The sequence below is a fragment of the Pinus tabuliformis genome, chromosome 9 (assembly GCF_031772625.1).
Source record: "Pinus tabuliformis cultivar Carrire ecotype Pingquan chromosome 9, CPIR1, whole genome shotgun sequence".
Taxonomy (NCBI): domain Eukaryota; kingdom Viridiplantae; phylum Streptophyta; class Pinopsida; order Pinales; family Pinaceae; genus Pinus; species Pinus tabuliformis.
The window spans coordinates 695156468-695300646 of NC_142307.1; positions in this window are offsets into that span (position 1 = coordinate 695156468).

Genomic DNA, 144179 nt, shown 5'->3' on the forward strand with positions numbered 1-144179 from the left:
CTTAAATATGATCAAATGTCCCATGTTGGGAGGCTGAGGCATAAACTTAATGATGATAAGATGAGAAACTTAAATCTAAAATAGATGCCTAAGAATCAATAACATGGGTTGAACTTAGATTAAGTTTCAACATGTTATGAGAATCCACTTATTGCATTAGAATACTTTTAGACCAGGGTAGCAAGGAAAACCTTATTTATGTCATCGATTGTCCTAGATAAATGGATAGATATCCATTCCTTCCCATTGATATAATATCTTAATTTTTTTTCCATATAATATCTTAATTCTTAATTTGTTTTTGGAAACAGCATTAGATCAAACATAAATGGAAAATTAAATATAAATGAATTTTGAAAAAGCATTTTATATTCCTATGTCAATGTCTTTGTCTTAATAGAGATTGTGGAAATTTAAATTATTTGTATATATTTTTGTAATGAAAACTTCGAGGATTATTAATGGTCATATTAGGATTAGGATTATTTAACTCGTGTTTGGTTTTTGAACTAAATTCAATATATTGAAAATGTACTTAAATTTGAAGTTACGATCAAACATAAATGGATCATTAAATATACATGAATGTTGAAAAAGCATTTTATATTCCTACGTCAATGTCTTTGTCTTTGTATTTTGTTTTAATAGAGATTGTGGCAATCTAAATGTATATATTATTTGTATAAGTTTTCGTAATGAAAACTTCGAGGATTATTAATGGTCATATTAGGATTAGATTATTTAGCTCGTGTTTGGTTTTGAACTAAATTCAATATATTGAAAATGTACTTAAATTTGAAGTTATTGGTTAATGTTAAAGGTTTTCTTTTTAGGTTCTAATAATTTTATTTATTGTTGTAATGAGATTTAATTATACTATATGTTTCGGAGTTGGAATTAATAAAAAAAAAAATTAGCCATGATAAGATGATATTTAATATAAGGAGTAATATTTTTATAGTATAATTGTTTGAAAATTTGTATAACATATAGAATGATAAATAATCTTGTATTTAACCTTCATATTAATGAGTCCCTTTATGTCCCTAGATAATGTAACATCAATGTGGATATTGTATTGTAGATCTATTACTCTAGATCCATCTTCATCTTCAACTTGAATACTCCCCCTTGTACTAAAATTATTCTCAAGGGTATCCCAAGCCTCCTTCGTTGTCATTGCATCTGTAATGAGGGGAAGAATGGTATTATCTATAAATTTTTATACATTTTAATTCAAATGAGCTATCCTCCCTTTTAGCTTCCAAGCCTTTCAAATAGATCTCAAACATCTCTTGTTGTTGCTTTGACCTTCTTAGCCTCTTAGATTTTCCCATTTGTTGAGCGATGGTTGATTGCAACTTAACAGGCAAATTGACTTGTAGGCTTAGTAGTTTCTGGTTGTTTCATCTTTGGGGTGGCTTCTAAGTTGCTCAACTTCTACAAAACAGGTGGGTCTACAGTTCTCTACAACACCCCTTTGTTTTTTAATAGACCCTCTTTAAAAAAAATGAATTTTTTTAAGAATAACATACCAATTCTTAGGATTTGAATTCTCATACTAATCGTTGAAAATAGCGTTGTAGTGGCCCCATGCTTCCAAATTTTGTGGCTCCCGATTTGAATTTACAACTATAACACACTTTTCATTACTATGTGGAAGTGTTTCTCCAAGAACAATATAAGTGAGGATAGGTAACGAGATTTGTTGAGGCATTGTGGTGCATTAGTAATGTAGCTCGATAAAATTATGGAGTTTGTTGTTGTGAACCTCCTCACAAATTTAGAGAAAAAATATTTTCTAAGCTCAACGCCCTTGCTTTGACAAATGAATTTTGTCTTATAAACTTCTTTGATTTTCCTTCTTCACAGCAACAACTTCTTCACATAGTAAAGGCTTTTCATAGTTTCCTGATGTTCGCTCACGTTCTTCGTTTCTCTCTCAAGGAGTCTTATGCAGGTTCACACTCTTCTCTCTACTACTCTCAAGGATTCTTACACAAACTATGCTCTGATACCATGGTAAAGATTGAAAAATGTGGAGCAAAGTGCCCTTCTCAATATCATCAATAGCTAAATGGATTACATAGAAGAAAAATAATTAATGACTGGAGTGAGACTCAATTCGAACTCAACCAACTGGACTGAACTCAAACTAATTATGACACCCGGATTGACTATTATGAAAGCTAGAAGGTGGTTGGAATTAGTTTATCCAACATTACTAAGAGATGCCAACTTCACCTCTGTAGGTATTGGCATTTTGAACAATATGGGAGTCCAATTTATAAGTATGTCCATTCTATCTGCTTAACATTGTATAATTATTTTAGATTCATAGGAAAAGGCTATATTCTAAGTAGAGTTTTGTAACACCCTCCTCCCACATCTACCCAAGTAATTGGTCAACTGGGGTAAACATGTGATGAGAGGCCACTATGGTATGATTTGACCTCCTAAGTTACGTTAAGTAAGTGAAACTGATGGAAACACACCATACAAACCTTCAACATCAACATTCTGTTGGGAAGCGGATCCCCCCCACAACATGTTTTGGGGCTTCAAGCCCGCGTTTTGGTCAATGTAATGAAAAGACTCCGCGAAGCACAGGCGTGGAGCGCAAAAGTCTAGGATGAGTCATAGGGTTGTCCTCCCTAAGAATTGTAAAGTAATGTAAAGTTGTGTCGGACTACTCATAGTCCACAAACCATGGGATTGTATAAATAGAGTGAGGCTCTAAGTTTAAAGATAGTTTTTGGTAAGAAAATAATAGATAGATGCGAAGGCATGGTTAGAGGATAGAAGTGGATCTGAAGTATATTGGGTCGTAGTAGTAGGAGGAGGCTCTACAACAGAGTGTGTAGAGGCCTAGAAGAGTCCGCAACTGAGTGCGCGGACCCCTACAGTTGTGTGTGCAGGGCAAAGTCGGGTCTATAATTGAACTGAACTTGAAAAGGATTATTAATAAAGATAAGTTTGATTCAGAATATTGTGCATCTATGGTTTTGTTTATCTTTATGCATTTATATTGTTTTTTATTACGCGCACTTACTTGAAAGTTGAATAAGTAATAAGAACATTGGGCCCGCACCAATTAAGTCAAAGAATTAATATAATAGCACAGTAAGGATCAAGATCAGGATAGTACTATATTCACGCCCCTTACAGAGGTACGCACAGGCTACTGCGTGGAGCAGTGCAAGCGTGCAGGTTCAGACCGCGAACCTCCAGAACCTTCATTAAGACATCCCTAGGGTGCGAAAACCTGGTTCTAGCACCCTCCGATACTACTTCAGGTGAGACCTCAGTCCACATTCCGCGGACTGTTGCCGAAAGGGCCAGTAGTACCGCGCTTTTCTTGGTTAAATCACTTCTGAACCTGGGTTAGGCCCCACGTAGCCAACAAATGGTTCCATTGCCAGGACCGGGATCTACCTAAGGGATGTCTGATGTCATGCCACTAGAACCCAACAAAGAAGGAAATTGAAGAGTTTTTGAACAAGAATATTCACGAGTTCGCGACATAGGAAAATCTGCAAGTATCTGAGAAAAAGTGGCTAGATCGCTACGTGTATACGGAAATCCACGAGATTTTCTTTGCATCCTTTCCTTCTAAACTGTGTGGGTGGATCAGGAGGCTAACCGACAGTTAGGGAAGGTGTAGGCTTGACAAACCAATAGTGTGGACTCCGGAATTAGTAAACGAACTAGAGGCATTAGAAGATAATATTGTGCGAGTTGTGGACCATTGGCTTGACTAGATAATAGGGGGATTTATCACTGAGTTTGCAGTAGACATGACCGTGAGCTACAGTGAAGCAGAACGACGCTTTCTCAAAGGACCGCGAGGTAAGTATATTAAGTATTTAAATACTTGGATTAAGATGATATTATGTGAAAGGAGGGTCATGCGAATACATTAATTTTTGGGACAACGCGGAGCAGAAAGATCTATAAAAGCAGCGAAGAATTAGAAAATAGTCCCTTAATTTCACCTTCGTGAGAGAGCAAGGAAGAGCTCGCTAAGGTCTCTTCGAGAAGCGCAATCAGTTTGATAAGGCGACACATTCCGTAGTTACCACCTCCACCCATGCCACCACCCACTTCACCTCCCTCACCTCCATCTCCACCCACTCGACATCCACCACCCCCACAGTTCAACATGGCGAGTGCGATCAAACTACCCATATTCAGAGGAGTAGGGAGTGAAGATCCAAACCAATTCTGGTTCATAGTAAGAGCAGTATGGGAAGTGCAAGGTGTCACAGGCAACAATATTAAGAAGGCTACATTGGTGAGCGCGCTGCAGGATCACGCATTGACATGGTATATGAAGCACTCTAACAACCACCCAAACACAGGGAGAGCAAAGATCCAACATGCATTGAACAGAGAATTTAGCCAGACGAAATCGGAGACACAGTCAATCATCGGGTTTAAATAGATCGTGATGCTTCTAGATGAGACTCCCTGGGATCTGGATCAGTAGCTGAAGAATATGATCCGCGAAGCCAATATGACGCTGATGGACGGATAGTATCACGCATGGTTTGTGGCATCTCTGACACCACACTTAAGGACGGCACTGTCACAACAGAAACTTTCCACCCAGGCCGAAGCACTGGAAATGGCGATGAGGTTGCATGAGACCCCGATACAAGACCCTGGGTTGGGAGTTAAACAAATCCATGCGCAACTATATAATCTATGCCTAGAAATGCAAAGTTTGAAGCAGGATAAGGCACCGCGACCAAAGGCGCACGAGGAAGTATGGTGCATAAAATGCAAAGGCCGGGGCCATGACAAGGATCACTATCCAGTGTTTGTGAACTACTTGGCAGGAGGGGGGCCAATGCCATTGAGAGTAGAGGCACAGGCAGGGTTGAGTGCGACACCCATGTTATGGTGCATGATCTATCAGATAGGAGGAAAACACACGACAGATAATTGTCATTTATTGTAGAAGTATACGCCGACACCCCAACAACTATTTTGTAATTTCTGCAGGTTGGTAGGCCACGATGAGCGCACTTGTCGCAGCTACAAGTTAATGATTGATCGGACCCCAGCCTATATGATGCAAACAGAAACGCGAGCCATCAACCTAGCTGCGAGGATGGTGCATGCTAGATTTCAGGTGCAAGGTCGAGGATGAGAAGGAATGGGACCAGGAAGGGGCCGCGGATAGTTAATTTGTTACAATTGTGGAGGACCAGGGCACTATGCCCGTGATTGTACCAACCCGACAAGGATATCATGTTCATACTGTGCTCAGTTTGACCATGAAACAATAGATTGTCGTACGTTTATCACACAGATGCACGAAAAGGGGTATTCGAGCCTCCTCCGACTCAAAATATACAAATGATGAGGTTTGAACCAAGAAAAGAAGACTCGAATGTGAACATGATGCTCAGAGGCGATGCGACCACGAGGGAGGATAAGGGGAAGTAGCCCAAGGAAGATACATGGGTTCGCAAGGCTCCTGCAAAGGAACCTAAGTTTGACTTAGAACGCGTAAAGGAGATGTTCATGGAAGCTAGAAAGAGCTTCACAGAGGACTCCACTTCAGGTAGTAAGGATCAACCAGAGCCAGGAATGGATCCTTCAATGCTTAATAACTTTCTAGAGACATGCATGAAACTGATGTGCAACAACAAGGAAGTTAAGGGGCTACATGAGCTGATCACCAAGTGCACAGGGTCAGGAGAACTGCGCGTAGTCCAGAAATTGGGAAAGCATGCATTGCACACCGGGAGGGAAATGAGATTGACTGTGCAGATTGGTGAGTATGAAATGGATCAGGTAATCCTAGATCTGGGTTCGAACGCGAATATGTTATTGAAGAAAACATGGGAATGCATGGGCAGGCCTGCATTACAGTCATCCCCTATTCAATTACGAATGGTGAACCAACAGAAGATTTTTCCCATGGGGAGGTTGCAAGGGGTAACAATTGATATTGAAGGTGCGAGCACACAGATGGATTTTGAAGTAATAGATATTATTGATGATAGCAATCCCTATCTCGTTCTATTAGGAATCAAATGGGCCACTGATATGAATGGAGTCATCAATCTGAAGAAGCGGAAAATGATCTTTGAGAAAAATTTGCTACGTGTAGTAATCCCACTAGACCCAGCCGAAGGAGTGCACTACACTAAACCAGTGCGCGGTGATGAAAGCGATGATGAGATGGATTGCATTTACAAGATAACTGTGCGAGACCAGGATTGGGTGAATCTGACTGTAGATGGGAGAATCTCGTGGGAGTGTGAAAGCTCCTACACTTCGAATTCAGAGGAAGAAGTAGAACGATGGTAGAATTGGTTGCACGAAGTAACAACATTGAACTGCAACATGATGGTTAGATCACTGCGTTGCATGACAATAGAGGAAAGAGAGCTATCGAAATATGATGGATTGACAGTTGTGGATGAATTCTTTAGCAATTTTGAAAGCGTAGTACTGGAACAACAATGGTTCGATGTGTTGAAGTGGGCACTGCGTGCAACATCTGCGCGTTGGTGGGGAAAAAATTAAGGAAATTTTGAGGACTGGCACGGATGTAGAAGGATGATGCACCTACGATTTGGGAAATTGCAGCTACGGTTAGAAGACAAATACAATGGAAGATATGACCCATGCATGCACCTCGTGAAATGGACCAAGGCCTATGGGGAAGAACCATAGCCTGAATGGGTACATTTATTCTACCATAACTTGGATGTCATACCCATGAACTGGTATACTGAGACGGAACTTCGACATGGTACAGACGAATGGGATGTCTTGTACAAGGGATTTTTGTTAACATTCACATTTGAAGACCGATGGTCGGATACTGTTGATGAAGCGCCACAAGCAGTGAAAGCTGCCATCTTCAAAATACCACAGAAGCCACTGGAAATGCTTCAACCAGCATGGGCGACCTAGTTAAGCAGCACCCTAGAATGTTATAACATGCAGGTAGAGGAGGATGATGATGACCCCTGAAATATTAATATTCCAGAAACCCAAGGCTATCACGAGGTTTGAGGACCATCAACTGAGGATCCCGACATCACCGCGCTGCTAAAAACAAAGCAACTAAACATTGGCATAGAAGTAGATTCGAAGTACGCGACACTCAGGGACTATTGGGACGATGCTACAATAGATAAGGTCGCTGATTTACTCTGCAAATATCAAGACTTGGTCCCGACCAAAATCACAGACTTAAAGGGGATCATTGGCGACTTATGGATGATGAAGATCAATCTAAAACTGGACGTGAAGCCAATTAAGCAACGACCTTACTGCTTGAATGCAAAGTATAAAGAAAAGTTCTGCAACGAATTAGACAAAATGCTCGCAGCCGAAATTATTGAACCAGTGGAAGAATCTGACTGGGTGAGTCCTATGGTAGTACAAGAGAAAAACAGAAGGGTGAAATAAGAATATGTGTAGACCTCAGGAAGCTTAATGATGCCTGTGTTCACGATCCATTCCCGACACCATTCATAGACGAAGTATTGGAGAATGTGGGTGGTAAGGAAGCTTACTCATTCACGGATGGATTCTCAGGGTACCATCATATCAATATCACATCGGAAGATAGGAGAAGACAACCTTTGCAACATAATGGGGCTGCTTTCAATACACTGTGATGCCCTATGGACTGAAGAATGCGCCAGCGATATTTTCGCGCATAATAGTGGCCGTGTTCAAGGAATACATCCACAAGTTCTTAGAGGTGTGTTTGGATGATTAGACTGTTTTTGGGTTAGTTAAACACCATGTAGCAAGCTTACGTTGATGTTGGATACTTACTGTCGACACCAGATTGCGCTGAACCTTAGAAAGTGCACCTTCCTCGTTTCCTTTGGAAACCTGTTAGGCCATGTGGTCTGCAAACAGTTATTCTAAATCTAGAAAGATTGTTGTTATTCTAAATATGGAAATTTCGCGAAGTGTTAAACAATTATGCAGTACTTTGGGGCACACTGGTTACTATAGAAAGTTTATCAAGTGCTATGCCCAAATAACAGCACCAATGGAAAAACTATTGAAAAAGGATGCTACATATTGTTGGAATGATGATTGTATGAAAATTTTGGATGTTCTCTAGGATAAACTGGCATCCGCTCCCATCCTGGTCTTCCCAAAATGGGACATGGAATTTCATGTACACGTTGATGTGTCGTGTATTATGCTGGGAGCTGTACTGACGCAGGAAGGCGTGGATCACCGGATAATGTTTGCAAGTCGATGGTTGTCCAAAGCTGAAAAGAAATACTCTACTACTAAGTGTGAAGGATTGGTAATGGTGTACGCGCTCCAAAAATACCGACACTATTTACTTGGCAAGTACTTCAGGATGTATATCAATCATTCTACGTTGAAATACCTGGTGAACAAGCCTGTGTTGGCGGGGCTGTTAAAATTGGCAACCAGGAAAAACTTCATGTGGGTCATCTTATTCATGGGTGATAATATTTTTATTAGATTCCTCTCGTCGAGAGGTGTAGGATTGATATAAAGATCATCCGATTCTGATAAGTATTCATGGAGATATGAATTTATTTTGATTATGGAATTATTATCAAGCCGACCTACAACTCATGTAGGCTCAGAAGCCCAACAGACGCATCTATTCACCCACCAACGTTGTGTATAAATATAAGAGGACTTTTCCTCATTTGGACTCACTCATCTCATCACATCTCTCTCTCTCTCTACTACGCAGAAATGAGTCTCTTCTCTACTGCGCTAAAATGGGTCTCTCTCTCACACATGTGAAGCCGGAAGCTGTTGAATTTGAAGCTACAATTGCAGAAGTAAAGATTGACTTGCGTGGCCTAGAAGATCTCCTCTTTGGAACAGTGTTGTAGGTTCATCTGAACCTCCTCTGAAAGCCACAACTTTTGGTGGTGGAATGAAGTCAATTCGATGAACGGTTTGCAAGATATTGACTGCCCTAGTTTGAAGCCGAAAACTACTGAAACTGAAGCTGCAACTGCAGAAGTAAAGATTGACCTACGTGGCCTATAATATCTCCTCATCTGAACTACGTTGTAGGTTCATCTGAACCTCCTCTGGAAGCTGAAACTTTTGGTGGTGGAATGAAGTCAATCCGACGGTCCGTTTGTGAGATATCGTCTGCCCTAGTTTGATAATGAAGTCGATAATGCTGATGCTGCTGATCTAGGGTTTACTACTGCTGATATGAATAAGATTTATTGTACTATTTCTCTCTGCTGAATTATTGAAGATAAAAGAAGATTTGATCAAAGGGTTTCCCCACACATTGTGGGGTTGTCCCTGGCTAGCCGCCACATCTTGTGTCTCTTGTCTTGGCTTGTTTTCTGTCGATCGTTTAATGTTCTATCTGCACTTTACTTTATGTAAGTGTGATTTCTAATCTTTGGAATATAATAAGGAAAAGAAGTAAACTGTTATAAGCATAGAACATACCATAACTTAACATGGTATCAGAGCTGAGGTGAAGACAAATCCCGAGCAAGAGCAAGAGCAATCATCAAAGAGAATATTGGCAAGGCTATCCTAAAAGAACTATGGGGTCCTCAACACTCTTTCCTGCTGAAGACAAGCTCCGTGAGAAAGCTGACTATCACGGATGGAAGATGTCTATCGATCTAACCCTTGAGAATCAAGGAGTGTTGGATCATGTGAGAGGCAATATTGTTGAGCCTCCATCAAATGCATCCGCTGCTGCCTGGAACAAATGAAAAAATGGAGAAGTCAAAACAATAGAAGATCATCCAGGACTCTATCGACAAGCACTTGGTGGCCTACATCTCTGAACTGGACACCTCCAAGGAAATCTACGATAGACTGGACTACTCTTTTGAACTATAATGTAATTCTTGGTTTCGAGGAATTAATGGCTAGATGCATTCAAGAAGAAACAAGGGAAGAAGTGCAAGAAATTCCCATGCCTAAAGGTCCTCCTGCTGCCTTTTCTTCTCATGCAAAGAAAAGAAATAATTCCGGGACTAAATCAAAAGGAAAGGCTGGACCTAAGGCTAGAAGAAAATGACAATGTTACATTTGCGATAAAGCAAGTCACTATGTATGAGATCATGAGCATCATGATGAATGAGATCATGGACATAAAGGGAAACATGAGATCATGGACATATATGATAGCATGATGATGATGCACACTAGTTTGAGCAGCATTATGATGGATAAAATCATGGACATGGGCAGCATGATGATAATCATGATTAGATAAGCATGGTACAGTATGCAGTGGTGAAACTCGAAATCCCTCTGATGGCAATCAAAGGAATGAAAAATTCAACAACAAAGGTAAGAGGAGAGATGGGAATCAAGGAAGAGGACAAGCATTCAAGAAGGCTAGAAATTCTAGGATGTATTAAATGCACCTGTCCTCAAAAGGAACCTAGTGTCCATCTTGGCAATGGAAGACATAGGCTACAAGGTAACCTTCAACAATGGCAAGGTACGTATATGGAAAAATAATGTTAAAGATGCTTTACTCTTGGGCTTAGTGTTGATTCATTATATCAGGTCAATGGAAATCCTCTAGGTGTCATGTCTTGTGACACAACTCTTCAGTGCGAACTTTGGCATCGAAGGTTTATCCACCTTCATTACAAAGCTCTACCCGATGTAAGACAGATGGTAACAAGGATGCCCGAATTCCATGTAGAGAAAGAAGGTGTATATCCGGGATGTGTCGAAGAAAAGCTCAAAAGGGGACCATTTCCCTCAAGCCAAAGCAAGACCTCCGATATATTACAGTTGGTTCACTCAGGCATATCTGAGGCTGGCATTAAGAGGGAGACTACTACACCACATACTCCTGAGTAGAATGGTGTGGCAGGAAGGAAGAACCGCACGATGATGGAAGTTATCCGGGCCATGCTACATGATCAAAGACTTCCAAAGTTTCTATGGGCTGAAACTACAATCACCGCCGTATATGTAGAAAATCGATGCCCTCATCAAGCACTGGGTTCCTAAACTCCTGAAGAAATTTTCACCACAGGTCAAAGGGAAGTCGCGATTAGTCATGATGTCACCTTTGACAAAGATATGGCTCTCAACAAGGTGGACAATCTGCTGACTTTGAGTAGCTCTCAAGAAGTCGACACTAGGGAACCGAAAGAAAAGGATGATGAATCAATGCCTGATGTAGAAGAACCCATGGACCCGATTGATCCTCATCCACATGAGCCTTCTTCTTCTAGGAAGAGGCCTACATGGCTTAGGGGGATACTTGATGATGTTGAAGGACATGCTACACCCCGAGGAACCTTCCATCAAAGTAAGAAACTTAACAGGTATCAAGGATACCTGACCATCATGAGCACGATCATACAAAATGAACCTTCATCATTCTCAGATGTCATCAAGAATTAACTATGGAAGGATGCTATGACCATAGAATATGAGTCTATTATGGAGAATGATGTCTGGGAAGTAGTTCCCAGACCCTGGGCAAGACAATTGTTACTTCAAAATGGCTTTACATGATAAAGCATGCATCAAATGGAAGTATGGAAAAGTATAAGGTTCATTTTGTTGCTCGTGGTTTATCCTAGAAGGGAGGTATAGACTATGATATTTGCACCTGTTGCCAGATATACGACCATCCACTTGATCATAGCCCTTGAGGCTTCACAAGGATGGAACCTACATCAGATGGATGTTAAGACCGCGTTCTTGCATGGTTCTATCAAAGAAGAGGTCTATGTGGAGCAACCTGAAGGGTTTGAGATTTATGATTGAAAATCTCATGTATGCAGGTTGAAGAAGGCTCTCTATGGGCTGAAGCAAGCACCCCGAGCATGGTATGAGAGGATCGATAGCTACTTGATGAAGCTGGGATTCACTAGGAGTGAAGCTGATCCTAACCTTTACTTTAAGGTTGAAGATGACAAGCCTCTCATACTGGTGTTGTATGTGGATGACCTCTTTCTAACGGGTGAAAACCCTCTCATTCACAAATGTAAGAGGGAGATGGCTTCTAAATTTGAAATGAAGGACCAGTGGTATATACTCTGAGACTGACTTCGTGTCAGTGCAGTACTGGTCTGGGACCAGTCAGAGTGGTACATACTATGACGCTGACTTCGGGTCGATTGAGACTGGTCTAGGACCAATGGTACACTCTCTAAGACTGCAATACTGGTCTGGGACCAGTGGTAGGAGTTGTACCATACTATGACGCTGACTTCGGGTCGGTTGAGACTGGTTTGGGACTAGTGGTACATACTCCGAGACTGACTTCGTGTCAGTGCAGTACTGGTCTGGGATCAGTGAGAGTGGTACATACTATGACGCTGACTTCGGGTCGGTTGAGACTGGTCTGGGACCAGTGGTACACTCTCTGAGGCTGTGATACTGGTCTGGGACCAGTGGTAGGAGTGGTACTTACTATGAAGCTGACTTCGGGTTAGCTGAGACTGGTCTGGGACCAGTGGTACGCACTCTGAGACTGACTTTGAGTCAGTGGAGGATGACACTGGTCTAGGACCAGTGGAGTTGTACTCACTATGACGCTGACTTCGGGTTGGTTGAGACTGGTCTGGGACCAGTGGTACATACTCTGAGACTGACTTTGAGTCAGTATGATACATCCTTGATCATTTCTTCTTCTTCATAATTTGGACAAAAGCAGAGCAGAACAGAACAATGCAAGAGCAGAGCAAAACATAGAAAAACAGTATAGATCAGTGCAGGGCAGAACAAGACAAAGAAGAACAGGCAGAATAGAGCAGAGCAGGGCAAGGGTCAGGCTGTATAGGGCAGTGCATTTGATGGATGAATAGTAGCGACCGATAGACAGATTGCAGATGAAGTTCTCCATGGTTGAGAGGGAGTGTTAAAATTGGGAACCAGGGAAAAACTTCATGTGGGTCATCTTATTCATGGGTGATAATATTTTTATTAGATTCCTCTCATCGAGAGGTGTAGGAATGATATAAAGATCATCCGATTACGATAAGTATTCATGGAGATATGAATTTATTTTGAGTATGGAATTATTATCAAGCTGACCTACAGCTCATGTAGGCTCAGAAGCCCAACAGACGCATCTATTCACCCACCAACGTTTTGTATAAATATAAGAGGACTTTTCCTCATTTGGACTCACTCATCTCATCACATCTCTCTCTCTCTACTACGCAGAAATGAGTCTCTTCTCTACTGCGTTGAAATGGGTCTCTCTCTCACACATGTGAAGCCGGAAGCTGTTGAATTTGAAGCTGCAACTGCAGAAGTGAATATTGACTTGCGTGGCCTAGAAGATCTCCTCTTTGGAACTGCATTGTAGGTTCATCTGAACCTCCTCTGAAAGCCACAACGTTTGGTGGTGGAATGAAGTCAATCCGATGAACGGTTTTCAAGATATCGACTGCCCTAGTTTGAAGCTGGAAACTGTTGAAACTAAAGCTGCAACTGCAGAAGTAAAGATTGACTTGCGTGGCCTAGAAGATCTCCTCTTTGGAACTGTGTTGTAGGTTCATATGAACCTCCTCTGAAAGCCGCAACTTTTGGTGGTGGAATGAAGTCAATCCGATGAACGGTTTGCAAGATATCGACTGCCATATTTTGAAGCCGGAAACTGTTGAAACTGAAGCTGCAACTCCAGAAGTAAAGATTGACCCACGTGGCCTAGAATATCTCCTCATCCAAACTGCGCTGTAGGTTCATCTGAACCTCCTCTGGAATTTGAAACTTTTGGTGGTGGAATGAAGTCAATCCGACCGTCGGTTTGTGAGATATCATCTGCCCTAATTTGATAATGAAGTCGCTAATGTTGATGCTGCTGATCTAGGGTTTTCTACTGCTGATATGAATCAGATTTATTGTACTATTTCTCTTTGCTGAATTATTGAAGATAAAAGAAGATTTGATGAAAGGGTTTCCCCACACATTGTGGGGTTTGTCCTTGGCTAGCCGCCACATCTTGTGTCTCTTGTCTTGGCTTGTTTTTTGTCGATCGTTTAATGTTCTATCTGCACTTTACTTTATGTACGTGTGATTGCTAATCTTTGGAATATAATAAGGAAAAGAAGTAAACTGCTATAAGCATAGAACATACCATAACTTAACAGGGGCGCATATGCAGATGGCTTCTGCTGTTTCAAAAATATGACTTTGAGGTCATCTTCAAGCTGGGATGCAAGGAGCCAACAAATTTGGAGGAGGGTCTACCTGATGCATAGCTCTTTGCAGTGCACGTCGCAAACGGCCATTTCGAAGATATAATTCATTTTTTAAATACAGGGACTATGCTGAAGGAATACTCAGTCTAGCAGAAGAGGGAATTGCCAGTGCGCGACAGACTTTTCTGTCATCACAGGGCACCTCTACAAAATGGGAAACGATGAGATATTGTGAAGCTATGTACTTGAATTTGAACAAGGACAGATCCTCACAGAAGCACATGGGGGTGTTGTAAGAGGACACTATGCAAGACGCGTGACTGCATAGAAGATTCTTCACGTTTGGTTATGGTGGCCACCCTGCACCGAGATTTGAAAGCACATTGTCAGGCCTGCGACATATGTCAAAGAAATGGAAAATGATCACAAAGGGACGAGATGCCACTTAGTCCACAAACGACACTGTAGCCATTCGAAAAATGGGTGATCGACTTTGTGGGGCCGATCAAACCTCAGGGAAAGACGAGTGCACCCTACATCATCACCATGATGGAGTACCTAACTCGATGGGCAGAAGCACAACCGATTAAGGACTACATGACCACTACAGCTGCAAAGTTCTTATTCGACAATGTGTTGACACGATTTGGTTTCCCGAAAATCTTAATGAGTGACCATAGAATGCACTTTCTGAATGAAACCATCATTGCGCTTACCGAGGAATTCCAAGTGTATCATCAGCAAAGTGCACTGTACCACCCACAAGCTAATGGGACAATAGAAGCATTCAAGAAAATATTGGAGACTACACTGAACAAGTATGTAACGCACAACGAAACGACTGGGACCTGCGAATACCTACCGTCTTATGGGCATACAGAACCACGTGCAAAAAATTGTCGGGTCAGACCCCTTTCAGGTTAGTCTATGGCATGGAAATTGTCATGATGATGGAATACATCGTATCTAGTTTGTGAATAGCAGCACTTACAGGCATGTCGGATCGGAAAGCCTTGGAAGAGAGGCTCGCGTAATTAGAAGAACTTGAGGAAGAATTATTTCTGACGGGATTCCATCAACAGGTACAAAAACAACTTGAGAAAGCCTGGCATGACCGCCATATCAAGTTGCAGACCTTCAAGATAAATGATTTAGTGCTACTGTATGACAGCAAGTTCAAAAAATTTCCCAGAAAATTCAGAATGCACTGGTTGGGACCATATGTGGTAAAAGAGGTCACAGACGGAGGCATGTTCTATCTAGTAAAATTTAATGGAGAACCTTTCCTAGGAAATGTAAATGGAAGTCGCCTGAAGCCCTACACAGGTGGGTTGACTGTCTGACTAACTGACCAAAGCACAGTCTTTGTGACCCGAGAAGCCGAACAGGGGTAAGGGACTCTAAACAAAAGTAATAGAAGCCGGCACCAAAGAAGAGAATCAAGTTAGACACATATGATTCAGAAGCAAAAATGGATCAGATCCAGCAAATGGCAGAGCGGTGCGATGCAGACCTTCACGCAGCATAGGCACAGTTGGATGGACTTAGCTCAAAGATCTTTGCACCAACAGAGTGACTCAGGGTGAGTCACGATGATTGTGTTGGGGACCTGTTGGGCAACGGATCACCCCCACAACATGTTTTGGGGCTTAAAGCCTGAGTTTTGGTCAATGTAATGAAAAGACTTCACGAAGTACTGGCGCGAAGCGCGAAAGTCTAGGATGAGTCATAGGGTTGTCCGCCCTAAGAGTTGTAAAATAATGTAAATTTGTGTTGGCATACCCATGGTCTACGGATCATGGGATTGTATAAATAAAGTGAGGCTCTAAGTGTAAAGATAGTTTCTGGTAAGAAAATAATAGATAGATGCGAAGGCATGGTTAGAGGATAGAAGTGGATCTGAAGTGTATTGGGTCATAGTAGTAGGAAAAGGCTTTGCAGATGAGTGCGATGAGCCTAGTAGAGTCCATAGCTGAGTGCACGGACCCCTGCAGCTGAGTGCGTAGGGAAGAGTCAGGTTTGTAATTGAACTGAACTTGAAAAGGATTATTAATAAAGATAAGTTTGATTCGAAATATTGTGCATCTATGGTTATGTTTATCTTTATGCATTTATATTGTTTTTTATTATGCGCACTTACTTGAAAGTTGAATAAGTAATAAGAACATTGGGCCTACACCAATTAATTCAAAGAACTAATCTAATAGCGCATTAAGGATCAATATCAGGATAGTACTATATTCGCGCCCCTTACAAAGGTACGCACAGGCTGCTACGTGGAGCAGCATAAGTGCGTAGGTTCAGATTGCAAACCACTAGAACCTTCATCAAGACATCCCTAGGGTGTGGAAACCTGGTTCCAACACCCTCCCATACTACTTCAGGTGAAACCTCAATCTGCGCTCCGCGGACTGTTGTCGAAATGGCTAGTAGTACCAGGATTTCCTTGGCTAAATCACTTATGAACCTGGGTCAGGCCCCACGTAGCTAACACATTTTGACCCTCAGGAACCATCTCGACCTTTCTCCCAACTAGGCCCTAGGTCCCACTAATATTTTGGACAACTTGATCCTCAGGTCCCCGGGATTTGAGCCACTTTTTCAAGCCCATAGCCTAGGTCATTTCCCAAAATTGGATGACAACTTCATAATAGTAAGATAACAGGGAAATGATAGTACAAATACAATTACTTGAACAAGACTTTGACTAGACCCCTACTATCCATGACAAGCATTTCGTCAAACATATCACGAATATGTAATCTATAGGAGTAAATGACAGATCCAAGCATAGGGGTCTCATACTTAGCTAAGAATCACTAAGAAGCATTGACGCCTCAACACATTAACTGTGATTTCATCCATTAGGTCATAGATACATTTTTCATTTATTTACAAGTAAAAATATGATGAGAGATATACATAGTTATTGTCATAAAACATATACATAACCAGCATGATAGCAAAAGAAATACCAAGGAAATCGCAACCATATAATCACACAACTAGTATAATACTCATATAAATAAAAGGAGAAATAACTTTATATTGATGATGAAAAATCCAAACTCAGGATGTGACTTCCACACTCCACCCAACCATAGAATGGTTGGCCCAAATTCTATCTTCAGTCATTCACCCCCCATGCCATATTCCAAGCATGAATGTGGGATCTCATAAAACACATCAATCAAACCATCTAGAGCTTCCAAAGGCCAAACCACCTCAACCCATCAAACAGTGATTCTGCCTCATGATCGGACATCACAAATCCATCACCAGATTGGTCTCTACCCAAGCCTTTTAGGGATCTAGAGAATTTGTTCCAACCAAGGCTTCCAGGAATAGTAACTCAAACCATGCCTCCTACTAGGCTCCAGAGCGTTTGTCCAACCAAGGCTCTAGGACTAGTAAATCAACCCATAGCTTTTCTGGGCTCCTAGAGCATTTGTGCAACTACAGATTCCAAGACTAGTAACTCAACCCACTAAGGGTTTCTAGAGAATTTGTCCAACCAAGGGTTCCAAGACTAGTAACTCAACCCAAGTTGATACATGGCTTCTAGAGCGTTTGTCCAACCAAGGATTTTAGGGCTAGTAACTCAACCCAAGTCATTATAGGGCTTTCAGATCATTTGTCCAACCAAGGCTCCCAAGACTAGTAACTCAACCCAAGCTAAAGGAAATATGAGAACCAACCAAAACAAAATAGGGAAATAAATCCACAATCACCATGGCTATCCTGGAAATGGAAAGGATATGAAAATTCACTATCAATCCAAGTCATCCTCCATGCCAGTGACATATCATGACCAAGAAACCACATGCATGTTCCATGCATGCTAAAACTAGTGAGGAAAACATACATCCAAATCGGTACCTACAAAAAAGTGTGTTGTAGCTGTTAATCCCGATGTCCTCTTGCACTTTCCCGCTCTTCCTTTCCCTTATTGCTCCAAAAATCCAAGTATGCCACACTCTCCAAGAGTGCTCCAAGAAAACTCTAAGTGTCCAAGAGTATGAGAGAGAGAGAATACAATGAGAGCTCCACCAAAACTGAATTGACCAAGCTTACACTAATCAAGTCTGCCCACTAATCATCAAAAGCCATTTTATTAATGGGGCCTCCATTTTCTTCATTTTTCATTATTTTCCTTCAATTTTATCCTCACATGCAACTTGTGACCTTTCACCTTCCTTTTCTCCTAATTTCCTCTATTTTCATAAATAAATGCCAACAAATGCCTCATGCCTTTCCAAATCCCTTGTCATTTCCTTTGCCAATTTCCTTAGCCATAATAAACTAAAGTGACACCCCACTAGGATGTCTTTTCCCACCATTAATGTTGGAATAGAAGTCCCATGATCGTGGTCTTATATATTTTTACACTGATTTCTAATCATGGATGTTACAGAACCCTCCCCCTTGGGGAAACACCATCCTCGGTGTTCAATGACACCTATAACCAACAATACTAATAAAAACAAAAAATTTCCCATGGAGCATTATAACATGGCTCGTTGCAGTATTTACAATGATAATCTACTAAAACATGACAAACATATCATTTAATTGAGCTTTATAACACAACTCATTACAATATTTACAATAGAAACAACATATACTCATGCACATTTTCTTCACCCACTAAATAATCATACTACCTATGGAGCTTTATAAATCCAGCTCGATACCAAGGAAAATTTTAAGGATGGAAGTTTATCTTAAATTTTAGCAACCCTTTACTAGTCCCTAATATTCAAATTTTAAAATGTCTGAAGATAATTTTCTAAAAATTTTTAGATTTTTAATCTTTTTATATTAGACAATATATAATATTGGAAATTTTTAAGGTAAAATCATTTTATACTATAAAATTTTGGTGAATTCATTTTTAGAAAAATAAAAATTAGCGAATAGTTTTTTGGAAAAAGCATGAATATTAGCCCACTTGCGAATATTAGCCCCTAAATGTTTCCCTGCTCAATACAATATTTACAATAATACACACATATACAAAATTGCACATTTTCTCAACCAAAAAAAAAGGATATGGTGCTTTCATCCGCAACAAGGGAATCCATAGGGTCACACCTCCACCCTAAAAGTAATACCAGGATTCCCCTCCTTCCCAGGAAGTTAAGAATCTGCTGCAAAGTCGAATTTGCATCCAATGCTTAGCACTATAATCCTCTGCCACTTGTCCTCTCAACGAACAATTATTAGCTCATTGTTCTAGCATGCATTCCCAATGTGCATCTGATTCCATTTGGCAATGCTAATGACCTAAAAAAATATATCCCTGGCCTTCCCTTCTCCGCTACATAGTCACTCAGGCTATCCGGTCACCCCCTTCCGTGCAGTCACACACCTTCCAAGTTCTGTTGGCACCCCCATCCTGGGTAGTCCATCCATCAGCAAGGTTTCCTCGCATTGGAAGGTACAAAAACAAAGGCATATCCCTGCCTTAAAACCACCATATTGGTCATAGCATGCTCATGGAAATCAATGGAAACTATTATGTACCAGTATCCCACAATGGCCCTGCTCCTAAATGGTTTACCAATGTATTGTTGAATGTTCCAATTTCTTTCACTGTTATTGCTAACTCTTGTAGTCAGTTTTAACCACACAACTGGGCATTTCATGCTTTCCTATACTGAACATAATTTCCATTAGATTCAAAATAAATCAAAATAACTTCAAATTATAACTCATTGGATGTCCATCAATAAGGTATACTTGCAATTATGTTCACTTCTTGTAACAACAAATCAAACTAGCATCTTTTACAAAATCATCATGTATAAATATATCACATTAGGTTAGCTCAAAACACAACCATCATAGATCAAAATCATAAATCACATGTAACCATCATAAACCATAATCATAGATCACATGCATAATAAAATTGAAATAAGATAGTGATACTTATCCTTTAATCAATCCTTAGCTTCTACTTTTGTCCTTATTTCGCATGCACACAGGATCGGTTGCCAGACCTGACAAGTAGCCAATGCCTTCTCCTCGACCATGTGCACATACACATAGTGTGCATCACACACATAAAACCACACATGGCATACAACACCATGCCCTTATGCCTCACATGCCATATATACACCTACACCCAGTGCAAAACACAACATAATACATACGCCTACATCCGATGTATACCACCACACAAAACATAAGCTTACACCTTATGTACAACACAATACATTTACATACACAGTGTACAACACAATGAATACACATCTCATGATTACACAACTACACAATTCACATACGTGTTACCACATGTACACAACACAACATGTACGATATGCACATAATACCACATGTATAACATTTACACAGTACCACCTAAACATAGCACCACTTGCACAACATGTACACAACATCACATGTACACGACACCACCTGTACAACATGTACACAATGCCACATGTACATCGTACCACTTTTACAATGTGTAGACAAATCCAGATGTACGTAGCACCACATGCACAACATGTACACGACACCACATGTAGACAATGCCATATGCACGAAATGTACACATCACCACTTTCACACAGTGCCACATGTACACAACACCACATGCTCACAACACCACTTGTACAATCATGAACACAACACCATATGCACACAGCACCAAATGTACAACATGCATACAACACCATATGTACATATCATTGCATATACAACATGTACATAGCACCCTATGCACACATCACTGCATATCCAATATGCAAACAACACCATATGCACACAATATGGCATATCCATCATGCGCATAGTATAATATGTACACAACACTGCATATATGACATGTAAATAGCACCATCTATTCCCATCACTTCATATTCAATATTCACACCACACTATTTAATGTACCACCCTATACATAGCATTGAATAAACAACATGTACACACAGTATATATACACCACACCGCATGTGCACAGCATCACAAATGCAACATATACAACATATGCACAATAGTAATACCACACATCCAAAACCACACTATCTCTACCAAGCAACCTTTCTTGCAATGTCTTACCCATGCTTGTCCCCGCATGTCGCAGACCACACTACTTTCATTTCACTGATGTATCCCTTGGTATAGCCTGTCCATAACATAGAAATAATATAATCACATAATATCAACTCATAACCTCATGGTACTAACCTCATAGATTTGTCATGACCACTCTTCCACTCGATTCCTCATGAACCAGGAACCTCTTCATATCATTCACCTATGTAAGCAATCGTTCCTCCACAAGATTAATTCCTAGTGACCCTGCCATACAACAACATACATACATACATATATACACATATAAATATTAGCATTAATGATCATGATCCATGATGACCTTGTCAGACATGGTATACATAAACACATATACATACATATAAATATTAGAATTAATAATCATGATCCTTGATGACCATGTCAGAGAGGACATACATACATACATGTATACAAATATATACATCAACATAACCATGATCACAACATAATTACTAGATATCATAAGGTCAAGGTTAATAGAATTCCCTTTATGTGTGCAACACATGTGTAACATTGAGAACAATAGTTCCCAACATAACCAAGGCATATAACACCTCAAATCCATTCACCTTACCTTTCTTAATTACTTCTTTCATGATTTTGCTGCCATTGTCCATTTACACCAATGGACCCAAGCAATCCAACCAACTGTCATACACGTGCCTTCAACTACCCTTACACATGCACCGAGCTTCATCTTGGTCTTACCTTACCTCTTAGGTACCACACATCTCTCCCCGAGCTCCATTAACATTCTTCTTTCCCAACCAATTCCCAAGATTCAAAACATAAAAGGCAAGACAAGAAACAAACAAGAAGAAAACCATGATCATAAATAACAATATGACACCGCAACGAAAGTGGAATAGCTATGCACCAAACATAAACAAGTCGCAATCAAACACAAAAAATCACCAAAATACAAAAAACACAAGACTGAAAATAGATGCCATGACTCAATCCCCATGGTTCCCAGTGCTTCGAAAGGAAATCTCAACCTAAGCCTTCTTCAGAATTTCATGGCAATCTCTTGCCATGCAATCCCCTACATCATACTTCCATAAACACATAACTTTCAATGCTTAAATAAACATAACAATACACCAGTTATCTTATATTGTTGTGCCAAGCATACCACCTTGCAACTGAACACATCCACGCCATCTCTCAAGGGACTCCAATTCCCTTTACAAATCCACCTGTAACTAGAGACTAGCTAATATACCTGTCAAATACATGTTCATGAATATAGCATATACCCACATAATGTCAGACAAGATCAAGGTTAAGAAGACTTCCTGTATGCAAAGCACTCGTTCGTTTGGAATTAGGGTTTCCAAAAATAGCTAAAGGAATTTTACCCAATTCCTTTATTTTAACTTTTTACCTTGTTGCAATCGAGTCTTACAATGTATTGTCAATGTTAGCGCCTAGATTTACCTCAGGCTGAAAAGGCAGGATCCAGGACCAACATCAAACCATGCTCAGCCTCGTAGCTAGCCCTATGAGGATAGGAGAGGGCTCTCTTTGGGTCAATCTCAGCAAATTATGATCTATGGGGCTTGAGATGACTGAAATAAAAACTGATTTTAGGCTAGTTATGAAGTACAAGGATTTGATGTGATTTTTTTGGGGGTTTAGTTGGAATCAAGGGAAAGGAAGATTTTGGGGTGTGGGGATTGAGGTTCAGTTCTATAGAGATCTCGATGGGGCAAGGTAGGCAATCATTTTGGCACTTAAATTTTAGTGAGATGGAGGGAAAAGACAGGTGAGGTGTTGAAGAGGGCAAGGGCAATCAAGAATCCTTCCCAAATAGCTGAAAACATCGAACAACTAAAGCAAAATTCAAGTAGAGTTTGCACTTTCAATGAATTCTACTTACACTCTTGTTTATTTAGTTCAAAAGAAATAAGATAGATGATGGCATACATAAAAGAAATTCACAATTACAAAGAGAAGCACTGTGCCAATACAAACTGCCACATGAATCCCAAAGAGTGCTGTAAATCCTGGTCTCAATTCCTTAGCCAAAATACTGAAAATGAATGTACAATGAAGCTCAAAGCTTTCTCAAGAGTCCAACCATGCTAATGACTGAAAAACAACATAATATAGACAAACATAGCTCATCCTTGCCTCTAGGGGTTGAGCTCACATGTTTAGGAGCTGATCCAACTGATTCTAAACTAAGAACTAGAAACTAGGCAACATAACAGCATGCCTCTAGAAATAAGGAAACTGATTCATTCATATTCAAACAACCTTTAAACTAATGAATCTACCTCCACAAGTGAAAATCTAACATATTTACATCATGATCCATCAATATTCATCAAATTACATCATAAATTTGCCATTTGGAAAGTGAAAAAGTCAAACTAGGAATCTAACATATTTACATCATGATCCATCAATATTCATTAAATTACATCATAAATTTTCCATTTGGAAAGTGAAAAAGTCAAACTAGGCAAAATTGGGCGAAAAATAGAGCAAAACTTGGTCAAACTGGCAATTTTTCCTCTATGCGCCGCGCCTGATTCTCTATGCATCGCGCCTGTTTAGACCCACTTTTTGAGGCCTTCCTGGTGTCCAAATGAGCTCTAGGTGTGCTTTATGGAAAGGTACGCCTGTCTAATTTCTAACCCAGGTAGAAGTTTTCAATTTGGCCTCCATTTTCCCATCCAAAAGTCAATTCTCCCAACACTGCTTCTTGTGTGTCAAAATAGGGGCAGTGAAGTCATTTTTTGAGTGTTTTTTTACCTTTTTGAGGGCTCAAAACCTGCCCAAATTTCTTGGCCATAGGTAGGAAAGAAACATTTTCCATGAAAAATTCAAAAATGCTGATTTTTTGTGATTTGGAAACCCCTAGCAAAAGCGAGCATCACGTGGCGTGGCGCATAGGGCAGAAAAGCCTGTGTTAAAACTTTCTATCCATAGTGCCTTTTTGCATACCAGATTTAAGAGCCTTTCCGGTGTCCAAATTGGGTGCACAATAGCTAGTTGGAAATATTATTGAGTCTACTTTCCAACCCAACTTTAATTTTTCAATTTGGAGTTCATTTTCCCTGTCAAAAGTCAAATCTCCCAAGACTAGTCAAAATGTGCAAAATGAGGTTGCCTAGAGGCAGAGTGTTGTTGCAATCAACTTTTGAAGGTCTTCCTCAACCCAAAATTGAACTCATCATAGCTCATTGGAAATATATTTGTGTCTAATTATCATTTTACTCATCAAAAAATTCATTTTGCCAACCAAGCTAGGATATATCGCGATTTTCCCAAAGTCACTTCAGAGGTGCATCAATTCTCCTGAGGAAACTGTATTTTTGACATTTCTCTAAAACCATGAAAGATGTGTAAAAAGTGAAGGAGGTTTTTCTTCCTTGGCATATTTTGGACAAAAAACTCTCTCAGTTTTCCCAAATTCATCTTTTCTTTCTCAGAAAGATCATTGAAGTAAAACCTATCCCGATGTGTGGAACAGGGGATTTGTCGAAATGAAGTGAAATGAAGGGGATAAGGGGCTTCCAAATTCTTGGGAAAATTCTTGGAAGTAGGGAGGGATATTAGGAAGCAAGGGAAAGTGGAATTGAAAATATTGAGTGAGGTGAAGGGATCCAAAAGGGCAAAACACAGGCCTAGCCCAGAAAATTGTCAAGTTGTAGCAAGAAACTAGGGTTTGTGCGAAAAAGAGGAATTTGAGGGGTATCAGTGATGGGAAGCGTTTAAAAAGGTACATTAAGGATAGGGGAAGGTGTATGAACAACAGGATACAAATTTTTCTGATGATTTGACCATCCAAGAGAAATTACCTTAAAAACCCTAGGAGAGGGAAATGAACCTTACCTAGGCACAACTGAAGTATGGACAAGGTGTAAAATGACCCATTGGAACCTGACATGATGATGAAAACCATCTGAATGATGGTACACTTAGTCGAATGGTGACATGATGCTCTTGGGACAACCATTAGGGTTTGGGATAGTTAGGAGTATAAATTTGGGAAAGGGATTTTGAGATAGGGAATTAATGAACTTAGGGGGGTAGGGGAACTTAGGGAATGATGAAATCAGAGGAAAAATGAGATGAGGGAGTGAACTTGGTGACAAAATAGTGATTTGAAACCCTAGCAGCAAGTTTCTTGAAGTATTTTAAAAGGTAGGGTTTGATTGTTTTACACAAGCACCATGGAACACACACCATCAACAATCATTAATCTTGTATGACAAACCATGAATGAAGTTCAACCTACTTGTATCAATGCATTTGAGCGAATTTGGAGTGGATTTGGTAAATTTCGGGCTTCCTGGACGTATGCGCCGTGCAGCATGCCCATTGCACGGCGCCCCACCAATGCGCCGCGCCCGTGTTGAAATGCACTGGGTGCTAGGGCCCAGTCTGTTGCACTGGATGTATGCGCAAGGCCTCTTGCCCAGTGTGTCGCACTCGTATTCTTACAAAGATTTTCACCCAATTTCTCACTTGCTCACCAAATTTGCTCTATTTTGCTTCTCTTTTGCAAATGAGCTTATCACATGAAGGAATAGCTTATAAACAAAGAGCTTTTGAAATTTTGGCTCATGAAACCCACTTTTATAATGTTTTGGATTTGACTTTATCTTTAAACTCTATTTTTGAACTTTTTCACTACTTTTTTCACTTTGTGATGAATTTAATGACCTGAGCTTGCTTGTTTTTGCAGGTGTTGGAGCTTCTGGGCTAAGGAAAGAAACCAGGATGTAGATGAATGAATTTACAATGAGGATAACAAAATTTTCATGATTTTCTAACAATTAAAGCTAAATACTCTGTTTTTTCCTCAAAACAGAGTTTTGAGGAAAAACACATTTTCGAACATTTGGTGATGCAATTTATTGATGTTGAAACCTCCTCATGGCCTGCTGGCAATTATTGGACAATTTAACACATTTTTTGACGAAACCCTAATGAAACCCTTGACCTAACTGACCATGAAACCCTAAATACAATCTTCGCAATTTTCAGGATAAAAAGGAGATTGTATATGTCTTTTTAATGAGCAAATATGTGTAAGCAGGTAGATAACATAAGGGAAACTGGAGGAATGCCACTACCGTCAGATGATCTATGCGCCTAATGGAAAGCAAATGACTAGGCGGGACACCTAATATGAAATAAAACAAGAGGATTTGATCTCCGATGGAGGGATGACAGCACCGACTATAACATTGGCTCCGATGGGGATGGTAGCTCCTTGGAGGTGCCAAGAACTACAGATCTCTGGGAAAGTAGGAAGTGCCTTCGTCCATTGGGCTATGGAGTCAATAACTTTGACACAACAAAACTGAACTCTTGACTGAAAAACTCAATTTCAGGACTGAACGTGACTCAAATTGACTCATTTTCAAGACTGAAATTGACCTGAAAACTTGACTCTAACAAACCAAACCAAAACTGAAATCAAACTTCAGCTTTATAGCCTTCACCTCGGGCCCCAAGCTAAAGAATGAAGACAACACACTCTTGCAATGGAATTTAAACAAACCGATATATACAATGATGAATAGGACAACAGAAAACAATTTACACAATATACCGTTTGAGAAGCCGACCATTGACCGGCCCACCAGGATAGTCTTCACCATTTAGCTCTTGAAAAGGAAAGAATTATGGCCCCGATGTGCAGCAACCTTGTATGGTCCTTTCCAAATATTTTCAAATTTGTCGTGCTTACCCTTCTCTTCATTTCTTGCATCCCACTTTAACACGATATCTTCGATTTCAATCCTGTCCGCCTTTGCTTTCCGGTTATATATCCTCTTAATTCTTTCTTGCATCTTGGAAGTGTGCTAAAATACCTCTTCTCTCGTTTGCTGCATTGTCAGTGATCAACTTATTTAGACATCCAAAATGAGACAAAATGTTGTTTTCAAGAAATGAAATAATTACCGAATCGGTTGCCTGCCTTGCTGGAATTGCCTCTATCCATTTGGTGAACTAATCCATCATTGTGAGGATCCACTTATGCTGAGCTGAAGAAGAAGGATGGATCTCACCAATAAAATCCAAACCCCACTGCTGAAATGGAGCGCTCACTTCAATGGGCTTGAGTGGTAAAGGCTGCTACTTCCACTTGTCTTGAAAAATTTGACATTCGTGACAGCTGGCCACTGTTTTTTATACATCAACAAATAGACTTGGCCAATAATACCCCACTCTCAAGATTTTATTGGCTGTTGTCTTCCAGAAAATATGGCCTCCCCAATCTCCTTTGTGAAAATCTTCCATCACTTGTTTCGCCTCTTCTTCTACCAAACAATTTAGTAGGACACCACCAGGATCTTTCCAATAAAGTGCACCATTCATGATACAAAATTTTGCAGCCTTCAACTTCAATGTCCTACTTTTGTTCTTGTCCATTCTGGGAGGTGATGACAAATTTTGAAGCACAAAAACAATGTCCGAATACCAAGGAGAAAGGAGGAAAATTTCTGATACCTGAGTGGGCAGATTTTCTTCATCTTCCTCAGACATAGTAGCAATTAAATTAATGCCCAAATTGTGCAGGTTTGACTCAGCCATAAGTTTTTCCAATCCCTGTCCTTTAATGAGCTTCGTCAGTTTGATTTCTACATCATATTCTAGCAAGGCAGCAATCCATTTGCCTCTCCTTCCCTCCACATATGTTTGCACTAGGACATCTTTGACAACAGCATTAAGAACATAAGTAAGGATGTGAGAATGCAAAATATAAACCCGAAAATCTTTTAATTCTTTAACCAATGCAAGCGCCTGTTTTTCAATAATATCATACTTCAATGCAGCATCCATTATGGTTCTACTGAATAATGCAATTGGCTTTTTGAGCTGGTCTCTTTTTTGCATCAAGACCGTTGCCATAGTATGATCCAAAGCAAAGGAAAACAAAATAAAATCTTGAGTATAGTCCGGGCTGATCAAAACTGGAGCTGAAGAAAGAGCTAATTTTACCAAATTAAAAGACTTAACTACTTCCTCGGTCCACCTTACTGCACTATCCTTTTTCAACATGTTTGTGATTTCTCTTAAGTGTTCTGCAAGATTGGGCACAAAGTGACGTAAGAAATTAATCTTACCATTGAAGGACTGGATTTCTTTCTTACTTCCTGGGAAATCAATCTTTTGAATGGCCTCCACCCGGATTGGATCGATTCAGATGCCCTCCTTTGAGATAATATGCCTAAGAAGCTTGCCTTCATCCATGGCAAACAAGCTTTTCTTTCAATTGAGCGAGATGTCATACTTCCTACACCATTGAAAAACAATTTTCAGATGATAGAGGTGCTCTTCATCTGTATTAAGAAAATTGTTAAGTCATCAAGATAAACAACTAGAAAAACATCTTTTTCATTGGAAAATGCTATATCCATCGCCCGCTGAAAGGTTGCACCAACATTTTTCAATCCAAATGACATCTTTTCATAATGAAAAGTTCCCCACAGAGTGGTGAACGCTGTTTTGTCACGATCATCCTCATGGACCAAAATTTGGTTATAACCCGAATAACCGTCGAGCAGTGACATCTGTAATGCTCCAACTACTCGTTGAAGTATGTGATCCATCTTGGGCAATGGATAATTGTCTTTCAAGGAAACTTTGTTCAGATTTCTAAACTCAATGCATAACCCAATCTCACCCGTTTTCTTGCGGACAGGCACCAAGTTTGAAATCCACTCTGAAAATCTGATGGGAACTATGATACCAACTTTGTACAACTTGTTCACTTCCTTTTCGATTGAGGGCAGCAGGTTTGGATTTATTCTTCTTAGCTTTTGGCGAAAAGGCTTTTGATTTGGCTTGATCGAGATCACATGCTGAATTATGCTTGTGTCATAAGCCTTCAAATCTGAATAATCCCAAGTGAATACATCAGTAAAAGAGGATAACAAACTGATATATTTTTCCTTTACTTGTGGGGGCAGTGCCTTTGATAATTTTACCATCTTGGGATGTTCAGCTGATCCAATGTTCACATCTTCAACTCCCTTTTCGGTTGGCAGCAAGGTCAGCTTTTTAGCCACATCGTCCTGATTGAAAAGCTCCTCTAAAGGTATTAGACCTTTAGGAATGATGTTGTCTTTGAGCTGCAAAACTTCCATATGATTGACTTCTATATTCTCATCACCATTATCATACTCCATATCAATAGAAATGTCCTTGAATTTACCTTTATTTTGCAGAAATTCATTGATATCCTCATTATCTTGGAACACTTTCCAATACCTTTGATTGTCGGGGAAAGCAGAGTGATGCTTCACGTGAGTCTCAAACTTATTGTTTGAGTTCATAGGAATCTTCAAATTGCTTGCTACTGTTGCAAGTGAATCTGCAATGACATTCTAAGCACGGGGCACACAAGTGATAGTATAATTAGAAAATACCAAGATATCCAACACCACATTGCGGTAGGCCTGCATCCGAGGATTCTTTGCTTGGTATTCGCCTTTCACCTGCTTGATGACTAACTCGGAGTCGCCATACACTGAAATCCTATTAGCATTTAATTTTCTAAGAACTTTCAAACCAGCAATCAACGCTTCATATTTAGCCTCGTTGTTTGAACAGTCAAAAGCTAATTTATAAGAGCAGACCCTTACATTGCTTGGCACTTTGTTTGGGGTGAAAACCAGGCTGTGTATCCAAATACCAATTCCAGCACCTTCTCTTCCTACAACGCCGTTAAAGTCACTACTCCATAGGCCTATTTCATCCTCTTCTAAATACTGAAACTCTTTTTCTTTACCTTGTTGTCCATCATTATGTTGCTGCTGCCAGACTGCTGAGTTTTCAGCGATGCCATCAAGTCTTTGCAGCTCTTGTCTCAAGAATTCTCTAAAATTTTCAGTAATCTCAGGTATGTCTTCTAATTCCACTAGTTGGCTATTTACATCATTAAAACTATCTGAATACAAAACAAATGACTCTAGATCAGTATGTACATAGTTGATCAGATGATTTACCAGTTTCTCCTTGCTAGTGATCATGTACTTCATTTTCTGTTCCTGGTATAGTTTCCTCATCTAACCGAACACGGGAATCGTAGCATAGGAGAAATCAAGTTGCATTGTCCCTTTAATATTTGCTCCCCAAGATCTAGAAAGAAGCATGCCAAATTTGGGAGGTATATCTGCCACCACCACGTCCATCAAAACATTTTTGGCTGGAATCTGATCCAAACTGACCACCAAATCTTTGATAAGCCTGATGCACCTTACTCTACTGGAATCGAAAAATTAAGGGTCATGGTATTTCCTAATGGAATCCAATCCCAATTTCTCCATGATGGCTTTCGGCATAAGATTATGAGAAGCTTCAGAATCAAACATAGCATTATGTAGAATAAAGTCATGCACCCTGAGACTGATATAGAAAGGAGCAACATCACTATCTTGGGACTGACCTTCCAACGCTAGCCCAAAGATCAACTCGGGACTATCATCCTCCACATTTACCATGTTTGATGATGGATCTAAGCTAAAAATTTTAGACACCTGACCTTTGTAATTTCTTTTCTTCATCAACTCGGTCAATGGATATTTTCAACTTAGCAATTTCATTTTCTAAGTTAAAAACTAAAACTTTTTCTACCTCTTTTGCTGGAACATCCTTCTTTTCCAATTTCTCCTTTGACACATTTGGCTGGGTTGGTCTTTGATTCACTAATGTTTTTTTGCTGCTGCTAGGATCAACTGTCTCTTTTCCCTTTTTCTGCACATTGGGAGGATCGTTCTTTGACGCTGCTGCCTCTTTCCTTTTCTAAATTGGATTTACAGGCACATCTCTATTTCGAAGTGAATATTGTCGTTGATGAGCTGATAAAGCATTCATATATCCTCTTTGGTAATCATCAGACTCTTCCTCAAGAACAGTCTCATTTTCCAAAACAAAATTTTCATCCCCTCATTCAGTTGGATTCTCGGAGTACTCCTCATCTTCAGTGATGTAAATTGGCATGTCATCAAGCGTAAAGAAATGATTTTCTTCTGCAATCACATTCTCCTCCTCTTCTGATTCCGAACCAAGTACAACATTCTGCTATAGAGGTGTCTACACTTGCTGCTGCGCTGTTTGATCTTGGGCTCACTGCTCTCTTTGTTTGATCCTGTATTGGGGCTACTGTTGGCCACGGAAATTAGGATTTCTGATCTGTGATTCAGGCTTGTCAAGTTTCAGCCTCTCAAGCATCTGTTCCACCTTTCAAAGCACTTGATCTGATGAGGAAGGTTCTTCTTTTATTGTGACTTTCTTTTCATCTCTTGCTCTAGCTCTTTTGGCCAACAAATTTGCTTCAACACTGACAACAATCTTCTGCATGTCTTCCAACGCAGCCAGATCTCTTTCTCTTAATTGGTAAGCCATATCAGTGTCAAAACCATCTGGAAACTTAATCAAGGATAGCCCCATGGGTGACTTTACGTGATCAAGGATTTCATTGTAAACTGAATTGAATCTAATGCAGTAATCTTGAACAGACTCACCAGCATTTGGTTTGATGTGCTCGTACTTGGAAAGAATCTGAAGGGGATTTTTCTTCACTTCCCAGCAGTTTAAGAATTGTCTCTATAGATCAGCCAGTGTAGTGATGCTTGCAGCTGGCAAGGCCCTGAACCATTTCCTTACTTCACCACCAAATGTTTGTACAAACAGTCTCATGGTTACATTTCTGCATCAATCTCATGAAGATCGAAGAAATCCGTCATTCCGTCCACATGTTGCTGAGCTGTGACGCCATGAGGGGTGTAATCAAACAAAGGAATTTTGCTTTGATAGTCGACTGACATATCATCCAAATTTTGAGGCAGTACAAGAGGTGCAAAACGAGCAGCCATTGCTCTTGGTGGATTTGCAATCGGTCTTGGTGATGGGGGAGTAGGTGGCGCTGATGTATGGGGGGTATGAGGAGGTGTATGCGGAGGTCAAGCAATCTTGGTTATTTTAGGAGTAGAAGGAGTAGATGGAGGTGATACTACTGCAGATTTTTTGATCAGAAACAGTAGGTTTTGTTAGAGTCGGTCTGTTCAGCCCTCCGTCAGCGATCAAAATCTCTTTTGTTGCATTTCATTTTTAGGTGTCTCATTTAGCTCAATAATCTGCATTCCATTAGGAGCATCAATCTTCTGATGGAAGGGTCTTGTCACTCATCTCCCTCATGTCATGTACTTGATGGTCCGTGTCTGCTCACCAAAGTCAATTTTAAAGTCATGTACAGTCTTGTTTGGTCTCGTGGTTAGCAAAGAGTCATTTTAGTCAATAGGTCTAGGGTTTCATTAGGGTTTTGTCAATAAATGCTTCAAATTGTTCAATAATTACTAGCAGACACATGAGGGAGGTTCGAAATAAGTTTTCATGATATAAATTTCATCGTCAATATGCTTGATCATGATTTTTCTTCAAAACTCTATTTTGAAGAAAAATCGTCCATTTTATCTTTGTAATAAATATGTAATTCTCAAAGCTCCTTCAGCTATGAAATTCTTCAAGCGCAACCATGGTCTCCTTTGCCAAATCCAATGATAGCTATCCCTACACAAAATAGACAGAGTTTCAACATTCAGCCAAAAAATCAAAGTGGAAGCAAAAACAGAGTTATGTGAAAGTGCCAAAGTCTACAACATTACAAAAGTGGTTTTGCCAAATTAAGAATCAAAGTTCATGCCATAGTAGATATTCTTGTGCTTCAATAGTTCATTTGCATGCCAAGAACAAAGAGGATGCAACTCAAAGCAATTTTTGTGAACAAGTGAGAAATTGGGTGAAGTTGGAAGAAAATTGGTTGGCGCGGTGCACTGGGCAGAAGGCGCGGTGCATTGGGCCTCAGAACCCAGTGCAAAATAACACAGGTGCGGCGCACTGGTGAGGCACGGTGCATTGGGCTAGATGCGCGACGCATACAGCCAGAGAGCCCAAAATTGCTAGAACTTGCCCCAAATTGCCAAAAATACATGAATTCACCTTCTTGCAAGTAGGTTGAGCTCCACCTTTGCTATTTATCCAAGTTTGGTGTTATGTTATAATGGTTGATGTGATGAGTGTTTAACCAAATAATCAAACCCTACCATTGCTGCCTAGGGTTTGAAAAACCATTTTGCTGCCAAATCTTTCATTCCATCATCATTCCCTTATCCCATTTATCCTTTAATCTCATTGTTCGTTAAGTTAACATACTTCCCCAAATTCACATACCCCTAATCCCAAGTTCCCTTTCCCAAAATCCCAAATGCACCAAACCCTAGTCTCATACTTGAAATTCCAAAACCCTAATGGCTATCCCAAGAGCTTCATGTCACCATTCGGCAGAATGTACCATCATTTATAGGGTTTTCATCATCATGTCAGGTTCCAATGGGTCATTTTACACCTTGTTCATGCTTCAGTTGTGCCTAGGCAAGGTTCATTTCCCTCTTCTAGGGTTTTGAAGGAAATTTCCCTTGGATGGTCAAATCACCAACAAAAATTGTATCCTGATGTTCATACACTTACCCTATCCTTAATGTACCTTATTAAACACTTCCCATCACTGAGATCCCCCAAATTCCTCATTTTCGCACAAACCCTAGTTTCTTGCTACAACTTGGCAATTTTCTAGGCTAGGCCTGTGTTTTGCCCTTTTGGACCCCTTCCCCTCACTCAATTTCTGAGATTCCACTTTCCCTTACTTCCTAACATCCCTCCCTACTTCCAAAAATTTTCTCAAGAATTTAGAAGCCCCTTATCCCTTTCATTTCGACAAATCCCCTGTTCCACACATCGGGGTAGGTTTTACTAAAATGATTCTTCTGAGCAAGGAATGATGAATTTGGAAAAACAGAGAGAGGTTTTTATTCAAAATAGGCCAAGGAAGAAAAAAATCTTTCAGTTTTTACACATGTGTCATGGTTTTAGAGAAATGTCAAAAATATAGTCGTCTCAGGACAATTGATGCACCTCTGAAGTGACCTTGGGAAAATCACGTTTTATCCTAACTTGGTTAGCCAAATGACTTTCTTGATGAGTCAAAGAATAACTAGACACAAATATATGTCCAAAAACATATCTTGGGCTCAATTTGGACTTCAATAAGTGCCTCAAAATCATCTCCAAAGTGGCGCGACGCATAGAAAAATTGGGCGTGGCGCATAGAGGATTTTTGCCTATTTTTCACTTTTCAGCTCAGAAATTCGCCCAGTTTTGACCAGTATTACTTTTTGATGTAATTAATGATCTATCTTGATGTAACTTGATGACTATGATGTAATTTTGGCACATATTTACTTGTTCCAGAAGATTCATTCACTAAAAGGTGAAAATTAAATGAATGAATCAGTTTCCTAGCATATAGGGGTAAGTTGTTTGACTACCTATATTTCAGTTACTTGTTTAGAATTAGTTCAAATAGCTCCTAGAATGATGAGCCCGACCCCTAGAGGCAAGGGAATGGGTTGGGCTAGTCTATATCATGTAATTTCTAAGTCATTCTCATGGTTGGACACTTGGGATGGCTTAGCACTCTATTGTACATTTCATTTCTGCAATTTTGGCAAAGGAAAGACCAGGGTTTTGTAGCACTTGTTGGGATCCTTGTGGCTCTGTGTTTGGATGGTGTTTTTCTCCATGTATTTTTAATTTCATGAATGTTTATGTATTCCATTTCCCTTCTCTTTCTTCTGAAATTAAACTGATGAGTACTTAAGGTGGAATTCATAAATTGCTATGCTCTGCCTTTGACTTTTGTTTAGTTTTATATGTTTTCTTCAATTTGTAGAGGATCCTTGATATAATATTTCCCTCTTCAACTTCTCAGCAATCCTTTCTATCCATTCATTTAATTTAAGGCATCCTAACCATTGCTTTTCTCGCCCCAACTTGAACTCTGCAAGAACTAGCCCTCATCCCCGGACCCAAAATTTTCCTGTCCCTTTTTTCTGACAAAACGCCCAAAAACTCAAAAAAAATCCTTGTACTTAATATCTAGCCTAAGATTAGTTGTTAAATAGTCATCTCAAGCCCCATCGATTATCTTTCGCTGAGATTGACCCAGAGAGAGCCCTCTCCTGTCCTCGTAGGGCTAGCTACGAGGCTGAGCGTGGTTTGATGTGGACCTAGAATCTTACCTTTTCATCTTGAGGTAAATCTAGGCTCTAACAGGTTGCACAGGAATGGTAGGAATGAAAGCAGGTTCGGTGGGAATTCTTGAACTAGACGCAATTGCAGATGACCCAAGGGTTGCAGATGCAGTCTCTAGGAAGTCAGCAATATTAGAAGCCATAATTATAGTTTGGAGATGGTTCAAGATATAATCATCAACGGATTTATTGGCCATTTCAGTTTCAATATTTCTAATAAACTCTGGATTTAAGGCAGTTGAAGCAACGACACTTTCAGATTTAGTTTCGAACAAAGACAACTCAAACTACTCATCAAATTCAAGATCCTCAATATACTCAAAACCAACAGGACACGATTGAGCTTTGAACATGGGAATAATAGAACTTCCTTCGCGAACGATTCTTGGAATAAGATTGGGATTGTCGTAGACAAGAGGGGAATATGGATCTGGATTTTCTTTGGTATGTCTTCTGGAAGCTAGTGTGCTATTATTTCAAGAAGTCAAAAGGACATTAACAACTTGTTTAGCCTATCAAATCCTAAACTTATCATCCAAAAGCTTAGAATTCTCAGATGTACTGGGGTGATATGCAAGTTAGATACTCTGTTTATAAGATTAGACTGGAGATTGACTGAAGTAGCATTTATCTACTTGCGTTAATGCAAAGCAAAAGTCTTTTGAAGTTACTTGGCTAATCTTCAGGCTCTGTCTGTAGTTTATAAAACGAAGAATACCAACAAACAAATAATTTAGTTCCCTAGTATGGTCGCCACTATGTTAGTGCCTAGATTTACCTTAGGCTAAAAAGGTAGGATCCATGGCCAACATCAAACCACGCTCAACCTCGTAGCTAGCCCTACGAGGACAGGAGAGGGCTCTCTCTAGGTCAATCTCAGCAAAAGTTAATTGATGGGGCTCGAGATGACTGAGATAAAAACTAATTTTAGGCTAGGTACGAAGTACAAGGATTTGATTTGATAAAATGGGGGTTTTTTTGGAATCAAGGGGAAAGGCAAACTTTGGGGTGCGGGGATTGAGGCTCAGTTCTGCAGAGATCTCGATGGGGCAAGGTAGGAAATCGTTTTGGCACTTAAATTTTAGTGAGATGGAGGGAAAAGACATGTGAGGTATTGAAGATGGCAAGATCAATCAAGAATCCTCCCCAAACAGCTGAAAACATCAAACAACTAAAGCAAACTTCAAGTAGAGCATTACACTTTCAATGAATTCTACTTACACTCTTGTTTGTTTAGTTCAGAAGAAATAAGATAGATGATGGCATACATAAACAAACTTCACAATTACAAAGAGAAGCACTGTACCAATACAAATTTCCACATGAATCCCAAAGAGTGCTGCAAATCCTAGTCTCAACTCCTTAGCCAAAATACTGAAAAATGAATGTACAATGAAGCTCAAGGCTTTCTCAAGAGTCCAACCATGCTAATGATTGTAAAAAAACATAATATAGACAAACATAACTCCTCCTTGCCTCTAGGGGTCGAGCTCATGAGTCTAGGAGCTGATCCAACTGATTCTAAACTGAGAACTAGAAACTAGGCAAGATAACAGCATGCCTCTAAAAACAAGGGAACTGATTCATTCAATTTCAAACAACCTCTAAACTTATGAATCTACCTCTGTCAGTGAAAATCAAACATATTTACATCATAATCCATCAATGTTCATCAAATTACATCATAAATTTTCCATTAGGAATGTGAAAATGTCAAACTAGGTGAAGATGGGCGAAAAACAGAGCAAAACTTGGTCAAACTGGCAATTTTTCCTCTATGCGCCGCGCCTAATTCTCTATGCATAACGCTTGTTTGGACCCACTATTGGAGGCCTTCCCGATATCCAAATGAGCTCCAAGTGTGCTTGGTGGAAAGGTCTACCTGTCTACTTTCCAACCCAAGTGGAACTTTTCAATTTGGCCTCCATTTGCCCTCCCAAAAGTCCATTCTCCCAACATTGTTTCTTGTGTATCAAAATAGGGGTAGTGAGGTCATTGTTTGAGTGTTTTTTGACCTTTTGAGGGCTCAATACCTGCCCAAATTTCTTGGCCATAGCTAGGCAAGCATAAATTTTCATGTAAAATCCAGAAATGCAAATTTTTTGTGATTTGGCACCCTCTAGCAAAAGCGAGTGCCATGTGGGACGGTGCATAGGGAGGAAACCTCTGTTTTTTGTGCCAAAAATTTACAAAAATGCAAAAATTGCTCCAAATTTCTTGAAATTTGGGTTGAGCCTTCTCTATCAAGTGCTATGATGGGCAAAGGAAGCCTCAGCCAAGATTTGTAGTCCTTCACCCTCGTTTTTCCTCTTTGATGCTCTCTTTAGCTTTGCTTTCAAATTCCTGATTCTTGCTTGGCACACCAAGTTTTGGGACAAGTAATGATATGACAAGTTTCTAAGCATATTCTTCTCATTTATTGCCTTCTCCAACTTCCACTCCAAGTGGATATTGACTCTTTTGAGCCATGACTCCCTATCGGCATTGATCTCTTGCTCCAAGGAAGTGAACTCCACCCTCCTCCTTCGGGCACTTTGGCGGTTTCGCTGAATGTTTTGTAACTCCATCACCACCTGCTAATCCTCAAGCTGCTTGTTCCTCTGCTCCAAATACTGTATACTCCACTGGGCTCTATCCAAATTGGTGGACAAGGCGTAAATGTCTGTATGCTGCTCCTTGATAATCTGTCTAAGGTTTGCACTTTGTGGGCCCATGTCAGTATCATCACCCTCAATGAGGATGAAATCAGTCTCTCGCTCACCTGATGGTCCTTCCTCTTGTAGAGGCCTCTTTCCTCAGTCCTAAACCTACTGTGCTGATGGAGGAAGCGAGACCCCTTCCACCCCGGGTGGAGATAACACTCGCTTCGCTACTGCAAACAATTGTCTAGTGCCTCTCTGATAAGAGATGAACACCAGCACACTAGCGGTCTCAAGGCCCTACTGAAAAGAAGGTCCACCTGTCTCATGGCCAACCTCTGAAGGTCCCTGTGAAGCTCTGAAAAATTCATGAGAGATGAATTAACCCCAAGTGATGCCTTGTAAACCAAGCTGAAGAACGACCACAATTTTGATGAGAGTAAAATGATAAAGACTGTTGAACTGCTGCTGAAGGGTCTTGTGTTGCACAAGAGTGGTCATCTTCTCTATGTTTCAGCATATGGAATAAGGAATATTCTTCATTCGCACCCGCGTGAAATACATTAGCAACCTGATGTGATAAGCATACAAGCGGGAGAACCGGCCCTCAGAGGTGAAATACTTCATGATGAGTTTCATTAAAGGAGCATACTCATCCTTGAGAAACCGAAAAGGAAACACTCTCTTGAGCTACCTCAGAAAACCATGTTTGATGTATGGTTCATAGTGTTGCCAGTCAATCTTCTGTCTCTTATTCCATGGTTCTCCAATGTTTGGTATGCCAGTTGCCAATGAAATGGTTTCTGGTGTTAATGTGAAAGTAACACCAGCAAAGTGGCTTTATCACCATGCAAACGCAACACAAATAAGCAGGCCAACTCATGATGAAATTGAATATTAGCAACCTTTTCATAAAATTCATAACATGGCTGATGCTGGAAATAAAAGATGGCAAGAGGGCAGGCCTGCAACTCATCAAGAGTGGTAGGTTCTTCTCTGATATGTCTGCCACCTCTATGAGGCCTCCTGGGTGCATGTCCCTCCGTGCGTCAGTCACTTTGGGTCTCTTCTTCATAATCATATGAAGGATCAGATGCCATAACTGTTGGTAGACAAATTGCCTTGAAGAAATAAGAGCTGAGGCGTCAAACTGTGGTGGACTATTTTTGGTGATGTGCTTGATCTCTGCCACCAAGGGAAAATAGTGAAACAAGGGATTTTTAGGAGAGGGGAAACTAGTGGGAAATTTGGGACTGTTGGGATAGACTTAGCTAGGGAAATATGGGATATTATGGGAGTTCTTATATAGGATTAGGGTTTGGGGTTTGCATTTGGAAATTTGGGAAAGGGATTTTGGTATAGGGAATTAATGAACTTAGGGGGGTAGGGGAACTAAGGGAATGATGAAATCAAAGGACAAATGAGATGAGGGAGTGAACTTGGTGACAAAACAATGATTTGAAACCCTAGCAGCAAGTTTCTTGAAGTATTTTAAAAGGTAGGGTTTGATTGTTTTACATAAGCACCATGAAACACACACCATCAACAACAATTAATCTTGTATGAAAAACCATGAATGAAGTTCAACCTACTTGTATCAATGTGTTTTGAGAGAATTTGGAGTGGATTTGGTAAATTTCGGGCTTCCTGGCTGTATGCATCGCGCAGCATTCGCAGTGCGCCGTGCCCCACCAATGCGTCACGCCTGTGTTAAAATGCACTAAGTGCTAAGGCCCAGTGCACCGCACCGGCTGTATGCACTGCGCCTCCTACCCAATGCACTGCGCTGGTATTCTTGCAGAGATTTTCGCCCAATTTCTCACTTGCTCACCAAATTTGCTCTATTTTGCTTCTCTTTTGCAAATGAGCTTATCACATGAAGGAATAGCTTATAAACAAAGATCTTTTGAAATTTTGGCTCATGAAACCCACTTATATAATGTTTTGGATTTGACTTTATCTTTAAACTCTGGTTTTGAACTTTTTCACTTTGTGATGAATTTAATGACCTGAGTTTGCTTGTTTTTGTAGGTGTTGGAGCTTCTGGGCTAAGGAAAGAAACCAAGATGCATATGAATGAATTTACAATGAGGATAACAAAATTTTCATGATTTTCTAACAATTAAAGCTAAATACTTTGTTTTTTACTCAAAACAGAGTTTTGAGGAAAAACACATTTTTGAACATTTGGCGATGCAATTTATTGATGTTGAAACCTCCTCATGGCCTGCTGGAAATTATTGGAAAATTTAACACATTTTTTGACGAAACCCTAATGAAACCCTAGACCTAACTGACCATGAAACCCTAAATACAATCTTTGCAATTTTCAGGATAAAAGGGAGACTGTATATGTTTTTTTTAATGAGCAAATATGTGCCAGCAGGTAGATAACATGAGGGAAACTGGAGTAATTCCACTATCGTCAGATGATCTATGCGCCTAATGGAATGCAAATGACTGGGTAGGACACCTAATATGAAATACAACAAGAGGATTTGATCTCTGACTGAGGGATGACAATACCAACTCTAACAGTCACATCACCCAACTTCTAGTTATGTAAGAAAATCAAATATTACCTTGTCATGGTAATACCGAGCATGTTACCCTACAAATTCTCACAAATTTCAACCACTTGCTCCAATAATCAAGGAAACATATCTTCCAATTTGAAATCAACCTTTACCAAGAATAACAATCATATCATAATCCATAGTCAACTCATAGTCATTAGACATAATTCTATAACTATCACCTACTTACAATCAAGTATGTATCAGTTGTCTCAACACATATGTGTTAGCACAATCATCTTAAACCAATATCATTCATTCATGCAATCTTATAGAAAAATACTCATATTATGCAAGTAATCAGACAGATTGTCGAAATAATAGACACCAAACACTCAAATACCAAATAGATGACATAATCAAACATTCAAGCACCAAGTAGATGACATAAGAAAACTCATACCTTAATGTATCTCAATGGAGGTTATCTTTTCTACACAATCAATATAGTTAGCATGATATAACTTCACGACGTATCAAACCAAAAATAAATAAGGTCATGATATCCATAATATTCACTAGCTAACATGTTCACATCATGAACTCATAACATTTGTTATTTATTCATAGCAATCACATATGTGAGATCAGTCTAGATTAGTACAACACAATGTCACAAATAAGTTGACTCATACCTAAATTTCATAACTCTGACCATCTGAATAGGCCAATCCAATTTAGCATGATACATATAACATCAAGATATTAATGTAATACCCATAATCATCAAGTTACTAGCGTATAAAAACAAGAAGTTATATCTCCTACTCATCAACAACATATGTGCAACATATAACCTAATCATCAAGTTGACTATCATACAAAAACAAAAAGTTGTAATACTCATCAACAACATATAACATAATCATCAAGTTATCTACATAAAAAAACAAGAGCAATGCATACAACCACAGGATACAACCACTCATGGAAATCTGACACATGTGCACATGACTACACTAATCAACTAGCATCTATCATGTATGTAACCATAACATCAATAGACATGTACATAAACCTAATGTATATAACCCTAATGCATATAAAAATCCATTAACTAAAATACCTACATGCCCAACATCCAAACCTGTATGACGACATACTCTTGCCTCAGGGTCCAATGCTACAACTTCACTTTAATGATTTGCATCTCCTGCTCTATCTCAGGCAACACATTAGCATCATAACATACCATGGAATCATGAAGAACTAATTTCATACAATGACCGCACAATGCATATTTGACCTACTATACATGCATAACCATAACCATGACAATGCATGCATAACAACATATAGACACCGACATGCATAACAAATGCATATACAACCATACACTTATGGTGACACATTCCACAACAACACCATTAACCTTCACATGGCGACATCACTTCAACCATGATCAATAACATGCAAATGCAATAAGAACACAGACTACAAGCATAAGGAACACATATGAAACCGACATGAATGCATGACCAATACACCACCCATCTAGTCTAAGGGGTTAACCATGCCATGATATCACTTTGTAATAGCCTCCTCCCACATCTACCCAAATAATCGGCCAACTAGTTTAAACATGTGACAAGAGGCCACTATGATATGATTCAACCTCCTAAGTTACATTAAGGAAGTTGAACCAACGGAAACACACCATATAGACCTTCAACATCAAAATTAGGACCCTCAAGAACCATCCCAACCTTTCTGCCAACTAGCCCTTGGGTCCCACCATGATTTTGAACCACTTGACCCTGGACGCTCCCATGCCATAGGCCTTGCCAGTGTCCAGGAGGCTCTGGATTCTCTCATGACAATGCATGCCAGTGTCCAGGGACTATGTTTCTTAATGTTGTGCTAGCGTCCCTGTGATTTGAGCCATTTTTCAAGCCCAGAGCCCTGGTTGTTGCCCAGAATTGAATGATATTGTCAAAACAGTAAGATAACAAGGAAATAATAGTACAAATACAATTACTTAAACAAGACCTTGATTGGACCCCTACTAGCCATGAAAGGAATTTAATCAAAAATATCATGAATATGTAATCTACAAGAGTAAATAAGAGATGTAAGAATAGGGGTCTCATACTTAGTTGAGAATTGCTGGGAAGAATTGATGCCTCAACACCTTAACTACCATTTCATCCATTAGGTCTTAGATAAATTATTCATTCATTTACAAGTAGAAATGTGATAAGAGTCATACATAGATACTTTCATAAAACATATACATCACTAGCATGATAGCAACATAAATACCAAGGAAATCAAAACCATATAATACACACATAAACTAGTATAATACTCATATAAATACAAAGAGAAATAACCTCATATTTATGATGCAAAACCCAAACCCGGGATGGGACTTCCATGTTCCAACCAACCATAGAATTGCTGAGCTAAAATCTCTCTTTATCCATTCAGCCCCATGCCATATTCTAAGCATGAATGTGGAATCTCATAAAACACATCAATCAAACCATCCAAGGCTTCCAGAGGCCCAACCACCTCAACCCATCAAAGGTGATTCCACCTCATCAGAAAACCATCACCAGATTGGTCTCTACCCAAGCGTTTTAGGGCTCTAGAGAAATTTTTCCAACCAAGGCTTCTAGGACTAATAACTTAACCCACAACTGATGTGAGGTTCCAGAGCATTTGTCCAACCAAGGCTCTAGGAATAGTAACTCAACCCACAGCTTTTCCTAGATTCTAGAGAATTTGTCCAACTAGGGCTTCCAAGACTTGTAACTCAACCCACCGAGGGCTTCAAAATCATTTTTCCAACTAAGGCTTCTAGGGCTAGTAACTCAACCCAAGATGATATCGGGCTTCTAGCTCATTTATCCAACCAAAGCTTCCAAGACTAGTAACTCAACCCAAGTTGTTATAGGGCTTCTAGAGAATTTGTCCAACCAAAGCTTCTAGGACTAGAAATTCAACCCAATCTAAAGGAAACCTCAGAACCAACCAAAACAAAATAAAGAAATAAATCCAAAGTCACCATGGTTATCCAGGAAATGGCAAAGCTAGTTAAATCCACTGTCAATCCAGTTCATCCTCCATGCTAATGATAGATCATGACTAAGAAACCACATGCATGCCAAAACTAGTGAGGAAAACATGCATGAAACTCAGTACCTACAAGAAAAACTCATTGTAGTTATTGATCCTAATGTCCTATTGCACTTTCCCACACTTCCTTTTCCTTCTTTCTCTAAAAGTAAAAATATGCCACATTCTCCAAGAGTGCTCCAAGAAAACTCTAAGTGTCCAAGAGTATGAGAGAGAGAATAGAAGAGAGCTCCACCAAAAATGAATTGACCAAACTTACGGTGATCAAGCCTTCCCACTGATCCTCAGAAGCCTTTTTATTAATGAGACCTCTATTTTCTTCATTTTCTATTATTTTCCTTCAATTTCCTCCTCACATGCAACCTGCGCCTTTCACTTTCCTTTTCTCCCAATTTCCCTTATTTTCATAAATAAATGCCAACAAATTCCTCATGCCTTTCCAAAGCCTTTGCCATTGCCTTTTTCCAATTTCCTTAGCCATAATAAACCGAAGTGATGCCCCAGTAGGAGGTCTTTTCCCAGCGTTCAACCTGGAATACGTGTCCCATGACCATGGTCTTATATATTTTTACATGGATTTTTAACCAAGGTTGTTACAAGTTTGTATTTGGTTTAAAATATAGTTATACAGTTTTCTATAATAATTCAAGTTAAAATGTCTAGAGCCAAATACAAATGATCCTAATATATAATAGCTAAGTCTACTAATTTAACATTGTGGATGCACGATATGATTTTCTCAATAATCCAATTTGATTTTCTTGTAAAGAATATCATATCAATTCTTTAAATCCAATGTTATTTATTTCATATTCTTTACATTACAATGTTTTTAATTTCTCTTTTCACTGGGTCAAGACTTGCGTATTTTTTTGCAAGATTTATAAAAAGTTTTAATACATATACCAAATTTGTTAATAAAAATTGCATTTATAATATATACAGCTGCGAAAAAAATTTAAATTTTATTATAATATTTTAAAAACAATTTTGATAATAAACATTTCATTATGAATAGAGAGACATCTTAGTATGGATGGATCAACATTTTTCATCCAATAAAAATGCTAGTTCTATATATTATATTCAACCCAATGAAAATTTTTATATATATATGAATGAGAATACATTTTATATATATATATATATATATATATAATTTATTGAATACATAATTTAATTAAAATTTAAATATGAAGTTTGAATTATGTTTTGATAATATATAAATTGTAATTTAATACTAAAATTTTAATATTACCTTTTTTTAATTTAACATATTAGAGTTGGAATCTTATACCAGTATCAATTCGAAATGTTATATAAATGTTCGTTTATAATAATTAAACTAAAAATCGATGTCCATATATCTAATCAAGTTATAAAAAAATATTATTTAATAAAATTTATATTTACAAAGATTAATAACATTTATGTTTAATAAATTTTATTAATAATATTTAAAATTTAATAGTTTTGAGAGTTAGTTTAATTGGTTGGGTTTTAGTCGTTAAAGAATTTTTGCTATTGAGGGGTCACGAGTTCAATTTTCTCAATACTCTTCTGGTCAGGCCTCATCATTGGGCTTCCGGGAAGCACTTTTTCTATTGAAAGGTCATGAGTTCAATTCTCTCGATACTCTTATGGTTAGGCTTCATTATTGGGCCACTAGGAAGTGATCCCTTTAGGTGGATTTGCCTAGCACAAATATTTTTTGGACATAGTGGTCAGTGATCTTCAGGGTCCATGAGCCACATAAACAAATAATAGTAATAATACTAATTTATTAATTATTTATTAATAAAATTCAAAGCTTAATAATTGTTTATTCATAAGGAATAAGGTTTATTAATTATATTAATATTAAGTGTTATTAATAGCATTGAAATGCTCATCAACATAAAACAATAATAAGAGTCAATCATTGTGACATGGTTTATCATAAGTAACATGGTTTATCATAAGCAACATCATATCATGGTTTGAATCATCTTTAATCAATTTTAGTCAACCATATTCAATTATAGTCAGCAATGGATGACCATAGTCAACCTTAGTCAACCATAGTTAGTCCTAATTACCATGGTGAGCTATAGTCAAGCTTGAAGATGGTTTATTATGTTTACTATGTTAACTTAGGTTTACTATATTGACCTAGATTTAATGTTGGCCTAGGTTTACTATGCTCACTTATGTTTTTAATATGAGAAACAAAAATCAAACCATGTTTGATCATAGTTAACCAAAGTTTATTATGGTTGACTAAGGTTGACCATAGTCAATGATAGTTATCAGTGTCAACCTCATTGAACGATGGTCAACCATGAAAAAAATAGTGAACCATTGTCAACCTCAGTCAACCATGAGTGAGCATAGTCATATTCAAGAAACCATAGTCACCATATAGTCAACCATTGTCAACCTTAGTCAACCATGAGTAATCATGGTCATCTTCAATCAACCATAGTCAACCATGAAGATGGTTTACTAGGTTTACTGGGTATATTAATAATACTATATTCATATGTGTGAATACGGTTTAATAACTCTATGCTAATGTTAATATTAGTAAGGTTTATTAATAATAATTTTTAATAAACCTCATTAATAAGGAGTAACTAAAATTTATTAATAATATTAATATATTTATAATATTATTTAAACATTAATCACTTTATAATGACACATTAATAACTATACATTGATGCATATATTAACACATGAGATCATGATTAACCATAGGCATTATGTTCAACATACCTATAGTTAACCATAGACATCATGCCCAGCATACTCATAGTCAATCATAAGCCTCATGCCCATAGTGAACATTGGCATAAACATTAATAAAATAATTGTAATAAATAACCTTTTTTGTATCGAGAGGAATCGACACTGGGTTGGTCTCATACTGACATGGCATAGGGTCTATTCCAACTGCTACCACTTGATGGACCTCCAAAATAAGAAAATTATAGGGCCCATCAATCCACTCTTAGGCACATAAAAACTATGTTGAACCCACCCTTTGCACTTAAGGTACATTTTCCTGAGCTTCATGGGTGCTTAGAATATTTTAAAGAGATTTTCATATTTTATGTTCCTTAACATGTTTATCATACATGATTTAAAGAGATATTGCAAATATTCCAAGAGATCCAAAACTTGAGATATTTTTGGGACATTTTCATGACTATAAGAGAGAATTTAATGACTTTTCTTGCTACGAGAAGGTGGACTAATGTTACAGGTCTATTTGGGCACATCACTCCCGACATTCAAATCAGTACTTTTAGGGCTCATTAAACCCTAATTCAATTGTTACATGCCCTAGAGAAGTAAACTCATTGAATGCCTCCTTCTATGAAAGTTTCATGGCCTGAAGCCTTCCTAAAATGCCTCCTTGGGACACCAACGTAGCTCAAGCCTTGAGACAGTGTGCTGCAGAGCTGGCAAGCTCACTGTGGCCTGCACTACAGTGCACTTAGGCCCTGTTTAGCCTACGTTGGGTGAGATTGAGAAAAATTTGCATAGGGTTCTGGGAATATTCCTTCATTCTATATTATTCTAGAAGGTTCCCATCTCTTATCCCCTCCTATGAGCTCAAAATTGGATATACTAAGGATCCATTAACCTCTTCTCCTCTCATCCCTTTCTCCATGGAAACTAACTCCAAGATTGGAAAGCCATTCAATACCCTCATTTATGACAAAACCACCTCCATTTCCTATAAATTGAGCACTCATCATAGTGATCAGGGAGCTAGAATCTGAAGTTTGTAAGGAAATTCTGTTGGTTTGAGGATTGAGTTTATGTTAAGCAATGTTATGCTATTGGATTTGTGTGCTTGTGATGCGGTGAGGGTTGAACTGAAGCTGGAGGAGTGGCAGAGGATCGAACTGTATTGGGTGATACTCTTCCTTCTACATTAATAAAGAGCTTATTCCTTTTCTCATATGATTGTTCATAGCTATGATGATTATGTGTTTCAATGTCTTCGATTCCAATGTTTTATAGTTGATATTTCATGTATGCTTTGATCGTTTCTTGTTTATGTTTCTCTTGATACATGTACCTTTTGAGCAGATTTAGTTCAAGTGGGAGTGATGAGAGCCATTCAAAAGAGATCAAGGAAGCAAAAGGCAACAAATAAGTTCCTCCATCTCATCTATCTTCTATAAGAAAAGGATCAACTAATTTCTTTCTATTGTTCTAGGTGTAGTCACCCTCCTAGGGAAAATGTGTTTATCCGTAGATGCAAATTCAATGTAACAACTAGGCAGAGATCCCCTATTCTAGGACATTTTGGAGGGAAATCCAACCCTCCTCTCAAGGAGGTTGGCCCCTAATATTTATATAAATAAGAAGCTTGAGTAGCCTAGTAGGAATATACAGAAGAGTTTGAAGAATAGGAGAAAAGATTAGATTTATGTTTCCATGCGAGATTTGCAGTCATGTAATGTGAAAACTATTTCGCAGATAATGAAAGTGATGTCCTCTTTCAGATCTTAGTTTGGCTTTCCTCTAAGGAATTTTAGCATCCTTGGGTTGGGCCCACCGCACAAACTTCATATCCCTCCTGTAATTTTGTTAGTGTCATGCTTTTATTCATTTCATGGAAAATTTTAGGGGCTAATGTTCGCCCAGTGGGCTAATTTTCCATGATTTTTCCACAAAAAATATTCTCCAATTTCCAATTTTATAAAAGACGATTCGCCCAAATTTTAGAATATAAAATTATTTTACCTTAAAAATCGCCAACATTGTATAGAGGCTATATATAAAATCATTATAAATTTGAATAATTTTACAAATATATCAATAAACATTTTATAGTTAGCATATTAGGGATTAGTGAGATTCGCCAATGTTTCTAAACTTCAAGAAATTTTTCCATCCTTAAAATTTTCCTTGATTCATTTTCAACATTTCTTAGAGTCATATTTTCATAGCTCTTAAGCATGGTTAGATATAATATTTTAGGAACAACTCTTTATCATAAGGTTATTTGTGAATTTTTTTGTACTAGTAGCACTACTTAATTCCATTTTAGATCTTCATTCACTTTATTTCTCTTGTTGCTAAAAAAATTATTGTTCATTGTTTTGTTGTGTAAGCATTTTATAGCTACAGAAAACACACATAGTTTGATTTCACCAAGATAAATTTGTAACATGTTGTTTTCAAGATTTGCTTATTTTGATGTTAACATTTCCTGACATGCCCATAGCTTCCTCACATCTCAGACCCATATTATGTCTACTTTACATGCTTTTTGAGTTGTCTCCTACGGAAAAACAAAGACTCTTGTAGTAGCATGTAACCAACCCTCCATTCTCAATCAACTTCACAATCAATTCATTATTTGACTTCTTTGCAATATTAAAAAACCTCAAGAACATTAATAGTCTTACTTTAAAGTATAGAGACACCATAGATGATTTTGTCAATGTTCTTCTAAAAGCTATTTTTTCCTGCAAATTAGGGTTTTAATTCACTATATTTTATGTGAGCAATGTGATTTTCCATTGATTGTAGATAGTGTAGAGTATGTAAGTGTGCTTTCTTTCATTGCAATTATCATATATTTGTGTTCAATTTCCTTTTTTTGAAAGTCATTTTTTGTAATTGTATTTTTCATGTGGCATAGCTTAGTTAGTTTGGTCTTTGCACATATAGCCTTGATTTCAATGCTTACACATGTATAAATATCAACAAGAGAAGGAGATAGTGTTTGTTTCACATATATTTCCAACCCCTCTTAAGTTTGTACAAACCCCAGGTTGACTTCAATTTGAGACCCTGGGGAGTTGCAACATTTTTGTTGCAATACTAAGGGCCATCACTTTTTGGCATCATTACTAGGGAATTGTCACAAAACGTACTACATTTTTATTTATTTTATTTTCTCTTTCTTTCATTTCATCTCCTGCAAAAAGAAAAAAAGAAAAAAAACATTAGCATCTTTTCAGAAAATATGGAAAAATAGATTATTTTTCTAGTTTTTTTCTCACTTATGCCTTGAAGAATTTTGAACAAAATAGGAAAATTTATACCAAGGACCCCCACTTCCACTAGTATATAGCATTGTTCAATTGACTATAAGCCTCCCACCCTATCCATATGGACCTTTGAGGCCCTTTTTGGTGAGCAAGCGAGGATCTTTGACTAGCTTGCTGAAGGAGAAATACCTTCACACCCCACAAACATTATGGTTGAAGATAGACAGCTAGAACTGTTTACATTTCGCATTAGAGAAACACATGGAGAAGCAAGAATAAAAACATGTAGATAAGTTATATAAAAACACATAATATCACTCTATACCCAGATTCCTTAAAATTAGCTCTATTATGGGGGGTCAGAGAAGACCTAATGTAAAATTTCAACTTCCTAATGAATGGAGATATCTACCAGGTCACTAATGATGACATTGAACAAGTATTCAAAAATCATTCAAGAGACACTAAAGAGAGAGGTAGAGCAAGAAAAATCTTGGTAAGTCCTTCCTCCTCCTCCTTTATTACTAGGAATGAAATAGGAAGTATGCTAGAAGATATGAACACCGATATATTACGTAAATTTTCTACACATATGGGTGTCTCACATAGAAAAAGAAAACAGGAGGAAGAAGAAAATGCATTAGCCATATTTTTCCCTCAATGCACAAAAATACATCCTTGGAATACATATCCTTTTAATATCATAGAAATGTTATTTTTATGTGAGGAAAACTATTCCATTGATGAAGTTCCATCTTGCAAGGATTGAGGTTGTATACCAAGGAGAAGAAGATAGCATGTAGCATTTGTGCTTTGTTAACCAAAAGAGATCACAAGCTCCAAGGCAATTCCAACAAGGTATGAAATTCCCTTATCTTTCAGTACTAATTATAATACCCACTATTAGCCTTGGTTCCCTCTTAATCCTTCATGCTATCTTATGCCCACTCCATGACCCTATCCTACTCAAATGGTTATTCCTCCCTTCAATCCATATCCCAATCAACCTCCTTAATAGGGTAATCCATCACAAGGATGGAGGCCTCAAGTTGCCCAACTACCTTCTTTAATGCCTCCTCCTCAACAACAACAAGTACCCCAAAAATTCCTCTAAATCAACCCTAGGTTCCTACCCAACCAAATCCAAATCCAAACAATAAGCAGGCTCAACCAGTCTATAGTGGAGAAACTTCCTACCAAACTTATGTTGTAAAAATATAGGAAATCAATCATAGGACAATGAAGTTTCTACCGTATTTCCATACACATTATTTAATTGGAAATCATGAGGAAGGGAAGGAGGATCATGTTCCTTAAGTCACTCAAAATAAACCCCCTTATCCTTAAAGGTTGACAACCCAAAAAACACACACCCCAAAAGAAGTTGAACTTTTGGTAGAATAAAATAATTTGTGTAAAATTACTCTCCTTCAAGCCATTAATGATGTTCCAATATATAAAAGTTCCATCAAAGAATAATGTCTCAAAATCCATATAATAAGGAATAGAGATGCCCCTACTACCAATGTCATCGTGAAACTAGCTAATCTGATGCTTGGGAGAGTAATCATCCCCAAGTATTTATATCTTGGAAGCCCAGTAGTAGATGTGCACATAAATTACATTGTAGTTCCAAAAACTCACATTGACCTAGGATTTTTAATCAATGTCATGACAAAGGAAACCATGCTTAAACTCAATTTCCAAGAGTCTCTAAGAAACACCACCACTTTACTACAACTTATGAATATATCCAAAGTAACACTAGAATGTATCATTGAATATTTAATGTACTCCATTGACTCTTAGGAGTATGGCACATACTTGTCCTCCAACCCAAAATCAAGCTCAATGGATATCCACTCATCTTAGGGAGACCATGGCTAGCTATTGTTGTTGCATATATTAATTGTAGACCTAGAAGCATGACAATCACTAATGGGCAATATTGAAAGTAGCTTGTATTATACCCCCCATCTCAACCACATCTTGAGAATGAGTTTTATACATGGGTAGAAGAAGAAGAAGAATAAGAATCTTTCCTGTCATCATCCCCCCTATGCGCACATTAGAAGCCACCCTTGGTAACAAGTAGGCTTATGAAGATGATTTAATTGATAATTTTCTGTAAGAGAAATATCTTGTTGCCATGAATATGGATGGGTTAAAGGAATGGTCACCCCTAGGTAAGACTAGTTGCTCCTAAGAAATTCTATCATAAATTTTTTTGACTTATGGTTATGAGAAAAACAACATAAAAGAAAAAGTAGAAATCAACCCCTCTAAAATGTTGAGAATCATCACTGGACTTTCAGTTGATCAGGAGGACCATCTACTCACTATCTCAAGGTAACATATCAATTCTTTTACGTGGAACTATAAGGGGATGAAAAGAGTATATCCTTTTGTGTGCACTCAGCACATATACATAAAGGGAGATCACAAACTTGTTAACTAACATCAAAGGAGGATGAATCATGCATTAAGAGATAGGGAATGGGTATCTTATTTGGTTATATTTTCCAAGAAAAATAGCAAGTGGAGAATTTGTGTTGAATGCATGGAACTTAACAAATCCATTAGAAAATATCATTTTTCCTTACCCTTCATTAAATAAATCCTTGTTGTGCTTGTTGGAAAAAAAGTTATTTTCCTTTTTGTATGGGTGTAGTGGGTACAATAAGATTCAATTGAATATTGAAGACTAGGATAATAGCACCTTCACATGTCCTTGGGGAACTTTTAATGACAAATTCCTCTAATTTGGCTTGTTCAATGTCCTTGCCACTTTCTAAAATTTTGTGCTTAGTATGCTCTTTGATCTAGTGTATGATTCGATAGAAATCTACATGGATGACTTCACACCCTAGGCAATGATTTCCAAGAAGATATCTCCAACCTAATTGAGTTCTTGCAAAGGTGTGGGGAGATGAACCTCTCATTCACCCATGAAAAATGTGTGTTCCTAATGAGTGAGGGAATTGTTATAGGATATTTCCTCTCCTCAAAAGGAACTCAAGTGGAGCCTAGTAAGATAGGCATCATAAAAAAATTTCTTGTTCCTCAAAATTAAAGAGATGTTAGAAGATTCTTAGGCCTTGAAAGATACTATCAGGGATTTATAAAAGATTCCAGGAAAAATTCTTCTCCTTTATTTTCCTTTTTGACCAAATATGCTAAGGTTTGTTGTATTGATCCATGTCAAGAAGCATTCAAGAGTATAAAAGAAAATCAAATGACGACACCTATCTTCAGAGGTCAAAATTGGTCCCTTCTCTTTCACATTCATAGAGATGCATCAGATAGGGAAATTTGGACAACTCTAGGAGAACATGAAGGTAAACCCCAATAAGCAATTTATTTCATTAGAAAAAATGTGTCTAATGCTTAATTAAAGTATATTTTAACTGAAAAAGAGTTCCTTGTTATTGTATAATCTTTAAATAAATTTAGACAATATATCACTAATAATGACTATATGAATTTGAGAGATGTCGTAGTGTTCGTAAATCAATTTGACATTAAACTATTTAATGTTAGCTTGATAAAAATTCAAGATAGGGGAGATGTTGTAGCGTTAGTAAATGAGTATAAACATTTAAATGTTGATTCAATAAAAATTCTTTCAAAAATTATATAGGTTTAGCATTTGATACAAAAATTCTTTATACCACACACACACATATATATATATATATATATATATATATATAGAGAGAGAGAGAGAGAGAGAGAGAGAGAGAGAGAGAGAGTTATTGTATATCATTTTTTAATTACATATTTCCACTAAAATTAAGCATACTTTCGAGGAGTTATTGTCCATCATTATTTATGCATTATAGAAATAAAAAAAATGATGGTTGATTGACTTAACATCTATTTTAGCAATAAAAATTTAATATATATTTTAGTAATAAAAAATTAATATATAAAATACATATAAGATAAAAAATAAAATAAAAAAATGTATTGATTTTTTTTTTATTTTATATAATTAAAATAGAAAGAAATGATGATTCACACATATCAATACGTTATATATAACAATTATTTTATAACTATTATCATATTATAATTATTTATGATATTATGATAATAGATTTAATATAAGATAGATATCTTACACAATATTAAGTTGGACATCTTAAAACCTATTAAGTTATTTGAGCAAGATAAGGTTGGTGTATGTCTTGGAGATGAAGGTGGTGCATTCGTCATGGAATTCATGAAGATTTTTTCTAGAATAAACTTCAAAATGATAAAAATAGAGATAAACAAATTGAAGACCCATTTAAACAATTATATCCAATTTTCTCTTATTGTAATTCCAAATATAGCTACACATTTAAGTATCTAAATAATATAAATATTTTTAATATAATATTATAAATATTTTTAATATAATATTGACTTTAATATAAATATTAAATGTTGAACATTAATATATTTTTATGTTGATATTAGTAGGTTTAAGATAATATTAAATTTAATAGCTCTAAATTAATATAATACTACATTTAATATATAAGAATATATATTAATGCATTAGACCAGAAAGTATTAACATAATATAATATTATAACATAAATTATTAATAGTATAATATTATATTATAATAAGCATAGTATTATAGTAAATTATAATGTAATGTTCAAAAATAAATTATTATATAATATTTAATATAATATTATTATAAAAAACAAATATTAACCCTTTAGAAAGTAGAAATACTATAATATTATATTATAATAAGCATAGTATTATAGTGATGATGATGGTTAACGTCCGCTGAGACCAAATAATGATCTATCGGACCTAAAAAGACAAATTATTTATTTTGATTTAAGATTTTATATTTATTTTGATTTAAGATTTTATTCCTATGCTCAAAAAGCTTGGAGAGAAGCCTCCCGAGTTCACTATAATTTTGGCATTGTAAAAGGCTAGGAAGGTCAGTATTGTAACAAAGGTTGTGAAATTGAGATCTAATGTGGTTGTATGCAGGGCACTCTAAGAGGAAGTGGTTTTCATCCTCGATGCTCCTATTCTCACAAATATGGTAGATCCTTTCTATCCATGGTGTTTTAGGAACTGCCCAGCGGCCAGTTTCACTATGGAGCTCATGAGAATTCGTTCTAATCTTTGCTACATTAATTTTCTTTTTTGAGCTAGTTAGAATAGAGAGACCTTTGATCTTCAAGGGTGGGGTTGATGACCTTCTTATAATAACTTAATTTTCTTTTAGACGCTAAATCTTTCTCACACCACAATTTTTCTTTGAACTTAGAAGTAACAATATCTTTAATGTTATTTATGTTTTGCAAAGCATCATTCTCATTGATCTCCCAATAGTTTAACCAGGCCCTTGTGTCCTTATGCCAACCTCGGTTAAGCCTTAGGTGATTTTGGCTGGAATTTAAAGCTAGCTTAGGAAGTCTATGATTGTCTATGTTATTGAGCTTGTGCTTGTACATCAGAAACTTGGGCATAGCTAGGCTCTCAATAGAAGAAAGGCCTGCTTCTATAAAGAGAACATGATAGGGTGTATTACTTTTAATTTTCAGGTTATAAGTTATAAAACGCTTCTGGATTTGCTCAATCTTCCTCCATGATTCTCTGGAGATGCTGCAGCCCCAAACTTCACAGCCATATAAGATAACAGGAGTGACTAAAGTTTCAAAGAGGAACTTCTTTTTATCCCACATTACGAGGTTTGTTGTTTTACAATTATTTTGAAGCCCAAAATAGGCTTTCCATCCCCCATTGATCCTTTTCTCAATGCTATGGTTCCAGTTGAGCTTGTGATGGATATCAATTCCTAGGTACTTGTAAGAATACACTTCCTCCAAGTTTAAAAATAGTGTAATGTTTAAAAATAAATTATTATATAATATTTAATATTATATTATTATAAAAAAACAAATATTAACCTTATAGAAAGTAGAAATAAGGCTTTTATAAAATGTAAAAGAAGTTGGATTTAAATATTTAACAAAGTTTCGAAATTAAATAAAAAATAAAATATCTATTTTCTTTTAAATTTCGTTAAATTAAAGGGGTAAAGGCATATGTAAGGTCCTAATTCGAGTTTAGATTATTTTAGCATTAATATTTTACTTTTTTACTAAAATAGATGCATTGATTTAAGTGTAGACATTGATTTCTAATCTTATTTAAATTGTTTCACTTGAGTCAGTGATTTTAGTGTAGATGTTGATTTCTAATCATATTTTTTTATTGTACTTGATGCATTGATTTCCATGTAAATATTGATTTCTAATCATATTCTATTGATTGCACTTGATGCATTGATTTTAGTGTAGATGTTAATTTTTAATGTGATGTAGCCAAATGAACAATGTGGAATTTTTTCAAAGTAATTAGATTAATAATGTGCATTGATTTTAGTGTAGATGTTAATTTTTAATGTGATGTAGCTAAATGAGCAATGTGGAATTTTTTCAAAGTAATTAGATTAATAATGTACATTGATTTTAGTATATGCACCAAGTAATTATTAAGGACATGCATTAACTTATGTGTTACTATAATCACTAGATTGTATCCATATTAAACAAAAATGAACTACAAAGATCCTAGATCCATCTTAGTCATTAGTATAGTTCCATCTTAAATAAAAATCAACAACAAAGAGCAAGTCGACAGAGAAAGACACGAGAAATGAGAACTAAGGATGCATTTATTTTAATGTAGATTTTAATTTGTCATCTGATGTAAATAGATGGATGATGTGCATTATTTTTATAGCAATTAAATTAATAGTGTGTATTGATTTCAATGTATTCACAAAGTAATTATTGATGCCATGCATTGATTTCTGTGTTACAATAATTGTCAGCCTAGATCCATATTAAATAGAAATGAACAACAAATATCTTAGATCTATCCTAATCATCAACCCATATCCATCTTAAATAGAAATGAAAAACAAAGAGAAAGTCAATAGAGAAAGACATAAGAAATGGAAATTATTGAGTGTCAACAGCAAAGGGAGAGGAAATGAAAAGATAAAAAAAACAATCATGAAAATTGACACAATTAAACAATGATAAGAACAGATAAAGGAAAAACTTGAACAACAAAGAGCATATCAATAGGAAAGGGCGCAATAAATGATGATTAAATAGTGTGAAGCATAAATAATACAAGAAAATGCATAATGAAGAGGAAATCAACAAAAAAAAGAAAAAAGAGAGAATGACAATTGAAGAGAATGAAGAATAGAGGAAAGAAAAAGATGAATAAAAAAGAGCATATCGACAAGGAAAACAATATTCAACTAACTCAAGCATAGTTCAATATGCAAAAGAAAATATTATGAAAAAATATAGAGGATATTTATGCCTAAGTCAACCTGTAACTCTTATTGATATGAATATTACACATTGACAATTTAGTGACATAATGTATTGATTAATTCAAGTTCAAATATGTTATTTGTGTGAAGAGTCATATGTTGGAATTAAAGTGTTTAATATAGATGCAGGCCTAATGTGCATGAGTTGTATAAGGGAAAGAACTCATGAAATTATTATTAGACATATTTAACACATTGAAAAATATTAGACTAATCATATTTTAGAAAAATATGCGTGGCTACACACAACTAAAACTAGCCTAGATCCATCTTAACTCTAGATCTATTAAGAATCGAGAGGGATCAAATCTCTTAAAGTGTAAACCTTTCCTCAATTTTTGCACTCAAAAAGAGATTTGCATGACGAAATATATGATCCTCTCGGCTTGATAGATCTAGAATTAAGACGGATCTAGGTTTATTGTTATTATAGAAGATCTTGTTATATAAACAAATTTTGTTGGGATGTTTAGCAATAAGAAATTGTTATTTACATTATGATATTTGAGAGAGAATAATTTTTTTTCTCTTATATAAACATTTCAAATATGATATTTAAATAAATTTTATATCATACTGAAAATTTAGCCCATGGGGTTTTGGATTTACGGTGAATAGGTGCATTGTTAAGACACTCTATGTGATAGGTCACTGGTTCAAATCCCCCATAGGTCTTACCTACCCAAAAAAAAAATAGAAAAAAATGATGATTAAATATTAATTTGAAATAATCTATACATATAACAATATTTATATAAATTTTGGGAAAAAAATATATATATTATATGTATATTTATATAAATTTTGGAAAAAAAATATTATAATTTTAAATATTGAATATTTTTTATAATGAAATTTGTAATTATTTTTCCAAATTAAAAACCCATAGATTTATTTTTCTTATATTTCTCCTCTAAATATATTCTATCATGCTTTCAAATTCCTTCATAATATCACTTATAAATCCCTATATCTCATTAAATGTATTAATATAATGATATTAGCATTAATTTTATATCTGATTTTCTTCAAGCTCCCTTAAATCTTGAAAATTAATAATTATTAACTTATTTTTATACACATTCAAATTACTATTAAAAATTGTTCTCATTTTTTATATAGGTTTCAACAATTTTTTCCAATCATATTACTTGACTATTATCATTAATGATGAGTAAAGTGTCCACACTAAACATTAGACGACTCAATATTTTTAGTTACACAGTACTACATCAAAAACATTAATTAAAAATATATCATTTTATAATTTTTAAAAATAAATAAACATAAAAAACGTTTATATATATATATATATAAATAATTATTTAACAATAATATTTTAACTTTATTTCATACTATTGGTGGATTAAAAACAATTAATATTAAAATTTATACTACACATTTTTCAGATTTGATAACTATAAAGAATGATCAGATTTGATAAGCTCTCGAAGTGGAATCCAATAAACATGACTCGAGGACACCATGCCATATCACTTAATCTATGACGTGTTTTTGTTTTTTTGTTATTACGACATCTTGATAGCCATTCTTATTACATATGGTTTTTCAAAGCTCTCTATCTAACTTAGTACTTGCGAAAGGTAGACATCCAAAAAGTTTAAACTTTTTGCTTTATGCTATGTAGAGTCGTAGAGTCTTATTTGAAGGGAAAAAATAAAAGAGAACGAGAGTATGAAAAGGTTCTTATCAAGATCTTTTCTAGAGGAATTTTGAAAAAAAAAAAAAAAAATTAATTATAATTGATTTATTCAAGTTTATGTAAAAAAATTTGGCATAAGAATTTTTATTTTTAATTTAAATTATAATTAAATTATTAAGTATATGAGTTATAGTTTAGTATGAAACTTTTTAGAGTTGTTTTAAATGTGTTTACTATAGTAGTAGTTCATGTTTTCTTCTTTGGGCCATTAATTTGGTATTAGACTCAAAGGTTTTAAGAATAAAAAGTTGAATGTGACATGATCCATCGTTAGTATATAGTGTTGTTAGCTACAATTAAGAGAGTTGTGAGAAAACCTAGTAATAGACAAGGCCCAAACCTTAGTTGTATTTTGGCGAAATCAAGTCACTTTTTTCACTCTTCATTGAAGGAGAGGAGTTGCTCCCCATTTTTTGCCAAGGAAAGTAGCTACAACTATTCGTTAAGGAGAGTCACCATCTCTACAAACCATAGGCACACCAAGCACCAAATAAAGGTGGTCACCATCCCTAGCTACCCCATGAGCTAGTATCTTTTGGGCATATAAATTGTGGTTGTTGTTTGCTAGAACAAGAAAAGTCATTTCCATAGTAGTTGTGGTCACCAAGGGAATCAAGTGTCTTATCGGAAGAAAACCTAGACACCATTCAAAGGATAACTCTAGAAATCTTGCTTTTTCATTGCAGATAAAGGTTATTTCAAAATTGTAGTGGCAACTAGCATATATCCATATTAACTTTAGATATCACCAAGAGGGATCAAGTCTCTTTTCACTCTAAAAAGGGTTTTCACCTCAAGATTTGATATCATTCAGCACTTGGTAGATTTGTATTTAAGATGGATCTACACTGGTTATGTGTGTGTGTGTGTGTGTGTGTGTCTTCTTACGTAAGAATACCATTGGAAAAAAATTGTCAAAACCTATAGCACAAAAACCAGCAACGGTAAATTGAATATTTTACCTCAATTTTATTCTAATTACTAATTTCATTGTTCATTTTTTTAATTTTATTTTATTTTTATGTATTTGACCAAGTCAAATTGTTCAAAGGATAAGAAAGGATAATACATTACAACAACTCTTCCATATTGGGTTGGATAACACCTCTTTGTGCAACTAAGTCAAAATAAGCTTGGTATATTCTAGAAATGACATATAGTGAAAGGGAAGCAACACCAATTAACATCAAGCTAGGTTACAAAATGTTTCAATCGTTGAAGAAGTGATTGTTGTAATAGAAATAGAGGATATTGACATTATAGAAATAATTGGAGAAGCAAAAGAATATAAACAAGATGGAGAGTGCAACTATTTTGAACATTGTAGAAACGTTTGTTGAGAAAATTGGGAAAGTAGAAGGTGACAATGTATGAGATGTAGAGCATGAGCATGGTCAAGAATATGAAGCCCACTAAGTACATAAATATATGGATAATGAAATTTGGATTGTTTTTGTAGTAATAGAAAAATGTAAAGAGAATATAGAGATTGAAATTATTGAAGAGATGAATAAGGTTGAAGTGGATGTTGAATTTTATTATGATGTTGAATTAGCAATACTTGAGGAATGAATTGAAAAGATCAATAATGATGGAGATGAAAGTGGGTATGGAAAAAGTATCATAATTACATAAGCAGAAGGAATATGAAAACTGAAAGTAACCATCAGAGTTGTTGTAGTAGTGAAAGAGGACATTAAAGAAAAAGAAAAAATATGGTACAGAGTTTGAGAGAAATTTCAAATCATCACTAGCTAAAGTAGAAACCAATGTAGAAGAAGAAATAGATGAGGAATACAGAGAATATAGGAATTATTGAAGAAGAAGAAAAAATTAAAGTTGATGTTGAAAAAGAAGAAAAAATATGCAAAATGTAAAATTTAAAGCTGAAGGGAAAATTAAAAAAAAAAAAAAAAAAAAAAAAACGATAGAGCTCTATAATCACCAACATGCAAAATTAAATGAGGTAAAATAAGTTTTTCTTGAGTTTATTTAAAGTTTTGTAATTATTGTAACACATAGAGACATTATTGAATGTAAAATTATAATGGTTGATATTAAAATGTGAATAGTTATAATTAAAGGGGAGTGGCGGAATATTATAATTACTTCCATTAACTGGGCGTGTAGATGCATGTACTAGGTGGATATGGAGAGTATAAATTCAATTATGTTTGAAAAGCTAGATAATCTCTATCATAAAAAATTCTTGTTATTCAAAACACCTTCATAAAGTTTAAGCTATTTAATTATCCAAGTTTGTGACTAGTAGCTTACTAAACATTTATATTTCCATTTTGTATCTTTTAGATACTTCTCTTGATTCATATCTTTTAAAGTGACTTGGTTTTTAAAGATGTTCAAGTGTGAATGATTAAATTTAAACCAACTTTAAAGTGTTGCAATGAAGGGTAAAGGACATTAATGACATTAATGAAGTTGCAATTAAAAGAAATGTAGAAGAGAAGAGAAACAAGAAATGACAACCATGTGATAACATTGGAGTTAATGTAGCAAGGACCACATCTTTGGTTCTTTCCTCCAAGGGAATGGCCTCTTTTGTTAATTAGATGCTAAGCCTTAACACACTTTTCTACATCACATGGTCTTCAACTTGGTATAGGATTCCTATAAAACTATTTCTAAGATAGTGTTTCTCAACAACACTATATCTACAAATTTCACCCAAATTACAAATGAAGCCTTCAAAACCTATAAAAAAATAAAAAAACGAAAAATAAAATTTAGAGCTCTTTATTGTTAGGAAGTAGTTTAAAAGTACCACTCAAGCCTCCTTCTATTCCTACCAATTCAAGCTCCAAACCACTTTGTTTATAAAATAATGATGTAGGCTTAAAACTTGTGTAACAAGGCTCGGCTCTATCAATATTTCTAAAACTAAATGCCCTAGTGTGCTAGCATGAAAGCTTTAGTTTAGGGGCTCGACAACCCTAGGTTCAAACCTAGAGGTTGTAGGCCATATCTTCATTGGGCATATGGAAAGGTTTTAATATATAAATATTTTTTTATAATAGAAACCCTTTGTCGACCCCATTACAACAAATATAACACAATGATAATATGTCCATTTAAAACATAGTTGCATGGTGTTGGTTTAAACTATGGTGGGCACATTGGTTTAATAATAGTTCTAATTGTTGCAACATGTGGGATGTTTGTTGTTAAATAAAATATTATGATATGTTGTCAATATTAGGTTGTAATATCACAAATATTTTTTTTTGTAAACTTGGTAGTGCTTCTTCTATTTATATTAATTTTGGAAAATCATAGACTTCCATTTGTTCCAGGTGGCTTACCTACTCAAAGGAAACCATGTAGCCACCTGTCTGCATTAAAACCTGTCCAAAATTTTAAAATGTTTTTTTTTATCCATCTAACGGCATTGTTTTGACTGTGTATACTACTGCTCAGATAAAACAAATTAAACAAGTAAATGCATTTCATCAAAATTTTATCAGATTTGAACTGGACCACTGCATCAATCCTCATCCGAGGATATTACTGGGGCTGGCGCTTTGGCACTGGAGCTAGGCATCTCGCTCCTCTTCATATCTTGTAGTGTTTGCTCAATTCTCCTCTTCATATATTGTAGTGTCTGCTCAATTCTTCCCAAGTCCAAGTTATTTTTGTAGGTCTGTATCTGAACTATTAGTATTTCCCTGAGTAGTTCAGCCCTGAGTGGATCCCTTTCCTTGGTTTTCTCCTATGCCTATGTTCTGTCACCCGCTGCTTCTTCTCGATTCAAGGTCATGGCCCATGCCACCACATTCTTCATTACCCAATACTGTTGTATGGTTTTCCTGAAGAGGGAGTGATGGCCTTAAGAATTCCCTGGATCGGGAACCATGATTTCCCACTCCTCCATGGGGATGTCCTAGTTTTTGATACTGTCATTTTGTTCTCTCTCCCAACCAGCAATTTGGGCTATGATGTCTAGCGGGTTCCCTACCATATATGTGTCAATAAGAGTTTTCATGTGTTCACTGCCCGACATCCTCCCTCTTTTCTTGTTGAAACTGCTTGTTCCTTCTTCCTTCTTGTTATATATCTTGCCTCTCTTGGGTGCCATGTTACTCCCTACCTGCCTGTAACTGTCTTCTTCATGTTGTTCTCTATCTTCCTCACTATGTTGTACGCGGTGTGAGGTGAGACCTATCACATAGCCATTGCATTTATCAGAATTATAATAGTAAAACAAAACAATTTCCCATTTACCCATTTCCTTTTTGTTATCCCTTCCATTTCCAGGGTTTGTTTCCTTCGGGATTTCTGTCAAAATGTCGCCAGTCCTCTCCTTGTTATGGGTTCGTTCCTTTCTTGGATCTCTTACCGTTTTCCCTCCACGACAATAGTCACCATGCGGCCTGTCTGACCTGGGCATCCTCATGGGTTATTCCCCAAATAAGGTCAACTTTCTGTTCCTCCCTTCTTAGGGTCTCTCTGGTTTGTCTACATCTTCCCTCAGGGTGTTGGCTCTAAATACCTCCCCTAGAGGTTTCTTGTTTCCCTGGTTCTCAATTTTCCCTGATTTTTTTCTTCCCCGAGGTGCTTCCTTGTTACCTTCTGGATCCCTCCCATCGTTTCCTACAGGGGTGGCTATAGTCACGCTCTGTCTGAGTTTAATTCGAGCTTTTGCCATGGTATAGTCCTCTCCCATCCTGGGTTCTAGTCCCTCCCACCTTAGCTCCCTACCCTGAGTTTTCACAAGCACTTCTATTTTGTCTAAACCAGGGTCACAGGAGGGTCTGGGTTCCTCCTTGACAGACTCATTCTTTTTCCATATCAGATTTCCTATGTTCCTACTGAAATTAATCTTGAGCCTTACAAGGTTGGAGAACACAGGAAATACATACCAACTTGCAGGTCTAATGTCGCTTTTGTCCGCAGGCTGGATCGTCACTCTTCAGCCACCTTTCCTCTCTCCAGCTCTCGTCTTCGTCGTCTGCATGTGTCTAACTATGCCATGATTTCCTTTAAGTTTTATGCCCCTCTCCCTCCTATCCCTTACCTTTACTACCACCTGTCTGGCATTATTACCTACGCAGATCCCTATGTCATCACCTCGAAATATTGCCCCTTGATCCTGGCTGCCACCTCCTCTCATTAATCCTCACTTGCTCCTGGATGCTCTTGCCATGTATGTGTTGTCCTTGTCCTGCCACTTGCTGACATCCTTCTGCCCAGCCCCCTGCTTACTGCCCTACCCTATTCATTGTCATTCTCGTCCGTCACCGCTCTCATTCTCTTGTGGGTAGTACCTTCTCTGCTCTGCTCCGCCACTTGCCTTCTTACCTGTCTGCTCACTTCATTTCCCTCATCTGTTCGTTCCCCCACTTGTCCTCTTCCTCTCCCTTCCCAGTGACATCTCCTTGGTCCCTCTGGATTTCCTATGTTTCCCCCCGATCAGGGGTTCCCCTCTCCTCCTTTGTCATGTTCTAGGATTTTTACTAAGTTTGCCATCTCCTCCATTTGGGATAGCTCTTCATCGTTTGCATCCAAGGTTCTTCCTACATGATTTCTCACCCAATTTGCCAAGTTGTCTACTGGTGCATTGCCTTTCCTTCTCACATGGTGGGTAGGATGTAGTTTAATTGCTTGGTAAGTTTGTTAATCTCCTGAACTGCCCAAGCGGTTCTCCAGCTACAGCTAATCTTCTCCCATTAGGTTCCTTACTGTAGCTATTTGACTATATCAATTACCATTTTCGAGTCTCCTTCAACTTGTAGTTTTTGGTATTTCTCTCTTATTGTGATTTCCAACCCTTTTTTCAGTGCATGAAGCTCTACTTCATTTTTGTATCGTTGTTGTAGTCCATCGCATAGATTTTGAGGGTCATTCCCCTATCATCTCTGAATACTCTGCCAGTCCCTACCTCACCAGGGTTCGCTTTCGCAGCCCCATCGAAGTTTAGCTTGATGAACCCCTTCTGGAGTCTTCTGAAGTGATTGACCTCCTCCGCCTCATTGATTTCGTGTTTCCTAGCTGGCTTGTGCATCATGCTTGGCTTTAGGTTTAGGCATGTCATTATATTTGTTTCTATTGGGTTAGTTTTCCAATCCTCCTCAAACTAGTTCTTGGTTAGAATGGTCTCTCTGAATATTTTGGATAATTTGGTTCCATATTTCTATTTTTGCTCTACCTTCCTCCTTTAATATCAATTTTTTTCATTCTTTCCATATATTCCACAGAAAAAGCCTAGCGAGAGTCTCCATGCCCTATTCAGGATCATGTTCTGGTATGGTTTTTTCATCCAGTTCTCTTTCATTGTTTGCATGTTATTTATATCTCTGTCGCTAATTTCAAATATTTGCTGACGTTGTTTCTACAAGTCTTCGCTAACTTTACGGGTGTTGGTTAGGTGCTCCATTGCCTCTTCCTGTTCTCTACAAAGGGAACATCTCGATGGGCCTTGCATTCCTTTTTATTTTAGTTGGTCCCAAGTTAGTGCTCTCCCATGGCTCAGGATCCAGGTGAAGAAGGCTATCTTCGGGCATGTTTCTGTTTTCCATATGCTTTCCCATTTTTTTGTTTGTGGATGTCTGGTGTCTTGCTTTTAGTTGGTAGCCTCCTCCTATTGTAAACATGTGTTTGATTCTATGGCCCCATCTTAGAGTGTTCGAACCTTCTTTTATCGCTATTTTCCTTGTTGACATTTCCTTGTCATAGAGTTCCCATTGGGTGTTGTTGGTGCTTCTGGTCAGTTTTCCTGTTGTTTCCACTTTCTCCAGTATCCTTCTAGTTCGAGCACTAGTAATTTAGTACTGTGTTGCCCTCATGTAAGCTGGTGAATTGGTGGATCTCTTTGGGTTGCGACTAGTTGTTGAGTTTTTCTCTCTGTTGCCATGCTTCTTCCCAGAAGTTGGTATTATCCCTTCCTCTAACTTCCCAGAAGCTGTGCTCTCTGATCAGATCCCTGTTGGCACTGGCAAGATTCCATATTCTAGAGCCTTTCTTCTCATTTTGGCTTGTCATCTTTCCTTCTAGGGACTTAGACATATCATATTTTCTCTCCCATAGCTTTTTCCAAAGGTCTACCCCTCCTTGTATCCATCTCCACCACAACTTTTCCCCCATTACCTGATTCAGGATGTAAGGATCTCGAAGTCCAAGTCCTCCCTCTTTTAGGGATTTTCTCAGCCAGCTCCAAGATAGGAGCGCCCATTTCTTTGTCGTGCTAGGCCCTTGCCATAGGAATTTTTTTCACATGTCTACCATTTTCTTGTAGACTGGTTTAGGGGTGGCTTGACTGGTAAGTTGGTATATCGGGATGGATTGAAGCACTAATTTTAGTAGAATGATGCGGCTCGGAGTATTCAGCACCTTGAATGTCCAGTTTTTCATTTTCTATTGAATCTTCCCCATCAGTGTACTCTAGTTGACCACTCTGTTTTGTTGGTCATTTAACTAGATACCTAAATAATTTGTAGGGAAATTCCCAATTCTGAATCCCATGGTTCTTGCCAGCAAATCTCGGGAGGGTGTTGGGGTGTTGAAGAAATATATATCTGATTTCTCTTTATTTATCTCTGTACTAGAGGCACTTGTGAATTCTATGAGAATTTCCATTATTTTGTTTGCTTCTTTGAGAGTTGCCTATCCATACAGCATGACATCATCAACAAATTGTTGGTGAGATAGAGGGAGATCATTTCCCTAGAGTCTTAGGCCCTTATACTGTTTGTTGTATACTTTAGCTTTTATGAGTCTTCCTAGTCCTTCGGTTGCAAGGATAAACAAGAATGAAGATAATGGGTCGCCTTGCCTGAGCCCTTTGTTTACATTGAAAGATTCTATAGGTGATCTGTTAAGTAGTATTGATAGAATTGGAGTGGTAATCATTGACATTACTGAACTTATCCATCTTTCATTGAAGTCAAATGCCTTTAGGAGCTTTTGGAGGTATCCCCAATTTAGTCTGTAATAAGCTTTGGCTAAGTCTAATTTTATCAGCATCCCTTTGGTTTTTGAATTTTTCAATGAGTGTATTGCTTCTTGTGCCACCACTATGCCGTCTGTTATTTGTCTGCCTTTGACAAACCATGTCTGCTCCTGTGATATCAACCCAGGTAGTATTAGTTTCAGTCGGTTCACCATTATTGTAGCTAAGATTTTATATATAACATTGTAGAGAGCTATAGGTCAGAATCCTTGTGGGTCTTTTGAGTGCTCCGTCTTTGGTATCAAGGCTAGAAATGTGGCGTTCAAGGTCAGATGCATTCTTTTGGTGCATCTGGATTCCTCTATTACATTCACTATGTCTTTGCTCATGAAGTTCCATGTAGCTTGAAAGAATTCTGAAGTGAATTGATCAAGCCCAGGTGCTTTATTCTTTGCCATATTTTTTATTACCTCCTCCACCTCTGCTTTCATTATGCCTCTTAGGAGAGCCAAATTCTAATCTCTATTTACTAGTTTGTGGATATGTTGACTAATTTTGCAAATGTTGTCCTCCCTTCTGATATTTGGTTCTATCAGGAGCCCTTTGAAATGTTGAACCAGAAGATTCTCCATTTCATCTTTCTGAGTTAGCCTGTTGCCTTGTTGTTCCTTTAGGGAGAAAATTATGTTTTTTTGTCTATGTTATACCATTGCTTTATGGAAGAATTTTGTGTTTCTTTCTCCTTATTTTAACCATTGAATTCTTGATTTTTGTTTCCAAAGGATTTCCTCTTGTTTTCTCCTTTCTTCCAGGTTATTTAGCACCATTCCTTCCTCTTTTGCTAGCTCTTTGCTTCTTCCTTCCTCTATGACTTTCTGTTGTATTTGTTTCATCTTTATCTGGAGTGTTTCTTGTTTCTTATGTATGTTTCCAAATTCTTCGCTATTCCATTTCTTTATCCTCCCTTTTAGGTCTTTTAGTCTAACTTGGAGGGTGTACATTTGGTTTCTTCCTTCCATCACAGTCTCAGTCTCTTTCCACCAATTCGTCATTTTATAGATAAAGGTGGGTTCTCTTAGCCAGAATGCCTCAAAACTAAAGGGTCTATTCTGGTTATGATGATTCATAGCTATTTCTAATTTAATAGGCCAATGGTCCGACCCTAAACATGGGAGGATTGTTGCTTCATAGAAAATATCTTTTCCAATGAAGTGTTTTGTTGCTAAGAATCTGTCTAACCTGGATGCTATCTATCTGCTCCCTTGCCTTCGATTATTCCACGTGTATTTTCCATTTATGGTTGGAACATCTACCAATTTTAGTTCTACTTGTAGGTCCCTGAACCTCTCCATCTCTGTCTCTTCTCTTTGCAGACCTCGTTTCTTCTCCTTTATTGATGTTGTCAAGTTAAAGTCCCCTACTATCATCTATAGTTTCTCCTCGTGGAGTTTTCCAAGCTATTGTAATTGAAGGAGGAAGCTTCCTCTTTCTGCTGGGATATGAGGGTCGTATACTGCAAAGAATAGAAATCATTCTTTGTTTCTGATTATCTATAATCGTCCAATGATGATTCTTTTCATGCCTATCCAATAATCTACAGTAATCTCTGCAGAGTTCCATAGTATTGTTATAACTCCCGCACTGCCTTTTGCATATATTGACATGCATTCGTATTTCGGTTTTATTTTTTTTAGGATTTCCTCCATTTTCCTTCCTGTATCAACATTAGTTGATGTTTTTCTTTAATTAGCCTTTCCACTAAGTGTCTCTATTTGCCTTTACTATTAAGGCCTCTTATATTCCAAAATGTAATTATATTTGGGTTGCTTGGTTAATTTGGTGGAATACCACCGATAGCGGTACTACCCTCCCTATATTTACTAGCATTTCTCCCATGATCTGTATCAATTCTTGTAGATTTCTTCGACCTCTTTCCTTTCCACCTTTTGCTTTGCTATGGTGGTCTTGAGTGCTATCCTCTTGAAGGCCTAGTTGTTCCGCCATCTCCATTTTCCCTTGTCCCTATTTTGCTTGGTACTATTGAAATGTTTCTTTGTATGGTCATTTTTTCTCATCTGGAATGAATCATTCGTCCAGGTGTCCCCATTCATTTAGTAGTTTCCTCAACACCTCTTCTTCTGAGCCTAGTTCTTCTCTACTTGTATCTATTTCCATTATAGCGTTATCCATCTTCTCCCTCTCTTCATTTTCCTCCTTCTCTGTCTTTTCACTCTGGGCTTTCCTCTTTGGTTTTGATTTACCTTGGCTTGTGCTGCTTTCCTTTCCTTTTTCTCCTTGATAGTCCATTGTTTAGATCTTGTTGTTATCTTCTCCTTCTTCTTGTAGTACTTCAAAGATGTTTGTATTTCTAGGTTGGGCTTGTTGTTCTTTCTTTCCCCCGCTGGTATTCTCCCTTGTTTGTCTTCTTTTGCTTTTTACTTCTTGAAACCGTTCCTTGTATTCTTGGTTTTTCCTCTGCTATTTATGCATGTGCTCCTCTTCTTCAATATTGAGTGGGAATTCCTTAAAAAGATGTCCATACTCATGACATCTTCTACATCTGAATGGAATATGTTCATAGTCAAGGGTTTGCTACACCTCTTCGTGATACTCTAACTCTACTGTATCTAGAATAAGGTCAGCTATATTCATGTAAACACAAATTCTAGCGTATGAGTTGTATCTTCCATTTTTTGTCGTTTCTGCTATTTTGACAAAACTGCTTATCGTGTTTCCTATGCCCTCTAGAATCTCTGGGTCCCAGAAGTCCATTGGAAGTCCAAATAACCTAACCCATACCGGGGCTGCCAAGAATTTTTTTTTCTCTGGGTTATCACATTCTTCCTAGTATCTCATGAACAATCCAACATTATAATGAAAATAAGAGCCATTCCCAAAAAAAAAAAATTATCTTGCAAGTTCGAGAATATTACCGTGAAGAAGCCTCTTGCTCCTAGCTTTAGCTCGATGTGGCCTCGGGGTTGCCATTTTTGTTGAATCCATTTGGTGAGATCCTTTTCCATCGGCCATACTCCAATGAACTTGCATATGAGCACATGGTATTTCATATAACTTCTGTATCACTCCAGTTTTTTCATCGGGATTATGAATCTTGGTTTCTCCATCGCACATGGTAAACATTTGCCTCTGCTACCTCCCTGCCATCGTGCTCCAAGGACAGGTCCTGGTTTTCTTGTTTCTCCTGCGTGGTTATTGGTGTTTTGTCCTTCCCCTGCTATCGCATCTCAATAGGGGGGGATCTCTCCCCCCCTCTCCTCCTCTGTCATTTTCTTCTAATTCTTGGTTTCTAGGTCTATCTCTTGCTGCAGTCTTTATTTCTTCCTAGCGCCACCTAACTCATGGCCACCAGACCATTAGGGTTGCAGAGAGTTTTTCCACCCAAAATCATGTATTATCACAAATATTTAGATCAACCAGCTTATTGTATTTGGTGCGACCCATACATAAATCGACATTTGTTAATTCATTCCAACCAAGCTAACCACCATTATAATTATTATTGTTGGTTCCATTGTAACAATAGTTAACGACGTGGAATTTTGTTATGGAAGGTCCTAAGGTACTCAAACCCGCATACCTCCCCCTTTCGACCTTTTTTTTCAGAAGCAAAACTTTAAATACAATATTTATGTAGCTCATTACAACTGCCTCCCATGGCCTAACAGTTAAGACTTTAACCAACCTCCACTTAGGTCGAGGGTTCAAACCCAATGGCTATAACCTTAAACAAATATTGATCCTTTTGTCTCTTTATGAGGTGCCACGTTGCACTCTCTAATTGGACCACAACACAGCCTCCCATTTGACCAGCTTCCACACCATTAGTGCTCAGTTAGTTGCCTAATCACCTGATACGTGTTTCCATGTCACTATGAAGTCAATGCCCAGTCAGCTACATAATCACTTACACACATGTTTCCATGTCACTATCAACACATAAACTAGTCTTTTGTATGATCACTACCATGTGTTGCTACGTCATTGTCAACTTAGCACCCAATTCATTGTACGATCGCTACCATGTGTTTCTATCATGCCACGTTTCCACACCTATGCCTGCCACATATCAGTGATACTACCACTTTTCCTACCACATGTCCTTTTGAGGTGATGCCATGTTAGCATCCATACATGGCCGCATGCCACTTCCTGGTGCTACTACGTGGTAGCCTTGTCAACTTTTTCCTATTTCACACAAACTTTAAAAGGTGATAACTTTCACGTATGAAGTCCATTTGACATGATTCAAGTTTCTTTGAAATCTCTCATCGATATCTTATTCATGGCGCAATTTTTATCAAGTTTTGGGAAATTTGATTTTTTTTTTAGGATTTTTGAAATTCTCTTAGATCATCTCTTTATAGTGATTACATTTCTCAAATCATAATATTTTCATGTATAAAAAATTTGAAAATATACATAAGAAAAATAAATTGAGTTAAAGTAAAGAGAGAAAACTTGTCCAAACTTTATGGCTTTTGTTATATCTTTTCGTTTCATAGTTTTTTTTTTATTTAAAATTAATTTTTAAATGCATGAATAAATTCAATCCTAGAAAAACCCCTAAAATATTTTTTTTTTTTCTTATTTAAACTTTGTTTAAAAAAAATCGTAAAACACTCTAAGTATCTTTGCTAAAACAAGTGTAATATGCAACCTGCCTCTGATGAAAAAAGTAATTGATAGCAAAAAATATTGCTACTATATAAAAAATTATTGATATTTATAGTGAATTTTTAATATATTTTTCTTGGTAGAGTATTATGTTGAGTAGAAAAGTTAAATGGAATGAGAATAAAAACAATTTTTATATTGATATTATGCAATTGTTATAAGTTATTGTTATAGAAGTAGATGAAATTGTTTTGCAAATAAAATATTTAAATATATAGGTTATAAATAAATTAAATTGAATTAATCGAATATTTTTAAATTAAATTTGTAAGTATGAATATTGTTATGAAACTTAGTTAAAGTATATCATAAATAATATTTTTAAAATATTTAAAATATAATTTTTATACTTTAAAGACCATAAAGTGAAAGTTGGCTATGAATTATTTTATTGTGAAATTAAAATATTATTTGATAATGAAACTTATGTAATGGCCCATGGGGCTTTGGATTGATGGTGAATGGGTGCACTGTTAAGTCACTCCTTGGAATAAGTCACTCGTTCAAATCCCCTGTGGGTTCTTACCTACCAAAAAAAAAAAAAACTTATGTAATGTATAATTTAATTAATTTTTAAAAACATCTTAAAGCATTAGAAGATAGTAATTAATCTATATTTAATATTCTATAAAATAATTTTTATTTGGATAAAGTTTAATAATTGACAAGACTAGATCGTGATAAGGTGTTTTGTTAAGGCATTATGTGGTATAAAGGTCATCGGTTTGAAACTCTCTGAGAAAAAATTCAACCATGCTAAGGGTTGGTGTGGCCCAAGACCATTGTGATTTTCATGTAATTTTGATCGCTTAAATCCCCTTGGATCGCAACTACTCAAGCTATGTATTATGTGTGTCAGTCATCTCAACACTCACATTACCCAACAAATAAAAAATATAATTATATTATTTTCTTATATATTATACAAACAATACTTTACCATATAAATAACAAATTGAACAAAGTCCAAAATGATGTGAGAGGAAAATGTCTCATATCTTCTCTAAAATTAATTGAACATAAGTGTTTTTGGTGCCTTTTATAGACCTAATATACTCTATATTTATTTCATTCTATTTATATCAATTTAGAAGTTGAATATGTCAAACTTAATGTAACATACCCCGGTAACCTCACATGTAAAAGCAGGGAGTTAGAATTTTTTACACAAATTACCCACAAGTAATTATCTAAATCACAACTCAACATTCCTCATTAACCATTAGATATAACGTTCATTAGTACATAAAGTAAATTTCAATAGAGGACAGTAAGTTGCATAACCATTGTCAACCACTGTTATAGTACATTAACACGAATTGTCTGATGAACCTTGCATCCATTTCATGATTCCCTTAACCATACTAATTAATCACATACTTGACATTATGATTATCACAACAAATAAGGAATCAACATCATCAAGGATTTAACACCATCACTCTAACACAATAAGTAATCACATCACTGAACATTGATATACCCTAGAAACCCCGTAGGGTGAAAACTAGCAAATGCTTAATTTTATTATTAAACGCTCGTGAGGGTTTTCACCCCTCACTCAATGTCTTATAAGGGATTCCATCCCTTATCCATTTTTTATAAAATATTACAATGAAATATCATTAAATTATCACATAACTAGCTAAAAGCTATTACATTTTCCATGAAACCCTTTACTTACATATCACCACTCTCTACATCCTTGTGGCATGATTGTTCTATCAATGTGCAATCCTGCAACTCGTACTCATGAGCATGGACCATTAGTTCTTTACCTACCTCAATGTTAAACATCATTTTTATTTGGCACAAACCACCGTCGTTTCCTGTCCTTGTTATCGTCAACAAGCTTTGGCAAGAAGATTAGATACAATATTAATCAATCAATAATCAGTCTCTAAAAGTGATCTTTTAACATCTACTCATGTGCATGAGCAAGCATGTCATAATAATTAACTAGTACATATATTCAAGTAAATACTTGTTTTACTTTCCACAATGCTTATTCACACTAATGCAAATTTCTCTTTAAGATATCTAACCCAGTAGTTCTACAAATCCATGTTTCTCTCTAAAATATATAACACAATAGTTATATCTTCATACATGTAATAAACTGTTGTTTTTGTGCTTTTGCACATGTGTTCTTTCACATAGTTATTTTTCAAGAACTCAACACAGTTTCTGTATCATTTATGTACAAAGTTATTATGCATTTGTTTTCCATGAAAGTATCATCATCAAAGTCCTCATGCATTTGTTTTCAACAAAGTATCATAATCAACCATTCTTTTGCGCATAAGAACTAGGATAATAATAATGGTAACCGTTTATGCATTAAACCATGCAAATAATTCAAACTACCCAATATGCAACAACCAAATCCTTAACCTTTTTACTCTCCAAAACATGCAACTTTTGCAAACTCTTGCAATGAATTAACACAATTAACTTATCTTTCACGCACAATAAATAATAATGGTAACCGTTTATGCATTAAACCATGCAAATAATTCAAACTACCCAATATGCAACAGCCAAATCCTTAACCTTTTTACTCTCCAAAACATGTAACTTTTGCAAACTCTTGCAAGGAATTAAACACAATTAACTTATCTTTCACGCACAAGAAAGACATATTCTTTCCAAGGAAGATTCCTATGACTTATATTATCTCTTTGAATTTCATCTACGCATAGGTTAGTATCTTTCTCATAACTAAGTATTCTTCTTCAAAAGAACTTTCTTACCCATAAGAATAATTCACAAATTACCCTCTTTAATTTATATTCACTCCCAAGAAAATAACTTGGATAAATATTTACTTCCAAGAAAATAACTTGGATAAGAAAAGAGTATGCATCTTATATTTTCTTAGATAAAAGGTATTTGCATTGCTATATAAAAACAAGGAAGATTAGTCACACATAAGGTAGTTATTAAGAACTACACGCATTAATATATTTTCTTTACCAAGAAAACATATAAAATAATCAATCTTTAACTGCATGCATTAACATATTTTGTTTACCAAGAAAACATATAAAATAATCAATCTTTAACTGCATGCATTAACATATTTTCTTTACCAAGAAAACATATAAAATAATCAATTTTTAATTGCATGCGTTAAATATTTTCTTTACCAAGAAAGCATATAAAATATTCAATCTTTAACTGCATGCATTAACATATTTTCTTTACCAAGAAAGCATATAAAATAATCAATCTTTAACTGCATGCATTAACATATTTTCTTTACCAAGAAAACATATAAAATAATCAATCTTTAACTGCATGCATTAACATATTTTCTTTACCAAGAAAACATATAAAATAATCAATTTTTAATCGCATGCATTAAATATTTTCTTTACCAAGAAAGTATATAAAATATTCAATCTTTAACTGCATGCGTTAACATATTTTCTTTACCAAGAAAGCATATAAAATATCCAATCTTTAACTGCATGCATTAACATATTTTCTTTACCAAGAAAACATATAAAATAATCAATCTTTTACTGCATGCATTCAAATATTTTCTTTACCAAGGAAACATATAAAATATTCAATCTTTAACTGCATGTATTAAAATATTTTCTTTACCAAGAAAGCATATAAAATATTCAATCTTTAACTACATGCATTAACATATTTTCTTTACCAAGAAAACATATAAAATAATCAATCTTTTACTGCAAATGCAACAACATGATATTTTCCAACAATCCAAAAAACAACTTATCCTTCTCTATAAAGAAAGCAGTTACTTATCTGATGGTGTAATATATTTGGATAATCTCTTGAAGACTAGAGAAAAACACAGTGCCTTTCAATAGTCTTAGGTTTCTTCGGCTCGGGCGGAGGAAGCTTGGGAATTGTAACAATCAGCGCCCCATCGTGACAGGCAGCACAAATGGCCTCTACGTTGCAGTCAGCATGTAAAGTGAATTCTCTCATGAATTTCCCACCCTACGCTCCATGTGAATGTACTTCACCTACACTTCATGTATGAGTTTGGCTATTCTTTAACATCAAGAGGAGTGGAGGCCATGGCCCTCGAGTCACGCACATAAGAGCAGATTGGAGCATTGAGGAACTTTTCTAGCTCGTCCAGCACGCTAAGCAGCTGCTGCATAGTTCTTAGCAAAGGATCCATTGCCATCTTTCAAATATCCAACCCAGATTTGACGAACAATATCGGTTGAACAAACGCCTTCCAAGAATGATTACTCGCGCGCCAGGCCAGCATGAAACCCCCGGCCCCCAACCTACCCACAGATTGCGTTTTCCTCCTCCCCTCAAACTCATTCTGTTTTAACAATATCAAGAATTAGTTTTTGAACTGATTCGTAACTCTTTTTAAAAATTACTATACTGATTTTACATTGAGCTTTTTTAGGGATGTTATACTTAACTTTGAAGAATAAATATAAAATAGTGAATAGTGAATATTAAAATATTAAAATATTTTCTGCGTTAAAAAAAATTCAACATATATTAAAAATGTATACAATTAATATATATTTTGATGAGTTTCACTCGGTGTTTGGGAATTTCATAAGAGGATATTAAATCATCTCATTTTCAACTATAATTTAATATTATGAATAACCAAAAACAAAGTTACTATAGAACTATGTTTTTTTTTAATTTAACATGGTTTAGAGATCGGTTTTTTTTTAATTTAACATGGTTTAGAGTTCGGTATCATCTAGATTGTTTTGTGTGTGCACTTAATACCTGATATTTAGTTTAGCTTTGTTAATTTTTAAATAGAATAGTGAAAACCTCATATTCAGTTTAGTTTTGTTAATTTTTAAATAGAATAGTTTATTAGTATAAAAAATTTAATTTAATTTCTAATTTCTAATTAATAATAATGAACTAATTTTATGTTGTTTTTATTATTGAACTTAATTTATTTAAAATAATCTTTTATGTCATTTTTTAATTAATAACAACCAATTATATAAATATTAAATTATTTTTAATAAATTAATTAACTTAGATTGGTGATCACTATTTTATGAAGTATTAAGTAAACTATGTGATTCAAGATTTAAATCTTTCATGGGTCAAACCAAAAAAATAATAATTAATTAACTTGTTACCACGATAAATATCAGGCTACAAAATTGTCTTTCCATAAGTGTCAAGCATATTTTGGATTGATATCTATTTATGTACCAATGAATTAATTTATATGGCTACATTAAGTTTTTAACAATTTTCAACCCTATAATTTTTATATAAATTTTAATATATTGACATTAAAAAAGTTGTAATGTGTTTGATTGAAATCTTTCTCTATTATGTTTCAGCAAGTGTTTTACACAATTTTTTTGATGTCCAAACAAAATACGAAATGGAATAAAGTATTATATGACTCGAATAAAGTATTATATGACTTGACATTGCATGTCTTTTATTGTATAAAGTAATATATAACACATTATGTAGAATATTAAATATAAAAAACATTTATAATATTAGATTAAATTGTCTTTATTAAAATAATATTTCATTAAAATGATATTTTTTTAAATGTATAAATATATGAAAAAAATCCTATATCTCCATATATTATAAATTATAAATTGTAAATCCACTTACCTTAGCTTATAAATTATCAATGGTAAGTCCACTTACCTTAAATTTGTTCTCACTATCTTAAAAAAATAAAAATATTCCACTATATAATGTTTAAGTACAATTTATTTAACATTTTTTTATAATTTTTAAATTTAAATATATAAAGAAAAAATAATCAAATTAACTAAAAATAATTATATTTTTTATCATTTAATTTTTAAAATATATTTATATATTATTTTATCAAAATTTGTTTTTATATAATTAAAGTTTAAAAAAAACGTACTAAAATAGTTTTAGATAATAACGTTATCTATCTTTCCAGAAAAGCAAAATTCATTAAAATAGGAAAAGATGAAAATAAAGAGGTCATCACAATTTAACAAATGTTAAATGACAAGAATTGATTTCTCACACACTCAACAATATTCAATTTTTTTAGTGGGAAAATGTCAGTCATTATTCGACAATATGTACAAGTTTTCATACATGCTCTATTAAAGAAAACTTACACCAAAAAAAATGTAAGTGGCCTTTGCATAATCCATCAACTGCTGATAAACTTGGAAGAGAAAAAGAAAAGGGTTACCATTAAACTCAATTTGTCAATGGCAACGACCGCTAAAATTGGCATTCGGCCAACCTAGAAAACATGTTAATTGTTTTTATATTCAACAATTTGTATGTAGGTATAAATTTGTGACAAATTTTTTTAGCTTAAGTGGATTGTTGATTCCTTGAATATATAGCAATGGTACTGCTAAAAATACGTCAAAAAATTAACTGCACTTATATCTATCCCATTCCCATATATTAAGAAAATCAGCAATCGACATAAAAATGACCAAGAAAATCAAAGAGACATGATCTCATACATTGTTATCGGGATCCATCACCAAACATAGGTAGGAAAAAGGCTGTCAAATGTTTTCAAAGATTTTTCGTCTATCTGGTTGTCATCCACGGGGCATCAAACATATTTTGAAAGTCAACTTGATCGGATTCGAAATCAGAAGTGAAACTTCATATCAATGAAGATGTGGAAATCTCTGTCAATGGGCACATGGAATTCCACGTCAACTGGCACGTGAAGCCTATCAGGTCCAACATCTGGAGCTATTAAGATAGAGGCATTTCAAGGGTAAGCAAAGAATAAATGAGAAGGAAAGTGAGTCGATGCTGGAAAGCCGATGTGTACGCAGAGTGTTGGACCATCCCTGTATAAATAATAAATTTGAAAAATATTTTCATAAATATCAAGATTTGGTATGTGTATGGTTAATTGATATAATATTTGGTAGTAGGGAATTTTTTTATTTTTTATTTTTTATTTTTTATTTTTAAATAAATTTTATTTTTTACCATCCTATTTAAAATCTAGTCAAATTAGTTATTTTGCGTAAATCAATTAATTATAAAATAAAAATTTAAAATTAATTTTTAATTTTCAAAATATTTAATTTAATATTATTTTTAAATATTAATAGATTTCAAAACTAGTTAAAAATCAGAACTTCTTTATCATAAAACAAAAATAATATTACAGGATAAACTTAAAACTCAAATAAGAAAATAAATATATTAAAATTTAAATTAAAAAAAATGAGATATACAACCTAAAATTAGGTAGGAGCAAAGAAAAAAGAAATAAAGCGTTTTTCTAAACATTTCAGTTGTAGAAAAAGTTAGTAATATAACGTCATTATGTAATAACATGGTTATGTAATAACATGGATGCACAAATTAAAATGGGTTAGAATGGGTACACAATTAACAATAATCTTCATTTTAAAACGTTTGAAGCTATATGGTTAGATGTGTTTGATATTGTATGGTTAAATATGATGATTTGAGAATTTTCTTTTGACTTGGATTGGATTTTCCAGTTTCTTTGTGTCGTGAGCAAGTAGCCTTCGTTTCAGAAGCACCCAAATATATAAGGAATTGCCTTGATTCCAATGTTGTGGACTTGTCTCTTGGTGTTCTGAGCAAGTAAGCCTCACTCTAGAAGTACCCAAATATTTATGAAACTACTTTTGATTCTAATGTTGTGGACTTGTATCTAATTTAGGTTTTTTTTTACATTTGAATTCTCCACCCAACCATAGTTGGCTCTACAGTGTCTCCTACGATCTCCATAGTTGTTTAGTACAACGCAATCTTGGACATGTAAATGAGTTACTGTGAGATGACAGGGCAACGACAATGCAGTGTGGTTTTTTATTTAATGCAACTACCATACAAATTCTCCACCGACCCATAGTTGGCTTCCACAGTGTCTCCTACGATCTCCATAATTGTTTAGTACAACGCAAACTTGGACATGTAAACGAGTTAATGTGAGATGACAGGGCAACGATAATCAGTGTAGTTTTTTATTTAATGCAACTACCATACACAACTTTTCAAGTGTTGTGAATACACATTTAATATATAAAGTACTCAAGTCTCAATTTTAATTGATGACACTTGGTAATAATATATTTTTTTATTTTTATTTCTTTTAATATAATTTTAATTTTTAAAATTATATCAAAATAATTATTTCAACTATATCATTTAATTAAAAAATAAAAAGTTTAATTTTTAAATTTTTAAAAATAATTTTTAATTTCGGAAATATTTAATTTAATATTTAAATTTTAAATAAATTTAATAAATTTTACAAATTCTATTTAGAAAATTAATAATTAATTGAGTTCAACTCAATTTAACTAATTTAACTTGCAATATAACTTGTGTTGGGAGTTATAATAAATAATTTGAGTTTTAAATTATTACCCAATAAAACTAAAAAAATATATCAAAGAATAAAAAAATTACGCTACAACCCAATAAAATTAAGAAAATAACTAATTTAACTTGCAATATAACTTGTGTTCGGAGTTATAATAAATAATTAAAGTTTTAAACTATTACCCAATAAAAAATAAAAAAAATTACACTACAACCCAATAAAATTAAGAAAATATATAACTCAAGGAAAAAAAATATAACTCAACCACAACATTTCCACAATTATCACTTTAAAAGAATGATGCTCGATGGACAATGTACCATGAACTTAACTTGATTGATAGGGACAATGGACGGGCGCACAACAGAGTTGGTGGTCTATTTCGTTGTCCACCTGCTAATTGTGTTGTGGATGTCTTCAGTTTATGTCGATTGTTGATTTTTCGAATATTTGAGAATGAGATAGGGACATAAAGATAGTTATGTTTTTCTAATTTTCAAATATTCAAAAACAGCTATTTATATAAAAGTATCTTAGGGATGAAATCCAAAAATATGTATAGAAATGGATGTTTCAAAGCTGCATCCTTAGACATGAAATCCAAAAATATGTATAGAAATGGATGTTTCGAAGCTGCATCGTAAGATGTTGTAGAATATCCCATCCAGAGAGATGTATAGAAAGCGATGGTTCTGGAATGCATCACAAATTGTTGGCCAATGACTATGATCTTGTTGTAATGACTTAATAGTTGGGCACATGGAAGAGGTTATGTAAGAAAGAAATATGTGACTGATACTAAATATTCACGATCACGGTTAGAAAATTGTTTCAGAAGATAAAATCAACAATATAATTTCAGAGTTTCATGCTTGCAACCGTAGTTATTGCTTGCGCTTGTCATATAACGTAAATAAGTGTTGGATTTTCTCGTCAACGTATAAAGCACATGAAATTTGATTTCTAAATTTGGAAACAGACGTTCGGTAGAGTATTGTAATTGGTATTTCGGCATCTCTTGCAGATGACTAATTAGATAACGGAAATTCTCCATCAACTATTGTTTTTTTCTCAGTTTCACTTGTCACAATGTCGACGTTCAAAGGGTTGCTTGTCCTTTGTAAATTGCTTTCCTACTTTCAAAATTGTGGGAACAAGCCACTTCACGTTCATTCTAGGAAATTTCAAAAAGGAATTATAATATGTGATGCTTATTCCACAGATTGATGTTCTTTAAACTTTTTGGGTCAATTTTTTTTAATAGATTTCAAAACCGGGTGAAAATAAGATGAGTTAGAATAAATTTAAAGTTAACTGATTAACTTTATTTTTATTCATCTTTTTAGGAATATCACAAATAAGAATAAATTTTATGTTTAATTTTAAAATAATTGTTGACACCTAATTATTAGGATTGGGTGAATAAGTGAAATTGATGTAAATAAATAATAAAAAAATGAAAAGTCACTGGGAGATGAAATGCAGAGTCTCTCCTTAATGTATATAATAAAAACCAACCTGAATGAATATCATGAATTGATTTGAGAAGTTACCTTCTGCTCTAACATGGTATCAGAGTCAATGTCCAAAATTAGCTTTTGTGTAACTCTTGGTGTCAGTTTCCTGCTTATTTTGTAGATCTCACACCTCTGTCATGCTCCTCAGGCTTGAACCCACATTCCTTACATTGTCATATGCGTTTTATATTCCCTCTGAATAGTCGGACCTTCGACCCTCTCTCCTCAGCCAGCACTCCATTGAATACACAGTTCCCTCCCCACTGTATTCGGGTCTTCGCAAGCACGCAGAGATTGCCCTAACAGACAAGCCAATGTTCATAATGGCAGCCCGGCAAAAGAGGTTCTGGCCTACCTGAATCATGGGAATCTAGAGGGGAATACATCGATAAATACTATGGAACGCTGTGCGTTATATAAGCGTTGCTTTATAGAAACGCTACTCCTCTGCTTTACATAAACGTTGGCATATATATATGTTGTCTCCAAGCTATTTTCATATCCCATGGCATAATCATATCCCATGGCATAAACGTTGTTATAATATATACGTTGTCCCAATATCATATACATGCTCCTCCATATCATATAGACCATATCATATACACGCTCCTCCATTTCATATATATGTTGTTATAATATATTTTGTCTCCACGCTATTGTCTGAGCACTCCTCACCATACTCCAGGTTAATACCGCGTTGCCTCTGTTGTTCATTACACCCTCACGTGTAATACTGCTTGAGAGTCATATGAATGTTGTAGTTAATACTCTCCCAATCATTGTGCACACTATGCTCTTCTATCCATAGTGGTCTCCATCCCACGCATTTAATATTTCGAGCTGTCTTCACTTTGTTTTTCCTTCCATGCGTATCTGGTAAATCGATGGTTTGGGTTTGTTCTAGAAATCTCATGGTGGAGCTTTGATAGGCTTTTCAATAGGGTATTGAAACCTTAAATCTCAATTCAATTGCGCGTTGCTCCATTCTGGCATGTGTTCTAGGGGATACAATACCACATTACCCCTCATTTCATTTGCGTGTTGCTCCAATTTTATTGCTGTCCAGAGCTTATACATGAGAGTTTCCTTTCCTGTGCGAATTTTTTAGCACATTTTTTTTGCCAACATAAGTCTTTTTATAGCACTCAGATTTTACAATGAATTCAATCATATCTATTGTGGGAGTAGTTCTCACCGGTAAGGAGAACTATCCTCAGTGGTCTTAAAAGATAAAACACACCCTTATCTTCAATGAGTTGTGGAAAGGAGTGTGTGTTGGAGATGGAGACAAAGAGCCAGAACATCCTACCTCAGAGAAAGAGTTCACCATTTGGGAAAATAAGAACATCAAAGCCTATCCATTAATTGCAGCATCTATAAGTGAAGAGGTGAGTTGCCATATTTTTCCATTTTCAAATGCTTTCAAATCCTTACAAAAGTTGAAAGAACTCTATGACTCACACTCTACATTTGAAGTTGTTCAACTCATGATTAAACTCTTCACTCTTGAATTACAAAATAATCATCATCTTTTTATTGTATCCGAAGTAAAATCTATAATGCATGATATCAAAGCCACTAAAGTTGAATTTGATATTTCTCTTATCGCTTTTCTCAAGGCACTTTATCCTACTTACTCCAATTATCTTGAGTCATTGCAAGCAAATGGAAATCTCAAAGATATTACCTTTGACTCTCTTGTGAAAAAATTTACTGAAAGAGAGAAAACTTTTGGAAAGAAGATAGCCCCTGAATCTTTTGAAGAGGCTGTGCCTTGCTCATAAAGAAAAGGATCTTGGCCAAGATTCTTCCAGAGGAAGAGGTGGTCGAAGAGGAAGAGAAAGATATTTTAGAGGCGGGGGGGAAGACACTCTCAAGGAGAAAAGTTAGATTTGCACTGCATACACTACAAAAGAAATGGATCACATGATGCCTCTACATGCAAGTTACCTTGGGACAAAATTGAGCAGCAAAGAAACCAACCCAAAGGTAAAACTAATAACATAGACAAAAGTAAAGTTCTTGAATCCACTCATTATGTTGTGGCACAATATAATATTGGGTTAAATGAAGACTTATTTAATGTTTCACTTGCTTCTTGGAAAAATGACTGGTTGCTTGGTTCAGGAGGAACTTGCCACATGACTCATAGAAAAGATTTTTTTGAAGAATTTACTAACAATGTTGATGGAGTAGTATACTTTACAGACCAATCAAAACTCAAGCCATCAGGGCTTGTCACAATCAGACTTAAATTTCCTGGTCTTCCAGACTTCCTTCTACATCATGTTCTATATCTCCCACAACTGAAGAGAAACTTGTTTTCCTTGGTCCACATCCGCCAGCAAGGTCACTCCATTCATATGTTTGATGGCAAGCTTGAGGTGAAAAAAACATCTGACCACTCACTTGTCATGAGGGGGATAAAAGAAGAAGGGCTTCTCAAGATGCAGGGTACCTCTGCTCGTGCACAACATTTCTCATACAATTCTCATTATGAAGAAGGTACACTTCCATCAAGTTTATTATAGCATGCTATATTTCGACATTTGAACTATGACAACCTCCACTTGTTGAAGAAAAATGGTGTTACTAGTTTGCCTACAATTCCTAGGAAACTTAAGCAATGTGATGGTTGTATTCTAGGAAATCATAGAAAGCAATCTTTTCATGATTCACATTCAAGAGCACATAGAAAACTTGAACTCATTCATTCATATTTATGTGGTCCAATTCCTATTCCTTCTGCAAATGGAAATAAATATATGATAAAATTTATTGATGACTACACTAGGATGTGTTGGGTTTATTTATTGAAGAACGAATCTCATGCTTTTCAAACATTCAAGAACTTTCATACATGGATTGAAAATGATGCACAATCTCATATTGGCTCTATTCACACTGATAATGGAAAAGAATACACTTCAAATGAATTTGAAAACTATCTTCGCCAACATGGGATCAAACATTAAACAATTGTGCCTTATAATCCCCAACAGAATGGTGTAGCTCAAAGAATGAATAGGACAATCTTAAATATGGTGTACTCCATGATGTTTTTCAAAAATGTAAAATTGATGTTTTCGGCTAATGTAGTTCTAAGTGTTATATATATAAAGAATAGATGTCCATATAATGCTATCAGAAACAAGACTCCATATGAAATGTGGTATGGGCACATTACTTTAGTAAAGCATCTCAGGGTCTTTGGTTCCACCTGTTATGCCTTGATACCAAAGGTACATAGAAACAAACATGGTGCAAGAAGTCATAAGTGTATCTTCCTAGGGTATTCAAACACCTCTAAAGCATACCGTCTCTATGATGAAGTCAATAAAAAGTTTGTTGTATCTAGAGATGTAATCTTTCTTGAAACATCCAAAACTGACAATGTTCTTGAGCGACAACTTGATCGCTTGGATAGATTCGCAAATGCAAAATCATTTGAAGAATTTGATAATCAGATTCCACATCTTGAAGGAGGGATTCCTATACTAGATCAACTTGTGGAATCTTCTTCTGAAGCACTCTCTCCCCCACATGAAACTCCAACAATGGATGATACTTTAAGTGATGTGATTGATAGAATTAGGAGACCCAATCTTGATTCAGTCACAACTCAATCAACGGAGTAGCCTGGACCATCTGAGAAAGGTCCCCCAAAGTGGATGACAAAGACATTTGAAAGTGTTCATCCTGATGAGGTCGAAAATACAGGAACTAGAAATTCAAACCCGTAAAATGGAGGTGATGTAGATGACTCTAATTCACCTGTAGATATGGATGTTTCTTATGATTGTGAATTGAATTTGTCTACAAATTTCAAACCAATTTCCTTCAAAGAATTTTCTTCTCATGATGAATGGAAAGAAGCGATGCAAAAGGAGTATGATGCCCTGATAAAGAATGGCACTTGGAAGCTGGTTGATCCTCCATTAGGAACCAAATCAATCGGTTGCAAGTGGATCTACAAGAACAAGTATAAAGCTGATGGCTCACTTGACAAGCAAAAAGCCAAGCTTATGGAAAAAGGTTTTGCACAAAAGGAATGGGTCAATTATGATGAGAATTTTTCCCCCAGAGCAAAATGGGCTACCATTCGGACACTCCTTTCCCTAGTAGCTCAGAATGGTTGGAAAGTCTATCAAATGGATGTAAAAATTGCTTTCTTGAATGGAGATCTAAAAGATAGTGTTTTTATGTCTGAGCCTAAAGGATTTGCTGTGAAAGGACATGAACATAAAGTATGCAAACTTGTGAAATCCTTGTATGGCCTCAAATACGCACCATGAGCCTGGTATAAAAAACTAACTAAGCATCTTCTGAAACTCAATTTCAAACATTATGATCTTGATGATACAACTTTATTTTTCAAGAAAGTTGGCAAAACCGTTGTATATCTTGTGGTATATGTAGATTATCTATTGATGACAGGGAAGAATGAAAGCTACATTGCATCCATAAAGAAGGAATTGAGCAAAGGTTTTAAAATGATTGATTTGGGCTATGTTCATTATTATCTTGGTATTGAAGTAACTCAACACCCGAAGTCCATATTCCTTTCTCAAAGATCTGTTGAACAGATTTGGCATGACAGAATGCAATCCTCTTACTACTCCATTGGAACAAAACATAAAGCTCACATCCATTGAAGGAAAATAATTTGAGGATGCAACAAAGTATAGACAGCTTGTAGATAGTCTCAACTACCTAACTACTACTAGACCAGACATTTCATTTGCTGTTGGAATCCTCTCCAGTTTATGCAAAAGCCTTGTGAGGGACATTGGTCTGCTGCAAAAAGAGTTCTAAGGTACTTGAAGGGAACTCAAGACTTTGGAATCAAGTATACACAGGTGGATGACTTTAGCCGGATTCGATACTTTGATTCAGACTTTGATGAAGACAAAGAAACTGGGGTATCTACTTCAGGTTATGGTATGAGCCTTGGATCAAGAGCTATCTCCTGGAGATCATGCAAACAATCAGTTCCAGCAGATTCCACAACAAAAGCAGAATATGTGGCAGTAGCTGAGGCAACAAAAGAAATTGTGTGGCTCAAGAAAATTCTTGAAGATTTGTAGGTAAAACAAGTACAATAGACTCCACTCATGATTGACAATACCTCAACAATAAAGTTGGCCAAGAACCCAAAGTTCCATGATCGAGCAAAGCACATCAATATTAAATATCATCTGATTTGACATCATGTTGAGGCCAAAATAATCCATCTCGCCATTGTTCCACTAATGAGCAAATTGCAGACATCTTCACTAAAGCACTTTGAAGAGAAAAGCTTGAAAAATTCAGAACGATGTTTGGACTCACCAACATCCTTCAGATTAAGGGGGGGAAGGTTGACACCTAATCATCAAAATTGGGTGAATAACTGAAATTGATGTAAATAAATAATATAAAATATGAAGAGTCACCGGGAGATGAAATGAACAGTCTCTCCCTCATGTATATAATAAAGACCAACCTGAATGAATATCATGAATTGATTTGAGGAGTTACCTCCTAGTCTGACAATAGTTGTATTTTACAATATTATATATTAGCACAATTATATTAGTAGATGTGGTTGATATATGCTAATTGGCATTATTTTCATAAGCTTATTGGATTGGCATATAAAATTTTACTTTTATGCCTATCCATTATATAAGGTAAAATAGTTATATTTAAAAATACCATAATCTAGCACAAACATATTATTAAATGTGATTTTCATATAGAAGATGGAAAATGTCACATATCAGCATATATCAACCACATTTACTAATGTGGTTGTGCTAGTTGATAGCCAACGTGTGGGCTAGATTCCTTGACCATGGTTAACCATGGTTGAAAAAGGTTGACAATGTTGACAGTGGTTGAAAAGGGTTGTTGAGTTTGAACATGATTCAGGAGGTTGACAATGTTGAAGAGGTTTGGTTGAGGTTGACCATGCTTACTCATTAGAGTAACAATGTATAATTGTTACATCGATCTAACAAGTTTACATTAATGTTGATCATTGTTACATTGTTACATGAATGTTAGGTTAAGATTGTTCATTGTCAACTGTAGTTGACAATGATTGATGTTACATTAATGTGACAAAAATGATTGCAATAATGGTTGAAGTGGGTTGATGGGGTTGCCCATGGTTGAAGAGGGTTGACCATTGTTACATGGTTACAATAATGTTAACCATGGTTGAGCACAGTTGATCTTACATAAATATTATGCTAATGTCACATTAATGTTACAAAACTAGTTACATTAATGGTTGAAGTGGGTTGTGGGGTTGAATATGGCCAAAGAGGTTGACCATTGTTGGTTAAGGTAAACCATGGTTGACCTCAATTGAACATCTTTAACAATAATTAGCATGGTTTACCTTAGTTGAACATTATTAAAAATTATTACCATGGTTGACCTTAGCTGAAGATGAATGATAATGATTACCATGGTTGACCTTAGTTGAAAATTATTAACAATTATTACCATGGTTGACCTTAGTTGAACATGAATGATAATGACTACCATGGTTGACCTCAGTTAAACATGCTATACTTAAACATTTTTTCGAGAATGGTTGATTTCGAGATATGATTATGGGTAGTGTCAGCAATATGTTCTTTCAAACAAGCGTTAAAATATTTGTATGTTTTACCTATATAAGATTTTCCATGGGAACAGGAAATCTAGAGAACTCTAGGGTTGAGCATCGGATATGATTTATCTTTAGCATATTTGAATAATTGCTTAACAAGCTTGAAAGGTTTGAATACACTTTTTATATTCATTTTAGCTAAGAATCTGGGTAAATGATCGGTGGTGCCTTTGATATAGGGAAGAAAAATAATATCTCAAGGAATGGGGAGGTATTGATTAGAGCATCAGAAGTCATTCAGCTCATTTTTAATGCTCTAAACAACCCCTGCCCCCCCGCCACCCCCCCAAGCTCTTATTTCTCTTCCCTATATCAAAGTCACCATCCATCATTTAGCCATATTATTAATTTAAAAGTACATAAAAAAATGTATTCAAACCTTTCATTTATGTTAAAATTATTCAAATCTCTTAAAGATAAATTGGATCCAAAGCTCGTCCCCAAAGTTTACCAAATTCCCTATTTTTTTAGAAAATCTCCTTTGAAGTAACATATTCCTAGCACTAGTGATAATTGTTTCTTGAAATAGCTCTCATTGAATACTCATTTAAATCTAAACATCTAATAAGCTTTGACCAAGCCAAAATCGTGACCTCTACTCCTTTCCATTCCACATGACTTATCCTCAAGCCCTTAAAATTGAAAAGAACTTGAATAACTTCAATAGGGAAGATGGATATAAACTTATCGATGCTTGGAAAACCCTAATCCACCCTCTTAATCATGAACTCACTTCCCATCCTCCCTTAGTTGGATCTTGTGTGTCCTCCCCCTCCTCTTCTATTTGTCATTTTTATTTTTTTTATTATGAATTTTGTATCTTTTGAATTGTTCTAGTTGTGTCCTACTAACCCCTCCTTTTTTCTAACTTGTTCCTCCTTTGATTCCTCCTCATGCTTAAACCCTAGCATTTCCCTTCCTCCTCTCCTCTAATTTCTAGTTGTTTGGTTTCATTTCTTGGTTATCATTGGTTGAAATCTTATGCTTGCAATTAATATTAATTTTTTATAATTATTTTCCCTTGATTTCTTCTTTTTAATCCAATTAATTTCTCTTTTTAATTTCCTTTTATTGTTATGTGGTTTCTTCTTTTTATCCAATCTCTCTCCATAATTTCAAACTTCCTTTTAAATATCTTCTCATATCTCTAAATTAATATATTATAATTTTAAATTTTAAATATTTTTTCCTAATGAAAATTTTTAATTATTATTTCAAAATAATTAAAAATTAAAATCTCATAAATTTATTATTGCTATATTTCTCCTCTTAATATATGTTATCATCTCATTAGCTTTCAAATGCCCTCATATCATCCCTTATGGATTCTAATATCTCATTAAATGTATTATTATAAATATATTAACATTATTTCTCCTCTTAATATATGTTATCATGCTTTTAAATGCCCTCATATCATCCCTTATGGATCCTAATATCTCATTAAATGTATTATTATAAATATATTAACATTGTGTTTTGGGGTATTTATCTCTTAAATCTTGAAAATTAATAATTATTAACTTACTCTTATAAATAATTAATTCACTCTTAAAAGTTACTTTCACTTTTTTATTTAAGTTCTGGACAACCTTTTCAATCATACTATTTCACTATTTTCCCTAATTGTGGATGAAGCATTAAAAGCTACTCCCACTTCTTTATATAACTATTGACAACCTCTTCCAATCATATTACTTCACTATTATCCATAATAATGGGTGGTTTCCACCCAAAACATTAAACAACTGAATAGTTTTGATTACATGGTGCTATTCCAACATACTAATTAAGAATATATTATAATCATAAGTAAAAAGAAATACAAATATTTAAAAAGTATTAATTTAACAATAATAATAATATTATTTTTTTTCATAATTATTATTTATCTAAAAAAGTAATATTAACCTTTAGATTACACATTTAATATATTTATAATTAAACAGGTCATATATATAGTATTACTTAAAATTTTTATATATTTTTATATCAATAGCTTCGAACTTCATCAGATATTTTATGATAATGATGATATTGGCTACGCCTAACCAGCCATCCCCACGTAGCTTAACCCGATAACACGCGAAAGACAAAATATTAATTAAGGTCGAAACTGCCCGCTCCCGTGTTATCGCGTTAACTAGCATGCATATCCCCGGACATTAAATACCCTGAGAAAAGCTGGTTAGGCGTTACCGATGATATTGACCATGACATAATTTTATTTTGAATTTCATTATTTTGAAGAATTTTGAAGAACATGGAGTGAATCTGTGGTAGTCATTGCCCTCATTCAAAAACAAGAAATTGGATTGTGGCCTCTATCTCTAACCCCGTGACCCTCTGGTGTATGTCAAAACCCACTTCCAGATTTGATAAGTGTATGGAACGATCACTCTCGAAGTGAACGACAAAGCTCTTGAAGTAGAATCCAATAGGGATGCTAGTGATCCATATTGGCTCGGTTGATTGGCGTTCTAAGTTGGGTTTTACGATCGACACATCTGCGCGTGTATATATATATATATATATATGACATGATTCGAGTAGAGCGTGCCATACCACTTGATCCATGACATTTGATGTTTGTTGCTGCCATCACATCTTGATAGCCATTCGCATGTGAATTTTCATTTCTGAAATATTTTGGAATCGATCGGAGAGGAATGACGTTAAAAAAGTGACTTCATTTCTATCTGATATTTTTAAAATTGATAATCAAATTAAATTCAGAAATCGATGATTAAATCAAAATCAGAGCATTTTGATCACATTCTAAAGATTGCATATGGTTTTTTCAAATATATCTGTCACTTAACATTTAAAATATATATATATATATATATATATATATATTAATGATTGTTATTTTAATCATCATTTAACTTGTATTAATTAATAATAATAAAATTATCATTTAGTTAGTTTTTATGAATGTTTAAGTTTAACAAAATAAAATATATTATGAAATAAATATTTTAATTTTTGTTAAATTGAAGTTTCGGTAATCCATATTAAATTTAATTTTAATTATAAATTTTAATTTTAAATTAATATAAATTTTAATTTTAATTATAAATTAATATTTAAAAGATTTCTTAATAATTTAATATTGTAAAAATTTAACTTACAAATTGAAAATCAAAATATTTTTCGGATAAAATATAAACCTAATGAAAATTATTTAAGTTAATATATTAAAAAAAATGTTTGTAAACCTTATGTTAACATATTAAAAGAAATGTTTGTAAACCTTATGTTAACATATTAAAAGAAATGTTTGTGCACCACATAAGGTGTGAAGCTGTTTTATTTGGCAGCGCCTAATCAGTCAGCCATATATCGCGTATTCAATGTACCCGGAGATGCACGGGAAATAGCCCGCTAACACGTAAATTGCCTTTTTGTATTTAGTGACGAGTTTTCAAATTCGTATGTTAACAGATTATCTCTGGTGCATCTCCGGGTGCATTGAATACGGGATATATGGCTGGTTAAGCGCTGCCGTTTTATTTCAAAAGGGTTGAAGTTTTCAATGTCAAAGTCAAGAGGATGAAAAGACGGGCTGAAGTTTTGAATGTCAAAGTCGACGCTGATTTCAGATGGCGTTTTACGAACGGCGGCGGATCGAGTTTTGTTCGCCTCCTTGGCTTGACCAGACCATTCCATTCTTCGGTGTTATACGAACATCAAAGGTAGACCAGATTATACAGTCGCCCCTCAAGTACTTACCCACGTTTTGTCAGACTCGCCCACCCCGCCTCTCCCCGTAACCACTCAATATATATATTCAAGGAACATACAGTCTGCATATTGTTCTGATATTCATATTGCTATTGATATTGATTTTGGTGCATAGTTTTCTTCTTCTCTCATCTGTATTGGATTGGTTGCGTCGATATGGAAATGAGAATGGCAACACCACTTGCCATGTTGATTGCTATGGTTATGGGCGTGATGATTAGTGAAAGTTGCTCATGCAGACCCCTGCAATTGAAGTTCATATTGGGAGAAGTCGAAAACAGTAACCATTATATTAATAATATTCAGATGGAGAACGGGTGGTTTGAATCCCTTCCAAGGGATCCCGTGCCTCCGTCAGGCCCCTCCCAATGTAAGAACTACAGGCCTCCCCCTGGAAGCAAGGGAGGTTCGTGTCCAGTAAACGAGATTAATGCAGCGGGGATTCATAAATATCCAGATGGGTTGGTTGGAATTGTAAGAGCTGGTGATACCTTTGATCATTCCTTCAACCCTTCTATCAAACGGAGCAGTTCCCAGAATTAGAATGTATCAGTATTTTTAGATTTAAGATTTTTGCGATCTTTAGTTTGTTAAAATATTTTTAGATCCATCGCATTCATATTGATGTTGATTTGGAGATTAAGTTTCGAACCCACAACTAAGGGTTATTATCCAGATACAAAGGTATTATGATACACAGGTATGCATGAATGTAGCAGTACCAATCAGATAAAATGCCCAGAAAACAGATAACACATATACTCTATGTAACCAGACAAAGGAAGATTTAACAACGGCGCAGGAATGTTTCAGAGCTGATGCAGCTCTACTATGACAACGCAGGAACAAGACTGCGACAGCGTCCGCAGAAGAAAGTAGTTACAATTTACATTAGCTTTTTGTATCATTTTCAGTTCTTTATAACCAAGTCAAATTCATTCAGATGTTATTGTATTCTTTATTAATGCCACTGTCACTTTGATTTTTTTTAATGTAACTCTCCCAACGACTCATTAAATGAGAGCGGATGCTAATAACTTTGTGTCCAAATGTATCTATATATAAATTTGAAATCAAATTACAAAATAAAAGATTCACAATATATCGTTTGCAATTTTTATTTTATACAAAATTGTAAATTTAAGGAATATAATATGTTTTTAAAATATATAATTTTAAATTTTGATATGATTTTTATTTTATAAACAAAAGAGTTCTCGATATAAATTTATACGATTCAATTAGTTCTAGATATAAATTTATACGATTAAATTATTATTATTATAATATTAAAAAATCAAAATTATAGGTTAATTTATTAATATTGTATAAAATCAAAATTATAAATTTAAAAAAATATCAAAATTTATAATATATAATATTATATAGAGTCATTTAAAAGATTATCTATCCACAAATAAATAAGGAAAAAAATTAATATATTTTTTTATTATAAATATATTATATTATTAATATGAACCCATCTTGGTATATTTTAATTAATTATAAATATCAATGTTATATATCTAAAACTGGAATAAAAAAGATATTTGATATTATGATTATTGAGAAAGAATAAATAAAATTATATTATTATTATTATTATTTATTTAATATTTTAAATATAAAATTATATGAAATTATATATTACATTATTATATTAAAAAAAAAAAAATTACTTAATTTATGTTTTTAAAATTTATAATCATTTAATATAAATATATGTGTAAATATTTTTGAAATTATATAATAATATATGATAATTAAGTTTAGAGGAGTTTTACAATTTAGTATGGGGAGATGTTGTAGTACCCATAAATGAATGTTAACATGCTCAATAAAAATTTAAGATAAAGGACATATTATAATATTTGTATTTGATTATAAACATTCAAATATTAATACACAAAAAAATTCAATGATTATGTAAGTTTAGAATTAGACAATTATATATATATATATATATATATATATAGCCCCAAGGGATAGCTTAGTTGGTCCAGTTCATGATGTTGGCCTTACTAGTTTGGTAGTCAGGTAGATCCCTTCTTTCCTTCATGGATATAACGCCCACTAAAAAAATAAAAGAATTGAGGACCCGTTTAAACAATTATATCCAATTTTCCCTCCATGTAACAAATTTATGTGAATAATATATATATATATATATATATATATATTAGATTTAACATGAATATTGAATGGAATATTAATGTTTAATTTTAATATATATTTATGTTAATATTATTAGATTTAATACCTCCAAACTAATATAATACTAATACTAGGATTAATATATTATAATATATATTAATGCATTATAATATAATATAGTATTTTTTTTTTTTTGCATGTGGTTCACGAACACCCTGGTCAGTGACCACGGAAAAATCTAGGCTAATCACCCCTTGGCCTACTGGCAAGATCCTATGACCTCCCAATGGCGAGGCATGGTTTTTGATAAACTGAGCTAACCCTTGGGGCTTAATATAATATAGTATTATAATACAAAATATTAATATTATAATAAACTTAGTATTATAACATGTAAGGTTAAACATAATATTTTAAAATTCAAAATTAAGTTATTATATAATATTTAACATAATACTATATAATATATATTTGTCCTGGGTGACAAGCTCAATTGTTGATGGAAGTAATGTGAAATCTATGAAAATTGAGAGATATGAGGTTCAAATCCTCTAGTTGCACCTAGTTTATGGAGAGGAGGATAGAATTTTAGTATAGATGTTGATTTCTAATATTATTTAATTGGTTGCACTCGATGCATTGATTTCATTGTAGATGTTGATCTCTAATCCTATTTTTTATTGCACTTTATGCATGGATTTCAATATAAATATTGATTTGTAATTCTATTTTATTGACTGGACTTGATACATTGATTTCATTGTAGATATTAATTTCTATTGTGATGTAGCTAGATGAAGATGTGCATTGCTTTCAAAGTAATTAGATTAATAGTATGTATTGATTTCAATATATGCACAAAGCAATATTTAAACCCTAAAGTCTCTTTCTCCTTTCCTTTCATATCTAGTTATTTAGTTTCATTTCTTAATTTTCATTAATTGAAATCTTATACTTACAATTAATATTAATTTTATATAATTATTTTCCCTCTTTAATGATTAAGGTTTCTTCTTTTTAATATAATTGATTCTTCCTTTTAATTTCCTTTGGATTGTGATGTGGTTTCTTCCTTTCTTTTTGGATTTTTATGTGGTTGCTTCCTTCTTCTTCTTTTTTAATGGCATCTCTCCATAATTTCAAACTTCCTTCTAAATCTCTTTCTCATATCCCTAAATTAATATATTATCATTTTTAATTTGAATATTTTTTCAAAATAAAATTTTTAATTACTATTTCAAAATTAAAAACCTATAAATCTATTCTCATTATATTTCTCTGGTCAATATATTATATCATGCTTTCAAATGCTCTCATGCCATCCTTATCATGTTTTCAATTGCTTTGATGCCATCCCTTATGGATCCCTATTTCTCATTAAATATTAGCATTATTTTTATAATTTATTCGGGTCCATCTCATGCCACCCCTCATGGATCCCTTTTTTTTTTTGTAATCTACAGTAGGGCCTTTTCTATTATCAACAACCAGCAGAACTATGTACAAACACAGGTAACCTCCACCCGCCCCAACGGGAAACCGGGTATGAAGGTCACCGACAGTTAGATAATGCAAACTTGAAAACTAAGTAAGTGCAGTAACAAGTTTAAAACATAACCATCAGCCTACCAACAAACTATTGCTCTATCCTTATGACTGTTGCATTCCATAAACTGTCCACAAAGCTGATTCTCTTGGTCCTAACTGATAAAATTTGAAAACACAACAAAAACAGATCATTCTACCATGATCTCCGGTTTAACCTCTTCCTCGCGATGCACCTTGGTTATCATCTTCAGCATGCTTTGGATATCCTCAAGTTTTCTGTCCTGTTTTAGGAGCGCGAGGTGCAAGCTCTTCATTTCCTCTTTCAAGCTCGGGAACCCTTGCGCTATCTCCGTCATTTCTTCTGCAACATGTTCCATTGCTTTAGCTAGCAAACACTTCATCACCAAATACATATGCAGAGCCTGTTCATACTGGGAGAGGTGTCCCCTGGTGTTCCTAGGGTCTGGCATAAGAGAGCACAAATCTTCCATCTCAGGATCAGAGGCCTCCTCCAGAACTCCATTTTCCAAATTCTCTATAATCCTTCTTATCTCCATGTTGGCCTCATTGTTGTACGCGTGTTCAGCATCTCTGGCCATCTATTCTGTGGTTCGACGCCCTCTTTTCCATTGATTAGAGGACTAAGTCTCAGCATAATAGCTCCCAGCTTGCCCGGTTCTCCCTCGACCCCTGCTACCTCTACCCTTATCTCTTCTGGAAGGGCGACCACGGGTGTTACCTTGGCTTCCTTGGCCAACCTCGAACCTCCCTCTCCCCCTACATTCATCCTTCCCATTCTTCATCTCTCCTTCTTTATATATTCCATCTTCTTTTGTCCCCTCCTGCTCCTTCCTCCTGATCCTCTCCTCGCTTTCTTTAAACCTTTGATGGTTATTAATCCCCTGAGGGCTGTTGTCCTCCTGAGTCCTCTACTTAACCGTCTTCCTCATCCTTCTGCCATCCTCTTCACTGTTTACTCTTGCCTGCCTAGCTCCCTTCGCCATAGTCTCTTGCCCTTTTTCAGAAACAATAACCAAGAATTCTACGCCAGGTATCAACAGCCTTCGCCACCTTACAAGTCCTTAGTTTATTAGCATAGATATATTAATCTGCTCCCGTTGATTTATTGCCACCTCTCCTGCATGCCACCAACTGATCGTTGTCGTTTCCCATCCCTTCTTTCGCCATAATTCGCTTGGTACCTTGTCTTGGGATTCTCTCTTCTCTGTATGCTCTCTTTGCATCCTTTAAAATGATTTCCCAAGAGTGAGGCTTGTGCTGACACGCACTGCCCACCATCATTAATCTACACAGGGTCCTTTTCTCGACCCCGATCGAGGTCATCCCTCATGGATCCTTGTTTCTCATTAAATATTAGCATTACTAGTTTATTCGGGGGCGATCTCATGCCAATCCCTTATGGGTCCCTATTTCTCATTAGATATTAACATTATTTTTATAATTTATTCGGGTTGATCTCCCTTATAAGTGGTCAATTTACCATTAAAATCTACTCTCACTTCTGTATATAGAGCTCGGCAACCTCTTCCAATCATATGGCTTTTGCTATTGTCCTGATATTAAGTGGAGTCTCCATTTTAAATATTGGATAATTCAATATATTTTATTATATAGTGTTATTTCAAAAACATTAATTAAGAATATATCATTTTATAAAATTATTAAAAGTAAATAAAAAAATATAAAAAATATAAAAAATAAATTAAAAATAAATATTATTATTAATTTAACAATAATATTTTAATTTTTTTCATAATATTTGTATATAAAAAAATTAATAAAAAAATTTAAATTATATAGTTAATACATTTATAATTAAACACCTTAGAATGAATATTAATATATTTTGTAATTTAAAATATTACTTAAGACTTTCTTATAATTTTTATATCAATAGCTTCTAACCTTGGATACTTTATAGTCATTCTTATTTGAATTGTAATTTTAGAAATTGCTAAAAAAGTGATTAGAGATGCTGATCAAGAAATAATAGCTTGAAAAAATAAGTATGTACAAATTTCTTATTAAAAAGAAGAAAAAGTCTTATATTATTAAGAGGCAAGAGCATCTTCTCCATCTTTCTAAATCTAAGCTTAGAAAAAATTGGAGGAATATATTTGTTTGAAAAGAAAAAGAAAATAACTTGATCGCTATGAACAACTAGGATACTTATATTAAGAATATTTATGACTCTCTGAACGTCATGGCAAGCATCTTAAACATTCCTATAGAGGAGGATATTTTCTCCCTAGAAGACGTGGAGTTCAAGATAAAGAAACTCACTAATGGGAAAGCGAGGTGTATTGAAAGATACCAAGCTGAAATTATCAAAATGGGAAGGTTTATTCTCACCCCTCATATTCACAAGCTACTCAATTTGGTAGTAAAGCAAGGCTTCCCTAAGCCTTGAACTCAAAACCTAATTGTGCCTATCTTTACAAGTGGGGATAAAAATGTTCCCTCTAATTATAGGACCATTATGATCAGCCATTTCTTAGCCAAACTCTATGGGCTCATTTTGGAAAATAAGATTAGTGTATGGTTTTAAAGCCATGGTAAAAGAGTTAAATGGAAAGTTGGTGTTAGAAGACATCACTCAACTATTGATCATCTTGTCACTCTTAGTATTATTGTCGAGGAAGGTCGTAATAGTAAAACTGATTTTTCTTGTTATTTTGTTGACTTTAGAAAATATTCTGACACAGCTCCTTGGGATAATTTAGTGAAAATACTTGAAGAGATAATGGTTCCCCTTGATTTGAGGGTTGTTATGATTCGACTATATGAGAACATTATTTCCAATCTTAAGGCCACTAAGGATTGGTCTAAAGAAATTAAATGCAATATTGGTGTTAAGCAAGGCTGTCCCTTATCCCTTAAACCCTTTTTGGCATTTACATTGATAAGCTAGAAGCATATCTAGAAGCTGGGATGCGTTGGCCCCAAATTCGTTGGTATGATCATTAATATTCTCCTTTATGTTAACGATATCATTCTGTTAGGAAGAAGCTATGAAGATCTTGACAAACAACTTAAACTCCTCCATAATTTATGCTCTAAGATGGGTATGACGATTAATATCGACAAGATTATAGTCATGATAATTAAACCCAAAATTATCAACCACGATAATTTCATATATGATAACAATTACTTGGAGATGGTTTCTTTGTACAAATATTTAGGTATTGACATTCATCATTAACTCAACTGGAATTATAACATTGAGAAGAGGATTACTGTCGGTTGGAAAGCTTATTATGAGCTTGAAAATAATTGCAAGACCATTGAGCTTTGGGTTTGGAGTAAAAAAATGTTCCTCTTTGAGACTCTCGTTACCCCTATTATTCTATATGGATGTGAGGTTTGGGGTTGCAGTATATCTAGATAATCATGGAGGAAGATTGAGTTGATCCAAAAGCAATTTATAACCTACAACCTCAAGATTAAAGGTAATACTCCCTATCATATCCTCTTGACTAAAGCTAGCATTTCCCCCATTGAAAACATGGCTATGTTTCACTATCTTATGTATAAAAAGAAGCTTTACAACATGGAAACCAAGAGGTTCCCCAAAATCTCTTCTAACTCTAGCCAAAATTCGCACCTCCAGCTCAAGCGCGGTTGGCATAAGGACGCCCCATCTTGACTCGATTATTAGTGATTAAAGAAGGGGATCATCTTAGAGAATAAAGATAATATTAAAAATACTATTACTTCTAACTTTAAGGACAAATTGTGGGCTGCTAAGGAACTAGAGGGAAAAGGAAGCTAGAGTACTATAAGGAGGTGATCAACCCCTTGTGGGGTTCTAAGGAGCTAGAGGGGAAAAGGAAGCTAAGGTATTATAAGGAGGGGATCAACCTCACTCTTGCTAAAAATAATAATCTCTTTGTATTGACCAATGCTAAGAATAAAATGAACATTGCAAAGATAAGAACTAACTCCCATGTGCTTGAAGTGAAACAAGGGGTTGTTCTATCCCCAAAACACCCTGCAATGAAAGAATCTGTCAATTGTGCAATACTAAGAGGGTTGAAGATGAAAAACACTTTCTCTTGTATTGCACGGATTTTACATCCATTCTCATTTCCAAAACATCTACCACAATACCAACCTTTTTGAATTGTTTGGTCAGCAAAACTATAATGATCTCAAAATTCTTCTTTCCCTCTCTTTTATCATAGAAATAAAATATTAAAAAGTCTTAACCAATATCTTTCTCTCTTAAGGTCGGATAGACCTCATTGATCTCAATGGACATTAATCATCATCATCATCATCATCATATATCAATATCCTTGAACCTCGGCCTTTGAGGTAAAATTCTCAAATGAATTCATGATGTATCTCTCTTTGTGGCCTAGCGACCTAACATGAAGAATGAACTAGGTGCGAATCTTTGATCCTCGTTGCCCTCACTCGAGAAAAAGAAGCTCTATTATGGCCTCTATATCCCACTTCCATATTTGTCAAGTGTAAGAATGATTTGTCTCGAAGTGAATGGAAAAATTCTCGAAGTGGAATCTAATAGACATGATTCGAGGACAGCATGCCATAGCACTTAATCCATGACATTTGTTGTTTGCCACTGCCACATCTTTATAGGCATTCTTATTTGAATTGTCATTTTGGATATTTTGGAATCAGTGAGAGACAAATAAGGTTAAATGATTGACCTCATTTTTGTCTGATGTTTCCAAAATTGATGATCAAATTAGATAATTCAAAGCATTGTGATCACATCCAAAGGACTGCATGCGATTTTTTCAAAGTCATATAGTTTACAGTTAGAAAGTTGGCTAAGCTTTTTGTAAATTTAAAGTACTGTTATGTAATTTGAAATCAGTGCACGCTCCATGGGAAAAAATCTCACATGCTCTAAAAATAAAAAGTTGTATAAGATTTTTGTAAGTTTAAAGTAATGTTTTGTAATTGCACGTTTAAATATAGCTAAAAAGTTGTGTAAGCATTTTACAAGTTTAAAGTAATATTTTGTAGCTACACTTTGAGGTGGAGGTCTGTAAAGTATATTTTGAGGTTACAAATTTTGATTTTTGGTGATTTGAGTTAGTTTTTTTTTTTTTTTTTTAAGGTTTTGTTATTAATTATTATTTTATTTTATTTTTAAATGAAAATTAGATTATAGGATTTTGTGTTAAATGGAATTTAAGAAGTTTAAAAGTAGGTAATTTATGAGGTTATGATTTAAGATGAGAAAGATAGGTTCATAGAAAATGAAAAGAATGATGCAACAATATTGTTTCTCATGTTAGCATTCTTCAAAACTATAGTAAAAAATAGCCTAGATCCATCTTAAATTTGGATCTACCAAGCACCACGAGTGATCAAATCTCTTTTCACGCCAAAAGAGGTTTGCACCTCAAGAGATTTGATCTCTCTCAAGACTTGGTAGATAAGAGTTAGACATATATAGGTATATTATATATTTATACACACCATTTACAAAACTTGTCAAAACCTGGAGCACAAAAATCACCAACGGTATATTGACTATTTTAACTCAATTTTATTTTAATTATTAATTTTTTTATTTTATTTTATTTTATATTTTTATTTATTTTCCTCATGTGATTTCACTGAGTCAATTTTTTTATGGGATAAGACATTATGACATCTCAAAAAAAGCTTTGTATATTCGAGAAATGACCTATAATGAAAAGGAAGCAACACCAATTAACATCGAGCTAAATCACAAAATGTTGGAACTATTGAAGAAGTGATTGTTGTAACTGGTAGAGGATATTGACATTGTAGAAATAATTGGAGAAGTTATGAAAAATCCTACTGAAGCAAAAGAACATAAACAAGATGGATAGTACAACTATTCTTAACATTGTAAAAATGTTTGTTATAGAAATTGGGAAATGAAAAGGTGGAATTGTATAAGATTTAGAGGATGATCATGGTCAAGAATTTCAAGCCCATTATGTACATAAATATGTGGATAATGAAATTGAAACTACTTTTGTAGCAGTAGAAAAATGTAAGGAGAACCTAGAGATGGAAGTTGTTGAAGAGATGAATGAGGTTGTAGTGAATGTTGAATTTGATTATGATGTTGAATTAGAAATACTTGAGGAATGATCTGCAAATCCCAATTATGATGGAGATGAAAGTGGGTAGAAAAGCTACCATAAGTACAATAATAGAAAGAATATGAAAAATGAAAGTAACCATAAGAGTTGTTAAAGATGTTATAGTAGTGAAAGAGGGCATTAAAGAAAATGAAGATGTTATTTCTATAGTACAAAGTTTGATAGAAATGTTAAATCATCGATACCTATAGTAGAAGCAAATATAAAAGAAGAATTAGATGAGGAAGACAAAGATGATAGGAATTATTCGAGAAGAAGACCAAAGTAAAGTTGATGTTGAAAAAGAAGAAAAAGTATGCATAATATAAATTTAAAGCTAAAGAGAGAGAAAGAAAAAACGTAGAGTATAGAGCTCTATAAGCACCAACATGCAAAATTAAATAAGGTAAGATAAGTTATTTGAATTTATTTGAAGTATTGTAACCCTCAAACATAGACCACTAGATTGCAAAATTTAATGAGGCAAAATAACTTTTTTTGAGTTGACTTCAAGTGTTGTAAAGATTGCAACGTATAGAGTCATTATTGAAGGTAAAGTTATAATGGTCAGTATTAAATTATGAATAGTTATAACTAAAGGGGAGTATTTGAATATTATAATTATTTCCATTAATTATGCATGTAGATGTATGTACGAGGTGGATATAGAGAGTATCAATTCAGTTATGTTTGAAAAGCTAGAGAATCTCTCCCATGAAATCTCTTGCTATTTAAAACACCTTCATAAACTTGAAGCTATTGAATTATCCAAGTTTCTGAGTAGTAGCTTGCTATACATTTATATTTCACTTTTATATATATTAGATACTTCTCTTTATTCAGATCTTTTAAAGTAACTTGGTTTGTAAAAATGTTCAAGTTTGAATGATTAAAATTAAACTATCTTTAAAGTATTACAAACAAGTGTAAAGGAAATTAATGAAGTTGTAATTAAAATAAATGTAGAAGATTGAGATGAGAAGAGAAACCAGAAATGACAAACATGTGATAAAGGAGTTTGTCCAGTGTGGACCATGTCTCTAGGTCCTGCCTTCGAGGGAGTGGCCTCTTTTATTAATCATATGCTAAGCATTAACACACTTTGTTAAATCATGTGGTATTCAATATGGTATAGGAAACATACAAAATTATTGCTAAAGAAGTGGTGTTTGTAAACCATTTCCTTCCTTCCTACTGCAAAAAAACCAGGCTCAACAACACCCTATCTGTAAATTGCACCCAAATTAAAAATAAATCCTTGAAAACCTACAACGAAAATTAATCTCTCTAGTACTAGGAAGTGGTTTAAAAATACCACTCAAAGTCTCCTTCAGTTTCTGCAAATTTGAGCTCTCAAAACACTTTGTTTACAAAATAATAACACAAACTTAAATTCTACTTGATAAGGCTCAACTCTATCAATAATTCAAAAATTGAATGTCCTCACTCTTTGGAAAAAAATTAATATATAAAACTTTAGGGGCTCGATAGACCCGAGCTAGAATCCACTTGTTGTGGGCCCTATACCGCATTGAGCATATGGAAAGGTTTTAATATATAAATGTTTCGTTATAATCAAAAATCGTTGTCAACCCCATTAGAACAAATCCAATGAAATTACAATTGGTCCATTTAAAACACAGTTGTGTCGCATTCATTTAAATTGTGGTCGGCATGTTTGTTTAATAATAGTTCCGATCCTTACAACCCATGGCACATTTATTTTCAAATAAACTATTTTGATGTGTTGTTGGGTTTGGTTTGTAATATTACATAATTGCCTGACTATATTGCAAATATTTAGGTCGTCCCATGGTCATTGTCTCTGGCACGACCCATACATAACTCAACATATGATGTTTTGGTTGGCATAGGGTCCTTGGTTTATTATTGTAATAATATTTAAATATGTTGATTTATTCCAGTAAGTAATGGAACCCCAGCAACTTTAAATATAACAGTTACACAATTTTTACAATTGTCACCCTTGGCCTAACTGCTAGGTCATTAGCCTGATCCAGATTTATGCAGGAACAAAATGAAATACAAATTTAAATAGAAATATGGAGTTACAGTGAAAACTGAACTAAAAATTGTTTACGTGAAAAATGGAAATAAACTAGCTCAGGTGTTGGTAGCTCACCTTTGAGAAGAGTTGTGATGGCTACATGCCTTTGGAGCGATGTTATAATGAGGCTCGGAGGCCTTTTTATTATTAAGAAGCAATGTAAAATCCTAAACATCCGAACACCTAACACTAGGAGAAGAAGCGCCAAAATTTTATGGACCCTGTTGGGATTAGTTGGAATGCCAACTTTTCAGGGTTGTAATTTGGGCATGTGAACTTTGTTTGGCATGCACAATACCTCATTAGAAATATCTATCCAAGGACAAAAAAATTTCTTAAAAAACCCATGCCTTATGATCTATGGGCCGCTTGGCACATTTTCCAAAAAAACGTCATTTAGGGCCTCAACAAATCTTTGAAAGTTCAGGACCCAAAAAATTACCAAAAATAGAAAGTTGTGGTAAAATTAAAGAAAATCAAAGGAAACAATGTTGGGCATCCAAGTGGAATAGGTGTGTGGCCCCCAATATCCACCCACAGCCTTGGTGATCGTGTAAGGCTTGTATTGGAGTGGTCAAAGCTTTTTATGGACTCTGACAAGGAATTCCTTTAGTAAATGTAACCACACTTTGTCGCCCACCTAAAACTTATGTGGCACTCGATGTTGATCATGTCATTGTGTGTACTTGGAATTGGCTTTATCCAATATGTTGTGAAGCTACTAGTGGATGCGTTGAATGCATTCAATAAATTTACTGGTTTTATCAGCCTCAGACTGAACATGGGTAGATTCTTTCTATGCAGTTGCAAAAGCAGTCCAACATCAACAGGACATAATGGTTGAAATCTCAGGACCACTTGAAAATGGTTGTGGCCCATTAAGCTATGGAGGGCTCATTATAACTATGTTACACATAGGGAAGACTCTCATCCCATGTTTTTGAATGCTTATAGTTGTACATGTGTAGTATGTGCACATTCATCCTGTTGACAACCTTTTTCTAGCCATCATTTTGTGGCTAGAATGCAGTCAACTTAGTGAGCTTGGTGTCCAATAATGACCAAAGGCTCGACCAGGATGTGCTCAGGAACCTGTTATCCTATTCTAATGTAATGGTATATGAGATCTTGGAATGTACTCGCACCAGAATGTGCCCAAAAACCTATTATCCTGATTTGATGTAACGGTCTATGAGATCTCGGAATGTACCCGCACTTGTTCAAAGAAGACTTTGGCAATGGCTTCCATTGTGATACTCTTCTTGCAAGTAGCCAATATGTCCATCTCAGAAAATTTGTTGAAAACCACAAATACATAGTTGTTTCCATGCTTGGTAGAAGGAAAGACCAGCCACATAGTCCATGGAGATGGATTCTAAAGGTCATCCAAGAGTAGGAGGAGGTGTATATAAACCTTTCTTCTTAATGGTTGGCTTTGCAATGGCACATGCAGTGCAGGATATGATATATTTTCCAGCATCATGTCAGAGATTTGGCCAATAAAAATATGTTTGCGGTACTGCCATTGAAGTTTCCTGTGACCCGAATATAGTGCGGCTCCCAAATCATCTTGGCACGCTCACTTGAAGGAACACAAAGGTGTCCCAGGTGGCATAACAGTGCGTCCCGGAGGTGGAAATATGTAACCGACTTGCCATCCATCAGCATCTAGTATATGGTGGCAAATTCTAGATCATTTTTGTAAATTTGTGGCCATCCAAAAGTTGCTTGTAGACAAGAGTTGAGAATAGTGGCTAGTGCCACAACCAGTGGCCGACTAAGGCAATCTGAAACATTATTGGTGCTTCCTTTCTTGTACTTAATGTTCAAATTAAATTGTTCCAAATATGTGGACCATTTCTGATGGCGATAATTTTGCAACTTCCCTTATGTTTGTATAAACTAAATATTTTGGTGATTCGTGTTTATGATTGTCTCCTTCCCCATAATGTAATGTTTCCACTGTCGGGAAGCCTGCATGAAAGAATACATCTCTTTATCATAGGTTGGGTATTTATGAATTGTATCAGAGAGTGTCTCACTATGATAGGCCATTGGATGTCCTTGATGGGTAAGAATTGAACCAATAGCATAATCGGAGGCATTTTCTTTAATTTCAAATGGTTGTTGCAGGTATAGTAATGTGAGAACCTTTGCAGAGCAAAATATGTGCTTCATCTCAACGAACACATTCTGTTGGGACTTAGACTAGAAAAACTTTGCTTTCGCTCCACCATTAGTAACTTGACTCAAAGGCTAAGTGATATGAGAAAATCCTAACACAAGCCTTCGATAGAAATTGACAAAGCCTAGACGAAGCTATCTTAGAGTGGTTGGGGCTAGCTAATCCTGAATGACTTGGATCTCAGCCAAATCGACATGCACGCCTTTCTCATCAATGTTGTAACCAATATTTCGGACCTTGTTCATGTCAAAGGCGCATTTCTCTAAATTGGCACATTGTTTTTGTTGTCACATGGTTTGAAGGACTCACTGAATGTGTTGCAAGTGCTCTTCCAAACTCTTGTTGAATAAGAGGACGTCGTTCAAAAATAAAACCATGAACAATATGGTGAAGGGTCGCGTGATGTCATCCATCACCATCATAAAATTTGTAGGTGAATTTGTCAACCTGAAAGGCATGACCAACCACTCAAAAAGGCCTTTCTTAGATTTGAAGGTGGTTTTCCATACATCTATGGGTTTTATTGGAACTTGGTGATAACCAGACTTCAAATTAATCTTATTGAAGTACTTTGCCCCCATGAGTTGGTCAAGACAATTAGTGGGATTGGATATTTGTTCCTGACAATTATTTTATTTAATGCCTGATAATCAATGCAAAGTCTCTAGGTCTCATTATTCTTCTGTACGAGTACAATTGGGCTCTCACAAGGTGAGGAACTAGGTCGGATGTGCCCATTTTTGTAGCAAATCCAAGATATGTCGCTTGATTTCTTCATTTTCCAAATGAGATCAGCGGTATATTGGCCGATTGGGTGGAGGTTCTTTGCAAGTTATATCAACCAAATGTTTGATCTGATAGTGCAAACGTACCCCTATGGGTGGGGAGAAGATGTCCCTATATTCTTCCATGACATTATCCACCTACTTTTGTTGCATGGAGGAATCTTACATAGGTCAAATAGGTAGATCTTTTGAATCTCATTTGAAGGAACATATTTCTGACATTATTGATAATTATATCTTTTAATATCCCTCATTAAACACTCGTTTAAATCTAAACATCTCATAAGCTTTAATGAAGCCAAAATCCTGGTCTCTGCTCCTTTCCATTCCACCTCCCTTATTCCTAAAGTCCTTTAAATTGAAAGGAACTTGATTGACTTAAATAGGGAGGATGCCTATAAACTTATTGATTATTTGAAACCCCTAATCAACCTTCTTAATCACTAATTCACCCTCCCTCGATTGGACTTTGTGGGCCCTACCCCTTCCCCCTCTCCTTTTCTATTTGTCATTTTTTTATTTTTATTTTATATTATTTTGAATTGTTCTAGTTGTGTCCTATTACCCCCCTCCTCCTTTATTCTAGCTTGTTCCTCCATTTCCCCCCCTTCTGCTTAAACCCCAGCGTCTCCCCTCCTTTCTTTCATTTCTAGTTGTTCAGTTTCTTTCCTTAGTTATCATTGGTTGAGATCTTATGCTTTCAATTAATATTAATTTTATATAATTATTTTCCCTCCTTAAATTAAGGTTTCTTCTTTTTTATCCAATTAATTGATCCTTTTAATTTCCTTCAAATTGTTATGTGTTTTCTTCCTTTTTTTAGCTAATCTCTCTCTATAATTTCAAAATTCCTTTTAAATATCTTCCTCATATCCATAAATTAATATATTAGAATTTTAAATCTTGAATACTTTTTCATAATTAAATTCTAAATTATTATTTCAAAATGAAAAACTCATAAATCTATTGTTGTTATATTTCTCCTCTCAATATATTATATCCTTCTTCGGAATGCCCTCATACCATCCGTTATGGATCCCTATATCTCATTAAATGTATTAATATAATGACATTAGCATTATTTTTATAATTTATTGTGGTCAACCTCTCTTAAACCTTGAAAATTAGTAACTATTAACTTACTCTTATAAATGGTTAATTTACTACTAAAAGCTACTCTCACTTTTTTATATCGGTTTTGGCAGCCTCTTCCAATCATACTATTGTCCTTAATTGTTGCTCTCACTTTTTTATATCAGTTTTGGCAACCTCTTCCAATCATACTATTGACCTTAATTGTTGGTGGATCGTTGAAAGCTACTCTTACTTTTTTATATAGGTATTGTGAGTCGTTACCTCTTCCAACCATACTACTTTATTATTCTCCATAATGATAGCTAAAGTGTCCACCCTAAACATTAGACAACTCAGCAATTTTAATTACATAGTGCTACTCCAAAGCATTAATTAAAAATATATTATTTTATAACATTTAAAAATAAGTAGAAAGCATACAAATATTTTGAAAAAAATGATTATTAATTCAATACTATTCATTTAACAATAATATTTTAACTTTATATCATATTTTATATATATATATATATATATATATATATATATATATATATATATATAATTTAAATTACATGGTGCTACTCCACAGCATTAATTAAAAATATATTATTTTATAACATTTAAAAATAAGTAGAAAGCATACAAATATTTTGAAAAAAATGATTATTAATTCAATACTATTCATTTAACAATAATATTTTAACTTTATATAATTATTTATATATATATATATATATATGACTTTGAAGCTATTGTTATAAAAGTATAGGAGTCTTAAGTAATACTATATATATAGTATTTAAGACTTTTTCATTATTTAAGATTTTCTTATACTTTTATATCAATATCTTCGAATTTCATGATGGTGGTGGTGGTGGTGGAGGAGCTTCAAAAAGTAAGAATTTAATTAATATTATGTGAGTAAGAGCGTGGAAGTCTAAAAAAAATGTTTTTCATCTTTAACCATCTTAGTATCACAAAGGTGACATAATCTTCCCAAGATATTTTGGTAATTGACCAATACCCAATTTTACTTTGAATTTCATGAGAATTAGTTCTTATCTTAACAATGTTCATTTTCTTCTTAACACTAAGTCAAAAAAATTATTTAATTATCAAAATTGAGATTAATCACCTCCCTATATCATTAAACTCAAACCTCAACCTTTGAAATAACATTCTCATATGCATTCATGATGTATCTCTCCTTATGACTTAGCTACCTAGCATAAGGAAAGAACTAGGTGTGAATCTCTAATCGTCATTGCCCTCACTAGAAAAAGAAAGTTGTATTGTAGCCTCTATAGCTAACCCCGTGACCTTATGGTGCATGTCAAATCCCACTTCCAAATTTGAGAAGTGTTTGGAACGATGAGTCTCCAGGTGAATGAAAAAGTTGCCCAAGTGGAATCCAATAAACATGATTGGAGGACAGCATGCTATACCACTTAATCCATGACATTTTATGTTTGTTGCTAGTATCACATTTTGATAGCCATTTTTATTTGAATTTTCATTTAGAAATATTTTGAAATCTATTGGAGAGAAATAAGGTTTAAAAACTGATCTCATTTTTTTATGATATTTCTAAAATTGATAATCAAATTAAGTTCAAAAACAGATGATCAAATCAAATTTAAGTATTGTGATCATGACTTAAAAATTGCATATAGTTTGATAATTAAGTTATAATAATAATAAAATTATAATTTAATTAGTTTTTATGATTTTTTAAATTTTAGCTACTTGAAATATATTTTAAAATGAATATTTTAATTTCTATTATAAATGGATATTAGTATAATTTTTCAATTATCAGATGAATATGGTAGAAATTTAACCTAAAATTGAAAGTCCAATTATATTTGCAATAAAAAATAAACCCAAACGTATTAAAAGAAATGTTTGTGCACCACATAAGGTGTGAGAGCTGCTGAAGTTTTGAATGTCAGAGTCAAGATGATGAAAAAGACGGGCTGAAGTTTCGAATGTCAAAGTCAAGTTAATGAAAAAGTCGACGTTGCTTTCAGATTTTACTAACTGCGGCGGATTACGTTTTGTTCGCCTCCCTTGCTTGACCAAACCATTCCATTCCAATGAAGGTGTTATACGAACGTCAAAGGTAGACCAGATTATCAAGTACTTACCCACATTTTGTCAGACTCGGCCACCCCGCCTCTCCGCGTGACCTCTCCATATATATATGCAAGGAACATACAGTCTGCCTATTGTTCTGATATTCATATTGCTATTGATATTCATATTGGTGCGTAGTTTTCTTTTCTATCATTTGCATTGATAGTTTTCTTCTTCTCTAATTTGTATTGGATTGGTTGCGTCGACATGGAAATGAGAATGGCAACACGATTGGCCATATTGATGGCTATGGTTATGGGGTTGATAATTAGTGAAAGTTGCGCATGCAGGCCGCTGAAATTGAAGATGATATTGGGAGAAGTGGAAAACAGTAACCATTATATTAATAGTATTCAGATGGAGAATGGGTGGTTCGAATCCCTTCCAAGGGGTCCCGTGCCTCCGTCAGGCCCCTCCCAATGTAAAAACTACAGGCCTCCCCCTGGAAGCAAGGGAGATTCATGTCCAGTAAACGAGATTAATGCAGCGGGGATTCATAAATATCCAGTTTTAACAGATGGGTCCGTCGGAATTGTAAGAGCTGGTGATACCTCTGGTCATTCCTTCAACCAGTTTATCAAACGGAGGAGTTCACAGAATTGAATTACATGGTGCAAGAATGTACCAGTACCAATCAGATAAAACACCCAGAAAACAGATAACATATATACTCTATGTAACCAGACAAGAGGAAGATTTAACAACGGCGAAAGCCAGCCTGAACTGTGAAGGTGTTATACGAATATCAAAGGTAGACCAGATTATACATTCGCCCCTCAAGTACTTACCCACGTTTTGTCAGACTCGCCGACCCCGCCTCTCCGCGTAACCACTCCATATATATATGCAAGGAACATACAGTCTGCAAACATACTGCATATTGTTCTGATATTCATATTGCTATTGATATTGATATTGGGGCATAGTTTTCTTCTTCGATCATTTGTATTGATAGTTTTCTTCTTCTGTATTTTGTACTGGATTGGTTGCGTCGATATGGAAATGAGAATGGCAACACGACTTGCCGTGTTGATTGCTATGGTTATGGGCGTGATGATTACTGAAGGTTGCTCATGCAGACCCCTGAAATTGAAGTTCAAATTGGGAGAAGTCGAAAACAGTAACCATTATATTAATAATATCAGATGGAGAACGGGTGGTTTGAATCCCTTCCAAGGGGTCCCGTGCCTCCGTCAGGCCCCTCCCAATGTAAAAGCTACAGGCCTCCCCCTGGAAGCAAGGGAGGTTCGTGTCTAGTAAACGAGATTAATGCAGCTGGGATTCATAAATATTATATATGTATACACACTATTTATAAAACTGGTCAAAACCTGGAGTACAGAAACCACCAATGGTATATTGACTATTTTAATTCAATTTTATTTTAATTATTAATTTTGTTTATTTTATTTTATTTTATATTATATTTTTATTTATTTTTCTGTCTGATTTGACTGAGTCAAATTGTTTATGGGATAGGACATTATAGCATCTTAAAAGAAGCTTGGTATATTTGAGAAATGACATATAATGAAAAGGAAGCAACACCAATTAACATCAAGCTAAATCACAAAATGTTGAAACTATTGAAAAAGTGATTGTTGTAACGGGTAGAGGATATTGACATTGTAGAAATAATTGGAGAAATTATGAAATATCCTACTGAAGCAAAAGAACATAAACGAGATGGATAGTACAACTATTTTGAACACTGTAAAAATGTTTGTTATAGAAATTGGGAAATGAAAAGGTGGAATTGTATGAGATTTAGAGCATGATCATGTTAAGATTTCAAGTCCATTATGTACATAAATATGTGGATAATGAAATTGAAATTACTTTTGTAGCAGTAGCAAAATGTAAGGAGAACTTAGAGATGGAAGTTGTTGAAGAGATGAATGAGGTTGCACTGAATGTTGAATTTGATTATGATATTGAATTAGCAATACTTGAGGAATGATCTGCAAATCCAATTATGATGGAGATGAAAGTGGGTAGAAAAGCTACCATAACTACAATAATAGAAATAATATGAAAAATGAAAGTAACCATAAGAGTTGTTGAAGATGTTATAGTAGTGAAAGAGGGCATTAAAGAAAATGAAGATGTTATTTTTATAGTACAAAGTTTGATAGAAATGTTAAATCATCAATAGCTATAGTAGAAGCAAATATAAAAGAAGAATTAGATGAGGAAGACAAAGATGATAGGAATTATTCGAGAAGAAGACCAAAGTAAAGTTGATGTTGAAAAGAAGAAAAAGTATGCATAATATAATTTTTAAAGCTAAAGAGAGAGAAAGAAAAAACATAGAGTATAGAGCTCTATAAGCACCAACATGCAAAATTAAATAAGGTAAAATAAGTTATTTGAATTTATTTGAAGTATTGTAACCCTCCAACATAGACCACTAGATTGCAAAAGTTAATGAGGCAAAATAATTTTTTTTGAGTTGACTTCAAGTGTTGTAAAGATTGCAACGTATAGAGGCGTTATTGAAGGTAAAGTTATAATGGTCAATATTAAATTATGAATAGTTATAATTAAAGGGGAGTATTTGAATATTATAATTATTTCCATTAATTATGCATGTAGATGTATGTACTAGGTGGATATAGAGAGCATCAATTCAGTTATGTTTGAAAAGCTAGAGAATCTCTCCCATAAAATCTCTCGCTATTTAAAACACCTTCATAAACTTGAAGCTATTGAATTATCCAAGTTTCTGACTAGTAGCTTACTATACATTTATATTTAACTTATATATATATTAGATACTTCTCCTTATTCAGATCTTTTAAAGTAACTTGGTTTGTTGAAATGTTCAAGTTTGAATGATTAAAATTAAACTATGTTTAAAGTATTACAAACAAGTGTAAAGTGTAAAGGAAATTAATCAGGTTGAAATTAAAATAAATGTAGAAGATTGAGATGAGAAGAGAAACAAGAAATGACAACCATGTGATAATGGAGTTTGTCCAATGTGGACCATGTCTTTGGGTCCTTCCTCCAAGGGAGTGGCCTATTTCATTAATCGTATGCTAAGCATTAACACATTTTGTTACATCATGTGGTATTCAATATGGTACAGGTAACATACAAAATTATCTCTAAAGCAATGGTGTTTGTAAACCACTTTCCTTCCTTCCTACTGAAAAAAAAATTGAGGCTCGACAACACCCTATCTATAAATTGCACCTAAATTACAAATAAATCCTTCAAAACCTACAACAAAAATTGATCTTTCTAGTACCAGGAAGTGGTCTAAAAGTACCACTCAAAGCCTCCTTCGGTTTCTGCAAATTTGAGTTCTGAAAACACTTTGTTTACAAAATAATAACATAGACTTAAAATCTACTTGATAAGGCTCAACTCTATCAATAATTTAAAAATTGAATGTCCTCACTCTTTGGAAAAAAATTAATATATAAAAATTTAGGGGCTCGACAGACCCGAGGTCGAACCCATGTGTTGTGGGCCCTATCCCACATTGGGCATATGGAAAGGTTTTAATATATAAATCTTTTGTTATAATAAAAAATCATTGTCGACCCCATTAGAACAAATCCATTGAAATTACAATCGGTCCATTTAAAACACAGTTGTGTCGCATTCATTTAAATTGTGGTCGGCATGTTTGTTTAATAATAGTTCTGATCCTCACAACCCGTGGCACATTTATTTTCAAATAAACTATTGTGATGTGTTGTTGGGTTTGGTTTGTAATATTACATAATCGTCTGACTATATTGCAAATATTTAGATCATCCCATGGTCATGGTCTCTAGCGCAACCCATACATAACTCAACATATGATGTTTTGGTTGGCATACAGTCCTTGGTTTAATATTGTAATAATATTTAAATATGTTGATTTATTCCAGTAAGTAATGGAACCCCACCAACTTTAAATATAACAGTTACACAGTTTTTTACAATTGTCACCCTTGGCCTAACTGCTAGGTTGTTAGCATGATCCATATTTATGCAACAAATTTAAACAGAAACATGGAGCTATAGTGAAAACTGAACTAAAATTGTTTACATGAAAAATAGAAATAAACTAGCTCAGGTGTTGGTAGCTTATCTCTGAGAAGAGTTGAGACGGCTACATGCCTTCGAAGCTATGTTATAATGAGGCTCAGAGGCCTTTTTATTGTTAAGAAAAAATGGAAAATCCTAAACATCCAAACACCTAACCCTAGGAGAAGAAGTGCCAAAATTATATGGACCCCGTTGGGATTAGTTGGAATGCCAACATTTTGGGGTTGTAATTTGGGCATGTGATCTTTGTTTGGCATGCACAATACCTCATTAGAAATATCTATCTAAGGACAAAAAAAAATTCTTAAAAAACCCATGCCTTATGATCTATAGGCTGCTTGGCACATTTTCCAAAAAAATGACATTTAGGGCCTCAAAAAATATTTGAAGGTTCGGGACCCGAAAAATTACCAAAAATAGAAAGTTGTGGTAAAATTAAAGAAACTGAAAGGAAACAATGTTGGGGGTCCAAGTGCAATAGGTGTGTGGCCCATAATATCCACCCACAACCTTGGTGATGGTGTAAGGCTTGTATTGGAGTGGTCAAAGTGTTTTATGGACTCTGACAAGGAATTCCTTCATTTAATGTAACCACACTTTGTCGCCCACCTAAAACTTATGTGGCACTTGATGTTGATCATGGCATTGTGTGTATTTGGAATGGGCTTTAACCAATATGTTGTGAACCTTCTAGTGGATGTGTTGAATGCATTCAATAAATTTACTGATTTTATCATCCTCAGATTGAACATGGGTAGATTTTTCTATGTAGTTGCAAAAGGCAGTGCAACATCAATAGGACATAATGGTTGAAATCTCAAGACCACTTAAAAGGGGTTATGGCCCATTAAGCTATGGAGGGCTCTATTATAACTATGTTGCACATAGGGAAGACTCTCATCCCATGTCTTTGAATGCTTATAGTTGTACATGTGTAGTATGTGCACATTCATCCTATTGACGACCTTTTTCTAGCCATCATTTTGGGGCTAGAATGTAGTCAACTTAGTGAGCCTGGTATCCAAAAATGACCAAAGGCTCGACCAGAATGTGCTCAGAAACTTATTATCCTGATTTGATGTAACGGTCTATGAGATCTCGAAATGTACCCGCACTTGTTCAAAGAGGACTTTGGCAATGGCTTCCATTGTGATACTCTTCTTGCAAGTAGCCAATATGGCCATCTTAGAAAATTTGTTGAAAGCCACAAATACAAAGTTGTTTCCGTGCTTGGTAGAAGGAAAGACCAGCCACATAGTCCATGGAGATGGATTTTGAAGGTCAGCCAAGAGTAGGAGGAGGTGTATATAGGCCTTTCTTCTTAATGGTTGGCTTTGCAATGGCACAGGCAGTGCAGGATATGATATATTTTCCAGCATTATGTCAGAGATTTTTCCAAAATACGTTTGCAATATTGCCATTGTATTCTCTCAACTGAAGTTTCTTGTGACCCAAATATAGTGCGCCTCCCAAATCATCTTGGCATGCTCACTTGAAGGAACACAAAGGTGTCCCAGGTGGCATAATGGTGCATCTCAGAGGTGGAAATATGTAACCGACTTGCCATCCATTAGCATATAGTATGTGGTGGTGAATTCTAGATCATTTTTGTAAAGTTGTGGCCATCCAAAAGTCTTGTATAGACAAGAGTTGAGAATAGTGGCTAGTGCCACAACCAGTGGCCGACTAAGGCAATCTGAAACATTATTGGTGCTTCCTTTCTTGTACTTAATGTTCAAATTAAATTGTTCCAAATATGTGGACCATTTCTGATGGCAGTCATTTTGCAACTTCCCTTGTGTTTGTATAAACTGGAGATTTTGGTGATCTGTGTGGATGATTGTCTCCTTCCCCATAATGTAATGTTTCCACTGTCAGGAAGCCTGTATGATAGAATACTTCTCTTTATCTTAGGTTGGATATTTCTGATTTTTTTCGGAGAGTGTCTCACTATGATAGGCCGTTGGATGTCCTTGATGGGTGAGAATTGCACCAATAGCATAGTCGGAGGCATTTTCCTTAATTTCAAATGGTTGTTGCATGTATAGTAATGTGAGAACTTTTGCAGAGAAAAATATGTGCTTCATCTCAACGAACATGTTCTGTTGGGACTCAGACTAGAAAAACTTTGCTTTCGCTCCACCATTAGTAACTTGACTCAAAGGCTAAGTGATATGAGAAAATCCTAACACAAGCCTTCGATAGAAATTGACAAAGCCTAGAAATCTACGAAGCTATGTTAGAGTGGTTGGGGCTAGCCAATCCTAAATGAGTTGGATCTTAGCCAGATCCACATGCATGCCTTGCTCATCAATGTTGTAACCAAGATTTTGGACCTAGTTCATGCCAAAGGCGCCTTTCTCGAAATTTGCACATTGTTTGCGTTGTTGCATGGTTTGAAGGACTTGTTAAATGTGTTGCAAGTGCTCTTCCAAACTCTTGTTAAATATGAGGATGTCATTCAGAAATAAAACCATGAACAAGATGGTGAAGGGTTGCATGATGTCATCCATCAGCATCATAAAATTTGTAGGCCAATTTGTCAACCTGAAAGGCATGACCAACCACTCAAAAAGGCCTTTCTTGGATTTGAAGGTGGTTTTCCATACATCTATGGGTTTTATTGGAACTTGGTGATAACCAGACTTCAAATTAATCTTATTGAAGTACTTGGCCCCCTTGAGTTGGTTAAGACAATTAGTGGGATTGGATATTTGTTCCTGGCAATAATTTTATTTAATGCATGATAATCAATGCAAAGTCTCTAGGTCTCATTATTCTTCTATATGAGTACAATTGGGCTCCCACAAGGTGAGGAACTAGGTTGGATGTGCCCATTTTTGTGGCAAATCCAAGATATGTCACTTGATTTCTTCATTTTCCAAAAGAGATCAACGGTATATCGGCCGATTGGGTAGAGGTGCTTTGCAAGTTATATCAACCAAATGTTTGATCTAACAATGCAAAGGTACCCCTATGGGTGGGGAGAATATGTCCCTATATTCTTCCACGACATTATCCACCTACTTCAGTTGACATTATCGATAATTATATCTTGAAATATCCCTCGTTAAACACTCGTTTACATCTAAACATCTCATAAGCTTTAATGAAGACAAAATCCTCGTCTTTGCTCCTTTACATTCCACCTCCCTTATTCCTAAAGTCTTTGAAATTGAAAAGAACTTAAATGACTTAAATAGGGAGGATGCCTATAAACTTACTGATTATTTGAAATCCCTAATCAACCTTCTTAATCACTAATTCACCCTCCCTCGACTGGATCTTGTGGGCCCTACCCTTTCCCCCTCTCCTTTTCTATTTGTCATTTTTTTATTATTATTATTATTTTGAATTGTTCTAGTTGTGTCCTATTACCCCCCCTCCTCCTTTATTCTAGCTTATTCCTCCTTTTTCCCCCTTGTGCTTAAACCCCAGCGTCTCCCATCCTTTCTTTCATTTCTAGTTGTTCAGTTTCTTTTCTTAGTTATCATTGGTTGAGATCTTATGCTTTCAATTAATATTAATTTTATATAATTATTTTCTCTCCTTAAATTAAGGTTTCTTCCTTTTTATCCAATTAACTGATCCTTTTAATTTCCTTCAAATTGTTATGTGTTTTTTTCCTTTTTTTTTAAATATCTTCCTCATATCCATAAATTAATATTTTAGAATTTTAAATCTTGAATACCTTTTCATAATTAAATTCTAAAATATTATTTCAAAATGAAAAACTCATAAATCTATTATGGTTATATTTCTCCTCTCAATATATTATATCTTTCTTTCAAATGCCCTCATACCATCCGTTATGGGTCCCTATATCTCATTAAATGTATTAATATAATGACATTAGCATTATTTTTATAATTTATTGTGGTCAACCTCTCTTAAACCTTGAAAATTGATAACTATTAACTTACTCTTATAAATGGTTAATGTACTATTAAAAGCTACGGTTTTGGCAACCTCTTCCAATCATACTATTGTCCTTAATTGTTGGTGGATCGTTGAAAGCTACTCTCACTTCTTTATATAGGTATTGTGAGTTGCTACCTCTTCCAACCATACTATTTTATTATTCTCCATAATGATAGCTAAAATGTCCACCCTAAACATTAGACAACTCAACAATTTTAATTACATGGCGCTACTCCAAGACATTAATTAAAAATATATTACTTTATATCATTTAAAAATAAGTAGAAAACATACAAATATTTTGAAGAAATATGATTATTAATTCAATACTATTAATTTAACAATAATATATTAACTTTATATCATATATATATATAAACACATCAATATATAAGACTTTTGAAGCTATTGTTATAAAAGTATAGGAGTCTTAAGTAATACTATATATAGTATTTAAGACTTTTCTATTACTTAGATTTTCTTATATTTTTATATCAATATCTTCAAATTTGGTGGTGGTGGTGGACCTTCAGAAAGCAAGAGTTTAATTGATATTATGTGAGTAAGAGCATGGAAGCTAAAAAATTGTTTTTCATCTTCAACCCTCTTAGTATCACAAAGGTGACATAATCTTCCCAATATATTTTGGTAATTGACCAATACCCAATTTTACTTTGAATCTCATGAGAATTAGTTCTTATCTTAGCAATGTTCATTTTCTTCTTAACACTAAGTCAAAAAAATAATCTTGATTATCAAAATTGAGATTAATCACCTCCCTATATCAATAAACTCAAACCTCAACCTTGAAGTAACATTCTCATATGCATTCATGATGTATCTCTCCTTATGGCTTAGGGACCTAGCATCAGGAAAGAACTAGGTGTGAATCTCTAATCATCATTGCCCTCACTTGAAACAAAAAGTTGTATTGTGGCCTCTACAACTAACCCCGTGACCCTATGGTGCATGTCAAATCCCACTTCCAAATTTGATAAGTGTATGGAACGATGAGTCTCCAAGTGAATGAAAAAGTTGTCGAAATGGAATCCAATAAACATGATTGGAGGACAGCATGCCATACCACTTAATCCATGACATTTAATGTTTGTTGTTAGTATCACATTTTGATAGCCATTCTTATTTGAATTTTCATTTTAGAAATATTTTGGAATTTATTGGAGAGAAATAAGGTTTAAAAAATCTTATTTTTATATGATATTTCCAAAATTGATAATCAAAGTAAATTCAAAAATAGATGATCAAATCAAACTTTTCTAAAATTGGTAATCAAATTAAATTCAAAAATAGATCATCAAATCAAATTCAGAGTATTGTGATCACATCTTAAAAATTGCATATAGTTTTTTTTCAAAGATCTCTATCTCACTTAGTATTTCAAAGAGTCTTAGTTAACTTCTTTTTCCTTAAAATACTATAGATCACATTGATCTTAATACACATTAATCATTATTATCGTATTAAGTTATAATAATAGTAAAATAGTAAAATTATAATTTAATTAGTTTTTATAATTTTGTAAATTTTAGCTATCTAAAATATATTTTAAAATAAATATTTTAATTTCTATTATAAATGGATATTCTTATAATTTTCTAATTATCGGAGGAATATGATAGAAATTTAACTTAAAATTGAAAGTCCAATTATTCTTGCAATAAAAAATAAACAGAAAAATAATATAAAATAAACCTAAATATATTAAAAGAAATATTTGTGCACCACAATTTTTCTTATTATCAGATGAATATGGTAGAAATTTAACTTAAAATTGAAAGTCCAATTATTTTTGCAATAAAAAATAAACCCAAACATATTAAAATAAACGTTTGTGCGCCACATAAGGTGTGAAAACTGCTTTATTTCAAATGGGCTGAAGTTTTGAATGTCAGAGTCAAGATGATGAAAAAGACGGGCTGAAGTTTTGAATGTCAAAGTCAAGTTAATTAAAAAGTCGACGTTGAATTCAGATTGAGTTTTACTAACTGCGGCGGATAATGTTTTGTTCGCCTCCCTTGCTTGACCAAACCATTCCATTCCAATGAAGGTGTTATACGAACATCAAAGGTAGACTAGATTATACAGTCGCCCCTCAAGTACTTACCCACGTTTTGTCAGACTCGGCCACCCCGCCTCTCCGCGTGACCACTCCATATATATATATGCAAGGAACATACAGTCTGCATATTGTTTTGATATTCATATTGCTATTGATATTCATATTGGTGCGTAGTTTTCTTTTCTATCATTTGCATTGATAGTTTTCTTCTTCTCTAATTTGTATTGGATTGGTTGCGTCGATATGGAAATGAGAATGGCAACACGATTTGCCATATTGATGGCTATGGTTATGGGGTTGATAATTAGTGAAAGTTGCGCATGCAGGCCGCTGAAATTGAAGTTCATATTGGGAGAAGTGGAAAACAGTAACCATTATATTAATAGTATTCAGATGGAGAATGGGTGGTTCCAATCCCTTCCAAGGGTCCCGTGCAGAGATCAAAATTGAACACATCAGAGCCCTTTAAAGGGTCTCTGGCACGTCAGAGAAGTAGGGAGAAAATTTTACCAGTCAAAAAAAATTTAAAAATTGATTTTTGTCATTTAAAAAAAATTGGAATAATATCTTAAAATTTTTTAAGAAGTGCTGTCAAATTGTCAACCCTTTTTTTTTAAATTTCATTTTTTCTGAAATTAGAATTTTAAGAATGTTGAATTTGTAAATTTCTTTTCATGTTAAAACTTAAATCCCATTTCAGAAACTCCCATTTCAAAAACAACAGTTTCCTTTTCAGTTGTTTTTTCTAATTATGCATATGATGCAAGTTCTTATTAATTATTATGTCACAATTACCTTTTGATACCATTACATTTGGCAGTTTCTGAGTTGTTCCCACAACAGTGTCTTTTTGAGTTGTTTTTTCTAATTGTGCATATGATGGAAGTTCTTATTAATTATTATGTCACAATTACCCTTTGATACCATTACATTTGGTAGTTTCAATTGAGAGCAATTAGATGTCAATATGGGCCATGTATTAGGTCTGTAATTTCACTGGGTTGTCTCTGAAGGCTGCCCAAAGCAAGGTTTGACAACGATTTAAGCTGGAGAGGAGAGAGGAGCATAGATTCATCATTCAGCAAACGTCTGTCAACCAAGGTTTAAGCACGATTTATGCTTGGAGAGGAGTGCATTCAACATGCTTCCTAGCATATTGGATTTGATTTGTTTGCGGATTCCCAATTCCTGGTATGTTTTCATATTAAAAAAGGAGATACCAAAAACATATACACCTTTGTACACTCTTTTGTTGAATCCTAAACCTATTTAGAATTTTACTGAATTTTTTCATTCATGCAATAAACTTAAATTTGATTGAGCTACTTGTATATTGGCTTGAACGTTCTGGTCACAAAAATTTCCTACAATTAATCCTTATCTGAACTGGAGCAGGAATATAGGTCTCCTGTTTATCCATTAATGGTAAATGCATCCGATATTATAGTTGCGGCTCATATCAGACCGGCCTTATACACAACATCCATGGGGTTGTTGTTCCACCATTCTCCTGTGAAAAAAATAAAAAGAAATTTGAAAATAATTTACTGTTGTCAATTGAATTGCTCTTTTTTTTTATGCTTTTCATTATAGAAGTGCGACCTGAATATGTGCCCTTCTAAATGAAATTAAGATCTGCCCTTCAAATTTGACCACTGGTCTCGTGCCTTAATGTTTTAACCCTCAATATTTTGATATAAAAATTGCAAGTCTTTGGACCCTCAACCTTAATGTTGACATGTTAACCAACAAATCCTACCTATTAGGAGAAGGCAAATTAGAAATAAATGGAATTATTAATCATTGTTACATCCCCTAATTTGTGCTATGATGGATCTTGTCCTCCCCCTATCTCTATTGGCTTATATTATTCCCCTAGTGCCCATTTTTTTTATATGTTTCTCTCCATAACAATAACCCCCCTATTGATAAGGTTCACCTTCCCATTACCATGGATCCTTTTATCCTAAATACGTCACATCCTCAATATAGTTTCTCAATAATTCATGTGTGGTTAGCTTTTGACTTGGATATGAGTGGGCATCATTTTGAATGCTTCCTCTAGCAGCCTCTCATAAGGCTATCATGGAAACCCCAATTCATCTATATCATGGAGCATATACAAATATTCTCTCCCTTGCGAGGTGTAGACCTATTAGGCCTGAATATTTAATGGAAAATTCAGAAGTTGGTTATGCAATTGTGCTACAATTACTTATCTTATCCTAGATTAGAATCTCCACCCTTATTATCACCGAGATAAATGCCCACTCAAGAGGATGGGAGATGATTATCCACCCTTGGGACTTTAAATTCCATCATTCAAAATTGATTTCACCAGTGAGTTGTAGTGTGAGCATGGAGATTAAACTTATGAAGGTCCTCACTAAGGAGTTTATTCTTGGTGAGATGTTGGAATTTTAGAGTCTGGCGACCCGATACTGGGGTGGTGGATATCTAAGAATTCCATATTCTTATTGGTACTGTCAAACAATCACGCATAGTCTCAAATGGGGTTGTAGTAGGTATGGGCCTTCTAGTTCTGGAGCATTGAATTCTTAAAGCCTTGTTTCTAATGTTATGGTAGATCTATCTAATTACCAAGTAACTCCTTTTCATCCTATTTTTCTACTTCTATGTGTTTTTCTTCAGTTTATAGGAAACTTAGTAGACTTCTCTAAATATGGATTTCTATGCACCGATAATTCAGCTGAATTCCCAAGCTTTGGTTCACATTCCCCTGAGGTTGGCTTGGTACTTACCCTTTTGTCTCAAAATTTCTCACACATTCTTCCATTAAGGGAGTCTCTGCCTTGCTTCCTTAAAAAAGATGACCTCTACTCTGCCTCTCCTTCTTGGAAGGATCTTTGGGTGGGAATTTTGAATCTGCTCTTAGTTTGTTTATATCTCTCAGCTACATGGGTTAATTCTAAAGGTATGATAGCTCAAGGAGTCATTATGGTGTCTTCTCTAATCCTGTGAAGGTTTGGCCTCTATATTGATCTTCACATGATAGATTTTGTGTCTCCTGGCTTCGTGTCCCTTCGGTAGTCATGTTCCCAGTATTTCATCAATATGGAAAATAGCTCTAAAGAATCTAATTCATTAGCCTTGAACATTTGTGAAAACTACAAAGAATCCCATTCATTCATATTTGCATAAAGCTATGATATGAAGGTTAAGATGCTTCAACATTGGGTTCATGATGGTAATATGGGGAAATTCATCATTGCCATTCAGCAAAGAAGTTCACATCTTGAGGATGAAGTTGATGCCCTAAGGAGAATTCTTTCTAATCTGCAATTGAAAGATTCCAGACTAGATAATCTAGAAGCATAACAAATTATGGACATTGATCTTAATCGTCCAGCCTCACCTGATGACTGAATATGTTTTTGAACAATAGGATTGAAACGTATCTGGTTTCTGTTTCAATTTTGTCGAATATACTATATCCAACATCTAGTACTTTTGTTGGGACATGGAATTTTTTATGTATTATGGTTCTAGGCTTGTAGTGATAGATGGTCAATCCTGAAGTTTTGGAGGAGCATGCAATGTAGCCCTCTCGAGTAGTTGTCACGATTGACCATGGATTTAATAAAATAAGTACTCATCTTTATGAAAAAAGAGGAATTAAGAAGTTGACATAAACTCATAAAAATGTGACTTTATATTCAAAAACTTTCCAGTATTTGAAATTGTCAAGCAGAGACAGTCTATATTCCACCTGAACTTCATGCATCAATTTAGGAGGTAAGGGAGGAATAAACGTGCCCTCGGACACAACAAGGGAATCGACAAGCTGGTTCTTCATTCTTAGGATGTAAGAAATGCTAAAATTATTAAAATAATCCTTGAGCTGCCATACCTCATCCCTGTATGCTTTCAGCCTTACATGCTTTGCTTGGTAAGTTTTATTGACCTGCTGAATGATGAGGTCTGCGTCTCCAAACACTTTCAGGCCTTTGATGCCCATTTCTTTAGCAGTGTTTAAGCCCAATATCAAGGCTTCATACTCTGCTATGTTATTTGTGACCTGAAAAGTTAATTTGAAAGATAAATGAATGCATTCCTGTGTGGGGGACACAAGGACTACACCTGCCCCTGCAGCTTCCTTAGAGCAAGCTCCATCAAAAAACATGTCCCAAATCTGTGGGCCTTCTTCCTCTGTGATCTAGAAAACTAGTTTCTTAAGCTACGTGGAGGCCAACTGAGATTCTTCAATATGAAGAATACAGGCTCCAAAATCAATGTCGACAATGTAGATGAGATGAATAGTGGGATTCTTCACATCACTAATGATATAAGCCAATTGAGCCCCTGTGTACAATCTCCTATTTTCACCTCCAAAAACTAGGATAGTAGCATAGGACAAATCATTTTTCAATTTTCCACCTAATCTCTTGATCCAACCTCTGGAAAGAAACATGCCAAACTTGGAGGGTACAATTGCTACCACAATATCCATCACCATTCTTTTCATGGGCAGCCGAGACAAGGTTATGGCTAGGTCCTTGATTAATCTCGGACATTTCACCTTTCTAGAGTCAAAATAAAATAGGTCATGATAAGGCTTGGTAATGTCAAGACCCAACTCATCCATGAAAACCTTGGGCATTAGATTTTGGCTGGCTCTAGTTTCCAGAAGGTAGTTATGAATGATTTTATCATGAATAGTCAGAGAGACATAGAATGAGGGGGGGTTGTCCTCATAATTTTCAATCGTAGGGCTGAGAACAACTGTTGGTTTGTCATCTTACAGATTTACATAGTCGGTGGAGGCTTTGATGGCATTAGGCTCAAGGGCCTCGAGGATAGATTTCTTGAAGGACTCATTCTTCACTGGTTCAATCAGAGGCATAGGTATTCTTAGCTTCTGGATTTCCGATTCAAAAGTGAAAGGAGAAGGAGACTTGTTAGGGCCTCTTACCTTGTGAGCTCGAGCTTTGAGGATGATAGGATCAACTGTAGGTTGCTTTTTCTTATTAGATTGTTGTACTGCAGGGACAACAGCTCTTTGAATAGGAGTTTCCTTGGCATTATTCATCTTCGACCTCAGATTATATCTATGTTGATCTTCAGTTTGTAGAACAGCTTCACCATCCCACTCTTGGTTAATCTGGTCATTAAATAATGACTTTTCATAGGAAGCTGAGGTCAAAAAGTGGGCACTGCCTTTGTCTTCCATATAATGGATCTCATCATCTTCTTCAAATTTCTCTTCCTCCATGACTGCATTCTAAAAAGGGGTCTTTACCTTTTGGTCTTCATTAGCATCTTTGCTTCTTTGCAGAATCTGCAACTGCTCATTTGCTCTTCTATATGGATTTGGATCTCTACGAGCCAAGGTGTTAGGAACTCTTCCTTTCCCATGGTGCTGCTCAACCTTTAATTTGGAGATCTCAGAGGCTAATGACTCTATCATCTTGGTCATTTTATCTATCTCGGGATCTGACGATGATGAATACTCACCCCTCTATCTCCTTCTATCAAAATTCCCCTTGAGCTTCTCTTCAGCCATGATGTTTGATCTACTTCCAAGGCTTCATCCTACATATCATCCAAAGTAGCACATTGCCTCTCCTTCAATAGTAAACAGAATTCAGAATCAAAGGCACTGGCATAGATGAGTCTAGCAGAGGTAGTCGTGTGTTTTACTTCAGCTAGTATCTTTTTGTACATGCGGTTAAACCTCTAATTAAAATCAGACAACAACTCACCATTTTCCCTCTTTAAGTTGCCAAACTCGGTGTGGTAGTAGAGTAGATCCTACTTATACCCCTAATGCTTTATGAATGCATTTTATAAAGCCTCAATATCTATTATAGGCCTTGGGATCAGTTCTCTGAACCATTTTCTAGCCTCTCCATCTATACTTTGGATAAATACTCGCATCCACACATAATCTTCACTAATGTCTACGTTATCAGCATAGCTATAGAATGACTCAAGATGTTCTTCAGCTGTAACACCTTCAGTCCCAGTGAACTTAGGCATATACTTATGATATTCTCCAGTAGGCATGGTGTTGTGGGGGAAAGTATCCAACTCGGAATGACCCTAACCCACTCTAAGGGTGACAGTTCCTTAGCAACAGCTGAAAGCAAAGCTATCTAAAGTTTCTTCTTTATGACATGCAAGAGATAAAAGGGAGAGATCCACTTACCGATGTCTTGCACAAATGGTCGATGCTATCTCCTTTGTTTGCCGCTTGCTCCCAGCTCCAAGTCTTTTCACGGGCCCAGCTACACGAGATCCTGCAAATAAGACAAGAAAAGGAAACTACAAGAAGCATGCATGCATAAATGATTCAAGGATTAGCATAAATCAAAAACGCAAGTAAGACAATACATCATTGAAACACATGCGAATAGAAGAACCTCAAATGCTTTATTAATATATGGAAGTAAGGTTCAGGCGGTGATACAACCGTGCGAGGTCCAATCCAGCATCACCTTCCCGACGGAGAGAAATCTCTTCTTCACCTCCCTCAAGCAATCACCCAATACTCTCAACTGCAAACCAACAGCGATTCTTTGCACTGAATTCCGCCCTCCAGATCCCATGGGATGAGATCCTTATATAGAGTTTTGGAGTGAAGATAAGCCAGCTTGATTTGTGACTTGTTGTCCTCTTCAACTCCAGTTGTTCTTCAGTTCTTCACTTAGAGTTTCTGTCTTCCACTTGGAGTTTTAGAAGCTCTTAACTCATCATTAGGTGAATCTTATGATCAAGTGTCTTTTTAGAAGCTTCCTGGGCACTGGCACTTTGAGAAAAAGATTCCTCCACATGTCCAAGTACGCCCAGCGTAGGTAGCCTTTGTTCTACCTGCTATGCATAGCAGGTAGCCTTTGTTGTACCTGCTATGCAGCGCAGATGCCTAGTGGAGCAGTTGCTTTGATCCAAAATTGACCTGTTTTTGAGTGTTTTTCAGTGGAGAACTGGTCTGTAGTGCTGTGGTTTGCTGACCTTGTTCCTCTAAGGGTAAGAACAACATGTTTAGGGACTTTGGATCCCTTAGATTATTGACATTTCATGCTCTATGCTGTAAGGCACAAAAATGTCTATAACAGTTGCCCCCTAAAGTATGAGGTCGTTTATCGGGTGAAATGCTTTATTAGGAGGATCCGAAGTTCATTCAATCGTCGGGAGGTGACCTGTAACAAAATACAATACAATACATTATCTTTTCATACTTTCTTTTCATGATCTAGCTGAGGCGGGCATTTCCCATGATCAGCTTTATAAATACATTTGCCGTACATAAATAGACGATCGTCTGATAAGAGACGGATAATTCTCTGCTTTTAATTATCATCCTTTTAGTAGGATAATCATCTGCTGCACATGTCTATGTTTTTATCTCCTGAATATATATCGCAGCCCGGATGGATGAAACTAGATCCGGGGTCTTCAAACTTGTCCGATCTTCACTTTAGTACAAGTCGATCCATGTGAGAATTTCTTGAAGTCGAACATGGAAAGACATCGCTTGATTACCAGTCAATAATGTAAATTGTTAACAAGCGCGAGAGGAATCACCGATAATGATGATGACCCTCAAGGTACTGCAGCACAATTCACGTGGTGTGAATATAGGATCTGACGTCGAACACCATGCAAAGTCTCCTGGTCGAAGGTCATTAATGTATACCTATCGCCGGGAGTGAGAAACTTGCCATTGAGGCATGCAAGCTTCAAAGTACTGAGGGGGTGTTCCTAGATCAACTTCTTGGATAATGAGCTGATGTCGACAAGAAGTGATCCGTCAAAGGAGGGCCTTAATGAATCCCACATCAGTGACACGGAACGGAGCTAGTGATGATTGGTGAAAACGATCTGTGAAATATGATTCAGGGCGGCGGTCATGGAAGGATGAAAGATGATGTACGGTAGTGGATGGGACCCGGTTGACACTTTCTGAATGACATCTCTTGAACATATAACGACACTGATGGATGGATCGGTAGCATTACCCCATGTATGGATGGTATGGCGAGACCATGGTGAAGGGACCGGTGAATGATAATAACGCAACCCGATATTTACGGAGGGAAAAGTGTCATGTTCAAGAGCGACTTGCTACCATTAAGCTTTGAGGTTCTTCCCAAATTTTCCCCAGTCATTTCTGACCAGTACCTCTTTATTTTTGACAAGCTTGAGGAGGATAACATATGCTTGATCTATAACCTGCCCTTCGGGCAAGCCCATCGCTATGTTTTAACGAGCCTAGCGATAGGGAAACTCGTTCTTGTCTAAAGACAAGTTTGTCGCTATCTAATATTTTTAACGAGCCCAGCGACAAAGACAACTCGGTTCTTTTCATTTTTAGAGAGTCTGAAAAGTGTACATAAAGTAGACTCCAGGGGTCCTTTTTCGTCATCTAATCCCTTAAGTCTGAAAAAGTATAAAACAATACAGAAGGGATGAATGTTTGATATCTTTATCGAGCCAAACTAGACAAGCGCTCGATCTTTTTGTGCAATAATCCCTCAGGTCCAAAAAAGATTAAAATCTAGAGGAGGGATAGCTCTTCCGGTCCTTTTAACGAGCTGGAAGGCCAAAACTCGGCAAACTTTTCATATTTTACGAGTCAGTGAAAAGAGCTCAAAGAAGACTCGTCTTTTGAGGAACGAGTGATAAACAGGGATAGCAGCAGATTCCAGGTACAGGTTGGAATTTTCCAATCACGACAGTATTACAAGGATGGCTAGGTGAAATCACTCTTCGCAGCTGTTCCTCAAAATAGGTAAACAATCAATTGGATGTGAATGATCGGCCAAATGACAAGTGGAGGTGATGGTGCACAAACACGACCAAGGCTTTTATGGCTGATGAATTTACGGTCTCAAATGGTTATTTACCGGTTCATTTTTTCTGAATGAGCTTGAACACTGGGGGAAGCATGCTCACAAGCTTACGTTTATTTTTTAACAAGCATGAATTTCCGTATTAAAACTGCTCGGATCTTGCGTTTATTTTTTAACGAGCATGAACTTTGCCAAAACTGCTCGTTTCTACCAGTCACAAAGTAGGAAGGTCTCGTGTGAGATAGCTATTTTTTATGGAGCTTTATCTCACGAAGCTATGCTCCATATCCTCTCTTTATGCAAGCTGGGTATCGGCTAATCCTACGAGTTTAACGGGTTAGACCTACAGGTTTAAAGGGAGGACCTAAAAAACTAAAAAACAAAATAGCCGCCCGTGCTTGCATTCCAAGAGGTTTGCATGCCCCCAGGTGTAAGTCTAATTTCAAGGTTACCCCTCAATTTGCAGGTAAAACATTTGTTTTACCGGGAGAGGCCTACCTCTTTCTGGTTACCCAAAGATTGTTCTGTTAATTCTTTTAAACAGAAACTTTCTTCGGCGATGTCTATCATTAGGTTATCCAAAGATGGTTACAATTTGTTGCAGCAATAGAATCTCTTTCTTTGGAGGCTGCCCCTACTTATCCTCTAAAACATTTGTTTTAATGGGTGAGGCTTGCCTTTTACCCAAAGATGGTTACTACTTGCTGCCGCAAACGGATCCCCTTCTTTGGTAGAGCCTACCTATCTAGACAAAGGTGAATGACCTTTGTCAAACAAGTAACCTTGACAAAAGAATCTTATTCCAGAACAACCCTACTCCCAATTACCCCTTCTGAGATTCCCAGTCTCTCTTTGTCTTCCTGTCCTTCTTCTTCCTTTCGAAGAGGATGGCTCAGAGGAAGATTCACAAAGATGGAGGGGACATGGTACGGACTAGTCATATTCTCCCGCGGAAATCCTACTTTACACCCAAGGTTTTTTCTGCCTCCAGAGCAGACCAGGATCCATGCCCCCTGGGTTCCTGTTACACTAAAAAATGTCACCTTGACTACTTACAGTTAGTATGGCTCAAATCAACAGTCATGCTACCCTCTTAGGCAAGTCTCATGCCTCTGTTATCCATCTCAAACTCAAAGAAGAGAGAAAGTCTTGTAAAAACTATGTTTATCTCTGGGGTCGCAGGTTCTCTCTAGCCTTACCTGTGGGGACGCTGACCTTGTTCACAAAATATGCGTCCATGGACGCTCTGTATGTTAAGGGACAGGTGCGTCCCTCTGTAAAAGGCAAAATGCGCGAGTTTTATCTTGAAAAAGTTACTTGTGGTTACTTCTAGAACATTCTAGAGGTCGGTTTGATGAAATGGATGCGCCTCCAGTTGGTTCATGTATCTCTATTAAGGGGGAACTTATCCCATCAATAAGGGAGCTATCCCACCCATAGAGGGGGATGATCCCATTGATAGTGGACCTGAATAACCTCTTTACAGCACTATAAATAAAGGCATTGAGCCAGAAGGAGAGGAGGTTGGAGCTATACATTTTCTTTGGGTAAATGCTGCAGGATTTAGGTCTTCCATTAGAGCCTTTGTGAGGAGAGATTGTCTTCACTTGATTCTACTTGGGAGAGGGTGAGCTTTGTCAAAGTAGAGGAAAACCCTTGATGGACCCTGGGAGGAACTTGCACAACACCAAGGCCAGGTTGTAAGAGTTTCTTTGTTTCGTTATTAATACAAACTGGTTTATTTTTCTCAATAGCTTGTGTTAATGAGTTATTTCATGTGTTCCTTGGTCTGCATGTTGAATATATGTTTTATTATATGAAATGCAAGTGCTTGGTAATTGTTTGATTGTTTGTGGTTGCAGGAATTGACTTGAAGGAGGAGCTCATCCGGATCGTCAAGAACGGACTTCAACAACAGCGTTTTGGAATAAGGTAAGCCTAAACACTTGTAGTTTTCATGTTGTAAAAGGTGTATTTAGAGAAAGATCACTCCATTTTGTCTTGTTTGTCATTAGAATGTCTTAGACTTCTAGGAAGGTCAGTCGTGTCCGCACCCTTGACAGATTCCGTGTGACAAATTGGCGACTCCGCTGGGGAATCCATTAATGAGAGAGTCTTTTCCTTTATATGAACTTTGCTTTGAGAAAATCATTTTTATTTTCTGGTTTTTGACTGTGAGAATTAGTATTTGGGTGGCTTAGCTTTAGATTTAGTTAGATTTGGTTTTTCTTCATTTTTCCAGAAGGACGCACCCTCTTAGTACTGCACAGTGCGTCTTTGGACGCGCTGTTGCCGTCTGCACAGAGCGGGGCCGCACCTGTGATAACGGGTTGCCTGCGTCTTCCTGTAAAACTTAAGAAAATTCCATTTTTGCTTTAAATTGCTTTTAGATTTTGTTTTTCCTTAGTGTTTTCTGCCCAGATCCTTTAGTACCCTGTCAAGAATTTTCACCTGAACTAGTTTTGTGAGCTTTGAGTGTTTTAGTGGTTTTCAACGAAGTTTAGACCTAGGGTTTGATTTTTGGAAAGGCTTTGTAGTGACTTTGATAGTAGAAAGTTGTCCAGCCTTAGATCTCTCTGGTTAGTCAACCTTCTTAGAAGTCGGGCCTGTCGTAAAGTCTCCTTTTGTGAGCAACTTGCCATTTGAGTTGTTTTGGGTCAAATTTCGAATTACTTGTTTATAAAGTATTGATTTCCATTTTACAAAAAGAACAAAAAGATTAGAGTTTTGTTTTGGCTAGTTTTTGATTCTGCAATAAGCTAGTCCTTGATTTGATTGTGATCAAGTAAAACACCTTAGAAATAATCATGGTTAGTTTTGGCCTCGTTAAGATTGCTTAGAGTAAATTTGCCTTTAGTTTGCTTATGAGTGCATTTTCATAGGTTTTAAGAGTTGTTAAGATTGATTTTTGGTTACATTAGATTTACTTGCTTTATTAAAAGAAAAATACAAAAACATCTTCTTAAAAAGTCTTGTTTCAAGTAGCTTTTTGTTTTCGAAAGAAGAAAAGAGTTTTTTCGTGCATGTAAAGAGAGGTTATGTTTTTATGCTTGGAAAAGACAAACGAACTGTTTCTTTGATTGTCTTCAATTAAGAAGTTGCTTTTATAAAGATTGCATTCTCTCAACTTTTTAGTTAAGCAATTCATCGAAAAAGTAAAGTAGTGGATAAATCATTCTAGGTGCATTTTGTAGTGGTTTCGAGTCGAGTCAACACACCACTGGTTTCACTTCCATCACCTTTTGACTTAAGAAACAACCTTAAAAGTAACGCTTAAATTAAAATCAATCTAGTAATCTCTATTTTTCTAGGGCTCTGAAGCACCAACATAGCTTAGGCTAGGGTCTTGGAGTAGGTGAGTACTTAACTCTCCAAGACTACAAAACCAAACAGATAGTCTATCTTGAGTAGAACAAATCCAATTGTTTCAGTTACATTCTGGGAAAGCTCCTCTTAAAGGAGAAGCACGAGCTCGTGTCCGAACCAGTGAGGGGATCATTCCTCCCTCGTTGGGAACGACGCCAGGCAGTACGTATTACAAACGGTAAACCTTGGATTAACCATTGTCGAGGAGCCAGGGGTCACTTATCGGTAAACCTTGGATTATTGTCAAGGAGCCGGTAAGGGGATTGGATCTTGCTACTCTGCCCTTGCGTGCTGTCGGAGTTTAGACTGTTCCCCCAGGTGTAATTGTTGTGATTGGTAACCTTAGTGGCCATAATATCTAGGATTCTACCCAAGGTGATGGTGGAGGGAAGGTCCCATTGTACCTGGAGAAGACGTCGGTTATACTCACTTGGATTTTCTGGGGGGTTCGCTTCACTTCGAGACGGTTAAAGTGGAGGAACTTGGTCCAGTCTATTCATTAAGCAGGTTGCCGGGGTAACTGTTCCACCCACCATTTCTGTACTGAATCCTGCGAGGTTGGGCCTAATCACCAACTAGCGCTTTTGGTCCGGAAGACTACTGTTTGTGTGTGGTTTGACGCTCTAGATTATTTAGGCGTGTGCTTCAAATTTGTTTGCTTCTTTAGAAGACTTTAGGTGGTTTGATTTGAAATTTTTTACTTTGTTTTCGTGTGTTGTAGTTAAAATCTTTAATTGTGGCGGAATTACCGAGACAGTCCCGTAGACATCGGGGCAAGTCTCCTGAGATTGTTACCGGAATAGATTTGTTAAGAAAACTCCGTAAATCGCGGGGTGAATCTCCTGAAGACATTCCGGGTCATTTAGAAGGGTTAAAGGTCCTTGTAACTCCTCCTAGTGGCAGTAGAGTAGGCTCACCTGAAGAAGGAGAATCTTCCTTGGTAGTCCATCCAGATTACCAAAGATTAGAAACAGGTTACAATCCCGAAGCTGTTACGGTTTCCGAGCTTGCTGGTAGTTTTTCATCTGCCAGTGAAACAGGCGAAGAACCTGAAATTTCAGAACCTGTTACTCCAACTCCTAGTGTTCCTGATTCACCAAGAATAGAAAGAATTATCACCGAAAATCTTCCTGTTGGATTAATTGCTATAGAAGAACTTGTTCCAGAGGAAGAAATAGGCGTTTCTGATTCTGAAGATCTAATTACCCTTGATCTAAGGGAGCGTGAATCCATCTTTTACAGTCCTCCTAGAAGTGAATCTTGGTACCTTGCATTAACCAATTTTTTAGACAACTCAGTAGGTTTTTCTACACCTCGTACTCCGGTTCCACCTAGAGGAATTCATTCTCCTGTAAATATGTCTGGTCAGTCATCTGTGTTTTCACAAAGTCCTGAATCATTTTTACATGGCGGTCCTTCTGTTCCTACTGGGTATCAATCACTTTCTGGTACCTTTGCGGGAGCGTCTCCTCAACCCATTGATCATGGGTTATTAGTTGGAAACAGTGGTAATGTACCATTGAGTATAGGTGACGTTTATATGATGTCAGGTTCAACTCCCATTAACCAACCTCAAGGTGGCCAATTACCGCCTGGGGGGCAACCTTCATTAATGCCTGGGGGGCAACCTCAAGGTACTTCATTCGTGACTGGGGGGCAACCTCAAGGGTATCAACCCCAAGGGTATCAACCCCAAGGGTATCAACCCCAGCCTCAATATGTACCCCAAAGTCAACCTCAGTATCAATATCAACCTCAAGGATGGCAACCTCAAGGATGGCAACCCCAAGGGTATCAACCCCAAGGGTATCAACCTCAAGGATACCAACCTCAAGGTCAAGGTCAACCCCAGTATTCGTATTTACCTCAAGGTTATCAACCTACGGGTCAATACCCTGGTCAAGGTTATCAACCACCTCAAGGGCAATCATATGGGACTGCACCTTACAGTTATCAACCCTATCCTCAATACGGCTATGGATCTCAGTATCGTCAACCTGTTACGAGTCAATACCCTGGAATGTTAACATGGGATCCGTCACAGGGTCAACAGATGTCGCAACCAAGTATACAGTCGGTACCTCAAGCAGGACAACCTGCAGTTCCTGGTCCACCCCAGCAACCGCAACCTGTCCAGTCAAGTGTTCAGACCCCTGTAACTTCTGTAGTTACTCAGCTGCCAATTGCACCTGGTACTCCACCTCACACGGCTGTAGCAAATACCGCTTCATCTACCATGCTTACTTCTGGAGTATCGGCAGCTCCAGTTTCTACTGTCCCTGTAACCACTCCTCAGACATCTGTACCGTTGTCTGGACCCACGGTTCAAACCACAGTCCAGATGCCTGTAGGCCAACCTGGTACAAGTACGGTTGTTACTACTCAACCTCAATTTGTTCAACCTCTGTATCAGGGACAGTATCAGCCTGGGCAAGCTGCCCAACAACCGGTTTACCAGTATCAACCGTATCCTGGGTACACTTATCAACCACCTCAGCAACCCCAGTACGGTCCGGTTAATCCTGGTTTTCCAGGAGGATATAATATCCCAAATGCGACTCCTGTTCCTAGTTATCCTGGATATCCTCCTCCTGGGGCTGGTATTGTGACTCAGAGTTTTAGAGATCCTAACCGGCAGTTACCGTTTATTGCGACTTTAGATTTACCCGACTTGACGCGCCTAACGAACGATCCAATTCAATATCTTCAGTTCTGGCCGCCAATGCCAAATAAGTTGCCCAGCGATATACCCAAGTTCGAAGGTAAGTCTGGAGAGGATCCGTCTAATCACGCTGGATTGTCGTTTTACCAACATGCTGGATAGTTTCTAAATGGATTGTTATCCTGCAAGAGTTCGACTTGGAGTTCGAGAAGTCCAAGTCTAAGAAATCTTTAGTTTTTGCGGAATTGATGTGTGATTTCCCGAGTGCTGACACAGAGACTGTGGCAGAGGAGTCCATTGTGGACGAATCTTTGTTTCTTATTAGCACTTTAGATCCATGGTATGGGGATATAATCATCTATCTCCAAACCCAAACCTTTCGGCCTGAAGCTTCCAAGGAAGACCGTCGAAAAATTCGGTTTCGATCCCAGCAATACAGAATTATTGGAGATACACTTTATCGCCGGGGGGCAGACTTAGTTTTTCGACGTTGTTTAACTCATGAAGAGGCTGAGAGAGTTTTGAATGATTGTCACTCTGGAGCATGTGGCGGTCATATGTCTGGGTATGCCACAGCTCAGAAGGTGTTGCGCGCTGGCTATTTCTGGCCGTCTATGTTTAAAGATTGTATCCTTGCTGTCAGAACATGCCACAACTGTCAAGTGTTTGATCGAAAGATGCGTGCTCCACCTGCTCCTCTCCACCCTATAATTGTCGCTGGTCCATTCGCCAAATGGGGCATTGACTTTATTACTTGTAACCCTCACTCGGCCGGGGGGCATGCGTATATCATCCTCGCGGTTGATTATTTTACAAAATGGGCCGAGGCGATGCCTACATTCGACGCAAGCGGCAAGACAGCTGCAGTTTTCGTATTCAATCATATCATAACTAGGTTTGGTGTCCCACAAGCAATCATTACTGACCATGGGAGCCATTTTCGAAACGTCATGATGACTGAGCTTACAAGCCAGCTTGGTTTGCGCCACGATAGCTCTACTCCTTATTATCCGCAAGCCAACGGTTTGGTTGAGTCAATCAACAAAGTTCTAGTCATCATGATTCGACGGATCATTGGTATCCATCGAACGAATTGGCATAACATGTTATTTTCAGCGCTATGGGCATATCGAACTTCAGTGAAAAATTCAACAGGTTTCACCCCTTTCCAACTAGTTTATGGCTTAGAAGCTGTGTTACCTATTGAATGCGAAATCCCATCACTTCAAATGGCTGTCGAATTACTTCCAGCTACTTCCGAAGAGGAGAAACGGTTATTATACTTGGCTAAATTAGATGAGACTCGACGTGACGCTACTTTAGCTATCGAGACTCACGCGAAACGAATGAAAGCTCAGTACGATAAAAATGTAACCCCTCGAAGTTTTTCGGAAGGAGACCTAGTACTATTATATGATCAAGCTAACGATAAGCTAGGTGCCGGAAAATTCGTTCCCATGTGGCATGGGCCCTACATTGTAAAGCGAAAGTTAGCAAAAGGGGCTTATGAGTTAGTTGATTTTGATGGGGACTCTTTGGGTAAACCCAGAAATGGACTTTACCTAAAGAGGTATTATGCTTAAAATGATGGGTATGGAGAAATTTTTAGATAGGTTAGATTTTCTTTCTAGCTAGCAAGTGTGTTAGTTTAGTCAGTGTGCTTAGCTTAGCAAGTGTGGTTTTTTCGTCATTATTCTGGCTTATCTTGGTTTTACTCTTGATATTGTAGATGTCGACGCCTCTCCAAACATACATTGGATTTGCTGATGGTGCTTGTCGTAGTACACGGAATATCTCTTCCGCAGCTTGGGTTATCTATTCGCCCTCTGACGAGTTAGTTTCTATGCATGGGGTAAGCCTCGGTCAAACAACGAATAACATTGCAGAATACAGCGCAGTGGTTGAATTATTATCCGAATCTATTTCATTTGGAATTCAACGTTTGATAGTGAGGTTAGATTCTGAACTTGTTGTATTACAGCTTAATAGAGTTTATGCCATTAGAAATCCTATGTTATTAAGGTTGTTTTTGAGAGTGCATCTCTTGGAACGTGAATTTGATTACATTGAATATCAACATATTCCAAGGTCTTTAAATACATTAGCAGATGCAATTGCTTCTCGAATGTTGGACAGACATTTACGATAATCATGCAAGTAAATTTAAAAACATTTCATCACATATGTTAAACAAGATAAGCCGGTAATAGTGATATATATAGATAGAAGTGTGTCAAAAAATATATACATCGTCTTCGATCATAGGTTTAAAACACCTTATGATCGGCAAAATGATAGTACAAAAGTCAAAAATGTCACATGTGACTACAAAAGTGACTAGTCAATCACTGGTGGTGCTCTCTGTACGACACCACTGCGCGGGCTACCTTACGCAAAAATCTCCTAAACGGTCCAGGGACCGCGACTACGAAGCGCTGAAGCCTGATAGGAATGTCGTCCATAGTAGTCTCAGGTATATCTGCCGTGAGACGCTCTAGATCATGCTCCAACTCAGCTAGTACTTCTGCTGTCGCATCCTGTGGGGCCGGTACCGGTGCAGCTGGATGTAGTCTATCATAAGGCCGGAGGTTGGCTGGACGCTGTGGACCAACATCTGCATTTTGAAAAAGTTTACTATTAGTTTTGAGACGATATATATAAAAATACAAAAAATACATAACTAGAAAACTTGTGAAAATAAAAAGTACCTCTGTCGTCCCATTGTTCTCCCTGTGGAAGAACCATGTCCGGATCACCTCTGAAATCCATTCCGGCATACGGAAAGTCCTGTATCACAAAAAGCTGGCCCTCTAACCAGTCAAAATAACTATCTGAGAATCGAACTACTGTCGCGCCCTCGTCAGGATGCCGGGCCATCACCGCAACCCATCGTATCAGCTTTGGCTGCTGGGGACCCAAGATATCAACAGTGAGTTGCTGAGGGATCAGCATTGGAATTCTCTCCAAGGCAAAGCTCACGACTATAGGCCCATATCCAAAAGTCTTTAGTCGTCCGTTCTTTGCCTTGGTCAGTTGGCTCTTCATATGAGCCGACACAGCTTCACACCAGTTGAAAATGGTGCCTTGGTAACAGTCAATTTCCATCCGCATTTGGGATCCGGAAGCAATGTGTAAAGCGGCCGCGCCGCAAATTCTGGTAACCGTGAACACTATGACTTTGAGTTCCGGCAGAGTGATGTGTTTTATCTCTATGCCTTTTGAATGGTGAGCCCCAGGTGTGCACCAATTCTCGCGGAGACTATCAAGGGATTGGCCACCCGGCCTAGTCCCCGCAAGACTGAGTTGCTCACCTCTGTTTGGCAAGCCAGTGAGAAAGTATACATCCGAGGGCTCTATCTCGAGCTGGTGCCCTCCTATGTAAAAGCATTGTTCTTGTACGTTCCATCGCTCAACCAGCCATTCCAAGAATCTTACCTGGCCACTCATGCCCGGTATGGTCCAATATTTGTATAATCCGCATGCTCTTAGGGCATCCAGGGAAGGTTGATGATTTATTGCAGCTTCATCTTCCTCTACATGCTCTCTTTCTCTCCAGTCTAACATGATTAATGCCCTGCATATCAAAAATAGCAATTAGAAATTGATTTGGGAATTTTTGGTGATTTTTTGAGAGAGTTGGGGTTTTGAAATGCGCGTTTCTCGGAGGACGCACCCCGGCTTTGTAGCACAGGGCGCCCGGACGCAGCTGGCCTGAAGGCGGGCTGCGTCTTCCGACCGTTTTCCCGTATGAGAAAAAGTCGGGGGACGCAGGTCACCCGAAGGGCACCTGCGTCCGCCGAGAGGCGCATTCCAAAACCAAAACCCCCCCAAAAAATGAAACTAAAACCTAAAAATTGATTCTAAACGGATAGAAATGCAGAGTAGGATGTGTAAAATACCTGGATGAGACGGCGTTCGATTCCGACGGTCAGATTTTCCGCAGCAACCACGGGAAGTTTCTTGTCAAAAGCTCCTTTTTCAACCTCAACAGTGAAACGGTAAAAATGACATGGTAAAAGGTCTTTTTATAGGTTTTTTGGATGAATTAGTTCATTTTTTACCATGAAAAGATGTTTTTGAATGTATTTTTGCCTATTTTAAACAGGTATGAGTAATGTGTTACTTTTGTGCAGGACAAAGGGATTTCGAGGGAAATTGTAATTTTTCACAAACAAAAATATCAGAGTCATCTTTTAAGCCCTTTTCTGACTCCTAAAACATGAAAAGATCGCCGAGTGTTTCTTTTTCACTCGTTAAAACAGAATTAAAAGACGGTCCCCTTTTAGCTCTTTTCTGACCGCAAAATCAGGAAAAGATTGCCGGGTTTTTGTCGTTTCGAACTCGATAAGGAAATAAAACGACGTGTCCTTGATCGCTTTTTACTTTTCAGGTTAACGACACTATTATGAAAGTACTCCTTGGTCGCAAGATCAAGCGGTTCCCCCAGGTATTATTTTATACTTTTTCGGGCTTGAGGGACACAAATATACGAAAAAGTTCAACGTGGAGTCTCCTTTAGTTTTTTCAGACTCTCTAAAATTGAAAAACGCCGAGTTTCTCCTATACTGGGCTCGTTAAACTTTTACAGTAGAGGACCTGTTCAATTACAAACAGGAACGAACCACTCCTTCCTAGGGTTCGAATTTAAACTAGGTTGGACTCGTCCGAAGGATGAGCTTATAATCAAGCATATGTTATCCTCCTCAAGCTTGTTAAAAATAAAGAGGTACTTGCCAGAAATGGTGGGGGAAAAAAGAGAAGAATGAACCTATTTGTCACCTTTTGTCTCAGAAGAAACTTTATTACCGCTCTTGAACACGACACTTTTCATTCACCTGGGTTGGGAAATCTTTTACCTCACAGTTGACCAAATCACTTTGAAAGTCTTTAACCGGGTTCCAGGGGTTAACTTTGAGTTATACGTCACCAAGCCATCTGTTGTGTCGTTATGTGTTCAAGAGGTCTGCAAGCAAAAACTTTCATCTGCAAAATACTTGTCATCCATTTGACCATCCCTGAGTCAGTCCTTACAGCAACATTTCTTCAACTTGAACAATGATTTCGTGTTGCGGGCTTGCCTGCAACGGCTCACTTTCTATCGACATCGACACATTATCTAGAAAGATGACTTAGGAATCGACAGTACCTTGAAGTCTGCATGCATCAATGGCAGGTTTCTCGCCTTTGACGTCAGTTTACATCATTGACTTTCGATCAGAGGATTCCGTGAAGTGTTCGACATCAAAACATCTATTCACATTTCACGGGTTGTGCTTGGTACTTTGAGAACCATTGACATTACTGGTGGTTTCTCTCACGCTTGTTAACAGTTTACATCATTGACTGGTAATCAAGTGGTTTCTACCATGTTCGACATCAAATCATTTAATCACATGGCTAGAATCGTACCAATTCGGGAAGTAGAAGTGAAGACCCTGGATCTAGTTTCTACCATCGAGGCTGCGAGGAGTTTTGTATTCATTATCTATGTAGACTAATCATAAACAGATGGCTGCGTCCATACTGTGTCTACAAAAGTCTATAAAAATGATGTACTGCAAGATCATTCCTGTATCAGAATAGTTAGTCCATTAGTTAAAGTTTTGAATCTGAGTATGGGAATGCCTACCTCAGTAATGATATAATCTTATCCATGTATTTTGTGTTGAAAATTGCAGGTTCCAACCAGGCCATCCACAAGGCAATCCTTGAAATGATAAAGCGCTTCACCCTTCCTAGAATTACAAAACCCTATTCTATTCCAGGCTTCGCACTTTAGGGGGCAATCTGTTACACTAAAAAATGTCACCTTGACTACTTACAGTTAGTATGGCTCAAATCAACAGTCATGCTACCCTCTTAGGCAAGTCTCATGCCTCTGTTATCCATCTCAAACTCAAAGAAGAGAGAAAGTCTTGTAAAAACTATGTTTATCTCTGGGGTCGCAGGTTCTCTCTAGCCTTACCTGCGGGGACGCTGACCTTGTTCACAAAATATGCGTCCATGGACGCTCTGTATGTTAAGGGACAGGTGCGTCCCTCTGTAAAAGGCAAAATGCGCGAGTTTTATCTTGAAAAAGTTACTTGTGGTTACTTCTAGAACATTCTAGAGGTCGGTTTGATGAAATGGATGCGCCTCCAGTTGGTTCATGTATCTCTATTAAGGGGGAACTTATCCCATCAATAAGGGAGCTATCGCACCCATAGAGGGGGATGATCCCATTGATAGTGGACCTGAATAACCTCTTTACAGCACTATAAATAAAGGCATTGAGCCAGAAGGAGAGGAGGTTGGAGCTATACATTTTCTTTGGGTAAATGCTGCAGGATTTAGGTCTTCCATTAGAGCCTTTGTGAGGAGAGATTGTCTTCACTTGATTCTACTTGGGAGAGGGTGAGCTTTGTCAAAGTAGAGGAAAACCCTTGATGGACCCTGGGAGGAACTTGCACAACACCAAGGCCAGGTTGTAAGAGTTTCTTTGTTTCGTTATTAATACAAACTGGTTTATTTTTCTCAATAGCTTGTGTTAATGAGTTATTTCATGTGTTCCTTGGTCTGCATGTTGAATATATGTTTTATTATATGAAATGCAAGTGCTTGGTAATTGTTTGATTGTTTGTGGTTGCAGGAATTGACTTGAAGGAGGAGCTCATCCGGATCGTCAAGAACGGACTTCAACAACAGCGTTTTGGAATAAGGTAAGCCTAAACACTTGTAGTTTTCATGTTGTAAAAGGTGTATTTAGAGAAAGATCACTCCATTTTGTCTTGTTTGTCATTAGAATGTCTTAGACTTCTAGGAAGGTCAGTCGTGTCCGCACCCTTGACAGATTCCGTGTGACAGTTCCAGCCTTCCTTTCCTGAATCACTCGCCTTCATCAGGAAGAAGAACCGGAGGTAGAGACCTTTCTTGATCAAATAGACCATTCAGGATAGGTATGTGACTATTTGCGATGCGTGATCCCGGAAATGAAAGTTGGTCTACGAGCTTGACCATTCTTCCTTCGTATGGAAAACACATTATTCGAAAGAGTGAGGAGACTATTGCTTCCATGCAATATATGTAGTCTCGTCCAAGGAGTAGGTTATAATCCAAGGGTCGTTGGACGACCATCAAATTCATCTTGACGGCCTTCCCTTTCAAGGTAATAGGCACATTAGGTAGAATCCCTAATGGTCGACTGGTTCCTCTGTCAAAACCCGAGAGATTTCTTGTCTCAGGCAAAAGCATCGGGCAACCCAGTGCTTTCCAAGCAATAGAGGACAGAATACTCACAGATGCCCCTTCATCAATGATAGTTCCAGCCATCACCATTTTGTATATTTGGACTATAATTCTAAATGGTATACTAGCTGGTAACCGGGGTCTGCCTAGTTGGTTCCAATCAAAGGACGCAACTAGGTTGCTTGGTGGTGGGACCGAATATACGGCCGGATATGATCCTGACGATGCTCCTTCCTGCGATAAAGGAGTGGGCACATTGCCCAGATGCTCATCAGAATCGGTGTTGACGAAAAGAATATGGACGGTGTCATCCTTATTCTCTTCGGTAGGGGTGTCAACTGAAGATGAATCCTCAGTGACTGTGGTATTTGAAGATGAAACTTCTGAAGGGAGAACCGGGTCAACTGCCGTTTCGACCTTTGGACTTCCGTCCGGTCCGGATTCAGTAGGTTCACTTTCAGTGACTGGCACTTCAGCTGGCCCTCTGAGCAAGACAACTGTATTTTCGACCAACGAAGGACCTGGCGTGAGTTTTTGATATCCAGGAGGAAGTAGCACCGGTGCCACCGGTTGATCTTCCAAAACTCTCTTTGCCTCGTCTAAAAAGGGACAACGGCGAAGGGTGTGATCGCCTTCACACAGTTCGCAAGGGAATCTCATCCCTCTTCGTCGTCTGCGACCTTCACTTTCGTTGGTCGAAGGTAAGCATTCAACCTGGTTGTCAGAGGTTGACGCTTCCGGATTGTGCAAATGAGGGGACCAGTCCCTTAGTATCCGGGGAATACTGGGACAATCACTGTGGAAGTGGTTCCCTCTACATATGACACATGGCGATTTGGGCCCGGTCCGTGCTGTGTGTGGGTTCTCATTAGATACCTTTTGCTTGCCCCCAGGCGCCTTTGGCTCATTCTGCTTCTTTTCGTTATTCTTCTTTTCCTTCTTCTTTTCTATAGGAGCCGCGCTTTTGGCGGCTTGACCTTTCGAAGAAGAAGGATTGGAGGAAGGCGTATAAGAAGTGGAAGGCTGGAGGGTAGCTCTAGACGGGTCTAACTGTTGACTCGACTGTTCAGGAACCGTGGTGGTCTGAACTACAGCGGTTGAGAATAGCCAAACTGGCAGGCCAATTGTCAGCCCTGGAAGTGACAATGTGGCCATGTGGGGCGCACCAACTTCTCCCCAAGAGGAGAAAGGGCTAGGGGTTCCATCATGCGGAATCCCTTTGTTGGTGTGTTCCATGTTCTCAACTTTTAAGATCAACGTAGGAATCAAGGGGTAATTATGTTCCGTTTAAGATGAATTTTATATGACGACGCTTCAGACACAACTTGCTTTTTAACTTTTTAAGAGTCGAGAAAAAGCTAAAGATGGCTCTAGTCTCCTTCGATGTATGAACGAGCCCGAAGTGACAAATGCTCGGATGGACTTTTTCAGTTATAGAGTTTGAAAAAGGCCAAAAGAAACTACTCTGGAGTTCTAGGCAAGGGTGTGCCAAAGCTTTCGCGAAACCACAGAATACGTTTTACGGTACGAGTGGTCGATCTTCGTGAATGTTGTGTTCACTGCATCGCGATCAGTAGGGCGGCCGACACGGCTTCCTATGGATAAAGGTTTTATTCCTGTAGGGGTCCCCCAATATACGCGACGGTACGCGGGGGCACAAGTCCGTATTAGTGCTATCGTCCCTCAGGAGGAATCACCCACCTTCGTAGAGATCGACAGTCACTATGTTTAATGACGCTGGTTCACGTCTCTACCTAGACCTCTATTGTGTTTCGTTATGTTTCAAAGCGTTGTTAGATAAATTCAGTTCTTTTTAGGTTGATCTTGCTTAGCAGTTTTCCTTTATGGATCACCACGTGATGTATGAGACAACTCCTGAATGCAGTCTAAGAATGATAAGCAAGCTTTTTTTCAATTCTTTCAACTTATGAAAACCTTAACTACTGAAGGAAAAGAAAGACATCATCTTTTCAAACAGATCATAGAGCACACACTGATGCACTTTTCCTAAATCGACATGCAAGCTGTCAAAATGCACATGCACAATGCAAGTATTTCTTTTCCTCTTCCTTAATGTTGATGTATACAAAAAGAAAGTTGTTGTATAATTTCGAATTCGATTTCAAGCGTAAGCAAACAAGTTTTGTCCAATAATCAAAAGAACACCTTAAGATTCACTCGTTTCAACACAAGAAATAATGAAATTCGAACCATATAACGAAAGCAAATGCTCAAGCAGCTATGAACAACAATAAACTAACTCTTAGAATCACAACGACACTTTCTCACAGGTCTAGATCCAAGAGGTCATAGCAAGACTAGTTCGCTTTCGCTATGGGAAACAGTGAATGATAGTAAGAAATACAATAAGAACAATC